This window comes from Tursiops truncatus, chromosome 19, assembly GCF_011762595.2.
Source record: "Tursiops truncatus isolate mTurTru1 chromosome 19, mTurTru1.mat.Y, whole genome shotgun sequence".
Taxonomy (NCBI): domain Eukaryota; kingdom Metazoa; phylum Chordata; class Mammalia; order Artiodactyla; family Delphinidae; genus Tursiops; species Tursiops truncatus.
The window spans coordinates 31379099-31523277 of NC_047052.1; the positions used below are offsets into that span (position 1 = coordinate 31379099).

The 144179-nt window shown below is 40.6% G+C and overlaps 1 protein-coding gene across 1 annotated transcript; it reads left to right on the forward strand.

The window, feature by feature from the left end:
- Window positions 1-13664: 13664 nt before the first annotated feature.
- Window positions 13665-118702, forward strand: TOX3 (TOX high mobility group box family member 3). The gene is made up of 7 exons (XM_073796797.1): window positions 13665-13928; window positions 86865-86930; window positions 91217-91471; window positions 106647-106916; window positions 111000-111227; window positions 112885-112965; window positions 117118-118702. Exons 1-7 carry the CDS (start codon window positions 13665-13667, stop codon window positions 117844-117846), a joined length of 1893 nt encoding a protein of 630 aa, XP_073652898.1. The 3' UTR covers window positions 117847-118702.
- The last annotated feature ends 25477 nt before the right edge of the window (window positions 118703-144179 follow it).

The following is a 144179-nucleotide window of genomic DNA, read 5'->3' on the forward strand; positions in this document are numbered from 1 at the left end:
TATGATCATCGATCTACTTAACATCCACCTGACTAGAGAATAAACCCGTCCACATTTCCTTTGTTCCACTAGAGCTACCAAATATTTTATTCCCATTCAAATCTTCTCCTTGGTGAACTAAGTCACAGACCATAACACCCAACCTTCATGTACCTGGCCACATTAGATTGGACTAAGGATGAGCAAACTGGGCCAATCAGATTTTCTATCTCAAGAGTTTGGTAAAGAATTGATAAGACAGTAGATCTTAAAAGTTCTCATCAGGGGCTTCCCTGGTGGCGCAGTGGTTGAGAGTCCGCCTGCCGATGCAGGGGACACGGGTTCGTGCCCCGGTCTGGGAAGATCCCACATGCCGCGGAGCGGCTGGGTCCGTGAGCCATGGCCGCTGAGCCTGCGCGTCCGGAGCCTGTGCTCCGCAACGGGAGAGGCCACAACAGTGAGAGGCCCGCGTACCGCAAAAAAAAAAAAAAAAAAAGTTCTCAGCAAAAGAAAAAAATTGTAACTACGTAAGGTGAAGGATGTTAAGTAAATATATTGTGGTAATTATTTCACAATGTATTTTCAGCTGACCCCTGAATAGCTTGGGTTTGAACTGCACAGGTCCACTTATACACAGATTTTTTTCAACAAATATAGTACCTGTAATATCATTTTACAGATCTTTTAAGTTAACTAAGTGTGGGGAAAAGTTTGAGTTTGATTAGAGATCACAATATGTGGCATCGAAAGAACTAGGGTTTGAGTCCTGATTCTATCCAAACTGTTTCAGCTTCCTGCCTTTGGGTGGGTGAGTCATTTATCAATTCCTTTGCTTTGGAGGCAGAGATAGCAGTATGCAGATTTTTGACTGGGGGAGGGGTGCAGGAGAGTAGAGCCCTAGCACACACATTGTTCAAGAGTCAACTATATATATACATATATATGCACATATACACACACAGACACACACACACACATATAATCATTATATTGTACACCTTAAACTTATACAATGCTATATGTCAATTGTATCTCAATAAAACTGAAAGATTTTCAAAAGAGGCATGGAGCCTGAGTCTGTTAGCTCTAAGGAGAGTCATGTGACTTGGGGCCTGAGGCCACTCTTGTGGACCATCTATGATGGACCAAGCAGAAGAGTGGGGGGCTGATGTTTAGGGAGAAAAAAAAGAACCAAAGCATGCATGCTGAGAGAAATAGAAGTTTGAGAACAGAAAGCAGGAAAAAGATGAAAAGAATAGCTATCTGTTGGCTTCTCAGTTCCCATGAGGGCTAACTTTATAACCTGCACTTCGATTCTGTGAATTTTTCTATAGTTTGAAAATAAACTCCTGTTTGGCTTGAGCAAATCTTATAACTGTGCTTCCCCCCAAAATCCATATGTTGAAACCCCGACTCTCAGTACCTCAGAATGTGATTGTATTTGGAGATAGGGCCTTTAAAGAGGTGACTAAGTTCAAATGAGGCCTTTAGGGTGGTCTGTAACACATCTGACTTTAGGGTGGTCTGTAACACATCTGACTTTTGCCCTTGTAAGAAGAGATTAGGACATACAGGGAGATAGCAGCGATGCCCTAGCACAGAGTGATGACCATGAGAAGAGGCAGCATGAGGCTGGCCATCCGCAAGCCAAGGACAGAAGTCTCAGGAGAAACCAAACATGCCAACACCTTGATCTGGTGCTTCCAGCCTCCAGAACTGTGAGAAAATACATTTCTGTTGTTTAAGCCGCCCAGTTTTTTGTATTTTATACGGCAATCCTGACAAACTAATTCAGCAAGTTAGGTGGGTGTCCCTGCTTTCAGTAACAGGAGACTTAGACTTAATTGGCTCAAAGGATGGAATATACATTATTTCACATAACTAGAAAGCAGGAGGAAAAAGAGCTCCAGGGTTGGTTAATTCAGTGACTCATGACATTGTCAAGAATCTATGTTCTTTGCATGTTTCTGCTTCACCATTCTTATCTCAATATGTCAGCTCTGACCTTAGGCTAGATCCCTTCACGTTGACAAGATGGTTGCAACATTTCCAGACATGACACAGTCCAGAAGAAGAAATTATTATATCTTTTTGAGTGTTTCCTTTTAAGAGCAAAGAAACGCTTCTTAGAAGCCCTCCTGCACTCTTTTGCACATCTCATCAAACAGAAATGCGTACCAGCCAATGACGAAACTAATCACTAGCAGTGAAAAATGGGGACATCGTGATAGGATCAACCCTGAATGATTTTGGCTCCATGGAGGAGGAAAAGGCCTACATAAAACGGAGGCAGGGTTAAGCAAAAAGAAGGGGAAGTGAATTTGGAGTAGGTAACCGACAGTGTCTTTCTGGTTCCTTTTACCAATGTTCCCTAGATCACAACTGTATGTACAAGATTATTATGGAAAAATTTGACAGATATGTTGCTGAAATAGAAATACTTCTTTAATATCTCTCCTCTAATCTATTGATCTTGTTAATGTGTACAAACAAAAACAAATAAAAATAAGTTTGGATGTTCGTATTTTCATAATCTTGCATAATTTAAAAATTTTGTCTACATTCTCTCATCTGCTACATTTTACAAGAATGAGAAACTGAGGCTCAGAGACTTCAAATAATTTGCTCAAGAACATATTTACTCCTGGAACAATGGAAGAATGACTAGTGGGCACATGTCAGTGAGTAATGATAGACTAGATTAGAGATATAAAATCAGAGATGTAAAATCATAGGAACCTAGGTCACATTATGAGGACCTTGCATGTTGGGGAGAGGAGTTTAAAACTGATTCACTACATAGTAAGATCTTAATCTGAGGAGTGACAAGATGCAATGGTATTTCAGGAAGACTGATCAACAGCTCGTTTTCAAAAACAGTTCACAGGTGGCTTAAACAAATAGCATATAGGGACCATACTCAATTTGGGATTCATTCATTATCCTTCACCAATGTTTCGTGAGCACATACCATGGAGCAGTCAGGCCCTGTATTCAGCAGTAGGGATCTGGGAATAATCGAGACAGATACGGTGCCTTTCCTTGTGTCACTTAAAAGTCAGGGGGATCTGTATTGATCAGGATAGGCTAGGCTATGCTGCAGTAACAAACACTGATTTGGCTCAAAACCATAAAGATGTGTTTTTGTTCATGTAAATTCTGAGGCGTGAATGGCCCTCCTCTAGCTTCCACCTAGGACATTTGAAACACCTGGTCTCCAATGACAACACAGCAGGGCAAGAGAAATAGGGAGGATGCATGTCAGTTCTTAATTGTCTCAGCCTGGAAGTGACACATGTCTGCTCACGGTCCATTGGCCAGAAATGATCACATGACCCCTTGCTTAATGACAAAAAGGGTTGGGAAATATTTGGTTGGAGGAGGGGGCAGCACATGAACACTTTGAAAACGGTAACTGTCTCTGCCATAGGATTTTATAATAAATAAACTCAAGTAAAGATTTGTTTCTTCTTTAGTCACTTATAAAGTTGTTCTATGCAAGGAGTGGTTATAGACACAGCATTTTAATGACAGCTTCTGCTTGAGGAGAAAAAGTATCATGTTAACATTGCTTTCAGACTGTGGGTTTAAGGAGAAGATAAAGAATAACAAGTGAATACTAAAGAAAGGTGGCATTTTTATTTCTTTGCCCTGCAGTGATGCAGTAGAAAGAAAAGACCTCAATTTGCATCATGGCTCTCCTACATGCTCCTTCTGTGTCCTTAAGCAAGTCATTTAACCTCTGCGAGCTTACTTCTTCAACTTAAAAAAAAAAAAAGGAATAATACTATCTACTTCAGAGAGATGTCATGAGGATTAAAATTTTAAATATACATATGCAAATGTCTACATCGCACCACAACTGGCACACAGGATAAACTCATTAAATGTTAAATAAGGCTGCTGTATATGAGTCAAAGCAAATTTTAGATCAGAGCACCCAGCCATGTTTTCATGTCATCCTCCACGTAGACTCTTGCATGAAATCTAACTCAGCTGCCTGGGCTTCAAAACTCCATTACCGGGCTTCCCTGGTGGCGCAGTGGTTGAGAATCCGCCTGCCGATGCAGGGGACAGGGATTCGTGCCCCAGTCCGGGAAGATTCCACATGCCGCGGAGCGGCTGGGCCCGTGAGCCATGGCCGCTGAGCCTGCGCGTCCGGAGCCTGTGCTCTGCAACGGGAGAGGCCACAACAGTGAGAGGCCTGCGTACTGCAAAAAAAAAAAAACAAAAAAAACCTCCATTACATTCTCATCCTGCCTCTTCCCCCCTACAACTTCCCAGCGTCTTATCTCACCAAGTTCTTCAATATTCACTCACTGCTCTGGCTAAACAATCTTAACTTGCTGCCTGAGACATTTGATAAGTCTCTTTAAAACTCTTCCCTTGTCGCTGATTGCATTTTCTCAAAATATTGGGGGCCCCTCCGTATCAGACCATTCCCTATGGGAGTACCGTACTTTCTGTCTCGTTGACATCAGGCTTGGCCATCTGACTATCTGACTTGCTTTGACCAGTAAAAAGTGACTGGAAGTGATGTGAGCAGAAGCTTCGACAGGCGTAGCATGCTTCCACTACCTCTTTTTTCTCTGCCACAAGACCAGATACAAGCTTCTGTGTCAGCTTTGGCCCTGAAGTGAAAATGTGGCTGCTGGTAGAAAAAAATGTGGGTGAGAAACAGTCTTTTGTAGTGGTTATCCACTAAGATATTAGGGGTTATTTGTTACTGGAGCATCATCTATCCAAGAGATGGCTGACACAACCCCATGTCCCCACCACACACATGAGCTCTTCTTTTTAATGACTGTGTGTTCAAAAGCTCCCTCCCCAGGACACTTTTTCCTCCCTCTTGCCTCCCCCCAAAGCTTCCTGCTTTCAAATGTTTTCTCCGTGAAGCTTCCCCTGATGATCCTGATCTCAAACAATCTCTCCCTTCTCTAAGCAACACCCCAACATGTTATCTGCAATCATATCTGTGAATAAACGTTTGTTGGCTACATTAGGGAGGGAATGCTTCTCCTCTGACCCTGATGACAATATTTGATCACTGGGACTTCCCTGGCAGTCCAGTGGTTAAGACTCCACGCTTCCACTGCAAGGAGCACAGATTTGATCCCTGGTCGGGGAATTAAGATCCCACATGCCATTGCACAGCACGGCCAAAAACAAGTAAGAAAAAAATTTTTTCATCATTATAATACTTTCCCTGTGTCTTATAATCTTCACTGTGTGAACAGGGATCACACTTGTTTCCATTTCTGGAAATTTAGCACCAGGTATGTAGAAAGGCATAGTAAAAATCTGAACAATAAATGATGTGAGTTTCAGTTCTCGGTAAGATGGAGTAATAACGTTCTACCCTATCTCTCCCACTAAGCGCAGGTACTTGGTACTTCAAGCTCACAGTGGGAAATCATTTGGTGATGTTCCTAGATTAAGAGAGTCTTTCAGTTAAACAAGAGCTGACATGTGGCTCTGGACAGCGGAATGGGTTTCTTTAGACCAGTTAAATGCAAAAATTTCCTGAAGGTCTTTTCCCTGGGACTGAGCTTTGGCTAGTCCCACAGATGCTAGCCAGAAAGTTGGACCATTTATGGCTATAATTTTTTTGTTGCTTTGTGGGTATGTGAGAAAACAAAAAGGGGTTGTAGGGCTCTCTCTGGATATATGAAGGTAGCATCCCCAGTGAAAGGTGCTGAACCACCCCTTGGGGTCAAAAAAGAAAAAAGGGGGAGGAGGGATGGCCTATAATACTTGGGGTAGTGTCTGCATGGTGATCTGTGTAGCTTGTGAAACTGGCTTCATTTTATAGTGAAAAAGATATTTGAGGAACAGTAGAGAATCCTTAAAAAAAACCAGCTATTTGCTCCTGGGGAAAAATAAAACAGTTAAAGGCATAGTAGCACTGGACAGATAGAGCAATAAATAAGCAATATGAGGTGAAAAATTAAATTTGGATTTTGTGATTTAAGGTCTAGAAGAATCCAAGACACTCATGGGATGTGTTGTAGGTGAACGAGGGAAGGAAATAAAAGCAGGAAGGAAGGCAGTAGGTGGTGGCAGAGGCCAGCCTTAGGACTAGCTACCCAAGGTAGGAGGGTGTCATTTTTACTAGAGATTCTGCTTCAAGATGTTTCAAGCAGGCATCAGTTCTGAAGAGCCTTCATTTCCTGCCTGCCCTGGGTTTCTGGGGTGTGGGCTGAGGTAAGTGGAAGAAGGGAAAGGCGGTGCTATTTCACTGAACAACTCTAGGGGACACCATCCACACTGCATTTATGTAACAGAAGGAAGTTGCACTCTCCTTTCCCACTGAGAGTCGTAAAAGGAGGAAACACGATGTTTTCCCTGAACCACTTGCCAAGCCCATCTTTCTATTTGATTTCTATTATATACGTAACCGTTTTTCAGTTCTCAGAGTCCTGGTTCGAAACTTTTAATATTTTCCTTTTCTTCAACATGCTGTTGACACAGGACACACTGAGTAGATAAAACAACATGATTTTACCTGTTCACCTTAAACAGAAAAGCTCTTTTGCTAACTAGCTTCGCTTCTTTAAACATGTTTTATTTTTTTTTAAAAAAACAAAACAAAACAAAAGGCAAATCCTGTAATCTAACTTGTAAAACATTTAATATTTTGGATATATGGCTTTCATGACCATCCAAAAGTCAGCCTAGCTGGACAATGGGAGCTGCCGGACTATTGTTCATTGGCCACAAAGCCATGAGGTGGCTCTTTCTCCCAGGTCAAGAGGTCAAGCTCCAGGGCATTAATTTTGCTGAGTTTCTTTGTTATAAATAACAAACAAGGTCATTTATTTTCATTTTCTTGTTTCTAACTCCATGCATCTACTCCCCAGGATGAACTCCATAAACAGGTGGCTGGAATGCTGGGGAGAAAGCTTGAAACAGTTCCAGAAAAGAGGGCATGTCCCACTCTGGTGAAACGGTTTGATGAGTTAGAGATTTCGTTACTGCAGGATACGCACCTGCACTATTACTTGAAAAGCAAACACTCGTCTGTTTGGCACGCACAGATCTACGTAAATTAGGGGAGGTTATTTTGCTGCTAGTCCTTGGCTGTTCTGTGATCAAAATGCAATGGTTTCCCAATTCGTAAGAAACAGAATCTTTATTAGACTCAGTTCTTTTCTCGGTTTTTTTTTTTTTTTTACCATTTTATTGCTCTATGGTTATTAAAAATAACACGCCCTATAAATTAAACCTAGAAACATGGTGCTTATCAAAGAAAGGATGTCATCAGAGGCTCCAACTATGGGAGATATTTATGTACAATGGTATATAGATCTGTCATGGAAGGAGTTAATTAATATCTGTCTGATGATTTTTCTCTCCTTAAGGCCCCAATAGCTGTCCTTTGGTGAAGAATTAAAAAATGTACTGACCCCCACCCATCGCTAAGAGAGTTCTGGGTCCTCAGCTTTCATTGTTCAGCCAGTGGGCTTTGTGGGCGACACTGCAGGGCCCCTCTTGCTGGAAATCCTCTGAGCTTCCTGATTTCCACTCCTGCATAAACCTCCTCCCCCATCACTACCTTTGTCTCTTTGGGGGAAAAGAAACCTTTTTCACTCGAGCAAAATAAAAACTACCCAGTATTTGTTTCTGGAGTGTAATTATAAACTTCATTGTACATTCTTCCTGGCTTTGATGCTTATCTTGAAGAGTTCAGTGAAAATAAATTGTTTTTATGAAAGCAGAGAAACCATTCGATAAACACGCTGTCTCTGAAAATTGTTCCTGCAAAAGAGGTCATTCTTTCACTTTAGAAGAAATAGAATACATTTCAGAAAACAGGCAGGACAACAGTTTAGGATTTCTGTGAACACAGGATATATTTTTTTAAGGCAGGGTGTAAACACACTGAAAATTGCACACCTCCTGATTGTGTGGAGTGTATTGGTTTTTAAAATAGCTTTATTGAAGAGCTACTTAGGTCGCAAGCAAATACTTGCTACATTTCCAGGAATGAGTTCTCAGCTCAGTACTTTTTTTGCTACTAAGGTTTTGGGGGTTACCATTCTATAATTACTATATATCTGTCAGAACCTATGGGTGTATCTATTCTTAGTTAAAGTCATACTCAGCTGGGAAAATGATTTGTTTTCTAGAGCTCTTCTTGTGCCTGGTAGCACAGAAACCAATATGGCCAAACTTGGTTGTAATACGAGAAACAACCTCATATACATAACAATATATTTATTACCATGAATGAAAAGTTTGCTTATTTTTTTCCCCATTTGCTCATGTGTCTGTATTTCTTGACCTAAGTAAAACTATAAAAATAATTCACATTTCCAGACCAGAAAAGTTTGGATTCACTGAAAACTGAAACTAACAATGACAGTGCTTGGGGATTATTTTCACACTATAATTCCTGTGTGAAACTCTCTCCTGGTGATTAGTTTTCAAGCCTGCGCTGGAGACGTGTAATGAGGGCCCCAAGGTCAGAATGCTTCCTCTATACCATGTGTACATTCACTATTGTGAGAGCCTTGGTAGGTCCTGACTTGATTTTATCTGCATGTGATTTAGACTATGAACGTGAAGAGTTGATTCTCGGCATGAAACTCTCTTAAATTTCATGGAGATGAGTTAATACAGACACTAAGAACCCATGCTAGATAGAAATGCTATGCTTTATGACGTGAAGCCCAATTCAGAGATAAAACCAAGTATAAGACATTTTATGAATATAATACATTAGCTGTTATTATGGGAAAAGAAAAGAAACTTGAGTAGCTCTGGCCCTGCTAATTTCCACTTGGAGCTGCTGTTAATTTGGTTGCATTACATATTGCAAACAAGGATTATAATATTTGGCTAGAACTTTTCATGACCAAAACTCAAGAAAATTAAACTGTATGTAATGTTTAATACAATCCTCATCTCAACTGAGGAAGCAGAACACAGGTTAAATTACTGTTCATAGATCCCTAAAAGTGGGAGTCTCAGATCTTTAGTTATAAAACGCAGCAAGTTTAAATGCAGTCCTCATGGGGACTTTCTTGCTTAATTTTGGAGCCAGATAAAGTAGAGAAATAAAGTTTTTGAGTTCTGTCAAGATGTAAAAATGGTGTTCCTATTATGTAAAGTTTGTGTATTTCCGCCCCCCCCCCCCCATTTTTTAGAGATTCTTGGACGACACCAACTATCCAGTTACAAACATCAAGCTAATAAGACAGACGTTTTGGACCCAAATCATATAAAAACCTTACAGGAATTTTCTTATGCCCAGAAGTTGTATTTTGGGTTCAGAACTGATTCTTGTACTGCCCTCTTCTAACTCAATGACCGTTAGCACCGTGCAGCATAAATTCAAAGCATATTTAAGATATGTTCTTGGAGGTTTCTTCAAATTCAAGGCTAACATAGTACAAAGGAAGCCTTTGTCTGTGGCATTTCAGAAACAAAACGCTGACAGCCTGAAAAAGGTGACACTCTTACGATGACAAATAGCATGACAGTTACAATTGCATTAAATTTTTAAAAGCATCATTCTAAGTTTTTAATGGATGGGCTTCAAATCCACTGGCACCCTTAAAATTGGGGGGCATTCTGAATGCAATGGTTAATTAGAACAGCTCTAAATGAAACAACATATAATTCTAGTTTTAATGTATACAAAAGATCTAAAACAGCAGGGTGCAAAAGGCTCTCTTCTCCCAACCCTCAGGTAGTTTGTTCTTCTCCAAATCAGAAGTGTTGGGCTCACTCTTTTCAAATCTTACCTTGACCCGGTTCCCTGGGAGGGATATTCCACTACAAAAACATCCGTCTTTCTTCCCTCCCTCTCTCTCCCTCCCCCCCACCCCTGTTCTTCCTTCTCACTTTCCTTTCTTAAATGAATATTTATTTATTGCAAACCACCTAAGTACCAAGCGTGGTCCAAGGTTCTTGGGATACAGCAGTGATCCTGCTTGGGCTCTTGAGCAGAGTGTCTGGCCCCCTTCCTGGAGCTTTCTTTTACAAATACCATGATGCAAATTTGCTTGTCAGATTGTTTCTCCCCATAGCAGCAGTAGCCATGTCATGACGGGATCTCCAGGTACCTGGATGGGACAGGGCATGTGTACCTGCATGCGGGTGACTATGTATGTGTGTGTGTGTGTGTGTGTGTGTGTGTGTGTGTGTGTAGGAGTGTGATGGGTCCAATTCTCCTTTGAGGGCTTCCATGTGTGTCACTTTGGGCTCCTCTTTATCATTCACAAGTGCCTAAAACAGTGTCCAGCACAGAGGAAGCATGCAAAAAGTATCTGTTGAGTGCACGGAGACCGACTGTGGGCAAAATCGCGTGGTCGGTATGCAGCCTTCCCAAATGACTGTTTCTGTTCTAGTGATTTTTTTCATTCAAAGTGCCTCAACATATGTATCTTCAGACTCATCAGTTTCTTTTTTCCTCTCTCCTTAATCAAGATCTACACTCAGAACTTTCGCTTACATTACTTCCTAAATCATCATCATCTTAAAATATTGACTGACCGAATATTGTTTCCTTCCCCAAGACATTTGCATTGTGACAGGGAGGGGGGGGGTTTAAGAGCAAGCCTTTCCCACAACAATGGCCGGGAGGTGGTATCCCTAGCAGCGGGCATTTCAGCCTCCTGGGAGCCTCCTGGGAGAAGGCTGTCCCCTCAGTTGCTAGTCTCCACAGCTCAACGTTCAGTGCCACGCAGGCGCCCACATGCAATTCCCCGTCTCGCAGCTAGTGGGGTTTCCAGTGCGAATATTTGTATTCCTGATCCTCGAGGTCTGATTACAACTTCAGGTTCAGTCTCTATGTAACTTTGATTATACTTTGCTTCATCCTCTGTAATCAAGCTCAGATTACTCCAGATGCACGACAGAATGAGCAGAAGGTGAGGAATGTGAGTGTGCAAAGAAAAACTCCGCTTCCCAGCCTTTTGGGGGCTCCTTTTAACAACTATCTGGAAAAAAAATATAGTTTCTTTTTTGGTACCTCAGATCAGCAGGCTGCTCCTCGCCTGTGGCCAGATGCTGCACTCCACGCCATTGTTAAATACTAATAGTGAAACTTAAAAGATGTACTCTTGCGAGACAACAGGTGGCCACTGCAACCTCCAGCTCTGATTGGTGGAAAGGCCACAGGCGCCCAGTGGCCCGGAGAAAGGGCCTCCACTTCTGCGTTTCAAGAACCTGCTCAATGGGGTGTTGTCCTGATAATATCTCAGCTCACTGCCAATTTGTGCAACCCGCTGGGCCATTAGGGAGCGCCGCTGGGTTGTCAACGTTAAATGGAGACTCGGGAGAGGAGACCAAAGCTTTTTCAGGAGGGGGGGATTGGAGTCAACCCAGCGACAACGTAAGCAGTTGTTCCTTTCCTGAATACACACCGCTCTCTCACGCAGTCTCCAAACACCCGACTCTGCTAAGAGAAGAGCAAATACACAAACTTTCGCCTAATTGAAGTTTATTTTTCCTGCTTGGTTCCAGAACGATAATATTGGGCAAAGGTACATACACAAGGTGTCACCAAGCCAGGGTCCCTATTTTGGAGAACAGACGAAATGAAGAGAAAGTCCTGTGATGCTTGTCTGAAAAACTTCAGGCCGTGGGCCAGCAAAGTGTGATCAGGGACGAAAGTGTGAGTGAGTGTCAGCTAAAATATTTGTAAATTTCTCCCTTCCTGTTAAAGTAGTTACCAGACAACCATATTGGGGAGGGGGGCAAATCTCACAGCCTCTCCTTAACGTTCTCATCTGGTAGCAAATCCCTTCCCTTCGCCAAGGCTGAGGGCCAAACTGTCAGATGAACCCAAAGCAAGGGGGGGCGGGAAGATGTAGCTTAAAGAAAGAGAAAGAAATCAAGAGGGGGGTGGGTGAGTGCACTGTGAAGAAGTTAATCACCCAGAACCTTTTAGGAAAATAGGGACATTTTCTCTCAGAGAGCGGTGAGTGATCCGCCTAGATCCAGTTACTCAAATGCCTTTCGAATACAAACAAGAGCAAAGAAAATACGAAGAGAAGCGACATGAGGCTTAACCCGGGGAGCTTCAAGTCTGCCTACCTGTGAAAGGTCAGGCCCCCATACCCCTCCTGGAAAACACCACAGGTGTACACGGGGCTCCCAGCTCCCGGCTCTTCGGAGGCAATCGTGCAGATTACCTGCTGGGTTAGGTGCCTCCAAGAAGGGGACACTCGTGGGGGAAGGCGGAGTGGGGTAGAGGGATCGGGGGACCCACGAGGAAGGAATGGGGACGAGGAGTGGAAACCGAGGGAAAGAGGAGTGGTGGGAAGGGAGCGGACGGCGCGCGGATGCTGCTGGCAGGAGCCGGGGGCCCAGGGCAGCGGTGGTCCGAAAGGGGGCGGGGGTCCACACCGGGCACGGGACTGGCCGAAGCGGCCGAGGGAAGGAGGGGAGCGAGGAGCGCTCCGAGGCAGCGGGGACAAAGAGGACCGGAGAGGGAAGGGGGGCGCGGTGGGAAGAAGAGGGGCCCCGGAGAGGGGGAGGCCGCGGCGCGGGCGACGGGGCGGTCGAGGGCTGCGCGAGGCGCGGGGTGAGCCGCGAGGGACCGCGCGGGGCAGGGGCCGGCGGGGCGGGGTCCGCGCGCCCGGAGGCGGTCCGGGCCGAGAGCGCACCGGCGGGGCGGGCGGCGCGCCAGCTGCCCGCGGTGGGAGGGGCGGAGCGGCGGCGGCGCGGGGAGGGGACCGGCGGCGGAGGGAGGCAGGAGGGGGAGAAGGAGGGGAGGGGCTGGGCCCCTTGTCTCCGCGGCTCCTCTCCTCAGTCCGCCCGGGGAGGAGGAGGAGGAGCGGGGCCAGCCGCCGCCGCCGCCGCCGCCGTCGTCGTCCCAGCCTCGCCCCGCGCACCTGAACTCGCCGCGCCGCCCCGGGCCCCCGCGCCGCGCCCCGCGCCCCGGGCGCCCGGCCGGTGCGCAGCGCTGCCTTGGTGCCCCGGCGGGGCGCGTCCCCCGGGCCGCCTCCCGCTCTCTCGCGGCTCGCGTGGCCGCGCCTTTGTGTGCGGCGGCCGCGGCTCCCGGGCTCCTCTGGCTCCCGGTCGCGGCGCCCCTCCGGCCCAAGTCCCGCGCGCCGCCCCCGGACAACCCCGGCTGGGCGCCCCCGACGGTGGATCTAGCGGCTTCGAGGAGGCAGGCACCGGTCCCGGCGAGCCCCAGTCCCGGCCCCCGGCCCCGGGCCCGGCTCCGGCATGGATGTGAGATTCTACCCCGCGGCGGCCGGGGACCCCGCCGGCCTGGACTTCGCGCAGTGCCTGGGGTACTACGGCTACAGCAAGGTGACCGGGCCGGGCCAGGGCCGGGGGGCGGCGGGTCGGGGGCCACCTCCCCATCCCGGGCGCGCCCCGCGGTCCAGATCTCCGCCTGCTTCACTTTTCTCTCCCCTCTCCGCTCCTTTCCCTTTGCGCCTTCGTTTCTGTCCAACTCTCCCGCTCTACTCTTTCTGCCCCCTTCCCACCCCCCTTTTTGTCCCTCAGCCGGCGCTCCCCTCTCTCCTCCGCCTCTCCTCCCACTGTCTCCCCCCCCCCCCAACCTGGCCGACGCTCTTTGGCTGCCCCAAAGAAGAGCAGCCCAAGAACTGCAAGGGGGGACTAGCGTGTGATTCTTTGTTGTTGTTATTAGTAAACACGATCGCAGTTCCCCTGAGTTTGCGGGGGGAAGGGGGCAACGCAGGAGTCCCCCATCTCGTGGTCTGATGACTTCGCCGCCCCCCTCCCAGCCCATCTCACCTCCCCCACGCCCCCGAGAGCTGGACCCAGGGCCGCTTAGCGAAGGAAAGGAACTAACTTTTGAGCGTGCCCTGGATGGGGTCTTCGAAGAGGGGAGCCGCGAAGTGGTGGGACCCCCGCAGGTGGCCTTTCCTGCCCTCTCGCTAGGGCGCTCTGGACCATGCAATGGAGGTGCCCGCCCCTCCCTGGTTAGCACTAGTGGCTTCTTATCTTTCATTTTGGGGGGAGGGGTAAGTTTGGCATTTCGGGGAGATCAGGGTTAGAGACCTCCACACCACGCCCTGGGTCACCCCACCTCCTTCACCTCCCCCTGTTCCAACTTCGAGGACCCAGCGTTTCAGGTGGCCAAAGGTGGATCTCAGAAGGGCAGCTGGCCGCAGCTCGGAGCGGCGAGTAGGTGCGAGAACCGCGGCCCTTGGGCCAGCGCAGCGCGCACTCCCGTTCTCAATCCTTTCCTGAAGCCCCCAAGGCCAAGCTTTAGAGGAAACATCACCCCGAGGGCGATATTCAGAGAAAGAGCTGTGCTCTGGCTGGCCTGTGCCTTTTGAATGTGGTTTTTCTTTCTCCTTCCCCCCTGCCCCTCCCTCCTCCCCTCCTTTTTCTTTCAAATCGCAGTTTGTTTATGATTGCTTGGATAACAGAGGAGGAAATAAGGAGCCTGCAGAAAGAAAGGTGCTATACAAAACTAATGAATACATAGCAGGAAGAGGAGGATTTGTATCTAAGAGTGAGGAACAGTTTGCTGTGCCCCGTGGCTGATGGAGGCTCGTGTTCCTTTCTGTTTGTTTATACTCCGTTCCCAACTCCAGTGCTGAAGTTTGTGAAACACCATTAGGGTCTCTCTTCCTCACCCCTCTGCCCTGTGCCATCATCACCCAGCTCTGCGCCTGGCACGGAGGGGCCTCCCAACAAGTATAGAAGGAAGGGACATCATTCAGTGTGTTTTAACCCTTTGGTGATGGTGGGCGTTCATGCTCTCAAAATTCCTAGAGTGATAACATTAAGCATTGAAAGAGAAGCAAGAAAAGGCCTATCCCTGTAGCCAGGGTTCAGGTTTAGTTTCAGGCCTCTGATTTTGGATTTACTCAAGTTATTAAATGCTTTCAAAAGTCTCCCATGTATGCTCAGTTAGGGACTTAGGCAGCCTAATTAAGTATGTAGTGTTTCTGAGAATCCACCTAATTGTTCCAGTGGGGTATTATTTATCTCCTTACAACTTAGCCTTGTGTATTCAAGCCTTGTATAGCTGGGCATGCTCTTATTTTTGGAAGCCATTACCTTGCCTAATGTAACTACTTCTTTCTCTGATTTAAGATCAGCAACACTCGAATGACACCAAAATAGAAACCTTTTGTACTAATCCAGTCACTGCAATGCGTGGCAAATCTCTCTGTTCACTAGGATCCCAAGGGTACTTCAAGGGACCGGAGGAAATTGTGGGTGTTTTGTGTGTGTCTCTTTTTATTTTTTGAGAAAGGCTATTTCGAGTCAATTTAAACTCAGAACATTTACTTCTGGGAGCGCCTAGAAAGCTTGCAAACAGACAATATTTATTGAGATGCTTGTTCAGTTTCAGGAGTGAGGATGCAAGATGGATTGCTGTCATATTTTCCTAATGCAGCGATTTGCCTGAAATAACTCGGTTTCTTAGTTATTCAGCAATCTGTCGTCTTAAGTGCTCTGTGTACCCAACTTATGAAAGTCAGTGCTTAATATTGGTAGAAATCAGATTGTACTTATTTTAAGGGATATTTGCATTTCATTCCTTGCAGATAAAAATACAATAATCTTTAAATTGAGCCACGATACTGTATTTCCCTACTCTTAATTTCAGAAGTGAAAAACCCAACTTTACTCCCCGTAATTTTTCCTTATGGGGAGAATGCAGTAGAAGAAGAAGTATTAACTTCATGGGTATAAAACAGCAAGTGCTAGTTAAAGGTTTATAGCATTTCATTTCATAGCTAACTTGTGTGTCTGAAGTGACGTTATTCAATAGATTTATACTGAAAATGTAAAAACCAGCGTACAAAGACATGCATGTATCTTATTTGAAAACACCTGTAATCATTAATCTTTTAAGACTTAACTTTTGATCATGTGCGTTATCTTTCCGGATGGGAAGTGATGGCTTTCAAAGAAAGTCTGTTTCTGCCCTTTCTTGTTTTAACGACCATCTGGGAAACTTTAGAAGAAATACAGAACCCTCCGCTCCAGGCTTAACAAGGGAAAAGTTAGCGCTTATCGTTAAATTTATTTACAAACCGTGAATAATAGGGTTTCATTCATTTCTCTCTTTAACAAATGACCCGAGTCCTTTGTATAACTTATATGCATGTGTATTATCTTCACATTCTGTGAGTATATGGATCCTTTTTAAATGTCAGCGCTCATGAAAGTGTGTACTCTGTCTATGGAGAATGGATGAAAGAGTTTTGAGGGTTCAAAAGTCATTGCAAGTAGGAGAATAACTTCAAATAAAATATAGCCAGGATCATTAAAATCAGTTAATAATTCATGAACCAGCCACTGATGTATAAACTCAAAGTCATCTCTATTTCCTCAGGGCTAATTTCCATTTTAATTTCAAGTGGAAAATCTACTGTTTGAACATTTCTTTTTCTGATGCAGCTAACAAATTAAACTAACACCTATATCTTTTTTTTTAAAAAAAAGCTTTATGTTATTCAAGTGAATTAGTGACCCATTGTCTATATATCTGGAACTTTTCTTTCCCTGGGTTCAATTTGTCTTCACCAGTAAGAAGCTAATATGCAACGTATCAATCGGCATGTAGTGGTCAGAAGCCAGCTCTCCTCACCCACCCGCCCCCAAATACACTGTTACGTTTAATGTGGGTGTAAGCCAGGTACAATCACGCATTGGGTTAATAATGAATTTGGACTAAACTCTAGTTACTAGCTTTTCTGCATATTCTTAGGGCTTCCCCACCCCCTTTCAAAATACAGCTATTGACGTCTTACCCTATGTAGAATAATCCTATGCTGTTGTAACTCCATCTGGCTCAAACATTGCTTCCTAATTATTATATGTGTTATTGATCACTCTGCTTAATTAAGCTGTTCTGATGTGAGCACTTTCCCTCCACCTCATGGGCCTATCTACCTTGGCTAGCCTGAAGAATAAGAGGACCTGAAGGGTGGTTTGTCATTGGTCTACCTTATTGGAGCCCACGGTTCAAGTTGAGAACGTATTGAGAGGGAAGGGGGATTTGATTGAAACTCTCCTTAAGTTGATATCTTGCACTAGCATGAGAACTCATGGTTTTATTTCTAGGGTCTGGAGTATGGGGGTGTTGAATTTTGAGAGCAGATTGAGAGATTTCCATGTCAGGTGTTTAACCAAGATGTGGAAACCACATTGTGAAAGAAGTAAAAGGTTCTTCTAGGGACCTTAGAGCAAGGGTCATAAACTCTGTCTGTAGGGACAGCCAGTTAACCTTCATGAAGCTAGAGGTTGTGGTCAAGTGGAGAACATGCCCCATTTAAAGGGGGAGCCTTGCTCAGCATTAGTAGATTGTTGCCATGCCAACATTTGACCCAGTATCTCCACATTCTGCAATTCTTTTTTTTCAAGAAAATGATAATCTGGGTTTTTGTGGGAAATATCCTGAATTTTAAGTATTGGCTGCAAATTAACAAATACGTGAAATCATTATGTGGGACCCTCAAAGCATGCCTGTGTACTGCTCCTTTGCAACTTTTGTCTTAACAAACTCATATGCAGATGAGGATGCGAAAATCATTTTAAAATACATCATTTCTAGTTTACGTTCGACTCTGTGGGCAGTTCTACTACAGTGTTCGACTATGTGGATAATTCAGTTGAGTCAGTGGAGGAGGTATAATTTAACCACTTTCAGTGTAGTTCTAATCTAATAATTTGGATTCTATCATTCGTTAGTTTTATGGTCTCAAACCAATGGAGTAGTCATTCTAGGTCAGGAGCTGGCAGACTGCAGCCCACAGGTCATGGTCTGCAAGTTAAGGTTGGTTTTTGCGTTTTTCAACTGTTGAAAGAATTCAAAAGAAGAAGACTATTTCGTGACTGTGAAAACTACATGAAATTGACTTTTGTGTCCATAAATAAACTTTGATTGGAACACAGCCCCACTCATTTGTTTACATCTTGTTGGGGCTACTTTCATGCCACAGTGGCGGAGTTGAGTCATTGTGACAGAGACTGCATGGCTTGCAAAGCCTAAAACATTTATTATTTATAGAAAAAGGTTGCCAACCCCTGTTCTAGATGATCAGTCCACTGATGGTACCGTGATCTTCCTTTGTTCCAAGCCAAGACAGTAGAAAGAAAATCAAGATGGCCTAACTGGAAAGATGACTCTCTCAGAGAATGCTTCTGGAAATGCTTCTAGAACGGTGGGGTCTCAGCCCTGGCTTCAGCCATGGTCGGGTAGGAGGAGGCTTGTAGAAGATACTCAAGCTCAGCCTTACCCCAGACTAGTTCAGTAAGAGTCTCTGGGGAGGGGATCCAGGCAGCTGTGTGTTTAAAAGCTCCCCAGGTGATTCCAACACGCAGCTCTGGTTGGAAACTTTGTTTTAGGCTGAGGATCCTGAAGTGAGCAATGTCCAGGGGCAGTAAAACTGGGTACGAAGTTTGTGATTGCTATAAAGAAGACAAGACCTAGGACAGAATGATTGGTTCCTGGTCGGCACTCAGGGCCTTTTGAGGCCCTTGGCAATTCCTAAGCCCTATTGATTTGGGCTCCCCTCCACATCCTGCATTCAATACAATATGACATGATACCATATCTGAGTTGATGTTGATTAGGTGGCTTATGTTTGTATTTTGTAGGCATTTAATTGAGCATCTATTAGTTTTAATTTTGTAGCGTGTGTGTGTGCGTGCATGCACGCTTACTTCTGTGCTGTGTGGCCAATTACTTTTTTCTACATTTTAAACATTTCTGTAGGCTCCTGAGAATCTTATAGTTCTAGGTGTCCGGTCTATGGTGACTACTGGATAAAGCAGTCCTGCTGACACAAGCTTGAGGTCCAGAAACTCCCCATTTTTCCACGTCAACCAGTGGAATATTGATGAGAACCATGTGCTCAGTGAAGCCTAATATACAGTTAGCCAAAGAATGTTAATTTTAGTCATTTCAGGTGAAGTCAATGGTTGTACGTGGCCACAGCCTTCAAAGTATGTGTGGTTATTTCAAGAACTGTCTACTCCAGGTCACAAACTGTCGGGGAGACACTGAATCCACTTGAGGACTTGTTTTGTTTACTTTGCACCAGTATTTAAAAAAATAAATTAGTTGTCTGTTTCTAAAAATCTTTGCATATAAATCTGGATTTCCAGTTTTTCTTTCATCGTAAATACTGGACCTGTACCCTGGCATGGCATCGTCTGCTAGTTGCCCTGATTCAGATGGCTGTGTACTCCACAGTTCACCGTGGTCCTCTCCACTCCCTCCACCTCACACTTCCTTCTGTATACCTCTCAGGTCCCAGGAGGCTTCGAGTTTGAAAACTTTGATTAGAAAGAGATGAAATTAAGCGAGCATCAAATGATGCTCAGACCTAGTGAAATGAGGTCACTGTCATCGGAGAAATACAGACCCAGTGTTCCTTGCGGTATGTAGGATAGTAGATGAAATGGAAAAGAGTAATTTGTGATCATATTATAGAGCCGTGCTCCTCAAACTTGAGCATACACGAGTAATACCCAGAGTGCTTTCTGTAACACAGACCATTGGACTTTACCTCTAGAGTTTTTGCATCATAGGTCTGGGGTGGGGCTCTCAGGTGATGATGTCATACTGTGAGTAGCATGGCACAGAGGGCCTTCAGTGGTAAGGGAAGTAGTTTGTTCTTTGTAAGTTTATCAGCTAGAATGCTTTGGGCTGCAGGTAACAGAATAAACAATAAACAGTGCATAAACCCTAAAGACATTTGTTTACTAGTAAGTCTTTAGGTGGGCCATTTCAGGCTGTTTTGGATGGTTCAATCATGTCTTCAAGGACCCCCTTTACTTTTCTCTTTATTCCGCCATCCTTGGAATTTCAACATTCTCCTCATGGTCACAGGTTGGCTGCTGTAGCTCTAGGCGTCACATCCTCACATGATAGCATGCGAAATGAGAAGCAGGGCAGTGGTGTGGGTGGCAGTAAAGGAGCACTTTCTCTTTCTACACATCTCTTATTAAGAAAGAATAGCTTTCTTGGAAACAGTTCCACTAGACTCTTTCATCTTACTGTTCAGAAACGGATCACATGCCCACCCTAGGACAGTCATTGGCAAAGAAGAAGAGGACTGCTGTGATCAGCATAGACCAATCCCATGTCATCCCCTGGGGCTGGACACTTGTCACATGAGCATAATTGATGTTACGCTCTGTTAGCAAGGAAGGAGGCTGTTGGAAGGACACCCGTGTCTGCTGCTGAGCACGTTTGAAGAATTTTGAGTGGGCTAGCGTGTGGTAGGGGTTGAATTTTGTGAAGATGAATCTGACTTTTTGACTAGATTAGCGTGGGGCCCAACAGGAGGTGGCGGTCAGCGGGGACCAGGGAGGACGCCACTAGCCAGTCAAGATAAAAGTGTGAGAAAGATTTGAACTAAGGAGATGTGAATATGGACGTGAAGGAGAGGAGGGCACGGAACAGAGCATCTCTGTAGCTTAGGAAAGAGAAAGAGGAAGCGGAGACGACTCAGGGTGTTTGAACTGGGGACCTGAATGAATGTTAAGACTTTGAACAGAAGCAGAGAGGCCAGAGGAGAAGCTGGGGTTGAAGGAAAGATAACACTGATATGGGATATTTGGGTGGAACATTCCCACAGAGATGTCAAGTAGGTGCCCTGGAACCTACCCGTGCCTTGGAACTCAGAGAGCTCAGGGTTGGAGAACCAAACTCTGAGGCTTCCTGTAAGTGATAAAGCGCTGGAAACAGAAGTCATTTCTCTAATAGTAAGGAGACGGGGTGGCAAGGACGCATCCTTGGTCTTGAGGGTAGGCTGGTGCGGTGTTTGGTAATCCAACTTCCCAGTTTGGGAGGCAGTATTTTAGGACGTAACACGTGAAACTCCGAAAATTTGGAAATCTTACTGTACCATGACAAGGATGGTATAAAAAAGGAGTGTGGGGCTTCCCTGGTGGCGCAGTGGTTGAGAGTCCACCTGCCGATGCAGGGGACACGGGTTCGTGCCCTGGTCTGGGAAGATCCCACATGCCGCGGAGCGGCTGGGCCCGTGAGCCATGGCCGCTGAGCCTGCGCGTCCGGAGCCTGTGCTCCGCAACGGGAGAGGCCACAACAGTGAGAGGCCCGCATACCGCAAAAAAAAAAAAACAAAAAAAGGAGTGTGTGTGTGTGTGTGTGTGTGTGTGTGTGTGTGTGTGTGTGTGATGATATATCTTTTCTAGCTTAACAGTTATTTGGAAAGAAACAGTCTTAAATGGCTATCATCAAGTGGGAATAATGCAAAATTTGCAATACCATACTTTACAACCACGTCAGCCATTTATGAATTAAAACATTTCATGTGTTTTTCTTTGTGTAAGAGATGCAACTTCAAACTGGATTTTGTGACATGTTCATGATGTCATAAATATCTTGGGGAATCTGTTTTGAGTGTGGTTGATAAGGAAGGACAGAATTTCTGCTAAGTATGCTTATAAATTCAGTGTATTTTAAAGGTGGATTCAGCACTCTTTTTAAAAAACCCTATTAAAATAAAAGGAGTAGAAGCTTTTATTCAAGGTCTGCATGAGCTTCTGACAGGTTTTATCTTCTCTCTTTGTAGTAGGTCATTTTATTTTCTTTGTTTCCTAGGTTTGTATCCTAATCCCTTCCTTTGGGAGGCCATGTTCTTTTAGATATGTTCCACTCTTGTATAAAACACATTAGCCATTGGAAAATGTCCCTTCTTGTATGACTAACATTCTATCTTTAATCTTAATTTAATTTTACTTTGTTTATAAAAGAATACTTGTCATGTCTTGATAATCCATAAATTAAAGAAATTGGCCAACATCAAGAAGTGTTTGGATTTCACTCTAAATACATATTTGAATGATATAGATTCGTTCTTTTGGAGGAGATAGATTTTAAGGTGGGCCCTTCTATTCCATATCTTGCGAGTTTAATGTGACCTTTTCTACACTGACTATAAATTGTATATATAGAAGAATTATATTAAATATTGTAATGGAAGTGAGTTTTCAAAATATTTTAAATTGATGTAGTGTAACTGTACTATAATGTGAGATTTTCCCAGCAGTTTCGACAGCTAATTTATAATGAGCAAGGGATTTTGGTGTGCTGCAGAATAACAAAATTTTTCCACTTTCTTTTAAAAAATCTTCTAGATATAGGAAGGAGAAGTCTCGAATGCTGGCCTGACTAGAACACTTTTGTGAAATATGTATGTTTGGTTGGAAGTTGGTTTTTCTCGAAAAAAGGATGAGTTAAATTTAGAACTATTGAGTACTCATAAAGCGTACTGGTAGACTGTTTTGCTACTCCTTTATGCCTGTCTCCAGGGAGAAACTCAACTCATTATTTGGCTTACTCAAAAAATTCTAACAACAATGTTTAATGGAGAAGTGGTTAAACTGTTGTATAAGTAAAAATTCTTTGGACTCCAAGTGGGGAAAAGTCCTCAAAATGAGTTAAATAGAAAAGGGGTTGTAAGTTTTGCTTCAGGCGTAGCTGGATCCAGGTGTTACAAAGGGATGCTGTCAAGACTCCTTTATATTAGTTCTGTTTTCATCTGTTCAGCTTCTCTCTCAGTCAGGTTATACTTGGGTGGTGGGAAGATGTTCAGTAGCAGCTCCAAGTCACACCTGCACAGCTCAGCTTCCCCAAGAAGGGGAGATTCTCTTCCCTGCTTGTTTCTGTACCTCCTCTGCACTGAGTCTCATTGGACAGACTTGGGTCACGTGCCCAAGCCCAACATCACATACCCATCTCAGGATCAGGGGCGCATACTGGCAGCCCCATGGAAACCACATAGGCCAAGAGTCGGGAGCAATGGATCCTCAGAGGGAGAGCAAAACGCTGATGTCACAGCAAAGGGAAGTGGGCATGAGGTAGTTAAAAAAAAAAAAAAGTCCATTTAAACTGCTAAATGAAGTGGAGCTTGACGATTTTGACGATTTTTGAGGATTTGAGTTGTCCATGTTTCTTATCCTTTGTGGAAACCAGAAATAGCTTGTGCTTATTTAATGCAAATGTCATCATTGTTATTTGCCAAGCATTTATTAGGAATGCACTTCTTGTGAGGGGCTGACATTAGATGTGGTCTGCCTTCAAGAGACCTCTAGTTTGGTAGGAGAGCAGGTGTGCATATGTGAGTGTTCATGAAATTCGTGTGTGTGTGTGTGTGTGTGTGTGTGTGTGTGTGTGTGTGTGAATATGTGTACATAGGGAGGTGTTCTAGGCAGAAGCCAATGGTTGGTTTGGTGAAAGTGTTCCAGAAATGGTCAAGGAAGGGGAAACTTCAATGTAGGCAAAGAAGGGCCTGTTAGTTAGGGTTCACCTGCAAGTAACAGAAAAAAAAAATTTGAGGGAATTCCCTGGTGGTCCAGTGGTTAGGGCTCCGCACTCTCACTGCCGAGGGCCCGGGTTCCATCCCTGGTTGGGGAACTGAAATCCCACAAGCTGTGCAGTGCGGCCAAATAAAAACAAAACAAACCAAAAAAACCCCCAAACAAACAGTAACACCCCCCAAACCACTTGAGAAGCAGTGGCTTAAATGAGATAGATTTTCTCTTGTCCCTAATGAAGACCAGAGGTAAGTAGTTCTGGGCTGTTACGCGGGCTTCATAGACATCTGGGACCCAAGTTGTCTCTAACTTTCATGTGACCCTTGTCCTTATGGTCCAAGGTAGAATGCCAGTCATCATCATGGTCCAACCGGCAGGAAGGAAATGTGGTCAAGGGAGGTCTCCAGAGGCTGCCACAGGACACTTGCTTCTTTCTCACTGGCCAGAACTGAGACACATGGCCACACCTGTGACTGCCAGGTTGTGGCTGGCCACGTGCCCAGGGAACACTCAGTTACTGCAGAAGCAGGGGTGAGTGCCTATGAGTGAGTGACGGGTGAGGTCCAAGGAACACTTTTGGGTATCTCCAAGTTGGAGATTTCGTGAACAAACTGTAACATTGTATTTTGCTAAACTTCGTTCAATATTTTCGGTTTTATTTGCTCCTGGAGGGTCCTCTTTTGGTGAAAGAGATACACTGTGCTATCTTTTCAATCCTTTCTTCAGCTTTGGGGTTTTATTTTGGGCATGCTTAAAATACCCGATGATTGATCTGTGTCTTTGTAGGAACTGCAAATCCGATGTCCTAATATTAATTCATTACCTATATTTTAGGCCCAAATTTTTCTTCTTTTCAAAATACCTCTTGAATTTTTACACTGCCATTTCTCAGGTCCTAACTCTGGGTAATAGAGTTTTGCGCACAAGTCAGTCTTCAGTTGCGTTTTTTAAAACTAGATTGTTTTTCAACTGATGGGTTTCCTTTTTGATCAAACCCAGCTTACCTGTGACTCATCGTATCCACACATTCACCAAATCTTCTTCCCCAGAAACCTGCAGTTCTTTACGCCCTTTCTCCTCACTTAACCCTCTGGCCCCCTTCTTTTACCCTTGACCATGCAACCTCGATGGCAAAGACACGGCAGCTTCCTCAGCCCCCTCTCCTTTTGCTGTGTAGGCTGTGTCAGCCCTTGGTCAGCCTCATTTCTCAACTTTAGGGTAACTGAACACTGTGTCCGTTTTCCTTTCTAAAAACGAAAGCTCTCTGAGTGTGCTTGGGTCCTTCTGTTTATCTCTTTATTCTCTTGGACATTCTCCAAACGGAGAGTCCAAGTCGCCTCCACTCTTTTTAAGTCACAGTCAGACCAGCTCTCCCCTCACTCTTAGGAGGGAACTCACATCTTTCGCTTCATGAGGAACGTTGATATTATCTGCTAGGAATTGCTCATGTGTCATCCTCACTCGTGTAGGAACCGCTTCTCTCTTTTATCCAGACCCAGAGGAGAGCAGTTTCTACTCTTTGGGAGAAATTCCCCCAACAGCGTCATTCCCTTTCTGATTGTTGAATATTGGTTCTGCGGACAGCTCCCATCTTTCCCGTCTTAGTCCTTTTTCTACTTTCAAATGTGCCCAGATGTCCTCTGACCTCCACTACAGATTTTCCAATCTACAGTTTGTTGAGGGCCACCTCCCTTGTCACGGCTTTGGCTGTCTCCTCATTCTATCCACATTATAGTACATGTCATGGTTTTGTTTAAGTCACTTTTTTCCCTTACATAAATTAATGTGAAATGAAGACCATCTCAAATGGAAAACCCTATCACTTCCCAGACATAGAAGAAAATCCTAAAGATAAATACCAGGGGAGTAAACAGTATTCTGGAGAGCTCACTGGAGACCTTGCTGGCCTCAGGCTCTGCTCTCTGTTTGTTGAAAAGGGGGATTTGCAAGTGTTAGGGAGGTGTGGAAGATGTGTTAGCACCAGACTGAGACTCTGGCTTTGATTTTATCTGGAGGCTTGAAAGGAGTTCAAAACAGAATGACTTTCTCAAGATGTAATTAAACATTCTTTCTTCCTTGTCTCTGGACCTCGCAGAGCAGTGCTTCTATGAGGGATATGCATGCGGGTCAGCTGGGGGTCAGGATAAAATGCGGATCAGCGGGTCTGGGTGGGCCGGAAGGTTGGCATCGCTAACCCATTCCCAGGTGATGCTGTTGCTGTTGGTCCTGGCTATGCTGGTAGTTGTGAGTCCTAGAGAAAGGACCATCCACATCGACTCTTCTGTCTGACTCTGTGGACCGCCTTTTTAACATCTCTCTGAACAATGGCGCAAACAAGATGTCTCTCCCTGGGCTTTTCCATGTCTTTCCCACTCAGGCCCACCTCAACACCCTGCAGTCTGCTTCTGTTCCTCCTTGCATTACTGACACTACCTTTTTCCTCTTCTCCTGTGAGCTCTGCCTTGCTGGATCAAACTTCATTCATTCCTGCAAGAATGTGAAGTGCCTACTTAAGCTAGATCCTGCTCTGAGCCCTGGGGCTATGCTTTCCTGATGACTATCCTTCTGTGTCCTGTGATCTCCCATGTCTCTGGTTCCCAAATATTGTATTGACATATTTGGGTACTCCTGCTCTGTTGTCTTGTCTGCGGCTTTCCCTCCTCTTCCCAGGCGGTGGGAATGTCCTCCCAAAGCTTGGCTTCTTGCTCTTTTTCCCCTGTATTATTTTCACTTTGTATGTGGATCTTGCTTTCTGCCTTTAGCTGTTCCCTCTCTGATGTTGTTTGTATCGGCTATCTATTGCTGCGTAACAAAGTAAACCTTGTGGCTTAAAACAGAAAACATGTTTTACTTGTGATTCTGCAAGTCAGTAATTTAGTCTGGGCCCAGTGGGGCAGTTATTCTCATCTTGGCTGGATTCGCTAATGTGTTTGTGGGCAGTGGCAGGTTGGCTGTGAGGCTCTGTTTCTGGAGATTGGCTGACTGTCCACTGGGGCCCCTTGCTTCTCCTGCACATACGTGTAGTCTCTCCCCTCCAGCACGCCAAGATGTACACAAGTGCCTGCATGGTAGTAGCATTCTGAGAAGTGCAGAGGGCCCTTGAGCTCAGGCTCAGAAATTCTGTTCCTTCTACCACGTTCTACTGCCCAAAGCCAGATTCAAGGGGAGGGGAGGTAGATTCCATTTCTTGAAAGGAGCTGCTGCAAAATCACATGACAAAGGGGCGTGGATACAGGGAGGTGGAAGAACCGGGGCCTTTTTCGCAGTCTTCCCCGAGGCCTCAAAGCTTCATCTCTGGCTTGATCTACATTTCTCATCCCCTATATGGCAGCTCTCTATAGGATATCACCACTTCCCTGCCTGCCATCAGTTTAAATCAAACATAAGCCATATGGCAACCTGCATCCCTCTGCCCCAGAGCTCCCCTTCAAGTTTTTACCACTTCTCTCAATGCCCTCGTCATTTTCGGATACAAAATATTAACTGTGATTACTTGGCCCCTTTCATTCTCTTAAGGCAATAGCTCTTCATGCCGTCTTCATTTTTCTTCTCATGACCTCTTTTGCGTCTGTCTTCTTTCTTTCCACTGCCAGTGTCCTAGCCAAGGCCTCAGCCATAGCCACAAGCTCCTCCCTGACTCTCTGTATTTTTTAAATTTCTCCCGCCTGCAATCAAATCTGTGCTCCACTTCGGTTTGATCCCTCAAAAGGGTATTAGTCTAAGCATCATTCTCCCTCTAAAAGCACTTCCAATGGCTCGTCTTTGTTTATACCAGTGCTTTCGCAGATTTGCCACCTCCTTTTGGCCGTATCTACTTACCACCAGTATTATTTATTAAAAATGTTTTTACATTGACTCACTTTTTAACTTATATCACTGTTGCGTAAGGGAACCTTGTATTGCTGGCAACATGTAAAAATTACCCATACAATAAATGCAAAACTATTAAAATTTAAAAAATGTATGTATATATCAACTAAATTAATCCAGTATGCATAATAGATATGGGATAATAGATAGGCATAATAGATATGGCCTACAAGATAAATTGCTTTGTCCTCAACTTGACATTGAAGACCCTCCATATCTAGTATCAAAGTTAACCACATTAAGCAAAAACAAAATGCCTTAGAAAAAGATTGTTGAATTTTATTAAACACTAGAGTTCTGCTCAGGGTCATTTCAGTGGTTATAGATCAGCACCACAAAGTAGGATTGCCTGTCTTAATATTTTCGTGCATTGCTTAGACATATCAGTTGTTTTGAAAATATTAATTTGAAATAGCTCTTTTTGCTGGCCCTCAAAGCCCAGTTGTTCACAGTAGATAACTTTCTTGGTAGCATAATAGCCTTGCTCTGTCTGAATTAATAATGTTTCAAATACTGTTTCCAATTCTGGCTTTGGTTTAACAGGTTTTTAACTGCCAGTGGGCTAAATTTCATACTACACATTCCCTTTTTTAATGGCTTGTCTTAATCCTAGATTCCTAGGAAACACTGTAGTTGTGATATATACCATTTTGATCATCTGAATATCTCTTCATGGTTAGACACTTTGAAAACACTGGCACTCGAGCAGGTGCAAGATGGCAGGTTGTAGTTGGCATCCATCCCGCTTCCCTACGATTCTTGAGCCTGTGTGTTTATTAATGTGAAACTTGTGGAATCTCAGGGCAGAAACCAAGTGAAGGAAAACCAAGTCAGGCTAAAGAATTCTGATAGACTAATACGAAAAGTAAGAAGAGTGACAAAAGAAGACAAGAAGGGTGACAATAGTTGAGAGTGATCGAGAACATTCTTATCTAGAAAGAGAGACAAAAAACAGTGTCCAGATGTGGAGAGGAAAAAGAAAAGGGTATTTTTTTTTTTAAAGAGGCCAGTTCAACCCTAAGTTAACAGATAACTTTTGGACAATAGACAATACCTCATTGCTTGACTACTAAAATTTCCCAGCGTAGCATAACCTATATATGAGAATTTAACTTTCTGGGAAATTTTTTTCTGATGATGTTGTTTGGCCATCATACTTGATGGTTGATGCAGAATTCTTGTCCTTTAGTTTCTTATCAGAAATGATGGTCCTTTCTTTAAAAAAAATTATTTATTTATTTATTTATTTTTGGCTGTGTTGGGTCTTTGTTGCTGTGCACAGGCTTTTCTCTAGTTGCGTCGAGCAGGGGCTACTCTTCGTTGTGGTGCGCAAGCTTCTCATTCCGGTGGCTTCTCTTGTTGGGGAGCATGGGCTCTGGTCACGCAGGCTTCAGTAGTTATGGTGCGCAGGCTCAGTAGTTGTGGCTCCCAGTCTCTAGAGCTCAGGCTCAGTAGTTGTGGCGCATGGGCTTATTTGCTACACGGACTGTGGGATCCTCCCGGACCAGGGATTGAACCCGTGTCCCCTGCATTGGCAGGCAGATTCTTAACCACTGTGCCACCAGGGAAGTCCCTTAAATCTGGTGCTCAGTCCCTATTAAAAACTGTTTTAAGAAATAATATATTTATGGAGAATGGCCTGAAGAAGATGCAGTGCATCCATTCATCCAGATAACCTAACTTAAAGTGAGGCTTCTGCCAGCCTGAGAGCTGAATGCTTAGGACGACACACTGTTGTACACCCCAGTCCACATTTGCCTTCACTGGGTATCTCTCAGGTGTCGATTACACACTCCTAGGACTTCGCATTGAGCGAAATTATGAATAATAGTTTCATGAACATCCTTTTTTTGGGGTTCTGTTTAATTATAGTCCATTACATATTCATAGTGTCTTTTTTTTTTTAGGATGACTTACCAGAGGATCTTTTTAGGTTACTGTATCAGGAAGAGCTGGAAAAAACATCACTTGGTTTTATCTAATGGGTATTATTAATCTTGTTATTCTCATTTCTTTGCATTGGCTGTCAGGAAGCTTGGAGTCCAGCATGAAACTTATGTAGTAATTATCCAGACGAATAGGATGTGCATTCCTGAGTGCTAGTCACCTTGGCTTTATTATTTTAATTTTTTTTTGCCTTGATTCTTAGAAATATTACCTCTCTCTTTAGAATCAATTGTACTTTTAAAAGTCACCCAGGGGCTTCCCTGGTGGCACAGTGGTTGAGAGTCCGCCTGCCGATACAGGGGACACGGGTTCGTGCTCCGGTCTGGGAGGATCCCACGTGCCGCGGAGCGGCTGGGCCCGTGAGCCATAGCCTCTGAGCCTGCGCATCCGGAGCCTGTGCTCCGCAACGCGAGAGGCCACAACAGTGAGAGGCCCGAGTACCGCAAAAAAAACCCAAAAAACAAATAAAAGTCACCCAATTCTTTTGTGGAGAAAAGCAACTTATGAATAAATACTTAAAATACTTCTAAGTACAATGAGCATGTTTGCATAGTGTCAAGAATACTTTGAGTATCTTTCTACAAGAGAAATTTCCACTTAGGAAATTAAAGTCTACTGGTTGTGTCAATATTGTAAAAATAAAAAACAAACGTATCCCTTCCCCTTTTGGTCTTTTTACAAGGACGAGTATAACTCTCAATTTATAGCGCTTGCCAGAGTTCCTCTCCTTTAGGATATTTCCCCCAGAGTTAGGGAATCTATTGAAATGATGAAAACAGGGAAATTGGGATAGCCCCTGAGCCTTCAAATCAGTGTTTGAGCTCTCTTATCATTCAAAAAGTACTAATTCCTAAATGTTCACATCCTGCCATCATTAGCATCTATCTTAATTGAGTAGATGTAGTTTTAATTTTACCTGAAGACTGTTAAGATTACCCCAGCATTGGGGGTCCGTTGGACCAGTTGTCAAGTGGAGACTGGTCCACATGTGCATCCTAGGATCGGCGAATTGGCTCCCTAGGGGTTGGAAAGCGTTTCTGCGCACACCCAGGGCATTTGATCTTTGAGAAAGCCCTGCTGTCTTGGCTCAGGGAAGCCTTCCTGATGCCACGTGAGCCCTGCCCAAATTAAGAGAAGCAGTTAACCTCTCATAAAACCAGCCACCCGCTTAGATTGCTTTAAAGTGACTCATGGCAATGCAGATGTACTTTACCATTGTCTTGGTGCCACTGTTTTGTTTAATCAGCTTCCTGAAAAGTGGGAAACTTTATTTTGGTAACTTTGGAAAGCAGCCTGACTCATTCCTCCTTAGGTTGTTTATCTAAGGTTGGCCCAAGAGGTCTAATGGATTTTAATGACTCCAAATATCGAGCAGTTGGCAGGCTGGCAGGGTGTGTGGGCAGAGGCCAGGTTTGAGCCACTTTCCACAACGTATGGGCTCTGTGATCTCCAGCTCGCTCCTGAGCCTTTCAGTGTCTGCATCTCTAAAATGGGGATTCTACTCTGCTGGGTGGTGGATAGACATTGGTGAACGAAACAGAGAAAATCCTGCCCCGTAGCACTAACATTTTAGAGGCTTATAAACCCAGCTGCTCTGTGGGTCATTGTGTGCAATAAATAAGCTTACTTTGTAGAGAATAATGGTAGACCATCTATAACATAGGGTTGTTGTAAATATTGACTAACTGTCTATATACTAAGCACTTCATTAATATTACATATTATCATCGTTATTATTCTAGGATATTATTTTTAGCCGAACATCAGGTAAATTTCTTAAGATACGGATAGACTGTGGAACATAGACGGTGGGGAAAGACTCTTGCCCCAGAATATCCCGACATATGAACAGAACTATTTGGAGGACTTTACACCTTAAACATTTATATGTGGACCCTCTGTTCTTCGCTTAATATATAACTAGGTCAGGGTTTCTCAACCTCAGCACTATTGATGTTTGGGGTCAGATAATTGTTTGTTTTGGGGCTTTTTGTGCATTTTTGGATGTTTAGCAGCAAACCTGGCCTCTACCCACTAGATGCCTGTAGCACCTCCAGTAAAACAACCAAAACCATCTCATTGCCGAATATCCTTTGGGGGGCAAAATCGCCCCTGGTTGGGAACCACTGAGCTAGAGGAATATTTTGGAAAACTCTGTGGCTTTGTCATTTAGAAAGTGCTAACTGGGATGAATCATTCCTTCGTTACAAAGGGCATTTATCTAAATATAGGGCAGTTATTTCTCTAGGGCCTGATGGAGCTAAAAGGATGCTCCCTCACTGTGTGTGCCTCGGAATAGCTAAGAAGGCCAGTGTCCATCTGGGGGGGAGTCACCAGGGAAGGAAGTCCCTGGACCAGGTAAAAGAATCAACACTTGTCTTGACATCTGGCAACTGTTTTCTTTCTTTTTCCTTCTCTCTCTTTTGTTTGGGGCTCTCTCTGGGTTACTAGAAATAACTTTTGAATTTGCAAAGCTGTGTGATATAGCAGATTGAGAAGAGAAGGTCTGTGTTCACTAGAGGGAATAATTGGAATAAGTGTTCATGAACTTGGGACTTGGCTCAATTAGGGTTCACCTGTGTCTCTAGATACTTGAAGTAAGTCAGTCACAAAGCTATTTGGAGTGAATTGTTAAAATACCACCAATGACTGGTTCTGTGCAGTGATTGCATGAAATAACAGATAGGATCTGGGTGTCAGGGTTATTTCTCTTTCTCGTCCCATTTCTTCTAACTTGGGGGGCACACTCCAGTTGATTATTTCATATATTTGGTCATTTCCAGTCTACCTGCTAGTTGTTATTATTATTTTTTAGTCTTGAGCCACGTGAACCCCAAGCTCAGAAGTCTTTTCTTCATTCTTCCCTCAGATATTTTGCAGTGGCTACTCTGTACGGTATGGCGCGCATAGACGCTTAAGAAATAGCGTCGGCCTTCTAAACTGTGAGCTCCTGAGAGCAGTGACCATGTCTGTCTTATTGGATGCTCTGTCCTCAGAACCCAGCACTGTGTCTGGTGTACAGAAAAATCTCCAGTCATAACTAGTTGGGAGGTTTTTTTGCTAATAGACGGTGGCCATTTGCTTAAAGTTTTTATAGGCTGATTACTTTACACATTCCTTAAACTGACAGGATGTCTTAAGGAACCCGTAGCAATGTGTTTAAAAGAACGAATGTTTTGTGGTGGTCCAGCGTTTCGCAAGCAATAAATCGCAAAGCCTACCTGGCTGATCCTTCCCAGAGCAGTTGTCACCATGACCCTCCCCTCTCCACCATGCTTGGAATTCCCAAAGGAAAGGGGGAGCGCTGCAGACAACAATGTCCCCTCTCTTGCCCTGATCAGGAGGGTTTTATTGTCAGGAAATCCCCCTTTTCAGGGACTTCATTGTCTGCATCCTCGAACCAGCCCTCCCTCAACTGCAGCTCCACCCCCATCCCCTACCAGCCAACGAGTTCAAGGCTTTATGGAAATGAAAAGTTGCTCTTCTTCACAAAAAAAGATCGGGGGAGATAAAGTGATTAACACTTATTTTGTTCGGGAATCCATCCGAGCTACCATCCTTGAACACTCGTTTGGCTTGTTGGAAGGGTAATCTCTTTCAGAAACATTGGACAGAATTGACCAATTCATTATGTATGTAAGTCTGCTTAAGAATGTTTAATTCAGTGAGTCCTCATCGCTTGGCTTTGTAATCTCCTGCCTTGGCTATTCTGTTCTCTTTGAGTTTCTGCAACTCATTTCTCCCCTGATTATTGAATCTTTCCCTGGACATTCCAGGCTTGGTGGAATCTCAATGAATAGATTTATGGGGGAAGAAAAACTCCACACTCTTTCAGTTAGCTGTCGATGACTGGATTGTTCTGGGGTAATTAAACTTGGGCAGCTACAAATTTGAGAAAAGTACGAGAATACTTAAGCCAATGGGAATGTGGGAGAATGTCTTAGAGGCAGCAGTAGCTTATAAGAAGTAGCTACTTTGGCCAATATGGGCCGTTCCTGGAGAGCCAATCCTGGAAGAGCTAAATGAAAACAAATGAACATTTAGTTCTTTATGGGCAGACCAAAATTTTTGCGATTTAAAGAGAGGCACAAATAATTCAGTTGTGGGTATCTCTCAATGAGATGTATCGTACATTTTTTCATTTTCTTTTCCTTTTGGATTTATCTGGCAGGTTTGTGTTATAAATTAATATAGTATTAATACTTATAACAGGGAAGGGAGGGAGTGGGGAAAATACAAAAATATTGGGAAATGTTGGAAGGGCGTGTGTGTGTCTGTGTGCGCGCGCACGCATGTGTACTACACTCCACGGGACTCGGATGGACTTCCCAGTGGTGGAAAGCAGCAGAGGCGTGAGAAGAGGCCCTCCCTTTGGTTACTGCCTTTGTAACCTACCAGTCCACTGTCACCGATCACAAAGAAGCAATAAAATACATTCATACATGCTTGACAATAGCCACTGATTTGAAATTAATGTTTGCCCCTCTAGGTGTAGGTGGTGAAGTTGCTGATGGCAGGCTGCATGCTTCTTAGCAAGCGGCCAGATGCCTGGAGTAGAATTTGATTTATTATTTTATTTTGTATGTGCTCTACTGTCTTAGTAATTTAGGTAGGTGCTCTGGACTCCAGATAAGTTTTTTTTTTTCCCATTTCCTTTCCAGTAGGAGGGCTTCAGGGAAAAGGGCAGAAGTAAAAGAGAAAACAACCCCACAAACTTCTTCAAGTGGATCGTTACACTTTAACAAATACATGGATAGCCCTCCTCCTCCAGTCATCAACCTTTGGGTTCATCAGAAAGATTCCCCAGTCATTTTATTTACTGTAGCTGTTTAGGTGCAGTGAGTTCAGCACATACAGTGGCAGTCAGGTCCTGCATATTTCTTTTTCAAAAGCCACCCCCCCCACCTTGTTTTTTTTCTCAAATATAATGCCTTTTAGACTTTTGAAACCAGAATAGAACAAAGTAAAATTTTTCTTTTATAATGATCATTCCAGGTAAGGAAACTGTTTTGGGAATTTTACCTTAACAGAACTTCAGGGTGGGTATCCAGGGGGAGGAGGCAGCATCACGCAAAGTCATGGAGCCTTGACGAGGCAGAGGACGGGGGTTCTTGTGGACACCCGTAGGGGAAGACAGAGGCTGGATTTCGAAAGGTCTCTCCCTGCACGCTTCAGAGTTTGAGCTTTATCTTTCAGGCACTTTGCTTCAGGGGGTGTGCTTAGATTTCTGTTTTGGGGGGTGGGTGGACCTGGCATGAGGGGTGGCCTGGGGGGAGGAGAGGGTAACAGGGCAGCGTGTGTGTGTGTGTGTGTGTGTGTGTGTGTGTGTGTGTGTGTCTGTGTTCCTGTCACGACACTTGGGTCCCTTTTAGCCTCTGTTGGAAGAGGTGGACCTGGGGGTGTTCATTTCCTTTATGTCTTGTTCAGAAATGCTGAAGTCTTCTGAAATCTCATTAAGAGACTTTGTCATCGTGAACACGTACCGGTGGTGATCTGACATCATTTGCATTTTACTGCCCCATACGTGTAAATTATAGTCATTTTAGGAAGAAGGAATCACAAACATCTAAAAAATTCATTATAATTCATTTCTCAAATTCCACCTCTAATATATCCTTTTCTTTCAGGTGACCAAATGTCATATCATAATGATTTTTAAAAACTGAAATAGACTACTTTTAGGGCCTATTGGATTCAGCAAGTTATTAAATTTCACATCTTCCAGGGTGTATTCTTTCTGATGCCATAGTTCAAGATAATGTTTTTTTAATACTACATGCAGAATTCCAGAGATTCATAATAACTTATGACATCTTAATGTCCACAGTGACATTCCACTGGTCATATCCAACTGTGATAAACAGCTCTGTACTCTGTAAAGACGACAGTCACTAAGTAAAATGCAGGAAGATGCAAACACTCCCTTGGTCTTATGAATAATGTTACAGATCCTGAATGTTAATTTTGAAGAAAACACATGCTTAAATTTAAAGTTTATGCCTTCAATTCGTAGTCCTTTTATTCTTCCAGGGGGAAAAAAATCAAGCAGCTATACTTTAAATGAATTTAATGAACTGCAAAGACTGACATTTTCACTATAAAAGTCACACTTCATTTAATGAGTAGTTAAATATTGATGCTATATTAAAATACAGGCAGAATAAAAATGGCACAATGGATTTCAAAATAGGAATTCTGGGTTCTTTTATGTTGAAAATTTCATGAACGGGAAAAAAAAGTATCATTCATCAGAATGTCTTCATAAACACAAATATTCCTGTGCAAAAGCATATTAGCCTGCAGTCCATAAATCCCAGTAGATGAACTGAGGTAAGTCTTTCTTTTCACTGTCTGGTTCTACATCAATCTTTGTTGCCCAAGGACCCCATGATGTTAAACGGGGTTCGTGTCTTTAACAGGAAAGACGCTGAAATTACAGGAGTTTCCTTGAACTGACTTACTTGGATATGAAGAAAAAACAACTGTTATATTGATGGCTATTCTAGAAAAATAATTGAGCTAGATCCTATTACTCCTATTACTCCCCTGCTCAGGGCTCCCCAGTGGCCCTCTGACTCACTCAGACTAAAAGCCAAGGTCCACATAAAGGCCTAAACAGTCTTAGCTGGGTGGCCGCCATGATCTCCTTTGACCTCATCTCCTAGGTGAGGCTCGCTCTGCTCCCGCCACAGTCGGAAACTCCAGACACACACCCATCTCAGGGCCTTTCACCCGGCCCCAAACCCCTTTTCGACAGATATTTTCATGTCTCCCTCATCTTCTTAAGGTCTTTTCTCAAATGTCCTTTACTCAGGGAACCCTTTTATGAACCCCCTTCCCTTTCCATGACATTCCCCATCCCCCTTCCCCTCTTCATTTTTCTCCACGCTTCTGGTCTTATAACATACACCACGTTTCTTTTACTGATTGCCCGTCTCCCCTGTGCTAGGACATAACCTTGTAAGGGCAGAGATTTCTACCTCTTCATTGCTTTATCCCCATTGCCCAGAGCTGTGCCTGCTATAGAGGGAACGTTCAAGAAGTATTTGTGGAATGCACAAATGAATGAAGAAAGTGTTTTTTCAGGTAAAAGTGGAGTTTGCAGGGGAAATATTTTCCATGGTAGTGGAGAATGGGGACCAGAATATCAGGAAAGACTCCTGGCATGTGGATTTGGGAGTGATCAGCATGGATAGGGTGACCAACTCGTTGTGGGTTTCCTGGGACTCTCCCAGTTTTAGACCCATGTCCTGGGAACCCCCTCAGTCTCAAGTAGATTGGGACGGTTGGTTACTCTGTGCACAGAGAACATACTAGAAGCTTTTGGAGTTTGCAGGAGGACAGGGCTCACAAACCCACCTGTCATAGACACCAGGAAGATGATACGTGACTGCAGCTGACTTGCCTGTGTGTGGCTGGGGACCGTATGAGCAGAACACGGGCCCCTCTAAAGGGCATGGTTGCAACTCCACTCTGGCCAACCATAGCTCTAGGGAGTTAGAGGCCAGTGTTGTCTGAGCTCCAAAGTTTTCAAGGGGATCCAGAAATTTTGATTCTGTGATATTTTTCAATTTTTAAATGTTGGCAACTAATTTGAAACCGTCTAAGGACTATGTATGGCCTGTGGGCCGTCATTTCGCCACCTCTGCTGAAGTAGACTTGAGCTCCCAATTCTTTAGGAGACAAGGCCTGTGAACCTTAATTTTAAGCACGAAATGAAAACATAGTTATTAAATGTCTTTATTGTTTGGAGAAAGGCAATATCATTGTTAGTTGTAAGTAAAGGTTTTATGTGGAGATTTGGAATATGAATATTTGTGGAATATTTCCAGAACCTATTCTGAGCACTTTACATCTATTAATAAATTTAATCCTCAACTCATAAGGTAAGTACTATTAAGGTCCCAATTTACAGATGAGGAAATAGAGCATGGCTAGATTAAATAACTTATTCAAGGTCACAGGCTAGGAGCGGGTGGATCTGGGATTCAAACTCAGCAGGCTGGTTCAGAGCCTGTGCTCCTTTCCCCCATGCTTCTCAAATTTTAATGAACATCACAATCACCTAGAGGGCTTGTTAGAATCCAGATTGCTGGGTCTCACATCCAGAGTCCATGATTCAGTTGGTCTGGGCTGGGGCCAAAGAATTTGCCTGTCTAACAGGTTCCCAGGTGATGCTCATGCTACTGTCACAGGATCTCAGTCTGAGCAACCACTGCTCTGATCCATCCCGAGGCCTCTGAAGGGACCAGGGACCATCGAGGAGAATATACTCGCAGCCATCGGAGTTGTGTACACACAGTTGATCTCTCCAGTCATGCTTGCCTACTCTGGTAATTACAGTGTCTTCCACACAGGCAGCCATAGACAAAGGCAGAACACATCTAACAGGTATAAGGTGGGTTTCAGGTAAAATGAAGCGCTTCGTGGACCCTTGTGGTCTTACACAACTTAAGTTTCTTTGCAGCTGCGTACTGAAGACCTCCGTGTGTTTCCAAACATCTGACAAGATGAAGGTAGGGCTGGCGGGGGACGGGAACAAACACTGGGATGAGTTTGTGTAAGACTAAAGCGAGGTAGTTGGTGGTGAGCTTCTACCATTGGTGGGACATGATATGATTCTCAGCTAAGAGGATATGTCATTAAACCACACTGAATTACATAGGAAGGGTTTCTTTTCCATTTCCCTTTCAGTCTTCCTTATTCCATCAATGAGAAAAGTCTCAGTGTGGTACCACTATGTTTTTAACACCTAATACTTGCTACTCTCTCTCTCTTTTTTTTTTTTTTAACAGAGAGATTGAAAGAGGGAGAGGTGAAAGCAGAGGGAGGGAGGGAGAGAAGGAGGGATAAAGGAGAGAGAGAGAGGCAGAGAGAAAGGAGGCAGGGAGGAAACACAGGACTTGGTCACAAACCTTCTGTAGCTAATGGCTTGCTAGAATGAAATTCATCACTGTTCTTTTATTGTATTACTTTTGGTGGTTATGTTCTATTTATGGCAAATACTGGTTTTCCACTTATGATATAAATTTTCCTTTTGTTCACAAAAAAGCACAATTGTTCTTATTCAGATGGCTGAGTTAAAGAGAAATAAAGGCTCACAATGCTGTATCCATAATTCCCAAATTCTGAAAGCTCTGAAAAACAAAGTGTTTTTAAAAAAATTTATGGCAACACATTTGCAACAAAATCTGAACCGAACTTAGGCGAGGCTGTTTTTATTCTCTATTCATCTCCCTTTGTGTGAATATTCAGACATTTTGCTGCAGAAATATTTGTCTATTTGATTATGGGATGGTGCCCCAGACCACTAGAGGTATTATGTCGTAGATGGAATATGCATTGTATTACTTTTCTAAATCTTAAAAACATGCAACTGTAAAACCCCTCTGGCCCCAAGATTTTGGAGAAGGAAGAATGTGGACCTGCTTTAAAGGGAAAAGTTCATAAAGGTGGTATACAAATAATTGAAATTTGACAGACACTGATCTAGGGTGAAGAACTGTGATTTGAGGTGAGTGTATTAGCACCAGCAGAACAAACATAAGACTTAATGGAGTTTCTCAGCTTTGGCTTGTTAATAACCGTTGGTAGTGGTTGCATCTCTATTTGTTGTAACTGTATTTTGCGTAAGATAAGGTGCTAGTTCAGCTGCTAATAAGCCTGATCTTTTAGAATAAAAGCTCTTCAGGAAAGTTGTAATAAATGACATCACTTTCATTGGCAAACTGAAGACATTCAACCAAGAGCCAGTTTTTTAATGGATTTAGAGATACTATCTCAGGAGTTTTTTAATGTGCTAATTACTCCTATGGATTTGCTTTTTATGTTTGGAACTTATATACCAGTGCTTCATAAAACTGGGCGTATCTGTCATGCGATATCTAGACCCTTATTCCAGTTTCCATCGGCCATTAGGCCATGGTATTCGTAGGTCATTTTACCACTTCTTGTAAGAAGTGATATCTGGTGTTTAAGCTTGTCTTCTCAGTGTGAAAAATGGCTGATTGCCCAACCATCACATCCTTTTATTTTGCTCAGCTAGGATTCACTTCTTTCATGCAGCCCAATCCAGCAGAGAAGAGACAACAGTGGTAGAGAAGGAAGACTCAGGGGCTCACAGAGGATACAGTGAGAAGCGATTGGGGGCAACCTGGCTCAGGAGCAGGCCACATTGCCTTGGTTACCTGATAACCACCTGTCCCATTGAGAGACCTGATCTTCTGGTACGGTTGGCTAATGGATCTTGGTGGCCTAATCGACAGTGTATTTTCTCACTTTGCGTGATGAGTGAACTGATCCTTGCATTTCTAGTTTAAATAAGATGAAAGTGTTTGGGAATAAGGAAGTGTAGATTTCAATATAACATGCGTGAGCTGATGTAGATTTCATGGGCTTTAAACAATTTGTAGCCTCCAAACTGTTTGTAGATGACTCAAGACAGTTTAGTCCATCCATCTGCCGAGGACATTTAATGCTAGAAAAGGTTGGTTTTACGTGCCTTGAGTGATACTGCTTCTCTTTGATCTTCTTGGCAATAGTTGTCTCTTAATCGTCCTCACTGCGAGGAAGGATTTCCTGATAACTGACATTTAGCCCTTCTCTGACTTCTTCCAGGTTCTAAATCCAGGCTCATTAGTCATTGTCCTTGGTGTTTACACTCAAGTGTAAATTCTGGTAGAACAAAGAATTGAAGTGATTTACTTAACCGCAGGATATTAATGATCATTGAAATATGATTCAGATCAGAAACATCCCATCCTACCATAGAAGAGAATGTTTGGAAAAGCAGTGCACTGTTCGTCACGCTTGAAATCTGTGACAAATATATCAAGTAACGCAGTTGTTCTTTTTATTTATATTCTTCAGATGGACATTAAATGCCCCGATTCTAAGTGACTGTAAGGTACTTTCCATCTCTGTGCCACACAGTATTGTGTTTTATGAAAGTAAATGTAGATATTTAAGAAATATGTTGCTGGCAATTCTTGTAAATATTAGAGTTCTGTACGGGAATATTGATATTAAAGCTGTATTAGGACTGATACCATTAGCAGCAATATAGAGAAGATGTTTTATTAAATACTAATTTCATATGTTATTTAACAAGTAGCCGGCTTTAAGCACATTAATCTCTCTTTTTAATTCAAGGTTGATGGTCTGGGTCTTACATATTGTATCCCTGAATAGGCCATTCAATAACTATGCAAAATATCTATTTCTCCCATGGGTATTTGTGCTTTGATATATTCTGATCCTTATTAAATTTAAACAGGATCAAATTTATACAGCTCTGGCAGAGATTTATTAAAATACACTGAATGGACAGCTTGTGGGAGCGTAAGGTACTGTAATAACATATGCCTTTTACCAGAGAATAGTAATTATTGAGAATCAAATAAATCTGTAGGAGGTTAAATATATATGGAAAAGATATCAATTGCAGTTCTTCAAAATGAGACTGAAATATTATTTGAAGATGCGTTACCGTGCAAAATAACGAACTTCATCCTTTTAGACTCTAAATATTTGGTAATATTTGACATGCAGGTTTTTAGGGATGTTTTAAATTCCAAAGGGAGGGTGGGATTCCACATTATCAGAGGTGTTACATGTGTTTAGCATACTCCATCTGCAGAGGCACCTGTTTTTTACTTTGCCCTACTTTTAATTAAATAAAATTGAAAGCATAGGTATTATATGGTTTGCAAGAAATCATTTTTTGGAAGCAGAAATCTGCGTCTCCTTTGCTTAGGGGTTTGGGAGAAGGATCACAGGTGGAATAAATAGAAACTTTTTTCATACTCTTCATAGTTTATATTTTTAAATATCATTTTTGTTCTTAATTGTATGTTTTCCTATATATTTCCAAAGCGGTCTTGGTGTGTTTAATCTGATGGAAAAGATTGGGTGGTTCCCAAATTTTTTTTTTTTTTTTTTTTTGGTGTGACAGCAGAGGACAGTCAGAACTTAAATACTGAACTTGCAGATAAGATACATGTAGCCTATCTGTTCCTTCACAGCTCCCGTGGCTCCAATATTTTATCCTTCATAAATTATTTAATTACGTAACATTCATCATTATTAGTGCTTTTCTCTTCTCCTGCATATTTATAGACACTCTCGGGGGCTGGCTAGGGCACCGCCAAGGTGAAGGGAGCTCTCAGCGTGACAAGAGGAGAAGATTTTGCCACAGCAGACTACCCTAGCTTGCCACTACATCCTTCTGCAGGATTTGAGTCTCTTTCTCTAATTCTTTCAGCGTAGGGGCAGAGGCATAGCTGGAGGTGGGCCACTCTTCTTTCCTGGTCAAAATAATGATGACTGTCAATGAGACTAGACTGAAGTGTCCAAGGGAAGCTTTGAGTGGTGGCGTCTAGAGGAAGTGAGTTAAGACACTCCTGGAAGTTCCCCCAGCTCTATCCTAAATTAGGCTGAGCACTGGTAAGGAATAGTTAGGGCAGGGGGTAGGAAATCCATTTTCTGTTCTGTGTTAACAGTGTCTAACCTAATTTTTGTACTTACTATTCCTTAACATATAATCTATGTGTGTGTATTTAATAGGAGAATCACTATTTACTTAATGCATTCTTGGTATTCTGTTGGGTCATAATTAATATTTGTACATGGCAGGTACTCGATAGAAATTATTCTTTAGGCATCATGGTACATTTAGGGTTTGGGGTCTTATTTTGTCAGATTTATTGAGATATAATTTACATACAATAAAATATGCTAATTTTAAGTGCACAGTTTACATTTTGACGAATATATGCAGTTGTGAACAACCATCACCGTGATTATAGAACATTGACGTCACCACAAAGGTTTCTTCGTGCCCTTTAGCACAACGTACCCCCAACCACTGGTCCACTCTCTGTCCGCATGTTGTTTATGATATGCATTTATGTTTAAGAGAACTAGGTTAAATCAATAAGTATGTAAATGTTTAGATATATCCATATTGGCAAACCTTTATGGTTAGCATAAATGTTCTGTTTTTTCAGTCTTTTGCTACATTTTGGTAATGTTGAGTCATTACCAGAAAGAGGAAATGTCAGAATTTGAGTAAAAACTTTATATCAATTATAGGAAAAAGGATTTTTAAAAGCCCCAAATTATATGTTACTTAGAAAATAATATAATTGACTCTGTTGCCAACTTTTCTGCTTCATTCTTGCTGATGAATGAGACAGATTTTTCTAAAAACATGTAAGTGATGCATCCAGGTCCCTTTCTCCAGCAATTAAATTTTTTCACTTGTGTGTCTATTTCTACATGGGAAAAAATATCGTAATTTTTCTTTGATAATGTTAGTTAAATCCACAGGGCTATATAGACCTCCTTCCTGAAATTTGAGAATTAATTAAAAATATTAAATGAGGTGATTTTTAAATCTAAGTACATTGATGTTCATCTTTGGTTGATTTTCTTAGGTATCATATCCATGACCGTGTTGGATATCTGTGTGGAATTTGAAAGTTATTTGAGGTCATCTGCAGTACCAAGGCTTTAATCAGATGAGCTCAAATGACTTTTCAGTTCTGAAATATATAACTCTTTGAGTTTTTTTTTTACATATATATGTGTGCATGTTTGATTTATGTGTGTGTGTATAGGTGTATCTGTATAAGTGTGTGTATACAGATTCACACATGGATTATAAATGGAAAGAAAAGAGAAAAACCAAAGTGATTGAGCTGTAGCTATTTTAGAGCTATCATGTTCAGAAGATTGTAAAGATCATTAAAATAAACATTCTATATGTTGATTATACCAATGAGAACAGTGATGAAGTAAAGCTGAGTAACTTTTTTTTTAATTGGAGTATAGTTGATTTACAAGAGTAACATTTTGCTATAGGTACCCTTACTGTCAAGAAAAAGGAAGTTAAAAGGGCAAAAAGAAAAAAAAATCAGCTTATTCTGTTCTTCTGTTTCACCTCCTTCAAATTTAGAGTAACATGATCACTAGCTTCATAAATGCCAAGCTCTCAAATCCTTTGCAGTAACAAGGGCATGTTTTAGTGTTGTCAGAACTTTTGTTTGCACCTGGTGTTACACTTGATCACTGAATAATTGAGTGATAATGACTGTTATTTTTAAACTAAAGTATAACATCAGGGGAGGATGAGAAACACATAACGCTTAACTTCCCAGTGGGAGTAGGGAAAATATAAGTGTCAAACATGGTAGAACTGTCGAAAGTACACGCAGTCAGCTATGCCAACTCCGAACAGAAGTCATGAAGTGATTTGTTCTGCAGCTCAAAAAACAGACTCTTTCTAAAATTTAATAAAGTTGAGAATTCAAACAAAGAAACATGAGTAGAATTTGGACACCAGTGAAGTGGGTTCAGGATACTGTCATACCTAGCCAAACACAGTTATTCAGCACCAAGGACAGGGACACAGGCATGCCTCTTCCCTCTTGAAACTTTTTTTTTTGGTAAACTCTTCATAGCTGTGCTTTTAAGTTATCCATTTGCTTCGTTTACTCATTCAGCAGTTACCTGTTGAGTATCTACTATGTGACAAAACAAGACAGAGCAGAGCCCCAGTCTCATGGAACTTGTATTCTCTTGGGTCCTTTTATAAAGTTAGCTCTTCTATTAAAGTTATATGCCCCTTTTCTTCTGGGGCTTAGCTCGTCCTCCAAGGTAATTCCTATCTTCCATATAAATATCCCCTCTTAGATTCTCAACTCACGGGTCTTCGTCCACTATACTCACCCTCCCCTAGTTTTCGCAAGCCTTCTGTTTCGGGCGTAATTGAACTTGTGAGTACTGTTCTTATCTCAACTTTTACAACCATTTTGAGAAAACAGTACCTATTTTCCTTGTTTTTAAACGGCTCTTCTAAAGATGAATGAAGGGTGCTCTGAGTAGTTTAGTGGTTAAGTACCAGTTGGGATCTTACTCAAAACCAGTCATGTGGAGTTAAATTTGTAAGCATTGGCTCTTGAATTATGGCTGAAATGATACGCAGAAGCAGAAGAGAAGACGTACAATGTTTCATTAAAAAGGTATCTATTTAGGCCTCAGTAATTTGGAATTTGCTAAACTTGTATTATATTTGAGAAACAGTCTGATATAGTGGAAAACATAGATTTGGAGCCTAATTGCCCTCGGTTTGACTCCCATGATTACCATTTATTAGCTTGGTTCCTTTGTTTATATTATTTATATCTCTGAACCATGATTTCTTCAGAAATAAGGGGATAGTAATACCTACCTCAGGACCATTGTAAGTCTTAATGAATGTAAAGCGTGTAGAAGAATATATGTAAATTCCCTGCCCTCCTTTTAAGTATTTTATGAGTAGTGAACATTGTAAAAGTTCTATGTTTTAGATTTTTCAATTTTAGATTGGCCTTTCCATCCCAATTCTAGGTCACTCTGCTTTTACTCAGTAGAATTTTAGTTTTAGAACTAGAATAGAAGCAACACAGAAAAATCATGTCACTTTTATTTGGGAGAGGAAACCAACATTTACTGAGCCCTTATAGGACCCTAGGTACTCTGCTAGGACCTTGGCATTTCTTATACCATTTTAATGATGAAAGAAATAGTTTTCAGTATGTTTCCAATTTCTCTCTCATCTAGGCTTCTGTAATTTTAACTCATGCCTTTACCCTTGTAACAGTTCTAATTATGTGAATGTTTGTGAAGTGTGGGCCTGGTCCTAGCTATTTCTGTACCTTGAATATACAAAGAGGAAATGGTTATTTATCATCTCTTTGTGATAAATATATCATACATCACCAGGTATCATAACACAAAATGTTTCTGGAACGCAGGTAACATTGTATTTCCAGTTGTTTGGAAGATGGTGCTACCGGTAGTGATGGCCCTCAGTGGGCAGGAATGAAAATGGAGATCCAGTTGCCTTCTCTACAGCATACAGCCTTAATATTGTGCTTTGGGAGAAGCTGTGATTTACTCAGCCTTTCGTGTTGGTATGTCCACTTCATTTTTCTTAAGCCCCCCAAAGAATCAGTTGCTGTCTGTTTGCATTATAGCTGTTCTTTCCTTGTGATCCACTGCTGTGGTGCACAATATGACGTTATGTACGTATATAGTTTTCGGAATTGAAGAAAGAGAATTGATCTACTATTGACTGTTATGAGGGGTACTATTTATTCTTTTTGCTTACCTCGCTCACACCATTTTCTATAGTCCTTTCCATCCTGTCCAAGCTCATGTCATAATCCTCCCTAGCATTCCCTTTGCTTAAGGCATCTTACCTTTCTTTTTTTTCTTATCTCTTTTTCTCTTTCTTTTCTTCCTTTTTCTCTTCTCTTCTCTCCTTCCTTCCAGCCTCATGCCAGGCACATTCCTAATTCAAGGCTTTTCTGCTTGTTCTTTCTTCTGCAAGGGATCTTTTTCCAGCTCTTGGTAAGGCTGGCTCCTTCTCATTGTTGATGTCTTAGCCCCAAATGTCACCTCCTCCCAGAAGCCTTTCCTCTTCCCCCGCTCAAAAGTATCCTTCCCACAAGGCCTTTTTAGTAACATAATCTTATTTTATTTTCTTCCTGAAATTCTTACTTATTGTCACCTAAATTTGTCTGTCGCCCCTCATCAGGGGCAGGGACCTTGGTCTCTTTCACTGCTAGCTGCATCTTAAGCACATAGCATAGTGATAATCAATATGGCATTTGACGCATAAATAGATGTACTGAGCAGTAACTATGCTCTGGGTAAATAGGAAACAGAGGCTCATGTTGGGTGGAATATCCCTGGAGTAAAGTTCTGGGTTATAGAGCATTGGGGGTTGGGATCGTTTTTGAGAGGGTTGAACACAATCCATCAGCTTTTGTAGTTTTTCCTTCAAAAACCTTCATGGTGTTTTGGCAACTATTTCTGAGGCAAATTTTTATTCCCTTGACTCGGTTGAAGGAAAATCAGTTGGAGCCCGTATTTCTGTGTCTTTTCCAGAATGTGTCCTGATTTCTGGGGTAGAGTAATAAAAAATATCTTACTCTTTTCATAGTCAAACTGTCTTAAAGATGAACCACCAAATACAGATGGTTCTGTATATATGAACAAACAAATACAAGATACAGGGATGGTCACTTTGCATATATTATCTTACATTTGATCCTCATGTTTACCCTGGAGGGAGGTCTGGCAGGTATTAACATTTGAAAACAATGGAAAATAGGCGAAGTGGTACTTGAACTTGGACTCTCCGATTCCAAGTTCACTTCTCTGTGTGTTCTGCTGCCTTCCTCAGGAGTCCTGAATGTATCTAGTTAAGCCTTAACTATCTTGCTTGGTTTTAAGCATTCTTTGAAATTATACAGTCAAACACAGTTTTACACTGAAGAGGTTTTTTTTTCAAGTACACTCAATTTTTGAGTCTTTTGGGCTAATAGTTCTCAAACTTCCTCTTTTTTTTTTTTTTTTTGGTGGTGGGGGGTGCTTCCCTGGTGGCGCAGTGGTTGAGAGTCCGCCTGCCGATGCAGGGGACACAGGTTTGTGCCCCAGTCCGGGAAGATCCCACATGCCGCGGAGCGGCTAGGCCCGTGAGCCATGGCCGCTGAGCCTGCGCGTCCGGAGCCTGTGCTCCGCAACGGGAGAGGCCACAACAGTGAGAGGTCCTTAAGACTCACTCTCCCAGCTGTTGCTGGGATTCTTCATGTTTCCTTGGAATAGTTCGTACTTTTCTAGGACTATTTGGGTTACTCAGAGTTCCCGTATTCATTCTTTCCTACAAACTCACATAATGAAAAATGCAGACCCGTACTTTATACGGAAGCACATGCCTAATAGGAGAAACAGAACATCCAGATCTGCGAACACTTCACCACCTATTACAATTGATTTTAAGATATCTTCACATACTCTTCTTTTGTATTACAAATATCTTTCTTTTGGGTATACTTTACATTAACTTTTCTATTCTAGCACCCTGAACTCAGAGCTTTTTATAGGCTGTACTTGTTCTAATTAATTATGATTCGTATTCTCAGGTTGATGCTCAGATGGTCGCAGCATGAACTGTGGGAGTCTTCTTAAGCTTCCTTCTTGGTCCTGTCAGCATCACCCCAGGCATTCCTGAAAGCACTTTTATTTTCTGAGAGCCACGAGTTCCAGTTGACCTTGATTTTTTTTCCTATCCCAACACATGGAATCAGCTATTCTCCAAGGAGCTCTGAATCCTTTTAGTCGAGAATAGTATTAGAGTCTAAAATTTGTATGCTGTGCCATTCAAGTGCCTCTGGAAAGAAGAAATGACTCCTCTGTTAGGTCATTTTAGGGTGAGTGCTGAAAAGGTCAAGGTCAGGAGTTCAAATAGCTATTTCCAGTTTAAATCCAGCATTACTAAATCCATCTTTATTTTGTTCTAATATACAATTTTTGTCTATATTTCTGCTCAACAGACCTCGTCTAGATTTTTAAGGCCCTTGTCCTCTAAGTATTATGTAATTTTATTCCTTTCTCTTCTTTAATCTTTAATGTCTTGCCATCACTTTATTGTAATCAGTTTATTGACACAAATATCTTGAGATTATCCATGCTTGTCATAAGAGAAAAGGGAAAGACACGTGAAAAAGAGCCTCGCATTTTATCTTGTAAGTGGCATCATTTTTACCAAGGCTTATGTCTTTGTTGTTTCTCTTGGAAACGCAACAGATATTTTTTTGAGTATAAGGGGGGATGGATCTCGAGGGATCGGAGGAATATAGCTGACTTTGTACTTAGATGCTCCCTCCTCACCATTATCAGCAGGAAATAGCTCTGGTTTCTGGGGGTGGAGGTGGGACTGGGGATCCTTTTAGATGCATCTCGCAAATATCATGACTGGGCTGTTACAGCACCAGCTTGAGAACTACTGCTGTGGATCATAGACTTTGAACTTGCCGATTCCTGTTTAAAAGTTAATTATCTTAGTAGAACTGCTAACATCAACCATTATGTTCAATATATAATAAGGTAATAGGCTAAAATCTGTTTTAACCAATACCTAGCAGTTAATGTGTTTATACGTATTTAAGCGTTGTGTGTTTGCACACATACACACACATACACGTTAGGCCACATTGCATCATCTAGAGGAATTGTGAGTGGGTGTGTGTGATTGGCAAGTGTGAAATTGAATTTAATATGAGATTCTCTGTCTTAAGTAAAATATTTGAAAGAACGTTGATAGCGAAAAGCTGTCTAGCTTCGGAAAAAATGGCTTACGTGTTTTGGGAGTAAGAAGTCGGAATGGTAAAATTTCATTTAAATGGCAAAACACTTTTAGAACTGCACTGAAGAATTTGGCTTTAGTGGGAAATCTTTAATTTGCCTATAACGTGAGGTACAAGTTATTCATTGCACCAAAGATAACATACTAATTAAAAGGTTCGTGTATAGTTGTCAGAGGTTAACAGTGCACACTGACAGACTTGGAATAGAAACTAATTATGTTATGTTCTCTAAAAGGAGTATTTTTACCCACGAATGTACGATACCTTATTATAGTACTGTTTTTTTCTTAGCTTGGAAAGAAGTCTATTAGATGTTCTTTATAATAAAACTGCAGTGATAAGCATTCAGACCAATGATGAGGCTATATAAATAGCTTTACTTGCAACATAAGCTTCAAGCATAGTTATAGAGATAATTCCAAGTAAACATTTATTCATATTTTCAGCTTATAAGAAAGATACACAAAGTGGAACTTTCCTAAACTTTATTATCTTGGGTCGAAAGAACATCACAAGAACCAGTGTTTCTGGAAATACTCTAAGGCTTCCTTTTGAATTACTTCCTCAATAACAATCATCTTTTGATTGTCAGTGTGCAAGAGATTTGGGCTTATTCACTCTTTTAGTGCATCGTAAGCCTCTTAATTGTTATATATATATATGATATATGTGTGTATATATGACTATATGTGTGAATTTCAGTTAATATATTTCACATACAAGAGTATAATTAATGAGTATGTTTCAAGAATAATAATAAAGCCATCACCTATCTGCCCAACACCCAACTCAATGGGAAGTTATCAATAACATTGAAGCCTCTTCCATGTCATTCTCAATTGCAACTCCCTCCATCCCCACCCCCAGAGACAGTCACTTTCCTGAGTTTTACATTTATCATTCCCTTGTTTTTTCTTTATAGTTTTACCACACATCTAGTTATCTCTCAACAACACATTGTTTAATTTTGCATATTTCTAAATCAATGGAATTATTATACTATGCATCATCTAAGTTGATGCATGTGGCTGTACTTTTTTGGTATTCACTGCTGTACACTATTCCATTGTATGGATATACCATTTCTGTCAGTGGACACTTGACTTTATTACCAACATTTTGCTATTACGAACAGTATCACCGCACACATCTTGTATCTGTACCGAAGTGCAGCATACAAGAGTTTCTCCCATGTGTTTGCTTAGAAGTGGAACTCATGGGTTTTAGGGTAGGGCTTGTGCTTGACTAGATGATGTTGAACTGTTTTCCGGAGTGATTGTACTAATTTACACTCCCACCCAAGATGTTAGACGTCTCCTCCAAAACAGCCTTTGTATTAATGTCATCAGATACTTGTATGATTAATTAATTATCTAATTAAATCAAAGGGAAACTTTTCCTATATAATGGAAACTTACAGGAGTTCTGCTATGTTAGCATAATTCTTTGATTATAGTGCTCAGTCAAAAGTGCTCAGTAGTTTTGATCAAATATTAAATATGTTCAGAAACAAGCCTGAAACTCATTCATAATATTGTTATAGTTATGCAAACTCCATAGCTTAGTTGTGATAGAGTTGAGTCCTCTGATTTACTTTCACTCCTTCCTGGGCTTTCTTCTACCACCTAACATGATTGAAAGTCACTATTTTCAAGTAATATAATCTAGATACCAAAAAGAAAGGAAAAAAGATAGTATTAGCCCTAGTAAAATGTAATTAAGATCTTAGATAAACTGTAAAAATGATCTAATGTATAAATCAAATCCTCAATGTGTAACTTCTGGACTTTAGTACCAGTTCTGGATGAACTGATACTTTGGGTCACCTATGGCATTTCTGTGCTCTATTAATATGGAAATAATTGTATACATCATTTTCTATTTTTGACATAATGTTTTCCTAAATAGTTCTTTTCTTATTTGTGGCTTCTTTTGCTTACTGAATTGTGTGCAAATCATTAAGCATAAATGTTGAAATGAAGACTTCATGACTCCTATAAGGTTCACCTTCCTAACACTTTATCACAGAAGCCCACGATGGCAAAGAAGGCAGAGAACTCACTTTCTTCAAGGTCACTTAGCTGCCAGCAATTCTTTAAAGTCTCTTGTTTTATTTTTAACACAGTTTTTGCAATTTTTTAACATAGTTTCTCCACGTTTGCTGTAATACAAGTCATGACTCCCCCCTCCACCACAGTCTTTGAGTAAAATTGGTTATCTGGAAAGCTGCCAACTTCATTCTGTAACTCTGAAAACATTATTATGTATATCCTACATGTCTGCTGTGTACCCCAGTTAAATAGTGGGGTGCCACACATTTTAGCATTAAATATGAACTATGTGAATCTCATCATCTTGAGAGCCAATGACCACTTTGTTGGAAGCCTTTGAACAGTGTGAGGAAAATTCAGATCTCTGTGGAGGACTCTAATCACAGGTTCCAACCACTTAAATCCATTAGTCTCCATGATGACCTCTTTGAGAACTTGACACAAACAATTCTACATTATAAATGGTAGCACTTCTTAGATGAAGTAGATTTAGAAGGACATCCTAAGAGAAGTCAGAGTTCTAAGGAGGAGAATGTTAACATGTGATTTAATCATGTTTTTGAATCTTTTAAATGATTATAAGTGGTATCTCATCACTGGAGGCCTCCACAATAATTCCATCCCCCTTACCCCCCATGAAAGTTCTCTTACCTGCACCTTGCCTTCAGTCTCTGATTACTTTATGAACCTGACCGATATGTTAGTGGTAAACAACTTATGGTAGGGGGCTGGCTACCATGACCCTGTGAGCTTCAAAAGAAAGGCCAAGAATCCACGAGACCCTTGAGTCATGCACTGTAGCCCTTTCATAATGCCTCTAATCTGTCTACCATTCAATCTGATGCATCCCTTGGTGAGTTGGGTTGAGATGAAGTCTCTGATGACTATGTGTTTTGCATTCTTACTTATGGGAGGTTGTTTACCTTCTTGTTCTTTCCTCTTTTCTCGCCTTGGACCTGGCTTCTAGCAGTTGAAGAAAATGCTCCTCTTCATCTGTTGTATTTGTTCATGTCTTTCGGTAGTTAGACCTTTGGGCACATGGGTAATGAAGCTTGAGCAGTTTGTGTGTTTCAGGCATGTGCCTGCTGCTAAGACTTGAAACCAAGAGGCACTTGGTGCATCGTTTTTAGCGTGAGAAGAGTTTTAATTGCATTGCTCCCATAATTCTTGGATGGAGATAAAATAGACTTGGAATTTAATATTGAGACCCTTCTCCTCTGGTGATTGTAATTCTGACTGGGAGTGTCAATTCAGGGCTAAGTTAATAAAATTCATCATTGAGGTCTCAAATAGATTTAGATAAAAATTGAGATTCTCCTAGAGATTCTTAATTCTTCTTGTGATATAAAATTATTAGCTAGTTGATTGTGATTCTGACTGTTTTGCATTCTCCAGAAGGAACTTGGGGCTTATCCATGAGGCCGTTCTCTGGACGCCAAAGCAGTTGGTGATTTTGGTGGCAAAATCCAGTCATCAGCTTTATGAAAACTCAATTTAGTTACATTGTCTAGCATAATCTGTAATTATTCCTGTGCTTCCAAATTGTCAATCAGTTTGTTTAATGTTTAGTTTGGAGACCCTGGCATTCAGAATTTATTATAGCTAAAGAAACAAGCAAACAAGTAATCCCTCTGAAAAAACTGGATTAGCCAGTTGTTGTTATTTGAATGAGAAGTTAATAAATCAGAACTATTGGTGGCATAAATTAATCATTACATCTTAACTGCATTGATGACTAAAATGAGAGTAGCGAAAAGGTAAGATTCAAGGATGACTAGCCAGGCTTTTTCTTTCCCATGTATGGGTCTCCTTACCTGATCTTCATTATCCTGCTTCTTTAAAAGTTTCTCTCCTTTTAATATATCACTGCTGTTCTGTCGGACTTCTTTCATCTCCACTGTCCATTTCCCTAGATCGAGTCCCTTGCTTTGCCTTTCTGTCTCTCATGCTTGATCCTCTACTTGTCCATCCCAATAGGTCTTTAAGAAGCTCCTTTATCCCAACAGTGTAACAAACAACATCCCTTCCATCCTTTGAATCTCACCTGTGCTTTGCAGTGTTGTCATGTGAGCGGGAAAGAATGTAGCCATGACTGTGCCTTCCAACCAGTGTGTGTGTGTGTGTGTGTGTGTGTGTGTGTGTGTGTGTGTGTGTGTGTGTGTGTGCGCGCGCGCGTGTATGTGCGCGCGTGTGTGTGTGTGTAGCCCTGTGTACACAGACATTTCTCATTCTCTTCATTTTAGAACATGAGCATCTTAAGGGAATACGCCAGGCCTTTTTGTCCTTTCCCAACCATAAAAATTGTTGCACAACTAGAAATCGTTGGCATATGCTGCCCTGATGTTCAATTTTGCTTAAAAAAACTACTTAATCCCTGGACTTTCAAGACCTATTATTTATTAAATATCTCATCTCACGCTGTAGTGAATATGAAAGTAGTGATTCTGTAGTAGAGAACAAATACCAGAATATGACTACTTGATTTCAAGAACAACAATAAATCAGGCTTTAGAGTGATGTGCAATCACTTATCTCACACTTTTGTCCTTGGAGTATTGTTTTGTAGTGTTGAAACTGGTTAATTTACAATATGTGTGTTCCCATAAATGCATCCCTTGGTTCAAGTAATGTTGTAAAATAACAGCTCTTTTCATTTACTTTTTGTTTCTTATTCTTTGAAAGTTGGAGAGAAACAAATTATATAGAATTTGCTCTGGAAAATCTATCAATACAGTTGAAATATTAACTATTATTTTCTGTTGCCTTTCCCTCTTGTAAAACATTAGAAGATCCAGGTTATACTTTGATTTGGAAACTAAGGTAACGTTTTGCCCTCTCTTTCCCTTTCATTTGTTTCATTTGCTCGTGCATTCAATATGAGTAACTAGGTATGTTGGCATTGTGCTGGGTTTTTAATATCATTAGAGATAAGCTGGAAGAAAGTTGATAGCAACAGTTGTGATAGGGTGGGTAGAAGGAATGTGCTTTACATATATTCATTTTCTGGTCCTCACAAGGAATGACAGTATGAGGTCAGGACCGTCATCATCTCCATTTTACAGGTGAGGAAACTGACACCTTGTTATGGTAGGTCACTTGCCCAGAGTCATACAGCTGTCCTGGAACCCAACCCTGTTTGACGTCATAGCCCAAGGCTCTTTCTTCATTCTGCATTTTTATACTTTCTAAATTTCTTTAATGAGCAAACATAATTTTTATGGTGGAATGATCCCAATAAACATCAAGCTTAAAAAAATTAAATAGATACAAATAATAATTTAAAACCAGAGGTAAGCAAACTGTGGCCTGTGGGCTGGTCACCTGCTTTTGTAAATAAAGTTTTATTGGAACACAGCCACACTCATTCATTTATGTTAAGTCTGTCTTCTGTGGCTGCTTTCATGCTCCATCAGGCAGAGCTGAGTAGTTGCAATACAGACCAGATAGCTCATAGAGCCTAAAATATTTACTATCTGGTCCTTTAAGAAAAAGTTTGCTGATCTCTGTAACATGTAAAAATGCATTGTTATTGTTATTATTCATATTAATATTATCCCGCAAGCCAATGTTATACTTAAAGCAAGAAGCAGTACTGTTTGATAATATTTTGAAATTCCCAGAAACTGAGTTACCAAGGTTCAGTCTTCATTAGGATATTATGGAATTCTTATCTTAGTCTCTCCAGAAAATTTTGTAATAATTGTGAAACACTTCCTCTGCTTTTAGTTTTGTTAAGAGTGATATTTAAGATCTCATTCTGGAATTCTTCATTCTGACTACAGCATAATCAATTTATGTGGTTGAACTTCACTACTAAAGATTACCCTTAAAAACCTCAGTGTGTTCGTTAGACGTGGCAGCCAGGATCAATAGTAATTTTCCTTCTTTGCTACTGAAATAGTTTCTCAATCTGTCCTTTTTGTTGAGAATAGACTTCTACATTTTAACTGAAAATTATTTTCTTTTCTTGAAGACCCATTCTTGTAGGTTTGATCTGCATAATATTTACTACTGCTTATCCTGTGGGAAACTGGCCTGGCCAATATACAAGAGAAGACATTTTAGAGAGAAAGTTCTTTTTTTTTTTTTTTCAAGAGAAGACATTTTAGAAGTAAGAGTTAAACTTGAAGCATGAAAGAGTGGAGCTTTTTCTAGACATGTTAGATTTTCTTCCTGTTTTTTATGGCTGCAGCTTGTGTGTGTGTGTTCCTGGTACTGCACACGGGCTGGCAAACAGTAGGCGCTCAGGAAATGCTTGACTATTTGTCTTATTGTTGGGTTAGAAGGAACTTTCAGGAAAAAGTGGAGTTGCAGTGTCCCAGAAAACCATGCATTGATAAGCCACCTGGGAAGATGTGGCCACTTTACTGACAGGACTCACTGACATACCCACGTTTTGTTTGGTGGGTATTCAAATTACAGGAAACTGATATCTTCCTTCCCTTTTCTGTTGCTTCCTTCCCTCAAGTAATTGCAGGATGGTGAGACAAGTCCGTGCCACCCCAGGAAGGAAGGCAGAGGGAGCCTTAGTTGGTGGTGTGGTTGTCTCTTATAGATCATTCTAGATAAGGAAGGTTGTCAAAAGGAATTTTTTGCAGGAGTTTCCCCAGTATGGTCTCACGTAGCTCAGGGAGTGACTTTAGGATTGGAGAAGAAAATATTAGTAATTCTGTGTTTCTCGTCCTTTTTAATTACAATTTTTGATATGTTTTTAAATATGCATAATATGTCAGAATGGTGGTAATTAGGTGTATACATTATAACTAAATAAACCTGCTTATGTTGCCAGTGGATGCCAGTGGTTTTAGGGAGACAGTTCAGTGACTCAAGAGTGTGGAGCCCGCTTTCTGCACCACCAGGTTGCCTTGGTCAAGGTCCTCAGTTCGTAGGATGGGTATAGTCATGGTACCTTTCTCAGAGGTTGTTGTGAGGAAGTAATGAATTAACATATGGAAAGGGCTTTGAACTGTGCCTGGTAACTTGGTAAGTAAATGAAAGGGTTAGTTATTATTATTTATGAGAATATTTTTAGTAGAGGTGTGTAATAAAAAATAATTGGAGACTACTTAATTAGAATTTAAGGTTTCAGAATCAGACTGTTCTTAGTTTGAGTCCAGGTTTACTTGCTGTGCAATTGTGGACAAGTTACTTAACCTCTCTGAGCTTTGCCTCCTTAGCTATAAATGGGGATAGTAATAATAAAAATACCATATTTCATTGACTGAGGCACACATTTATTCACATTTTAACATGTCTGTAGTTGGATTGTATTTTACAATCAGTGGTGTCCTAGATTTTATAAAATATGATCTTTTTTTACCTCGTAAAGATGTTGTGAAGGATGAATTAGATAATTAATGGGAAGTGATTAGCAGAATGCCTAACATACAGAAGGTGCTCAATAAATATTAACTGTTGTTATTAAGACACATTGGCATATGGATTCTTCTAAAAGGGAGGTGAGAAAGCAAAATGCAATGACAGTCGTTGGAAGGTTTTTAGAGATCAGCTCTTGATACCTAGTGGGAGTATAGATTTCAGCCTTCACACACTTGGAAATGCTTCTGTGGTACCCAGCTTGAGAAATGTGGCAGCATTTTAATGTTCTCCAGAAATCTTTGTGAAACATCCTGTGTGATACTATTGGTTCATGTGATCAAATGCTGATGAGGTAGTACCAGTACTGGTCAGTTAGCTGGGTATTTGTTGAATATAAGGCTGTGTCAGGAGTTATGGCCTATGCTGAGGAGCTGATATGCACGGGATGTACACGTTTTATTTACATACTCTTTGGTGTTTGTTCGTGTCATATTGCCACCTCCTCCAATAACTGAGATGTTTAAACACAAGAAGGACACGTGCAGATACAGGGTACAATTTGACACAATGTGACTTTCTAGGCCAACTAGTGAGTTACTTATTTTAAATCTCTTAAATATAGCATACTCTCTTTTATTTGGAGAGGAAAACCATGGTCTGCAAACCCTTTTCCAGTTCTAGAATGCCCTGTCTTTGCAAAGATGGAAAACGTCTGGCCTACATTATAGTATCTATTCTTACATGGAGCCAGAGCAGAAATTCATAGTTATCACTTTGAAGCCAGTGACTTTTATGGTTAAACCAAAGATGGATGCCTCCCATGGTTTTCTGTTTGTCTCAGACATCTTATACACTCTTAGAAACTGACAGAGAACTGACTTGGAAAAAGCTTTTGTGAAGGGCCATGCATCCTTACCTCGTACCTAGGGTGATGCTAGAGTTGCTGTTCAGTGCTTCTCTGCTCACCCTCTACCTGTCTGGGCAGGTATATATTTGAGACCATAGGGAAAGCACATTTTCAGCTCGCTAGAACCACCAGTCCAGGTGTGCGCCCTGCCATACGCCAAGAGTATCCTGAGGTGGGTCTTAGATCCTTCCAGACTGCTAGAGAGGAGATTGGTTTAGAAATAAATAATCCAGCGAAGTTTACATCCTTTTAATTTGGGCTGGGGGACAGGGAGAAAAGAGGGCCTTTGCCCAAAAGCCTTCAGGCAGTTTTACTTCATCATTTTGTTTATCATGGATTTTTAGAATCACCCTGGTCTTAAAAAATTTGATTCCAGAAGTGATGGATTCTTCATCCTTTGTTTAGAATCCTCTCGTTTATGGTTTTTAATTTTTTTTTAATTTTTAAAATTTTTATTGAAGTACAGTCAATTTGCCATATCGTGTTAGTTAGTTACAGCACGGTGATTCAGTTATACATCTATACATCTATTCTTTTTCAGCTTCTTTTCCCTTATAGGTTATTACAAAATATTGAGTATAGTTCTTGTGCTGTACAGTAGATCCCTTGTTGGTTATCTTATGGTTTTTGGGTTTCTTTTTTTCTTGAATCAGAAACTTTACATCAATAGTATAGGCGAACACAGCTTTAGTTAATATCATGAGTATTTGGAACACACACCGTGAAGAAAAACGAAGGAATACCTTTCAAATAATTCACAAGGATGGGGTGTTGCGTGTCGTTCCCACGTAAATGCCGCCTGGCTTCCTTTGAGCAGCTCTCTGCATCGCTAAGACTGGTGTGGGAGCACCTAATTCCCTTCTTGCCTACTGGCTTTCTAATTTTTCCCCTGTGATCATAGTTATAAAACCTAATTTCCAGGGGGTCTTGTGAATCATATTAGTAGCTTTGTGTTATAATAGCAATTTTATATTGCATTGGTATTCATTTTCACTATTACGGAATAATCAAATCAGCACCTCTCTTGTTACGCTGTTGAAATAGAAAATAATGGACTGTAATGTAAAACCGCTAATGTGATGAAACTCGCTCATTGTGTTAGGGTAAGAATGTCCTCCTTTCTTGTTCCAGCTCACTTGAAACTGTGATTGAGGAAGGAAATGGAAAGCATTTCTACATCTGTGATAAGGTCCCACATATATTCTTCATTTGAATACATAATTGTCTTTTTATGGCTCAGGGAGTGCTGGTCTGCACACTCGGAGGCCTTCCTGCCACCAGGGTGATGCTCCGGCTGGCGAGCCAGAGGCTGCATGACCAGTTTTATACCGCGGCTTCCCTTTTAATCATGAGTGACATTTGATGTCTCTTTGCTTCCAGAGGAATTGTTTGCGCCCTCTTTCATGCTCATCCAGGCCTTCCTCTGGATTAAAAAAAAAAAAGCCAACTTGAAGAACACTTTTAGGCTACATTGTTAGAAAGTACAACAAGCCCCCCAAAGGTTCTGATTTGACAGGGATGTTGGGAGGCAGGTCAAGTGACTGCCTAATGAAGATGAATGAAGAAAATTGCCAGTACCAGGATCACGCGGGGGCTTCCAGCCCAGGTTGTTGAAAGTGTGATGGAATCTCATCGCTTCATTTATCAGTGTCATATTTGGGCTAAAAGTGAGCAGTATTGTTCTCATTTCTCCCAGATGGATAGGTCAACGTTAATATTTATTGCTCTTGTAGAACATTTGTTTGATGTATTTCCATTAGCTAGGCAATAATAGAAAAGCAGTGGAGAGAAACATAAAACAGTTCCCTTCCTATTCAGTTGAGATACAGCGTACACTAATGTATAACTACGGCTTAAAGTGCCATTGATTTCCCCCCTTTTGGTTGATGACATGATTGTATATATTAGAGATTCCCATGAAAATAATGGGGAAGCGGCATGAATATAATATATATTGAGAGCAGCTGGCGGGGTATAAATTGTGTTGTCTTTTGATTTTCCTGATTTGGTCATATAATTGGTGAATTTCTCTTGGCTATATATTAAATTCTTAGCCCAATATCATATTTTAGAATTGGGAATAATGTGCAATAGATCGCATCATCCTCTGGGTTCTACGGCGAATCTCAATAAAGCTAGAATTTTCGTCACATTATAGAGCAAATTGTTTTCAGTCACTGAATAATGTTGATTTTTTCCTTTCTATCTTTGTGGGAGAAAAATACCTTGTTACACAAATTATTTTCTCATATGTTTTGAATATATTAAAGATAAAACCCCAAACATTCGAAAAGATTGGCTCTGCAAGGACATCCCGATTTATTAGCTGATACATTTTGCAGGAATCTGAACATTGGGATATTATTTTATACTGTGGAAGAAACCTAGCTCTTTGTGAGGTTGGTGTTGTCTTAAGTGCAAAGCAAACATCCTAGCCATATGTTTCTATAATTTAAATTAATTTGGTACAGTCGTACTGTTAATCTTTAGTGACTTGTTGATTGGCATTTTGCAGACATATTTCTGGAAGGCTCCCAATACCATTTTCTGCAGCCTTTCTGGCAGTAGCAAAGAGCAACATTTCCACAAATTGGAATCTTGTACAGCACTGGGAAGCGAGCCAAGATTTAAATTAGACAATAACCTCTGCTCTGTATATAGCTTCTATTCTTCAGCTGTAGGCAGAGTGATTTGTTTAAAACAGTCAGCCCTGTAGCATATAATAGACTGATATATGAGTCACTCCTTGGCAATGTGTGTTTCTTAAATTTATATAGATTGAACAACTGGTTGGTAATGTACTTAGTTACAGTTGTACAAACAATAACTATTAGCAGGGCTGAAACAGGCCTGGAAAAGCTACTCTGGGCGGGTGTTTGTGAGGATCCCGAAGTATTGCCGAATTTTAGAATAATTCCCCTTTGGAGGCTGAGGGAGACTCTATTTCATAAACATGAGTGTGCTTTTTTAGCAAAGTAGCAATAAAAGTTTTATGTTATAGTTTTCTGTTTCTCATTTTCTATTTGTTTAAAATTGAATTGGGGAACCTAATTTGTTTCAAAAATTAAACTTAACATCAGTCTACATTTGGGGCAGGATCATTTGGTTGCAGGGTTTTTGTGTGTGTGTTTTTAAACGTTCGCTATTTCTTTTAAAAGAACAGGGGTATAAATACGTGTTTTCCTTTTTTTTTCCCAGGTTAGACTGTCACTGGCATTAACCGTTCATAGGTTGAAAGAGATCTTTCTGGACAACAAAGATCTTTTCTTAAGAGAAAAGCTTGTGCTCCAAGTTCAGTTCATGTTTATTTAAAAGATTAAAATCATTAGACCAGATCTCACTTTTTTTTTGTCCAAAAGAAAATTGATTTTGCTTCCCATAAAAGTGGGATCTGAAAGAGGATATTCAGGAATACGCAAATAGAGGCGATAGAGAAATCTGTTTGTGCAGCTGAACAAAGCAATTCTGTTTTTACTGCTGAACATTTACTTAGCCTTGGTGTGAAAATTTCTGAACAGAATTGTCACCTGTCTTTAGAAAGTACTTCTTTTGAAAGGCGAAGGGGATCGTTTTGATCTGAAATGTTTTAATGCCTTTTTTTTTTTTTTTTTTTTGCTTATGCCAACTCGAGCATTTATAAAATAACGCACCCTGTAAATATTGAACAATACAAAGACATCTCTCATAACAGTTTATAGTATGTTGCGTGTGCTCCGTGGAAGCCAAGCAGTAGTTAGTGGCAAATGATATGCCAATCAAAAATTATTATTGCGAGTATATAACCTGGTATAATGCAGTATCTTATCTGGAATTGTCAACTTGATATAAGCCAAGCCTTTGTCTTTTAAAGTTAAGCTCTTGTTTGCCCTCAGTTAATTCTGTCTCCCAAAGGCTCATTTGAATTGCATAAAGGATAATCTACTTGACAGTTTTATACATTTAAACAATCTTGATTATATGGTATTTTACAGGTTTTTTTTTTTTAAAAGCTCCCAGTTACTATTTTGTGCAGGCTTTTTAGTCTTTAGTTAGAAAAGAATGCAAGAATCTCACGAGTAGAATTCCATACTCTTCTGTGAACAGCATTTAGTAAAACTGGATATAGCACCTCTTTCTACGGCCTGCGGTTCGTGGTGACAAGGTTTGATTGTTGTGGTGGAGGTCGTTTTCAAAGTTTCTCAGACCAAACTTCTAGTGAGAATAACTGGAAGAAAATGTAATACTCGGGTATCACTCTACTCAAATAGACGTTTACAGATCCTCTTTTACCCTCCCAACATGGTCAGTTCGAGCATTTCTAGATGAATTTGGGGTGGGGGATTTCAGGATCAAGTGCCTTGCTGCAAGAATTTGGAGATTATCAACGGGCCAGCATGTAGTGGAAGGACAGGGGTGTGCATAAGCACTGTGGTGGTCGCTGAGAGCACGCCATCTGGCAGGATCCAGCCTGGCTTCAAATCGTGTGTCCACCACACGTGCACGCACCGTGTGACTTTTGAACAAGATGCTTAACTCCTCTGAGCATCAGCTTCTGCATCTGCAAGCAGAGGAGACAATAATACTTCCCTCATTTAGGGTTGTGATCCACGTGAAATGTACGGCAATGCCAAGAAATGTTACTGTTAGTGTGGTCTATCTGTGAGATGTTTTAGAACTAGTGAGATTTGGGAAAGCGGGTCCAGAGTGGTTAGTACTTACTTTCATTTCCTGATCATTATTAGGAAGGTCACATGGCGATTCTTCATATCTTCTGAAGAAGTGTGTTTGGAAGACAAAAATTAGGTATCAGGGAATTGCATTTTGAGGAGATAGGAAGATCTCTGTTTCCAAAAGTACTTTCTGAACTCCTGACCTCTTTGAAGCTAATGTAAAGGTAAAGGTGTCTTAAAGGAAAATAGATAACTAATAACCTGCTGTATAGCACAGGGAACTCTACTCAATACTTCTGTAATGGCCTCTATGGGAAAAGAATCTTAAAAAAACAAAGTGGATATATGTATAACTGATTCACTTCCCTGTACACCTGAAACTAACACAACATTGTAAAACAACTCTATACTCCAATAAAAATTTTTAAAAATCACAATATATATTAAAGTCTTAAAGGTAAAAGGGGTTTCTTCACATCTCTTATCAGCAGATGGTCGACAGTCCTGCAAGGTCTGGGTCAGTGTTATCTCTGTCCTCTGGATGAGGAAACAGGAGCTTAGAGGATTTAAGGAACTTATAAGGAGCTTATATCACCCCAGCTGGTGGGTCGCATTTGAATCCAGGTGCTGCGGGCTACAAACGCATGCCGTCTTCAGCTACAGCAGGCAGTCATCCTATTGTTAGGAGAAAAACTTCTTTATGGGAGATCTATTAACCAGCCCTCCCTATATGGTGCTGAGGAGGGTGTTGTCGTCAATGAGCTAATGACACACTGTTGGCCATTTGACATAAACTCTTGAACCCGCTGGTGTATCACACAGGTAAACGGTTTGTCACAGGAAAGCAAGCAAACTAAAAAAAACTTCCTCTCTCCTCCAGTATGATATCATCAGGTTGACAAATAACTTTGCATCTGATGTAAGAGTACTAAATAAATATTTATTGATGGAGGGACTGAAAGAGTCATTTGACCAGATGCGAGTGAGTGTAATACAAACAGTATACAAGTGTTGAGAGGGTGGTCTTTGGTGGAACTTTTTATTAGACAGATGGATTTGATCAGAGCTTTGCAGGTCAAGATGGACACTGAATGAGTCATGGAGGACCATCGAGATGGCCTCAGAAGTTACGAGATCAGAAATGCGCAAATAGGAGATGGTGATACAGTCAGACTAGCCTAACAGCTCTAACAAATAGCCCCAAATATGTAACGAGGTACACATCATAGAGGCGTAGTTCTTGTTCACCCATGCAGTTCAAGTTTGGTCCCGTTGGCAGGGAAGCTAGGCTGGTGGAGATTCTGTCGTCTTCTTTTGAGTGCCAGCAACCAGCTGGGATAGAAAGGAAAGTAGGTGGAGAAGCCACACACTTACTTCTCAACTGTTTTCTTCCAGAAGTGACACACATTCATTCCTTCTGCAGCGGTGAGAGCATTGGTGAGAGCTAGTTGCACGGCCCGGCCAAAAGGGGTTTAGAAACAGCCAGTAATTCTATACCATGGAGAGAGGAGCCTGACTTTTAGAAAATAATTAGCTGGAGCTGCCACACATGACAAGCAGATTTCTTTGCTAGTATTAGAGGATTCTTTGGGGAGTTGGAAGAAGAGATTATAAAATTATTCTTAAAATTGTGGGTGGAAGGGTTGTAGGGGAGTTTTGGATTATCAGTCAGAAAATAAATATCTGTTCTCCTAAGGTATAAAATTCAAGCCTTTCAATATTGGTGAAGATAAATGTTTAAAGAGCATTTAAACACAGGGAGAGTTATAAACACTGAAAAAGCATCTGAAGTATTGACATTGAAGATAGGAAGTGTGGCAATGACAGAAGAGCTGTCTGGATGATTGTGGGCTTAAATGGCTAGGACTTTGGGAAATAATTACCATCTTTCTTCCATACGAAGGGGGACACTTTGTAGGAAAGGTGGGGTTTCAAGAGATAAAAGCAAAGGTGCTGAGTATTTGGATGAAAAGGCATCTTCTCTAAACAAGACACAGTTTTTAAGAAGATTCTGAAATGGACTGGGGTGAAAATAAAGAAATTGAGGAAGTTTTCTCGTGAGAAAAAGAGGTTGGGAAGGGCAAAAGACTCTTCCGGGGGGTCAAATATTTATAACCGATTGCCTCTCTTCTTGCCAGTAAGTAATTCTCTTGAGATGATATTTGGTATAAAATGGGCTTTATGGCTTCTCATCACCGTGTAGTTTATTTGTGCATTTATTTTTTAACCTCTCCTGAGAACTCACCGTTACTACTTTTATGTTATGGTCCAATTTATGAATATGCGTAACTTGAGTAAAGACTGTAGCTCTCACTTTTCCAGAGAGCTAGTTACTGAGAAAAAGAGGGTGGATGTGCATGTGGGCGTATAAGTGTGTGTTTTTTATTTGGGGCGGGGGGGGGCGCAGTGGGAGGGGACTGTGTGTCCAAGTTTAAATATTTCTTAACATTACCTCACATTTATTTCTCCCCTGTACATTATTCTTCACATGTTGTCTGGAATACTGCACTGAGATCCTGTTTCCTTTGCTCCAGTTTTAAGTCACTAGTTTCACATGCCTCTGCCTTTTGCAGGAAAGGAGTCCTTTGCAGGTGTGAGTATTAACGAAGCAGAGGGAAGCTTGCTTCTGTCCACTTGTTCTGTGTTCAGTGAAAGTACAAAGTACATGTTTGTTTCACTTGTAAGTATAAAGGGGAAAAATCCACCTGTTTTGCCTTTAGAAAAATTCTTTTCATCTGACTGTTCTCAGAAAGAAAGCTGGGGTGAACTTTTTTTTTTTAGTTGGGTTGTCTGATCTACCTTGTGCCTCTCATGAAAACAAAATTGGGAGTTGAAAGAGTCGACTCCTGAGGAAAAAAATAAAGACGCTTTTCATCATTCTGCAAATCAGAAGCAAAGATATGGCCTTTCATTTTTCTCGTCATATCCGATAACACCTGGTAACGTTTGGAGCCCTGACTCAATAGGGAAGAGGAAGAGTGACTTTATTTTGATTGGCCATCTGTCTTAGGTCCCAGATACAGTGTGTGAAAATTCGGTTGCTCATGAATGTTCTACATAAAGGAAAATTAAGGAATTTTTGTGTAGCTTTAAAAGTGACTGACAACAGCAGCGCCATTAAAAAGTTTTAAAAATATTGCCAAAGTAATTTGATACCAAGATTCATTATACAGATCCATTTTGAGAAAGAGATGTAATTTATAAAGCCTGGAACAACTGAGGGAATAATATTTCAAAGTCAGCCTTTGTCGTGTCAAGGGGACCCCGCAGAACTGGTCAGATTGGAGCCCTTCAAAAGCCAAACTTCCTCTTGCACCCAGCAACGTGGCATGTAGCCCTGAAAGCAGCTTGGCACATGGCTGAAAGTGCCTTCTTTAATAAGAAACAAGAAACCTTCCGAAAAATTATTATGGGACACTCGAGCATACTGATGTGTCATCTTCTGATTTTTTATATGAAACCTCAATTAAAGTGTCTGTACTTCCATTTCCACTCTCTAAGGATGGCGATCACACTGTCAGTGACCTCATGGAGTCATTTATTCATTTTTTCAGGAAATATTTATTTAGCAGCTGTCTAGTCCCACACAGTGTATCCAGTACTCAAAACAAAATAGCAAAAAGGGATGCAGTTCCTTTGTGACATTTACAGTCAATGGGCGGGTGAAGCACGTCCATCAAATAATTATCCAAATACATATACAATTGCAACTCTGAAGCTCAAACAACAGCTGACATGGCACATACTTAGCATTCAGTAAATTGAGCTCTTATTATAAATACTACATACTAAGTCCTACGCTGGTGACGGACCCCCATGAAAAGCCTTTGTCCCCACGTGTTTAACACAAACTCGAGGGGCTGCTGTAAGTCTTTAGCTGTGCGATAAGATGATATGTCTTCTGGAGGGCTTTAAAGCCTAATTAGGGAGAAGGTTGAAGGAAGCAGTCATACTTAGTGTGAAAGACAGCCCGGGCATGGATGGGATGGTTGGATGTTAAGAGGAAAGGGCACTTCTAGGAGAGAGACTGGCAGAACCAAAGAAGTGAAAGATCATAGAAATAAAGAGGGTGAGGTAGCCAGCAGAGAAGAGAAGCAGAAGGGAATGAGGCTGTATAGATAAGGTGGTGTGGACTTGTGAATGGCCTCTTTTCCCTACTGATGAAAGTTTGTAATCAGTAAGCTGTGGGCAGCCTTGAAGGGTTTTAAGCCCCACAGGGGCATGCGCGATCAGAGTTCCATTCCGGAAGGCTAACCCCACTCAGAACTGGTGAAGTAAATGATGCTGAAGCCATGACTTGGCATCCAGCCTGGCTGTGAAAAATCCCCTCCTAGATGGTAACAGTGAGGAAAATGGTTGTGGAATATCTTTAAGTTTAAAAAGTGTATTAAATATACACTTTGATCCTGATCTTGTTTTAAAGATTATGTATATTGCGGAAAGGAAAACCAGAAAAGATTGGGAAAGTATTACACCAAAAGATTGAATGATCATGTTGTTATGAGAAAGGCTTTTTCTGCTTGTCATGCTTTTCAGTATCTTCCATTTTTTTTAAATAATGTAATAAAAATGCTGTTTAGAAGATAAATTGAGGGGCTTCCCTGGTGGCGCAGTGGTTGAGAGTCCGCCTGCCGATGCAGGGGACACGGGTTCGTGCCCCGGTCCGGGAAGATCCCACGTGCCGCGGAGCGGCTGGGCCCGTGAGCCATGGCCGCTGAGCCTGAGCGTCCGGAGCCCGTGCTCCGCAACGGGAGAGGCCACAGCAGTGAGAGGGCCGCGTACCACAAAAAAGAAAAAGAAAGAAGAAGTTACATTGAGAGAAAGGTAACTCTAGATGTCATGTGGAGGATGGATTAGAAAGAGAGAAACTGGAGTCTGAGGGTTGGTGAGGGTTAGCAGTGCCATTGGAAGAAGCGATGTGAAAGATGTTGGCAGAGCTGCAGACCTTATGTGGAAGATGAGAGAGAAGATCAAAGGCGTTGTTTGGGATGGTTCCTTGGGAGAAATATGGCCGAGATTGGTCAAGATTAGTTCTGCACTGCATGTGTTGAATATGAGTTGATAAGACATCCATTGCAATATTCAGTAGGAATTGGAAAACTGCAACTCAGTACAATGATAGATATTTAGCTTGGAGAGTGTTGGTGGTGGCTGATGCATTGGACGTGATGAATTATCAGAGCATGTGTTAAGAAACTGAGAAATCTTCAGGGGGATAAGAAAACTGGCGGAGAGTCACAGTTTCCAAATGAAAAATACTCTTTCATAAAGGGAATGGTTGAAAGTGTCAGAGGAGGGAAAGTGATTATTTGAGACAGAGATACTACAGGGAAGTGGCCAGGAGTCCATGGTAGTAGACTCAACAACAGCGGTTCATTAAATAAAAGAAGACAGATTGAAGCCTTAGGAGTGAATGAAAGATCAAAGTGTGGAGGTGGAATCTGGGTTGGTGGGGATGGCGGGGAGGGGAGGAGATTAATTTGAGAGGGGCTCAGTGGTCTCAGTGGTCTTTGGTTCCCCTTCCCCCCAAGGATTAATATTTTTATAAGTCTAGGGAGGAAGCAGTGCAGTGGGAAAAGTTAAGAATCAAACGAGAGGTAAATTGATAGAGTCAGTCTAGATGGGAATGGGACGTAGAGTAGAGGCAGAAGAACACGTTCTCCTTGGCAAAGGAAGGAAAAGGATGATTTGAGGTGCTGGTTTGGCGTAGACAGTTGAAGAATTCAGTTGAGGACCTCTGCTTTCTTTGGTAAGGGACAAAGTTCTCTAGTGGAGGAGTAGGTGAGGGTTGGCTGAGAGCTGGAGGGGAGGGGAGAGGTTCAGCAGAAATGCTCTGGGAAATGGATCAGCAGTTACAAGGGATTGCTGAGTGTTTGCAGGGGCTCTGCTGAGATCAGAAACCTAATAATATAGAGATCATACCTATTGGGAGATACATATTTTTGGTGCTCGTGTTTCCATAGTCCTTTGTGTGTGTGTATTCTGTAATGAAGGCTCTGTACACATTTGTTGAATAAATGAGTCAGTCTTTGTAGATCTGCAGACAATTTGGGGGAGTCTGTTTCTTGGGACCCAAGTAATATGTCAAGATTTGAATCCCTTTTCCTTGTTATGCTTTACTTTTGTGACCCTGGTTTTCTTTCTCTTCAGTTGATATTTTCTCTTCCACTAAAAAAAAAAAAAAAAAGTTCATGTCAGAGTGAAAAAGTAAATCCAAATACTTATTGTGTCTCTTCTATGGATAACGCATTGTAGGCAGCTTGTCTTGCAAAAGAGTCGGAGGGGACAAGATGGTCCTTGCCCTTAAGGACCTTCCAGTGTGGTAGGAGATGTGGGTGGTGGGATAAAGCATAGGAAGAATTCGTCATTATCAGCACATGCTGAGCATCATAAAAGAGATGGGAAGAAGGGCTTTGAAGATTCCAAAGAAAGAGACAGCAACTCTGGTAGCCTGAGCTGGGAAGAATCCTGGAGGAGAGGAGGTGTTTGCACTGCATCTTGATGAAAGCATGGAATTTCAACAGGAGGCCATTAGCTGGGGGCAGGGTTATGTTGGGATGGGGGTGGAGTGAAGCAGCGTTTCAAATGGAGGAGGTGGCCTGAAGCTGGGAAAGAGTGGGATGTATTCAAGAAAGAAAATATATACCAGGAGGCTACAGATGGAGAAAGTACAGTTAGTTACTCATTTTCAAGTTCGGGGACCTGGAAGTTTATCTTTTGCTTGCTTAATAGAGCTCACAGGACCTCAGATGAAGGGCGGAAGATTCAAGGTGGATGAATTTCATTCTTTTTCTTTTTAATTATTGGAGTATAGTGTTAATTTCAGGTGTATAGCAAAGTGATTCAGTTACACACATACATGTATATATCTACATTTTTTTCGATTCTTTTCCATTATAGTTTATTACAAGATAGTGAATATAGTTCCCTGTGCTTTATAGTAAACCCTTATCGTTTATCTGTTTTCTATATGGTAGTGTGCATCTGTTAATCCCATACTCCCAATTTATCCCTCCCCCACTCCTTCCCCTTTGGTGACCATAAGTTTGTTTTCTATGTCTGTGAGGGTGTTTCTGTTTCGTAAATAGTTCATTTGTACTATTTTTTAGATTCCACATATAGTGATATCCTATAATATTTGTCTTCCTCTGTCTGACTTACTTCACTTGATATGATCATCTCTAGGTCCATCCATGTTGCTGCAAATGGCATGCTTTCTGAATTTCGCTATACATATCAGAATCTGGAGGAAATTTTACTTTTCTCTATTAGTCGCTAAGTTTTTGGTTCCAAAAATTACAGACTTGTAAGAATTCATATTGATGGCTTCATAGGCAAACTGTGAGTTGTAAAGGGCCCCAACATCCACATTTATCACAACCAAATTGCTTTGTGAGAAGTGGTTTCAAATTTATTAGAAATTTCCTCCAATTTCCAGTTAATATTTCATTCCTTAACTTTAACTACAAAATCTAGTCTGATTCTCTTGTTTTTAAAACAATATTGAGAAGATAATGTGACAGTGGCAGTTTCAGGCTTCCAAACTTGTTGTTCTAGAGATAGAAGCAATCCCTTTAACCCTGTGTCTTCTAGATTGTCCTTTCCTTCTGAACACATCTGGATAATTCCTCATCTTTAAAGGGTGTGGGTGAATAAAACTGGAGAGAGGAAGTATTTCTCGCTCCATTACATGTATGTTTCATTTTGAGCTGCCCCTATTTTAGAATTAAGTACTGCGGTGAAATCAATCTACAATACCTTTTAACATATGACATTTCGTAGCTGTGAAAGGGTATTGGGAAAGCTCATTTTTCTCCCTTTTGCCACCACTCGTGATGAAGCGGATGTCTTCCTTTTTCCTTTTCTTTCATCTATGACTCAGCTGCTCCGGTGGGGAGGGATGTGAGGTGGAGAGGTAAGGCATGGCACTGCCGTGTGCTTATCATGGCCCGAAACCAACAGTTTCTGGGCCATACAGCTCTTCCAGATCATTGGCAAATAAGGCTTTTTCACTAATCCCAGAAAATACATCTTCTGCTTTATTATAAGAAAATCTTTTTTGTCCCTTTGTTCTAAGGGTTTTTCCTTTAAAGATGTTTTTGGACTCTGTTTATCTATTGAGGGATAATTTATATGCTAAGAGCATAATGCTTATTATTTTTTCTCCCATAATAAATCAAGATTGCAGGGTAGGCATTCGTCACATTTATTTACTTATTTGTTCATTTGTTTATTACAACATTGATTTAAAACATTAAATAAGTTTCATCATATTTTCTTTATATCAGTAAAATCCTCTGTAGCCACAACCTTCCCTCTTGCTTCTCCACTTTTCTCTTCTCCCACCAAAACTGGAGTTGAGTTTCTTTTGGACGTGGTTCCATGTCATTGCCTGTGTGTCTATATTGTCTTCACAACCCCTTGAGGGCAGCTGGTACTACCCCTTCCTTATCTTTCTGCTAAGTGCCTTTTGTGAACAGCAAAGTGTCTTGGTGTCACTAAATCCAACAGACGTTGAAATTAAGTTTTCGCAGTATTTAACAGGGCCAGTTCCTCTCTTCTTACTGTAGTTTCTCTTGACGTTGGGAACGCCACTCTCTCTAGGCTGCACTTCTACAACCCTCGCCACGCTTTCACAGGCTCCTTTGCTGAGTCAACATCCTGGACTTTAAATATTGGAGTTGCTCAAGGTTCTGTTCTAGGCCTCTTCTCTTCCCAGTGCCATTCATGTTCATGGCTTCACTGAACATCTGCACCTGTGAGTCTTACAAAGATTCTCACAAAAAATTCTCTCTATTCCAGACCTTTCCCATAAACTACAGATGTTTCTTGGTCCCTCAATCCCAGTTGTTACCAAACACAAGTTCGTGTGCCCAATGCACAGTGAGGCCAAACGATACCTGAACATCGGAGTTTAGAGCAGGAAAAGGTTTATTGCAGGGCCATGCAAGGAGACAGGTGGCTTGTGCCCAAAACACCTTGCACTCCTCTAAGGGTTTCAGCAAAGCACTTTTAAAGGCAAGGTGAGGGAGAGGTGTGATTAGTTGTTGCAGACTTCTTGGTTTCGGAATCCTTTGTTCTTGTAGCTGTCCATACAGGTCAGGTCACATGTTCCTGTAAACCTCCAACAGACCAAATGCTATTCTCTGTTCTGCAACTTTTTATCTCTATATGAATGGACTCTTAAAGGTCAGAGCCCTGAGACTAGGCTATCCTGTATATTGCAGGCTGTAGGCAACTTTTTTTTTTTACAAAAGGTGCAGAGCCAGCATGACGAAGCACAGGCCGTAGAACAGATCTAATATGGAGTCGCTTGTTCTTGCCTATTATAAAACTACAGATGTTTCTGGGTCCCTCAATCTCAACACATTTAAAATGCACCCATGATTCAGCCCACCCCCCATCCCCAAGTCTGATTCTGTTCCGCTTCCTCTGTTTGGATGAATGGCACTGCCAACCCTCCAGTTACACGAGCCCCAAACCTAGCCATCTTCCTTGATAGCAGCCCCTTCTCCCTCACCCCTCTCAACTCATTATGGAGTCCAGGGGAAATCCCTGGATTCCATCCACTCCTCAACTTTCCCCATCTTCACTTCCCTACCCCCACCATTCCCACCTTAGTTAATGCTACTATCACCTCTCATCTCGTCTGTTGCAATATCTTCCTTCTGGTCTACTAGCATCTATTGTAATCCATTCTGTACCCTGTGTCCTTCTTCAAGGCATACTTCCCAGGTGAAGTCTTACCAAATATTTCTGTAATCATTTAATTGCTATCTTATCTCTCTTCTCCAGACTATATGTTCCACGGAGTCAGGAACCATCATTTTTGGCTCATGTCATATTCTCAGTATTTAAGCAAACTCCCTGGCACATAGATGTTCTCAGAATATATTTGTTGCAAGAATGAGTAAATGAATGAACAGTAAAAATTGATTATTGCTGTTTCTGTTTTTCAATATTTTTATTTATTATGTGCTTTGTGCTGATAGAGATTAAAGAAATCCTTCTTGGGAGCAGTTCCATTGAAAATATATAGTTTCTCTGATTACAGAACTAGTAGGTGCTAACTTTAGAAAGCACAAAAAAAAGAAAAAATTATTTCACACTGTATATGGTTTTGAAGCATGGTTTTCTATTAAACCAGGACCATTATCCTACGACATTAAAACCACTTTAGAATTGTTTAAAATAAAATCCACGACATACAGCCTTTCTAGAATGTTTATATTTGATGCAGTATCATTCTTGGGAAGACCTTGTTTAGCTAATGGAGTTATGAACTGTTGGAGTTCGTAAGGTTTAATGACTGTTAGGCTCCATTTAAAATATGTGACGTTGTGCTTATCGTCAAAGATATGTTTTCTACTTCAGTACAACTGCTACTTTGTAAAATTCCATGTTGTTATCTGGACCTTCCATCATTCAGATTTCTCAAGACCAGGGGGAGCATTCCGTGGTTAATATCTGTCCCAAATCAACACTTGATATAGTTCCAGATGGCCATCTACAGCATCCACTTCAGGTTCTGCCATTAGAAATTAAATCTTGTCTCTTTGGTAAAGTTACCTTCCTTGTATTAAAAAGTGCCCTGACTAGTAGGGGAAGCAACTTTAAAAACTTTTGCCCAACAGTGGAGAGAAAGCAGGTGAGGGTTTCCTTGTAGCTCTTGTTTTCGAAAGGCACGTGCAGGGAGTTGATAGTTGTTCAATGCCAGAATGAGATGAACACTTGGTGTTTTGTCAGCCCTTCTTTTCTGGTCAGTGCAAGGGTCAAGAACTTTGACTTAATAGAATACGTTTCCTGTTATCTCTGGAGGGTTTATTTTCCCATGTAGAAGCATCATCTTTTATGTTGAGAGTTTCCCTTTTATATGTACCTTTCCCCCCTAGTTGTTCATTAGGATATTCAGCTTCACCTCTTTATAATCTGATGAAAGTCATTAAAACATGATGAAAGTGAAACAGTTTGGGCGGTAGGTGTAGTTTTGGGGGGCATGGTCTTTCTGTGAGCACTTATTTTGTGTATGGAGTGTTTAGACAGCACAGTGAAGGGAACAGCTCGTGGCCAGTGCCAGATGGACATCCCTCACGGAATCTGTTCCTTATCCCAGGGGCCCTATTATACAGGGTTTATTTTCAACATTAACCTTTTTTTTTCTTTTTTTTTTTGCGGTACGCGGGCCTCTGTGGCCTCTCCCGTTGCGGAGCACAGGCTCTGGACGCGCAGGCTCAGCGGCCATGGCTCACGGGCCTAGCCACTCCACGGCATGTGGGATCCTCCCGGACCGGGGCACGAACCCGTGTCCCCTGCATCGGCAGGCAGACTCAACCACTGCGCCACCAGGGAAGCCCCCTAGCTTGTCTTTTTTAAGAAGTTTCTGAGCAAAAATTTCCTCCCCTAATAGGTTGCATTTTAACTGTGGCTAGCAGGAGAATGAGTACATTTTTAGATAGGATGCACATACTGTTTTTAGTTTAACATGCAGCCTAGCTAATAGCCCTTTGTGATTGTTTTAAGATTTTTACATGTCTTACCTCCCTTGGGGTAACTTTTGCCTTTACAACTTGATATAATTTGCCTTCATATAGTTGAGTCACTCTTCTGGAATAGAATTTGGATTTTGCTGAAGTGAGTAAAATTTGATATATGATTTAAGAATAGCTGCTTATAAATTGCTGTATAATCACATCTTTTTAAATTCATGCAAAGAAATGTTAAGGTAATCTTGAATGTACTGGTGTACAACGACTGTTTGGGATTCCAAGAATAAAATGCTTCCCTTATTTAGGGATACTTAAATTCATGGTTATTTTATGTAAAATGCTAAAATAAGTTTGAGTTATACACCAGATTAACACTGACATCTTGACTGAATTCCATTATTTGTCTTCAAGATGAAAGCCAACAGTTCCTACTTTGAAGGGATTTTATTTTATGATTATGTTTAAAAATCCATTAGCCTCATACTCAAACGAATTGAAATATAGGCCTAGAAGTGGGGGGGAACCTCCTTTAAAAATAAATATAAGGTATAAAATCTTAAGTTACGGATTTCGGGATAGCTGTTTGGGAGGAATGTAATTTCCCTCCCTCCTGCCCCAAGACCTTATCAGAAGTGGGATTTAGAGTCTCGTGTGAGCCCTTTCCTAGTAAAAGGTTTTAGATAAATAAGCAAACATAACTGGTAAGATACAGAGAACTAATGAAAGCTATACGATCGCCCATCTGGTAAAAAGTTGTCCCTGCAGAATTCAGGCAATCATAAAATCACAGAAAAATGTATGTAATCAAGATATTCTTGCAGTGTGAGCGAAAACTCCCAACCCTACACTGTAAAGCACTAGCCTTGACATGCTTCCGTAGCCAGAACAGAAACAGGGTTCTCGTACACTCTTATAATTTCTTATCAAGTATCTGAGACTTGTTCTTAAGCTTTTGGAAAGGATAGATGTGAATTAATAGACATTTATAGACATCATATGTAATCCTGTTTGATTTAAATGATTATGTATTATGTGTGCTGGCCCAACTCTTATCATTGATGATTTTTGAGTTCAGCGGGCTTCCAGTATTTGGTGTAACAAATATGACTGAGACTGGAAAATAAACACATTAAGTCACTTATCATTCTTCGGGAAGAATTTAGAGGTTTATTGCTCTTTTTAAAATGTTAGCCTTAGAATAATGTCTCAAACTATTTCTACTTCTTGACTTATTCAAAACAGGGAAGAAACACGCAACTGAGTATTTATATAAATGGAAAGCTTCAGAGTTGACAACCAACTAGTTGATACATATTTGAAATACATTTAAGATAATCCTTAATTGCAGTCAATAATCTTATAAGTAGATATATCCAAAATCAGCATAATGCCCACTTGAAGAAAGAACACTGATTGTGTTTGGAGAGTGTAGAAGCAATAATCCTGTAATACGTATTTTAAAATACTTTAAATAGCTTTTGTTTATGCTTAACGTATGAACTGATCTGTATCAGGATTTCTCAGTCTTGGCACTATTAGCCTTTTGGATGGGATAATTTTTTGATGCAGGAGCTGCTCAGTGCATTGCAGGATGTTTAGCAACATCCCTGGCTTTTACCCACTAGATGCCAGACACTCTGGTCACGACAATAAAAACTCTCTCCAGTCAGGATCACATATCCCCTGGGGGGCAAAATTGCCCCTGGTTGGGAACCACTGATCCGTATATCTGTGTATTTGTATCTGTATATCTATAGCTTTATCTGCATCTCTATATGAGTATATTTGTTTTAGGCACCCAGACATGATATGACACAGTTTAGGAGCATTAAATTTTATACTTTAGCGATCAAAGAGTGGAAGACAATGTAGAAAATCATTGATGTTTTGACGGAATTCGTACTAACTCATAATTAGAGGGATTGATTGAAATTAGAGAACACGTTGTTTTACCTTTGGTTGGTAGAGTTTGGTTACTGAACTAGAGAAATGCTGTAATTAGTTGAAATGTTTTCATTTAAAAATACTGAGGAACATTTTGCTTAATGTGTGGTTCCGTTTTTACATTTGAAATTTCATAGGGTTGTGTGAGAAGCAAGGCCCGGGAGACTGATTGAAGGTATTCAGTATAAATATGTCATGTCATTAGAGACCTGAAAGTTTGCTTTCAGTGGAAAGTCTCTGAGGTCCTTAGTCTTTTGATTGCAGCGTGAACTACAAAGTCTGGCAGTACAAGGAAAATAACTCAGATTTTATCTTAGATGACTTTCCACTTCTATTTTGTTTTAAGACTTGGCAGTGCTTTGGCAAACCCTCACAGTGGTTCACCTGAATTTGAAGTGGACTGAGTCATGTGCCCAAAAATATAATGGCTTAGCTACACACCGAAGCTGCCAATTGCAAGGACCCCTGAGTTGATACTGAGGCCATATCAGTTGAGTATTTCCTGTGGGCCAGGCCATGGTGCTGCAATGGCCAGTGGGTCACATACAGCCCCTGCCCTCGAGGGAGATATGAAAATGGGTCATTTTAGCACAGTGATGTACAGGTTGCCTCAGAGCTTGGAAGAAGAGAATCCAGTGCAGCCAGGGGTGGGCAAGGTGGTGCCAAGGAAGGCTTTTCCAAGGTGTTGTTTTCTTTTTTTTTCTTTCGGTTTTATTGAGATATAATTGACGTACAGCATGGTATAAGTTTAAGGTGTGCAGTGTAATGATTTGACTTACATTATGAAATGATTACCACAATAAGTTTCGGGAACATTCATCATCTCATTCAGATACAAAATTAAAGAAACAGAAAAAATTTCAGTACTTTTCAAGAAACCAAAACAGACCAAGCACGTCTAATTTACAAGTTGCTATCATTATATAAAAGATGCCCACAGTTTGTCAAATACAATGGAAGACACACAGAAAAAACATTATTTTTACCTTCTGCAAGTTACACTCTGAAACTTTTCTTCTGCTTATTGTCGGCTGATATTCCTTCTCCTCTGTCTTCAGTCTTTCCTCTACTTGCAAACATCTGCAAGTGGCCTTTTATCCATACAGCATGTCTGAGCTAAACCTCTCCAGAGAGCAGTCTGTACTTACTGGTTCCCATATCTACTCTCCCTCTGTCCTCTCTGCCAAGAATGCATGCATCCCCGTTTCTTTGTCTGCCAGGCCAACTTTATGACAAGTAGTTTTCTCTACCAGAATGCTCTTGTCTCATAGGCAAGTTCCTACACATCCTTCAAGACCCCCATTTAAATGGCTCCTCTTATTTGAAAACTTCTGCTGACTTTCCAGGGGGGGAGTGCTTGCTTATATCTCTAGTGCAGCACCTGTCATGTGGCGTCCTACCTATCTTTTCCATTAAAGCTCTTCTTGGGTAGAAACTGAGTCTTATTCACATATTTTTTACCTAATATCTACTGTCTTCTATATTGTAGGCACTTAATAAATATTGCATAAAATGTTTCAATGATCCATTTATTTTTCCCACATTACCAAATTCCTACCTTTCTAGGCTCTTCACTCTCAACTTTTTTGTGTGTTTTTTTTTTAAATCATGTGTCTCTTCCATATAAGACCCTTTGCTGGGGGCTTTGTCTTACGTTACTTCTCCTTATGTAGCCCAGTCCCACAAAGTTCTATCCTTTCCTCCTTAGAAATGAGGAAACGGGGCTTCCCTGGTGGCGCAGCGGTTGAGAGTCCACCTGCCGATGCAGGGGACACGGGTTCGTGCCCCGGTCCGGGAAGATCCCACATGCCGCGGAGCAGCTGGGCCCGTGAGCCATGGCCGCTGAGCCTGCACGTCCAGAGCCTGTGCTCCGCAACGGGAGAGGCCACAACAGGGAGAGGCCCGCGTACTGCAAAAAAAAAAAAAAAATGGGGAAGCAGAAGCTCAGAGAGGTAACATGAAGCAATATACCTGATGATACCCAGCATGTAAGTGGTAAAGCTGGGACTTGAACTTGGATCTTTCTGGCTCATTCATTGACTCATGCATTCCACTGATAATACTGATACTTGCTGGGGGCAGCCATACTTACACTGGGACCAGAGGAAACCACGTGGAACCAGACGAACTCCTTGTCACCACGGACTCCGTTCTAGTAAGATGAGAGACAGACAACCAAATGGGGTGAAGTCAGGCAGTGACAAGTCCTGTGAAGGGACATAAAGCAAGGGAATAGACAAAAGACCGAGGATGGGGGTGTATGTGCCATTGTAGCTAAACAGACCTGGGGAGGGACATTAGGCAGAAACCTACATAAACTAATGACAGAGGGGAGAGCAGTCCAGGCAGGAAGGGCAGCAGGGCGCCGGCCTGGAGAAGGGAGTGAGGAACAGCTGGGGCAGAGCGCCTGGAGCTGAGCGGGCGAGAGTGACCCTCTTAGGCGGGAGTTTGGAGAAGGAACCAGCAGCCAGATCATGTGGGAACTTGTAGCCCATGGACAGGAGGAGTAAGGATTTTACTCTGAATATCACTGTGAAGCCATTGGAGTTCTTTAGGTAGTAACACCCTCCTATGCTGTCATATAAGCCACAGCAGTTTGTAAAACAGCTATGCTTGGTCTGTTTTGGTTTCTGCAAGACTCTTTGAAATGTCACCTTAGCCATGAGTACAGATAGAAAAGGGGGCTTTTTGTGCTTTAACCCATTTAGTTCTCAGAACTCCCCGGATGAGGCAAATGGTATTCTTATCCCAGCAGTAGAGATGGAAAAACTGAAGGCCACAGAGGCTAACTAGCTTGTGCACAATTACATGGCTAGCAAGTAGCCCAGCTGGGGTTTGAACTTGTCCTTAAGATGAGCTCGGTAACTTGCCTACCATCCCATAACTAGCTCGGCAGGATTGGAGCACAAAGCCGGTTAGTCTGACTCGTGATCTCAAAGTGCTGTCTGTATTTCATTCTTCCTTCTATTGCCTCTGCCCAGTCTTGGCATCTGCAACTTGGCGCCAGGCTTGCCGTGTTAACTGGTCTCCCAGCTTCTGTCTTTCCAATCTTGCACACCTCCCACTAGCTATGTGCTCAGGGGCGGGCTTTACATCTCTCTGGCTACCTCTTCCCTCCAACAAAATCCTTCCTGGACCTTCCTGTTCAGTGCATTTCAACATACTTAGACTGTCCTTCAGGGCCCTCCAGAGCCTGGCTGCAGACCGTCTCTCCTAGCTCACCCCACCTTCCCTCCATACCTAGCCCTCCCCTGCAGCCAGAAAGGTCTCTGTTTGTTCCTGGAAAGAAGCCAGTACACACTGAGGTCTGCAGCTTCGCTCACCCCATCCTCTCTGCCTGGGACACCCCCTCCTAATGCCTTCTTCCTTGGTTCAAGACGTGTTCCTCGGAAAGGCCATTCCCTTTTGATTCCGTCTCCTAAACTTGCAGACCATTTGTCCGTGTCACTCACTGACCTGGCCCTTCAGCTGATAACTATTTTTGTCGTGTCACCCTAACTGAATTGTCATTGCTTAAAACCAACAAACATGCCTTCTACTTCTACTTCTTGACGTCTTCAGAAAGGTAGATATAGCCCCAACCATATCCTTTTAATTAGCATCCAATAGGTACTCACTGAAGTGTTGGTAAGGCTTTTGGGAGGAAGTGAGATAAACTATAATTACACAAAAGGCATGGTCACTCCACAGCATATTTGGACCCTTTTGGTGTGTATTTAAGGAAAATCAGCCCTTTTCCTATTTTCTGAACGTTGGTGATGCTCGGTTGCTGGGCCAGTCCCAAAGATTGCTCCATATTTGCTAAAAAGAAAACTTGATTTGAGAAGCTTAATACCCTCTCCCCTACTTATATTTGTTTTTCTGATATTAAACAAGTGCAGTTGGGTTTCAGAAGTTGTTGGGACTTTTTTTTCTTTCTTTTTTTTTTCTTGCTACTTCTAATTAGTCCAGATGGCTATGCAATTCACAGACTCAAATGTGTCCAGATCATGAAAATCCAAAGGCCTCCCTGTTTGGGTAGAGTCCATATGTTTAGGCATTGTTGTTTCTTGTGTGGGTCCACAGAACGTGTTGAAAAATCTAACAGTGAACTTGCATTTCCTACTTGGTCCAAGTTAGGATGTTTCAGTCCTTCTGGTCATGAGGGGAGGGGAGGGGGGGGGTCACCTCACAAGTGATTACTTTTTCCTCTAAGCAAGAAAGGTAATAAGAGATTGTAAATAATTGAACGAAGCCTTTATTACTCTAAACACTACAGCCTGTGCTATATCAGCATTTCGGGAAGATCAACATCCAGTATACGGAAAGGTTTTTTTAAAAAAGAAATTTCTACCCATTAGCCTAAAATTAATCAGGCTCATCGTTTTCAAGTATGAGTGTATTTTAGAGTTCCTGAGAAGCCCGTACAAAAAAAATACAGATTTTTAAGTTCCTGCTGCCTAGAGATTCTGATATAGTAAATCCACGGTGGGGATCAGGTCATCTGCACCGTTACCAGGCATCTGCTTATTCCGTGGTCCCTAGCACCACACTTTGAGAAACTCGGACCTAGACTACAAAGCAAAAATTTCAAAAACCAGGATTTTTTTCAATGAGAAAAAAATCAACTATCAAATTTAATGCTCAGATTCTTGCCCCAGTGATGTTAGATTGTTAGCTTTCTCTTTTCTTTTTGCCCCTTTTTTCACTGCAGCTTGGTTTTGGCCACTGAAGGCATCCATCCTTACCACTCCAAGGCCTCTTTATCTTTTCTAGAAAAGGGTAAGTGCATTTGCTAGAATAAAGCATTTTTTTCAAGCTAAGTATCTCTAGTGTTTCAAATATTCATTTTATTAGAATGTATAATTCTTCCTATTACCACTTTTTCCCCATAAGCGTGGGTTTTGGAGGGACCTGTGGTAACAGATGCTTGGTTTCTCCTCTTTATCTGAATTTCAAGTGCTTATTCTGTGCCCTGCTTGGCTTGGAGGACAATTCTACATACCATCATTTCACATCTAGAAATTAATTCATCTGTTTGTTCATTCAATTGAGATTTATTGAACGCCTACTATTTATCAAACACTCTTCTTGGCACTGGGACATCAGTGTAAACAACAGATAACACATTCTTATTAAGTTTACAATCTAGTGGGGAAGAAAGACAAGAAATATGTTGAAAAGTGTTATGGAAAAAATCAAGTAGGGAAAGAAGGGTAGAGTTCTAGAGGTGGAGGAGGGCTGCAAAGAAATTTTATACGTGGTCAGAGAGAAGGTGACATTTGAGAAAAGACTCAAAAGGAGGGAAGTGAGCAAGCCATGGGGACACTTGGAAGGACAACAGTCTGGGCACAGGAAACAGCCAGTGCAAAGGCCCTGAGACAGGAATGTGTCCGGGTCTTGAAGCAACATCAAGGAGGCCGGCAGGGCTAGGGTAGGATAATCAAGGGGAGAGAACACTGGCAAAGGTCAGAGAAGAAATGGGGCCATTGTACAGACTTGGGCTTCTTCCCTTGGGTGAATGAGCAGCCGTTGCAAAGTTTTGAGCAGAGGAGCGATGTGATCTGCCTTGGATTTTCAAAGGATTTCTTTGGCTCTGTGCTGAGAATAGACTGTGGTGGGAGCATGGCAGAGCCAGCGGGACCTGCCAGGAGGCTGCAGCAGGGATGCAGGAGGGAACGGACGGCTGGGGCCTGCCTGAATCCTGCGGAGGGGTGGCAAGCGGTCAGCTTTGGATATAATTGGAAAGATGAGCCAACAGAGTCCTTTGATGACTTGATGAGGGAAGGGAGAGAGAAAGACTAGATTCAAGGATGATTTTTGGCCTGAATCACCGGAACTGAGTCACTTCCCCATCAAAGGAGATGAGGAGAGGCTGCGGGTGGAGTGGTTGGGGGAGAGGATGAGGAATTCAGTTTTGCTCACATGATTGAGATGCCTATTGACAACCAAGGGGAAGTGCTGTGGGCAATTGTATATGTGAGTCCGGTGCTTGGGAGATAATTATCTAGGAGTTTCTAGTGTATGCAAAGGTAAATAATATTTTTGAAAGTTTATTTCTTTAAAAAAAAAGTCTTGCTTTGTACTTGAACCTGTTAACGTATGTGTGCATATGTATATATGTAAGTGTGTATAATTGTATATATGTGTGTGCATAATTCTCTCAATATATAATTGTATAATTAGCAGAATTATGTGTGTATATGTATGTCTGTTCTTCTGCTAATTATACCTCATAGTCCATTGTTTGCAGTTTTTTGTTTCTAGCCTATTGTTGACCCCCTAACCTTTGGTACAGACTGACTTTATTGACCGAGTCATTCTCCGTTTCCTGGTATGGCCCTCCACATTTACCTCTGATCATCATCAGTAGTATTATCATTCACCATATTGGGCTTGTGTTCACTCTTCTGGGCTTTCTATCTTGAAACAGATTACCACTGCTGAAAATGGTTAAAACTTGGTTACGTCTGGTAAGTTCTTTTCCGCGGGGCAGTTAACAGAGGCTTCGAGAGTGTGTGAGCTTAGCAGTGCAGCCTTCTCTATCATGTGACCATGCTTGGCACACTTGATCCATGATGGCACAGTTCATTCGTGTAAGCAACTTGACAGATGTCCTTACTGAGGCATCAAATTGGATGGTGTCTGCTAACAAATCTAATGGGAAAAAAGAAAAGAGAATTCAAAGGATTATCTTTTTTTTTTTTTTAGGATTAAATTTGTGCCGTTTAGCTGTTTATACCCTGTAGTTAATGCTGCTTTATTAGAAGCCCATACAATTCTTCACATGGGTGTCAAAATAATTTCAGTGAAAATGATGTTGTGTGGACTCATCAGGCTGAAGTCTTCGTCTTGTGATTACAGATGGGTTATTGTCTGCTGTTTCACTGTCTTCCAAGCCTTTTGCTGGACGAGCTAGACTTAACAATCTCCATTAATTTACTTTGGCATTTCACATGGCTCGTCAGGCCACAAACACGATGGTCTTTAATAATTTTTTTTTAATCCTGCAATGCTCCTTTTTAATTGATGTACTTCATAAATTGTATTTGCCAAAGCTATAATTACTCATCAAGCAGTGAAAGCAAACCTACCTCCAAGTACAATGAAGATGTTCTTTTGTGAAATTATTAAGATACAGAAGTTCGACACGCAGAGTAATTGTTTTAGCACTGCTTTATAATTATGTCTTTGGGGAATGTGTCTTTGGGGATCACACCTATTAGAGCCTATCAAATTGGAAAGGACCGATCATCACCAGAGCACCTCATAAATGCCCCTGCCTCACAGTGACCATTTCCCAATATATATGAGGTCTTTAAAACACTTGGAATTGGCCTATTTCTTTCATAATGTTTTTAAATGCTCTTTAGAGTGGTTAACTCTCTGTTTCACCTGAGTTTCATTTAATTTATTTGAAATATTTTGTTCTGACTCTTGAAATCACATAGAAGAACCTTGTATCATTGTGTAGGGGATCCTGCAGGGAACATCAGTGGAGAGTTACCATCGAAAAAGTTTGGAAATAGGCTAAGTTAAGGTGACTTAGAATCGCATAGAAGAACCTTATATCATTGGGTAGGGGATCCTGGAAGGAACATCAGTGGAGAGCTACCATCGAAAAAGTTTGGAAATAGGCCAAATTTAGGTGACTTAGAATCGCGTAGAAGAACCTTATATCATTGCGTAGGGGATCCTGGAAGGAACATCAGTGGAGAGCTACCATCGAAAAAGTTTGGAAATAGGCCAAATTTAGGTGACTTAGAATCACATAATGTAGAAATTCGCATTTAGTTGATTCGCAAAATGCGTAAATTTTACCATGGTGCAAAACTACGATATTAGCTTTTGTAAGAAGGATCCAGGGAGAGTAAGAAAGTACTGTCAATAAAGGATTTGGAACAAGGTTTCCCAGAGTGTGTTCCCGCAAGGTGTCGTGGGGGAAACGAAAAGGAAGCGCTCCACAGCGAACCTGGGAAGGAAGTTTACCGTCTCCCACTTAAAGAAGAGTCAGGTGTGTCCAAGTAGGAACGTTGCTGTCTTTTGTGTCATTTTGTCTCCAGTGTCTTGCATGTTGTAGGCATAGAAATATTTGCTGAAGAGTGAACTGCAGGACTTCTCAGAGCCTTTAACTTTACAGCGAGTACTGTGACTCATCCAAGAGAGGGCGGTGATCCGCAGCCTTTCCCAGACTTATTGACTTTGGAACCCTTTTCTTGAGGAACGTTTTACTAGACTTAGTAAATGAGATACCCTCTGGGAAATTCAAGATTTGAGTAAGATCGTTAAAAATAAAGTTTTGAAATTGATCACTGAGTGAAATATTCAAGTTTTTTGCTGTGATTGGAACCTAAATGGTACAGATTATGCAGCAGGAGGGATGTCAGACTTCATTGCTTGTATCTGTGATTTTGGGCAAGTTGCCTGACCCCGAAAAGCCTCAGTGTGTTCATCTGTAAAATAGGGATAGTAATTATGTTTTTCTAACTGGTTCTTGGGAAAATAAATTACATTTGGTCCCACTCTGGAAAGTTAAATGAAACTATGTAGAGGACTTCACTGGGTAAACCCTTATTATCATTATCATCATACAAAACTAAGGGATAGGCCTTCCCTGGTGGCGCAATGGTTGAGAGTCCACCTGCCGATGCAGGGGACACGGGTTCATGCCCCAGTCCGGGAAGATCCCACATGCCGTGGAGCGGCTGGGCCTGTGAGCCATGGCCGCTGGGCCTGCGCATCCAGAGCCTGTGCTCCACAACGGGAGAGGCCACAACAGTGAGAGGCCCACGTACCGAAAAAAAAAAAAAAGTAAGGGATAAAATTGCTCCATTTAGTTGGTTATGATAGTTAGTTGGTTATGATACATTGAAGTTAAAATGCGATCGACCTTTCTCCCCCCTCTCTCCCTTCCTTCAACAAATAGTGGAGGGCTTCTCACATGCCAGGCGTTGTTGTTAGTTCTGAGGGAGACAGCAGTGAACGCAATTAAGGTCCCTTCCCTCGTGGACCTAGGGTTTTTGTAATATAATGTGTTTACCGATGTCATGGTCTCTTAGAACATAAATTTAATTGTACACAATTCAGTTAAAGTTAACTGTTCTGAGGTCATTATATTAGAGATCTGCCCCAAAGGATCACTTTTTCTCTCAGAATTGGACCTGTTCTTACATGAAACAAGCAACACAAGATTCAGAGGTCATGTTTTGAAAGAAAATAAATAAAATTAAGCTAGCATTACTCGATAAGGTAAAGCCAGGGAAACGTGGGATCCCTTTCTTCCCAATCAGGTCCACCATGGCAGTCGGGTGGCCAGATTTAGCAAATAAAAACATACAACATGCAATTATATTTGAATCCCCCATAAATAAAGAATAATTTTTTTTCTATAAGTAAATCCCAAATACTGCAAGGGACATACTTATACTAAAATAAAAAGTGGTATATTTAAAAATGAAATTTAACTGGGCATCCTGTATTTTTTTTTTCTGACCACCCTTCCTCTCTAAACCACGGACCCAGCCCACTGCACAGAAGAAAGATGATTGCAACAAGTCAACGTTTGAATCCATCTGTGCAGAGGAGATATTTTACCCCAAACAGAATAGGAACTTTTGCTTCCATTTGAAATGATTTATAGCTGTTCCCGCCTGATCGCCGAGTGTTTCCAAGTTAAAAGCCATTAATTAAGGCCTTATATAGATACAAAAGATATTCGAGGAGTGCTTTGTAATTCCAGCTCAGTACTTCAGGTGAGAGCTTTTCAAATTACGTGGACCACTGGAGCCACCTGCTTGAGGAACCACGGTGGGAGCCGTCTCGTGGCTCATCAGTGCGCCACCGTGCCAGCGTTGTTACTGATTTTTCTCATTTCTCCAGGGCAAATACTAATTAATGGATACAATTCACAGCTGATTAGCTGTGGTTTCTTCAGTAATTACATTCGCATACTAACTGTTCAGAAGAGGATTTCTAACCCAGTTCTTATTTCACTCTAAGCTTAATTTGTTTTTTGAATTGTTTAGGTCCTTCGTTAAATAGCCATTTTATTTTTCTTTGTTGTTTTAGGTGCTATTAGATAATAAGTGAGTTTAATCTTTAAAAAATGCTCGCTGATAATGAGCTGTTTGCCTTAAATGGATTTCTAATTCCCCAACAAAACCTACATTTAAATAACAGTAAAGTTGTGATACAGGCTTTCCCGAGGTTTGAGTCAGGAATTGGTATGCGGAATATACATCGTGGCCCAAGTTCTCATAAATCTCCAAAAAGAACATTCTAAATGGAGGCCCGAGATCGTAATTCTAAAATCATTCATTCATCAAAAATTCCAAGATCAGGCTTCCCTGGTGGCGCAGTGGTTGAGAGTCCGCCTGCCGATGCAGGGGACACGGGTTCGTGCCCCTGTCCGGGAAGATCCCACGTGCCGCCGAGCGGCTGGGCCCATGAGCCATGGCCGCTGAGCCTGCGCTTCCGGAGCCTGTGCTCTGCAACGGAAGAGGCCACAGCAGTGAGAGGCCCGCGTACCGCAAAAAAAAAAAAAAAAAAAAATGGGGGAAAACTCTGTGTGTGTGTGTGTGTGTGTGTGTGTTCATGCTCCTGCTCACGTGTTTCTTTTTACTTTTAAAATGATTTTTAAAACACTTCATTGAGGTATCATGGACCTACAAAAAAACTGTACATATTTCATGTATACAACTTGATGAGTTTGGAGATAAGTATACATTTGTGAAGCCATCACCATGTGTTTTTGATATCACATGCCTTCAGAGAAACTAGATAAAGGGCTTTCTTAAGCGCCACAAATACATCTTTCATAAATCCTTATAAAGATACTTATCCAAATGAATCTGAGGGCTCATTGTGTGAGGATGTATTTAGGTGCGATTTTACAGGGTGGGATTTGGCTTCTGTAGACCATAACAGCGTTCTGGAACCCTTAGAGCCTTCCGTATAAATCCTGCTTGGTTCTTGGATCCCTGATATGAGAAAGTGCAGCGTGTCAGTCCCGCTTCTGTGAACGAATCCTACAGGTTCAGAGTCAGAGGATGAGAGCCTCCCAGAAATAAGTGCTTGTGGGTTTATTGGGAGGAGGATTATGTGGGTCTTCCATATCTATGTGTCTGTATCTATATTTATTCTCTGCATTTATCTGTGTGTTTGTATCTATCTGTTTACCTATCTCTTTGGGAAAATTGTGCCTTTTACTTTAAATAATTACTAGCTCTATTTATAATAGAGAATGGATATACATTTCACCCTGTGGAGACCAAACCTATGTGTTATTTGATGCATGAAAGGAAGGAAATAATACACTTTATAAAAAGAAGGGCATTCTTTTACCATTTAAAAATCATGAAAATAATATAGCTCCGGATAATTATGCTCACAGAGCCTTTCCACATTGCCAGACTGATAAGAGAATGTTTAAAGCAACAAAACGTTCCTACTTAGACCATCTGAACCTGAAAATACGTTTCTGCCAAAATCCAAGTTTTATATTTTGATAACAGGTCTCTAGAAGGAAAGAGCTTATGTCTGAAATGCTGATACAGTCTTATTTGTGATGGCCTGAATGGGCTATTGTGTTAGGGAATTAAATAAAAATTGCTGTGTTCATAGGATCCCGCTTATATGTTAAACCTCTTTGCACTTAATGTTACATTGAGAGATTAAATACCACTGTTTTCAACAGCTCTGATGGATATAGATATCGTTTTAAACCCTGGAGATTTAAAAAATACTCTTTAGTCTTATTATTTATTTATATTCATGCCACACCCCATTCACGGGAAAATAGAATTTGAGTCCTGGGAATTGAATTCTATTCACTCTAATTCACATTTTAACCTACCCACACTTGTGACATCTGTTCTTGAAAAGTAAGCTATGAAATCCCAACATGCTTTAAAAATGTGTCAGGGTGATTTTCTTGGAAACTCTTTTCCTGCTAACCTCTGACAAATGCCAGTTCGATAAACAACACCCACTAGTGACCAGTTGGCCAAATGTTTACAATTGTCTCCCTTTGCTATTAGTCTCGTTGAGAAACAACACTATTTTCTAGAATTATCGCGTTAGCTTAACTCGGTGCTTTATTTTCTGAGGGAACCAGCCGACAGCATATAGCATAGTGCTCTGAAATCTGTCACAGTTCACATTGGGTCCGAGTGAAACCACCCTTTTATCTCACAACACCAACATTCTTTCCAAATCCCATCTAAGCAGTAAGTAAACCCCCAGAATTCTTTATGATGTTGCATATTAACATAAAACGATCTGTTTTCTTTCAGTTTGGAAATAACAATAACTACATGAATATGGCTGAAGCAAACAACGCTTTCTTTGCAGCCAGCGAGGTAGGTGTCTGCCTTAATGTATCTGTTCATGTTTTGTGTGTTATTTAGATCATTTAACAGGCTTGAAGGAAAAAGCCAAGTATTGAATTTATCTTGTTATTACGTGGCACGAGGTAACGACTTTGGAGGAAAAACGAGAAAAACCTATTGGAAAAGAAAATAACCTGACAAGTCTTTATCACTCGTCCATAGGCTGTTAGGAACGTTAGTAATTCACATACACATCTCTTGATGAAAAGAGTATAGATGCAAGCAAAAGTAAGTATATAAGAAAGGATAGAATATCTATCCAAACTATATTTGGAAACTAGGATGGAAGGGACTCCTAATAGAAAATATTTAAACTTCACACAGCTCTGGGGATAATTTCATTAAGTTGACATGGTTTGGGAACAGTGTGGCAGAACAGTATTACAATTTCTGGGGTCTTCAGTGAGAGTGGTGTAAAATGAGTGTTTTTGTTAGATTCCCACACCCGAGTACGGTGCCTGGCACATAGTAGTTGCTCAATAAATATGTACTGAATGAATGAATGAATGAATGGGCATGCTCCAAGACTCGGCTATAGCTAGGAAAATCAGTCGATGGATTTGAAATGCAACACCATGGTGGCTCTGAGTTTGTCTGCAGTTTACCAGTGCCCATGGAACAAACATATTTTTGTTGCTGTTTTCACTGCCCTTCCCTACTTAGTGACTTAAGGCTGCTGTCTTGGTCTCATTGGCCTGCCCTCCAGAACAGCCTCCATCTTGATTAGATCAAGAAAGAGCGACATATGTATATGTATAACTGCCTCACTTTGCTGTGTAGCAGAAAGTAACACAATATTGTGAATCAGCTATACTCCAATACAAATTTAAAAAAAAAGAAATGGTTTCTTAAAAATGGTAGACTGTGAGATTTAAGATTTTAAAACAAGCACAAGCAGAAGTGAAATTGGTCCAAATGGAACATTTCCTCTTGTGATTCCTGTAATAAAAAGTCTTCATTTTCCAAATACATTCAACTATAGGAAACTGGACCAGCTTGACCCCAGAGAATGAAAATCATAATGGCTTCGTAAATGATCTCAGTTACAGGGAAGCAAGTGGTATGGAAGAAATTAACTTGGAGAAATTAGTAGAAAAAGTTGGGGAATCGAGGACTAAGGGTATCCGTAGATGAATCATTTTTGCAGTGACCATCATCTCTCTAACCAAGGAAGCTGCCTGGATAAGGGAATATTGTTTGGCACTGGCTGCTGTGTTGTTTGTGATAATGAGCACAAACCCCATCTGTAAGGACAACATGATGTTTCATTCTGTAGGATTTTTTTCCCTCCATTTGAATCAAACATTGATGAAAGCTCTACTGCCAGCAGCTGTTCAGAGACAATTTAATTCCAGCTGTGATAATTCACCGTGTCAGACATTGGCTGTTATATGTTGATACAACAGTTCTCCAGATTTGCATTTTTATCAAAAGGAACAAATGTTTTGAACATTTCAGTACAGATGGTATTTAATCATGTACATACTACTTTAACATGTACAAGGTAAACACTGGAAAGTCAATATCTGCAAAAAGTAATCATATAAACTCTAACTGATTAATCTGATAGTGGTCATGTGGCATAGTTGCAAAAGTCAATGTCTTTTTCTTTGGTTGCTGCGTACTTGGTTATTTTTATTATCTCAGATAACCAATGTTGCGATGACTCTTTTCTCTAAGGAATGTTTAACTTTATATTTAATGGATTACCCCTCTTTAAAAGTCATTTAAGATTTTAGCATTTTCTTAGTTATATAATATAATATTATGGTATTATTTTATCAGGTTATGAAATAGTCATATATTAAATTCTAGCTCAAAATTAATTTGTCTTTTAAAAAATATACTGGAGGAACACACAATATGTAAGATCTCTCTTTATTCCTTAACAGAAATAAAAATGACAACCTCCTTAATTTGAACTGTCTCACTTAAGACATGTTAGAATTTAAGAAGTAATCTTATATAATTATTTCACTGTACATCTTTTCTTGAACAAAAAATAAAGCCCAAGTAAATGTTAATGCACTATGTTATAGTATGTGCCTAATTTCCCAATCACTGCCTTAAAAGTAAATTTATTTGTTTTTTTAACATTTTAACGAGTACAGACTAATTCAGGAAGACTTTAGGTTTGATGCTGTAAAGTCGAAAGTGTGCCTGAAACCGATCCCCTTCCCATAGGTATCGCCCTGTAGGTAACACTACGGGGACCAGGATGCTCTGAGTTTGAAATTCACACATTTGCTTTATGTTTTCTGTCTGTGTCATGATTACCCTGACCATTTTTAAAGTACTTTAAATATTTATTGAAATAATATTTCAAGTGTTAATTACAGTGGTAATGAAAACAGCCAAATGCCACATATCAAGAATGAGTGTTTATCCGTATTGTTAATGTGATATGTTAGATTTCATTAAGCAGTAATGGGGTAGCAAATGAGTCACAAATTACAGTTGCATCTGTTACTAGACCACATTAGTGCCAAAATAACGGCAAATGCAGCCATAGGGTTACATTCATTAGCCAACCACGCTTGTGGCCAATTCATCCCTTTGTGTTTGAGAACTCGGGGTACCACAGTCAGAAATTGACATCCTTGGGGGGGTCATTATTGGAATAAATATGTCAGAAAATCTAATATTTCATTCTAGCTTTCAAATGTGTTATTATGCTCTAATGTTTTGCATCTATTGAATCTGCTAAGAACCTCAAGATGTTCAATTGTCTGCCATAAACTCCCATAGCTTGTGACCTCTTTATTTCTGGTGAGATACAGATAGTAGTTGACAGGTTCTATGGGCAAGAAATGTTTTTTTTTTCCCCTTGCGTTTGTTTCTATTTTCTCTCAGATGGTTCTTAGGTTACATCATCATTGATAGCTTGAAGAAGGATGATTTTCAGCTCTTAATTAGTTCTTTTAACCAGTTACAACAGATTCAAATTATGTGGTACCAATTCATTCTTCAAAAAATGCTATTAGTAATAAATGAACTATAATGTTGACCCTCTGAGCTAGGAATAAAAAGTATCTGAGCTGTCCCTGAAGCCCTTCACCCTACAAAAAAAATATTCTAGACCTTGACCCTTCTCCCTACAAAATCCAAGTTCTATTTTAAGAAAGACAATTCATGGGGTTCAGCAAGGCAGCCCTGATTTGCATCCCAAGGCCCTATGTGAAAACACTATCTTTGAGAATCTAAGTAGCCGTGAAGAAAACAATGCATTATTTACTTAGGTCTTGAGAAGTAACACATGTCTAGGTAATTGAGCAACATCCATGGAATTAGAACATTTCTATCAATATATCTCTATGCTCGTTCTATGGTCTTTAAAAGCTGAAGACTGGGGCTTCCCTGGTGGCACAGTGGTTGGGAATCCGCCTGCCGATGCTCGGGACACGGGTTCGTGCCCCGGTCCGGGAAGATCCCACATGCCGCGGAGCGGCTGGGCCCGTGAGCCATGGCCGCTGAGCCTGCGTGTCCGGAGCCTGTGCTCCGCAACGGGAGAGGCCATAACGATGAGAGGCCCGCGTACCGCAAAAAAAAAAAAAAAAAAGCTGAAGACTGGAAGGAAAGTGTTCTGATAAATACATATCAAAATCTTCCTATAAAAGAAAATAACTCTCCTTACAATTTAAATAAAAGCCGTGGATATATGTACTCTGATAATCCTTATATGAAATGCTTTATTACAAACAGTAACAATTTCCGTGGAAGCATCCATTGCACTTGAGGATATACCAATAAGGAAATTTAAAAAGCAAACCATACATTCAATATCACTTGTTTTATATGTTGTGGCAGAAAGTAAATATGTGTAATGTTCACTTCTGGATTAATGTCGTATGTGTGCTCCACAAAATCGTCAGCATTTGATGAAGCATGTGGATAATGTAAGCGTTTGAGCCGTTTCACTAACATATCAATAAAGTGGTAATTTGTTATATAGCCAAATCTAATGTCGCTGGTGCTCCAACTAACAACAAAGACAGATGTTGCTAATTAAGTACGCATTAAAAAACTGTTAATACTGATACTCCATTAAAATCATATGATAATGAGACTCAAATCTTTAATCAGAATGATCAGCAAAACTTTATATATGGAAATCTGTGTTTAAGGTATTTTCATTTGAGAAATCAATATTTGGCCTAGCTCTGTAGTATTTTCATGCGAAATCTTTCGTTTTCCCTCCAAGGAGAAATAAGATATAGGAAGAGAATATGAAGATATCTGTATTTTGTTTCCTTTAGCAGACGTTCCATACACCAAGCCTCGGAGATGAGGAGTTTGAAATACCCCCGATCACGCCACCTCCAGAGTCGGACCCCGCTCTGGGCATGCCTGATGTCCTTCTACCTTTTCAAGGCCTCAGCGATCCGTTGCCTTCCCAGGGAAGTGAATTCACGCCCCAGTTTCCCCCTCAAAGCCTGGATCTTCCTTCCATTACAATCTCAAGAAATCTCGTGGAACAAGATGGCGTGCTTCATAGCAGTGGGTTGCATATGGTAGGCAGCAAATTTACTGCTTGAAAGTGTTTTAGTTATCGTTTGTCCTTCTCAGGGTAAAGATCTGAGAGCCCATGTGTCATAACATGCTCGTGCCTATCCACCGGAGGACGTGTGGATTGTTCCTCCCAATGCCGTTTAAATGCAGGTAGTGGATTAATCCCTGGTGTGGGACAAGAGCGCGCTGGGTTGGTTGACTTGAAAGAGGAGGACCCAACAAGATCCTTCTGGTTTGAAATGAGTTTCTGAGAAGTCTGATTCATTGGTTTGAAAGCAGCCCATCTCCCCTTGCCTTTGGTTTGACAGAGAGGTGGACTTGAGTCAAAAGTTTGCCCAGGAGAGTTTTTAGAAATGGAAGCCCTTATCAAGTGCCCGGGTCTTTTGCATTTGTTGGATCAAAGCATCACGTTTATGATACATGATTTGCTCCTATCTGAGATGAAATATCAAACTGTGGTACACAGAAAGGGAGAAAGAATAATTGCTTATAACCAGCAGAGAAAAATATAGAGCAGGTTATTGTGTGAAGTATACCTAATTGTGGTATTTATTGTCGTAAACATCAAGTAAGGCCCTCCAGAGAGCCAAGGTTACTAATGCAATAATTTTGGTTCTGTTTTTCTTAGTGTGCAATTATAGTTAGCAATCACCAGAGTAAATCTGCTTAAGTATTTTAAGCTCATCTGCTGGGATTGTTTTTTTTTCTTCTCTACCATAGTATGTAATGCATTTGTGTCTATCTAGGTGAGGTACGAGGCAGACATTTTAAAACAAGATTAATAGTTTATAGGGCTTTTTTTTTAACCCTGATAAAATGAAACAGATGTGTTGGTATAACAAAAAACAATTCCTATTGCTTGTTTACATATTTCTGTGCACATTATGACCATGCCAGCGATGTTTATTGGTTTCATTGTTAATTCCCCAGATAACAACAGATGATTGCCGAATATGTAGTGGATTAGCAGTGCAAAGATTCAGCGTGCTCTCTGAAATATAAGATTACTTTCCCAAATAGGATTGCGGCAACATAATTTTCTTTGCCTGTGATCTTTTGTGTCTGAGCTGAACATCAGGGTTTTTATTTTTACTTTTTTGTCAGAAAAGAATGCAGGGAACAGTCGGGAAATGGTCATTAAGTATTCATAAACGTTCTTCGCCATCACAAATAATTGTTTCCTGTGAACTTTCTTACATTTTTGTCCCTTTGACACTGGAAGGGAGGGTTCTGTCCTCTGTTCCTCTATAATGAGGCTTGCAATGTTGTGCCTGGAAAATAATAAAAATAAAAAGGGTGTTTAGTCACCAAGAGAGTTTGCCCAGGGTTCACCATTATTCATAGATGCTCAGCGAGGCTCATTTGAGTTAGGGAAATAGGTAAAAGACCATATAATGCATGCTAAAATGTGTGCTTTATTAAATTGGTAAATATTTATTAATAATATAAGAATCTGCCTTTAAATTAAACATCTGATGAATTACCTTGCCTTAAAGCTATAAAACTGTTATTGCTGCTATAAAAAAAGTGTAAAGGAGGCATTTTGACTATGAAATTTCATTTCATGGTCAATTGAATTTACTATATTGGAAAGAACTAAAGATGGAATCATAAAATAATTATGATATTCACATACACTTAAAGAACAGTGCTTTCACGGGCTGGCATTGGAAGAGAGGACTCAATTTTTAATGCTTCTTTTGTAATGTATTGCTAATCACTCAAGCCGTTGAATTATTTCATTGATTTTTAAAAGTATGAGTACTTTAGCCAAGTGCAAATTGTTGTCATGGTATTTACATGGACCTCATCACATTTCTTGGAGCCTTTCTGAAGTTTTGCTGAACCCAAATGATATTTATTTTGGCTGGAAACAAACTAATCTTGTTGAAAATTCTAGTAGAATTTCACCTTGAAGAAATGTCATGGGATTTTAAATCACAAATGTTGGAAAAAATAAAATGTACCAGGACAGAATTATGATGAATACAATGTGTCGTTGGCTTTGTTCTATGTACTACCTGACATGTTCACCTATAAACTTGAATTCAGAATCGCCAGAGGCATGGTTAAAAATAGGTTATGTCAAGGTTCTTCTATATTTCCCTCCGGGTACCGAGGTGGCTGGCGACATCATAATGCTCCACAGCAGCTCCTCGGAGATTTCCCTTAGGAAGGTCACCAGAAAAATAATAAATAATACTTTATACATCATGCACTCGGCTTCCCAGTGTGCACCGGCTATCATACCTTATGCAAGTAAGAAGTTTTATTATCCAAATGAATATGGCTGTCTGTTAAGGATTGCTATGGTGAATTAAGACTTTCATATAAGAAGAAAAGCCAGCTTGTTTATGGGGTATTGAACCAGCTTTTCTTCAGAGCTTCACTGGTTTTCCTTTAGAAAGAGTGACAGTTTGTCACATTACTGATTAGCTGCATTTTTGTTGGCAACCAGCACAACATGTTTATCTTCCTTAAGTTTCTGCCATTATATTTAAAAAACAGAAAGCAGGAACAAAAAAGAAAAGGGGGGATTAAAAAGAGTCTAATGATTAGCATTCCCATTTCAAAATATGCAAATAATGCCCTGGTATTCAAAAGCGAATTGTTGAAAAAATTGAAAGTCGATGCGTTTGTGACTTCAAAGAACAACCTTGATTTGCTTGTTGTGGATATGTGTATTTTCACACAGGGTGTCGCTGGCAAGTTGAAATCAACAGTCATAGTTTGGTTACCTCTAAGCATTATTGTCAGTTTAGATGATCATCTGGAAATTATTTTAATCTACAAAAGATTGCAATCCTAAAAATCTACAACGTGCGCTCCAAAAGGTTTCTTTCTTTTTTTTTTTTTTTTAACACCTCTCTATAATCTGCCCAGCCTGCTGAGTAGCATTGACATCAGTAGTACATCAATTTCAGAAAGTGGATTATTTTTACTAGACAGCTATTGTGACATATTGGGTCAGTCATAAATGAAAGATATTCATGCAAGCATGCAATACTTGTAATGAAGTCTCACTCTGACCTTCTGTATGATTGATTCTGTAATTTAGTTTTCTCAGGCAGTGCCTGAAATGAAATGAAATCATGTTGAACAAGTTTTGAATACCCACAGTGCACCAGGAGAAGAAAAATCTGCAGCCCTAGAGGCTTGAGAGAGCAGCTGAACGATTTATCTCTATGCTATTATAGCCTTTGCCAGCATTCAACATTTCTTTTTTTTTTTTTTCTTATTTGGCTTAAGTACTTAATTCTGCAGGTAGCAGTAAATGGGAAAATAAAATGCTGTTCAGATTTAAAATGACAGGACAGGAGTATGTGCAGGGGACTGATAAAATATCTTGAATAGAACTGACCTTTCATGTAGCTGAAAGTTACTGGGGGATTCATCCTCATAATTACCATATAGATTATTTTTATTTCTTTCCTGCAATGAAACATTTCAGAGAGCAGTAGTGCTGATTGAATGAAAATTGAACTTGTTAACATTCTTTTCAGCTTAGCCTGTTGTACATAACAGAAGGTTAGCTTTGATGAATTTCAAAATTCTCTTTGATATCCAAGAAACAGACAGTAACATAATTGTCTCTAGTCTGATATTTTGTATGCCCCCCAAAAGAGAATTTATAAAACACACTGATAATTCCCATATTTTTTCTTCGTGCATTATGTTTCGTGTTTGGAAGAGCGACGTTTTCTGTTTGATGTTGCTTTGGACTTAATTGCGATAGCACATGTTTATAGAGAACACTACTGGTGCTCTGATAATATCAAACATAGTACTAGAAAATTGACAAAGATGGAAGTAAGGGAGCTAAATTTGGGTATGGCAGTCTCTGTACCCGTTAAGGAAAGAGAATGAGAGAGAAAAAAGTCCTACAGAAGGTATGCACACAGAGAAGAAAAGTACCAGCTTTTAAAATATTCACAAAGCTCTTATGTCATAATCCAGACAGACATCATTTTTGATCAGAAAAATAAGAATGTATCAAAATAATACTCCTAAAATTACCAGGCTTATTTTAGAAGTTTTGATTTTTTCGTACAGTCATTTAGTAGGGGTCTAATTCTGAATTATTTTTATTTTCACAAAATAACTTTCATGCCACTTTTGTACTATCCAAAATCTTACGTTAAGAGAAATCGCAGACTTTTCAATTAATACATCGTTTTAGCAATGTAGCTTAATGTGTTACAGATAAAACAGTTATTTCATGGGTCATTAATGTGTTTAATGCATGGAACGTTCTATTAAAACAAGCCCTTATTATTGTTATGGACAGGTTCATTGCCATTGTCAATAGAGGCGGCAGAGCTAAATTCCACAGGACGATTACCATTTAGCCATTGGGGGGACCAACAAGTTCTCATACAAATTGAATGATTAACTCAGTAATGTTTATTTTTGGTCAGGTCATGATCGAAACGTATTCTTATTGTAAATTAACAATAGAAAAGGCACATCTTACATAAGCAAAATAACTCACTTTGAGTGGAACGGGACCTATCTGTGCCAAGCCCAAAGTATATAATTAAAACCATATTAACTCTAGCAGACATTTGCTGAGCACTTACTAGGTGCTATATATTGTTCTTAATCATTAGAGACCGATCATTTATCAAACTGAGTTCTCGGTCAGCAGTGTCTCTTCCATGTAATACAAAACTTCGGAGTCTGATGACTGCTTCAAAGAGGCATGCTGTCCGAAGTCCACTTTAATTAGCTGTTGCTACACCTGGACAATCGTCTACCCAAAATACCCAAGCCACAGACATTTTACGAGCTGCCTTTTTTGGTAGAGCAAATAACCTTGTACCATACACAGCTTAAAAGAAATATCCTTTATTCTCTGCCTGGAGAGGCCTACTGACCCCAACGTATGAGTGTTGTCTTTAAGGTTGAGTTAACTTTAGGATCATGTACTAAAGGAGGGGCGTGTTCCAAACTTCTACAAAACCCAATTAGCTCTTGTGAAGGGCAACACGTGATTACTTGGTTGATTTATCCCATTCAAGGAAACATGTTATTAAAAAGTTAGGCTATGGTTTATTTCCCTGTATCTTGTTTTTAACATATATATACTCTACAGTTATAATCTTCTGTAGCGTTGGCAGTATTTCCCTGTGGGTTAGGGACAGAAGACACACCATTCTACATCACTCAGATTCCCAAATAAAACTGGCTTGATGGGTCAAACAGTTTTTAGAAGGATGAGAGTTACTCCTGTACTGTGGCCTCACTTGTCACCCTTAGAAACGGTCTCCTTTGCTCGTTTACGGCCTGTCCTGTCCCCTCATCTGTCTCGTTTGCTACTGTCATCCTCAGGCCTGGAACAGTGTCTGGGCTGGAATACACGAGGCTCTCAATAAATATTATATTTGTGGAATATATGAATGAATGAAAGGATAATGAAAGAATATTTAGTTGTTATTAAGAACGTACCTTAATACTAAATAAAAATGGAGGTGGGGAGGAGGTTTAAAGTATCAACAGCTGTAAAAATGGAATTCCTCTTTAAAATTTTAATTTAGGATTGAATAAAATCAACACAGAGCTGACTTCTTGGTAAAACAAAGGAGTTAGAGGGTACATAAGAAAATACCATTGTTTTATGATAAACTTGAAATTTTTATTTTGCTAAGAAACTATTAACTTTGGGGAAGACTGGTTTTCACAAAACTTTCATGTGTAGGTATGTTTGATTATAACCCTGAGAGTAGTTATTAAGTAAAAAGTATCTATTTCGGTGCAGATATTTTGATAAATATAACCTTTAGGGTATGTAGGTCTGTAATTATCATTGGTGTATTTGGCACGACTGTGTTTGTTTCAGTTTCTATTTGGGTTAGGAATGCACTCGCTATGCGTAAATGTTGATTGATTGTTTATTTGGAAATAAAATTTTAACCTCGCCATAGGACATAACTAAATAATGGAGCATAAAATTACTGGATTTCCTATTTGTAGTTCTCTGATATTTATTAATACAAAGCAGTTTTTATTACTGATAATTAATTACTCCATTTCTCAAGAAATATTGATTAAAAAACCGCATAGTGAAAATGTATTTAGTCGCACTTTCTAATATATTTGGGTTATTTGCTTCTTAATTAGATGTTACCCTTTATTATAAAAATCTGATATTACATTGTTACAGAGAATATTTACTTGTAAATGTAGATGGAAGGTGCATTAAATACATTTGCATGTCAGATTTTTAAAGATCCTTTGTGATAAAATCGACTCAGACGGAAGTAAGTATCATTGAACTGAGTAAAAATATCAATAGATAAAATAGAATAAGGGGTGGTACTTAAAATTTAAAAATCTATTCTAAAGCTTATATCTTACATTTGTAAAAGAAACAAAAACGCAAAACAGGAAGATGTGTGATTATGTGTCACCAAGTATGCATCACAAAGATAAATTCCAGGCATGGGAAGGAAAGGGAAATTCATTCTGAGAGGACTTCGTGGAGGGACAGGCCCGAAAGTAGGAGTGAAAAAGATTTGAATATGTAGAGGAGGGAGAGTTTTCTTGGCTAAAGAAATAAGAGCAAACCATTCCCATCCCCCCAAACCCCACATATTTTATATGAAGTATGGACATGGTAATATAACACGGTGATTTACACAGTAGGGACGTTTTTTCCCCTTTCCGTTCTCTTTCAATCTTAAGTCAAGAAGGAAGTCTCAGTTTGGGGCTAATGAGTCTTTCACGTCTCTCTCTCATCCTTTTTAAAAAAGAGAACAGAACTCTGGCTCAGAACCTTAGGCAGGTCTGCATATTTAGATGGACTGTAATGGAATTATTCAGTATTTCCTTTACTTAGTATTTATCTGGCATTCCGTTGATTATGGTGATTCCAGTTTTTAATTTATGCTAGTGATGTAAAGTTTCCTTTTGAATATAAAATTATTCAGATATTTAACCGTTCACTCAAATGATTAACATTCAATAATAGACTGGATTTCAGGCAATTTAAGAAAACGGGGGACCTCTACCCCAAATTTCCCGTTCCTTGGTTTCCTGTTTTAGAAAAAACAAAAGACAAAGAGGCTCTTTCATCAGGTAGAGAGAGAAGCAAGCCTCAGCTGAGCACTCCCCCTACCAAGACAGCGACAAACCATCAAGGCATTGTTGCGCAAAGGCTTCGTTGAATTGTACTTATAGATAGAAGGCAATGTGCTTCCTGTTAGAAGTCCATGGCATGCCCATTCTGAATGACCTTTCTGACTGCAAAAACTAATCCTTGAGTACTCTCCAAAACATAAGCTGAGGTGTTAGGCTATATATTTATACTATTTATAATTAAATCCAAGTTGTCCACAATTGATGGATGCCCATGAAGTACGATCAGTTAATACTTTCTTTTTTGAATTTTATTTTATTTATTTTTTACACAGCAGGTTCTTATTAGTTATCTATTTTATACATATTAGTGTATACATGTCAATCCCAATCGCCCAATTCATCACACCACACCCCCCAGCCCCTGCCACTTTCCCCCCTTGGTGTCTATACGTTTGTTCTCTACATCTGTGTCTCTATTTCTGCCCTGCAAACCAGTTCATCTGTACGATTTTTCTAGGTTCCACATATATGCGTTAATATACGATATCCGTTTTTCTCTTTCTGACATACTTCATTCTGTATGACAGTCTCTAGGTCCATCCACGTCTCTACAAATGACCCAATTTCGTTCCTTTTTATGGCTGAGAAATATTCCATTGTATATATGTACCACATCTTCTTTATCCATTCATCTGTCAATGGGCATTTAGGTTGCTTCCATGACCTGGCTATTGTAAATAGTGCTGCAGTGAACATTGGGGTGCGTGTGTCTTTTTGAATTATGGTTTCCCCTGGGTATATGCCCAGTAGTGGGATTGCTGCATCATATGGTAATTCTATTTGTAGTTTTTTAAGGAACCTCCATACTGTTCTCCATAGTGGCTGTATCAATTTACATTCCCACCAACAGTGCAAGAGGGTTGCCTTTTCTCCACACCCTCTCCAGTATTTGTTGTTTGTAGATTTTCTGATGATGCCCATTCTAACTGGTGTGAGGTGATACCTCACTGTAGTTTTGATTTGCATTTCTCTAATGATTAGTGATGTTGAGCAGCTTTTCATGTGCTTCTTGGCCACCTGCATGTCTTCTTTGGAGAAATGTCTGTTTAGGTCTTCTGCCCATTTTTGGATTGGGTTGTTTGTTTTTATAATATTGAGCTGAATGAGCTGTTTATATATTTTGGAGATTAATCCTTTGTCCGTTGATAGGATTTTTTTTTAAGATTTTTTTTTTGATGTGGACCATTTTTAAAGTTTTAATTGAATTTGTTACAATATTGCTTCTGTTTTATGTTTTGGTGTTTTGGCTGCAAAGCATCTGGGATCTTAGCTCCCCGACCAGGGATGGAACCCGCACCCCCTGCACTGGAAGGCAGAGTCGTAACCACTGGACCACCAGGGAAGTCCCCTGATCAGTTAATACTTATTGGAATAAGTAACATCACTGGATAGGTACCAAGCCTTTAAACTTTGAGTGGCATCCTTCTACATCGTGAACAAAATCTAGGATGGATTACAAGCCCTGTTACTTTTGGCCATTACTTGCCTCTCCAGCTTCACAGCGAGCCTCGCTTTCCCTGGCCAGTAACGCTGACCTCTCCCTTACTTATCCGTGATGCGCTTCCTTATGCTATGTGACTTTGTACAAGTTCTTCTTCTCTGCATACGATGCTCTTCCCTCTTTTCTAGCTCAGTTAGCTGCTTCTCTCCCTTTACACCTCACCCCAGTGGGTCACCTCTGCAGGGAAGCATCCCCTGATTTCCCCACCTTGCATGATCTGGCCCATTCCCATCTCTCCGATCCCATTGCATTTCGCTGTTTATCTTGCCTACCCGGCTCCCACCTCTGCGGGTCTCCTTTCCATTTCTTAAGAGTGCCAAGCCCTCTCCCACCTCAGACTTTGCATATGCTCTTCCCTCTGCCGGGAACATACTTTCTCCTCATTTCCTGATTAGCTTCTCCTCATTCTTTAGGTATCAGCTCAAAAGTCATCTTGGAGGGGCCTTTCTTGCTGACTTAATCAAATGTAGCTACCCTCCACAGAATAATTTTTTTTTGTCTAGCTTATTTTTTTCACAGTATCACAGTTTGAATCTTGTTTATGTACATGCGTTCTGTTTTCACAGACAGAACCTAATCTTTGGACACTCCCTCCTCCTCCCCCTCAAGAAGATGATTTCCATTATATTTGTCTAATAAAGTCATTCTCAAACAGGAAAGGGGGGGATTTTGCCCATCAGGGGACATTTGCCAATGTCTGGAGACATATGGTTGTCACAACCTGTGGGGCAGGGGAGGCTACTGGCACCTAGTGGGTAGAGACCAGAGATGCTGTTAAGCATTTACAATGCTCAAGGTGCATTGTAAACAAAGAATATGATGCGTTCTCCCAACAAAGAATTACCCAGACCAAAATGTCAATACTGCAGAGGTTGAGAAGCTCTTATCTAATATTATCAATTAGAAGACAGAGTGAGATAAGAAGAGAGAATGAGTTGTTTCCAAATGATGAACAGTTTAGGAAGTGATACAAGTAAACTCTCCACATGAAACATAATTGTGAAAGGAGTTGAAGAAGCTACCAGCATTCAGTCCTTATTGTTGGATGCGCTAATAGCAATCTCTTATAACCCACTAGTTGCTTTGCCTTTCAGTGATCATTGGTAAATATTTCAAGGCTTAATTTTAATAAGTGAAACGTAATGATTTACAAAAATGCATTAAATTTCTTTTTTTTAATGTACAGTGTGGGGAAATACAGTCTATATCTGTGTAATATCTTTTTTAAAAATTAATTTATTTATTTTTGGCTGCGTTGGGTCTTGTTGCCGCACGGGCTTTCTCTAGTTGCGGCGAGCGAGGGCTACTCTTCGTTGGGGTGCACGGGCTTCTCATTGCGGTGGCTTCTCCTGTTGTGGAGCACGGACTCTAGGCACACGGGCTTCAGTGGTTGTGGCACGTGGGCTCAGTAGTTGTGGCTCGTGGGCTCTAGAGTGCAGGCTCTGTAGTTGTGGCACATGGGCTTAGTTGCTCCGCAGCATGTGGGATCTTCCCAGACCAGGGCTTGAACCCGTGTCCCCTGTATTGGTAGGTGGATTCTTAACCCCTGCGCCACCAGGGAAGTCTCAAAAATGCATTAAATTTCTTAGAGCTATATCCATGGTTATACATTTTCTTCTCATGTCAGTACTACTAGGAAAAATGGTGAGCTATTTTGGAGGAGTATATATGAATTATTCTTGCTTACACTTTGTTATAGTAAATTCATCAGTCCCTTCTAAATTAGAGTCATGTTTAAAAGAATCATATGGTAATTTTCTAGTTTTCAAAGATATCTGGCCTGGCACATAGTAAGTGCTCAATAAACACTTTTCAACTGAGCTGACATCTTTCTCTTTTTGGGTAGAAATCCTAAGATGCAAGGAAGTGTCTTTTAAAGGTTACCTTTTTTTAAAAATAGAAAATGATTGGAGATTTTCAGGATCGTCAACTTCCCCAAGGAAGCTGTTAATAATTGGTGGCCCTAAAGGAACTTGACTCTCTAAAGAGATAACTTTCACCATTAATCTTATACTGTAATCCTTACATATAGGAAGTTATTATTGGAGAGCTGTGTACCGTGGTAAATGCTAGCACAATTTGATGCATTGATTATGTGGTTCAGAGGTTACTTGACAATATTTTAACGGTCCTTGGTGTATGGTCTTGTGGGAGATTAGAAAAGGTGCGCCAGCATTTTTTGGATCTGAAGACCATGCAGATGGCTCTAAGTTTTGGCAAGACCTTAGCCCCACCACCAGTATGGTTCAGGAGTGGTTTTCACACTGTCCCTGCTTCAGGAAAACCCATTTTTTCTTGGTGAAATGTTGTGAGGAATCTCAATTTATAAAGCAAATGAAAACTGAGTTGCTTTTGTTAAAGGGGGATGGATGGTGGCAGTGCAGAACTCAGAGCCCCATTCTTCTCTCTTTCCGTCAGTACGTACTTCCACTGTGGTGGCACCGTGGCTCCCTAGAGCACAGTTTCTCCATCAAGCAGTCACCAGCTAGCTCGGTAGCCTAGGGAATCACTCTTAGCCAAGAATAGGTATAATAGTATCTAATTCAGAAAGTTAGAGGATTGAATTGGAAAATGCATATTAAGCTTAGCACAAATCCTGGCCCCGAGTAAACATACAGTCAATGTTCCTTGTTTGTGAACCTTGGCTCTTTGTCAACAGGAACTCTCAGGCAACCAGGTCCATCATAAAGGCATAAATTGCAGGTGGAATTCAGGAAGAGCTGATAAAGCCAAGAAAACTAACTCCTTGGCCTTCTGTGTGACCATGAGATTCCTCTGAAATACTGTAGGTCTGGGATGCATCAGTCAAGTACCTATACGTGCTGATGTTCATGGGCATAGAAGTAAAGAAAACAAAGTGACTCCTCAGTTAATGCGAAAACTGTGTAAGTCGTATCCTCATATGTCATGGCCATGCCAGTTAACTAATTTATTATTATTCAGTCAGAATTAAAATACTCTAGAGTGGCCTGTAGATATTTTAAAATACTTAGATTTAAAGAAGTCTGAAAGGACTTTTAAAAAGCCTTCTGAAAGATGTATTTGGAGACTAAAATTAAGAATAAGATAACTTAAGCTCATGCAGCTCAATATCAAAAATAACCCAAAAATCCAATCCAAAGATGGGCAGAAGACCTAAATAGACATTTCTCCAAAGAAGATATACAGGTTGCCAACAAACACATGAAAGGATGCTCAACATGACTAATCATTAGAGAAATGCAAATCAAAACTATAGTGAGGTATCACCTTACACCAGTCAGAATGGCCATCATCAAAAAAATCTACAAACAATAAATGCTGGAGAGGGTGTGGAGAAAAGGGATCCCTCGCTCCCTCGCACTGTTGGTGGGAATGTAAATTGATACAGCCACTATGGAGAACAGTATGGAGGTTCCTTAAAAAACTAAAAATAGAACTACTATATGACCCAGCAATCCCACTACTGGGCATATACCCTGAGGAAACCATAATTCAAAAAAGAGTCATGTACCAAAATGTTCATTGCAGCTCTGTTTACAATAGGCAGGACATGGAAACAACCTAAGTGTCCATCAACAGATGAATGGATAAAGAAGATGTGGCACATATATACAATGGAATATCACTCAGCCATAAAAAGAAACGAAACTGAGTTATTTGTAGTGAGGTGGATGGACCTAGAGTCTGTCATACAGAGTGAAGTAAGTCAGAAAGGGAAAAACAAATACCATATGCTAACACATATACATGGAATCTAAAGAAAGAAAAAAAAATGGTTCTGAAGAACCTAGGGACAGGTCAGGAATAAAGACGCAGATGTAGAGAATGGACTTGAGGATATGGGGAGGGGGAAGGGTAAGCTGGGACAAAGTGAGAGAGTGGCATGGACATATATACACTACCAAACGTAAAATAGGTAGCTAGTGGGAAGCAGCCGCATAGCACGGGAGATCAGCTCGGTGCTTTGTGACCACCTAGAGGGGTGGGATAGGGAGGGTGGGAGGGAGATGCAAGAGGGAGGGGATATGGGTATATAGGTATACATATAGCTGATTCACTTTGTTATACAGCAGTAACTAACACACCCTCGTAAAGCAATTATAATCCAATAAAGATGTTAAAAAACAATAAAAAGAAAAGAATAAGATAGCTTAAATCCCAGGAGTCGGGGGCTGGAAGTGACGTAAGCAAGAAATGGTGGAACTTTAAAAGAATGCGGAAGAGTGGACAGTCAGCTCAGATTTTTGAAGAGAAATAGCTAAATGTGTGAAGAATGCTAATAAAAAGAAATTAGGACAAACTGATAGCGTAAAATCCACTTTTGCCATACAAGTCTGCAGAAGGATGCCTGCCCGGAGAAGGTAATATTTTAGGAGTAGTGGAAGAGGATATTGTCAGTGAGACAAAGAAGAGTTGGGGTTCTTCTGATATGAGTGACACATTTCTCCAGGATTCCACAGGAATTTGATAACTCAGAAATCATTAAGAAGTGGAAAATTTATATGTTTAATATTAAACCCTAGCAATTAGCTACAGACTATTTTAACTACTTGTGTCTCCTCGTTTTAGTTTTTCCTAACTAGAGTGTTTTAGTTTTTGCTTCTTTTGTTTTGTTAAATGGAAAAAGTTAAGATGCTTCCCTCCTTGCCCCTCCAATCCAATCCGATGTAATGTAACCATTGTTTATACACTTTTTTTTTTTAAACAAAAAGGGTCTGTACTCTGTTTTGCAACTTGCTTTTTCACTTGCTATATCTTGCATTTCACTCTAGATTAGTGGTTTTCTAGAACTGGGAGCAGTTTTGCCCTCCAGGGGGCAATGTCTGGAGACATTTTTGATTGTCATGACTGGTGAGGGGAGGGAGGTTGCTACTGGCATCTAGTAGGTGGAGGCCAAGTTTACTGTTAACATCCTGCAATGCAAAGGACAGCTCCCACAGCAAAGAATTATCTGGTCCAAAATGTCATTAGATCCAAAATTGAGAATCATTTCTCTAGGTCAATACACATAAATCTAATTCATTATTTTAAAAAGCTTCATAATACTTTGTAGTATGGTCGATCATGATTGATTCAACTAGTTTCCTACTGATAGCTCTGGCTTCTTACTTAGTGGCATTATAATATTTAATATCAAGAAATCAAACGCTCCAAGTTACAATTCATTTGTTTCTTTAAAGAGCAAAATAAGCCTTAACAAAGATTCAAAAGAGGAATTCATAGGCTTGTGTATAAAATTAGATTCTGGGTCACTGTGAGTCAGGAGAATTTGGTTTCAAGAAAATCACAGACTCGCTCTAAATGACAAGTCTTAAAGTAAGTCATTTGAAAAGCATGTCTTCATTTTTTGATTTTTTGGAATTAAAAGAAGAAGAAGAAGCAACTCTAAAGCCTCTTACATGACTGCCCAATACAGAGAAGGCTACATTTGAAGTGACAGCAGTAACTTTCAGAGAAGCTAATTCTGATTGTCTTTACCTCCTCCTTATACATATTTTTTAAAATTCATTAGTATATTAAATCAGATGGGTTGAACAGAAGAAAACAAAGCAGGTTTAAGATGAAAAAAGTGATATCCAATCCTGAGGACATGGAATGACTTCCAAGTGTCGTTGACAATGTAATTCAGAATTGGAATGACCCTCTGGTTTAACCACAGAGGGTTTTACAGAGAGGGTGCCCTGAAGCAAACAGATGCTTGCTCTCTGCTTCTCTAGCCCATCCTCTCTATATGGCATATGCGTGCCTGGGAGGATAAAATAGAGAACTGATTCTCCCCTTTTGCAGAGCTGGGGAAAGGGTAGTAGAACCAGAACTGTGCAGGAGAAGGATGGCAAACCAACTGGTGAGCCTGAAAGGGTTAGACCTCTGTTTCCACCCTTTCCTTGTCATCAGTTTCCTCAGTACGAAGCAAGAGGTGGCTGTTTCTCTTCCCTTTGCTGGTAGTGTTTTGTTATCACTTAGTTAAGTCATCCAGTGATAGTTCTCTGGTGCAGCAGACTAGGCTGGATAATTTGGGCTTTGTGCTTTTGACCTTTCAGCTTTCTGGCATGAGTCCTTCTAATTAATAAATTAATAACTAGACAATTAATAGCTATCCTGAGATAAGTCAGATCTATCAAAATTACAAGTCAAACCTGTCTAAGGAACTGCTGACATTATAAGTTCATTGTTTTTTTTAATTGAGGTATAATTGACATCTAATATTACATTAGTTTCAGGTGTACAGTGTAATGATCAGATATTTGTATATATTGCGAAATTATCACCACAGTAAGTCTAGTTAACATTTGTCATCATACAGTTACAAAAAAGGTGTTTTTTTTATTGTGAAGAGGACTTTTATGATCTATTCTCTTAGCAGCTTTCCAATATGCAATACAGTCCTGTGACCTACAGCCACCATGCTGTGTATTACATCCTTATGATGTACTTATTTTGTAACTGACAGTTGGTACCTTTTGATCCCCTTTCCCCATTTCGTTCCCAACCCCTGTAAGCTCACTGATGTTTGGGAAAACTAAGAATTCCCCCCCTTGCTGTTGCCCCTTTAGGATCAGAGCCACACCCAAGTTTCACAATACCGTCAGGATCCCTCCCTGATCATGAGGTCCATCATCCACATGACGGATGCTGCTCGCTCTGGGATCATGCCTCCTGCCCAGCTCACCACCATCAACCAGTCTCAGCTCAGCGCCCAGTTGGGGTTGAATTTGGGAGGTGCCAGTGTGCCCCACACGTCTCCTTCACCTCCAGCGAGCAAATCGGCGACTCCCTCCCCTTCTAGCTCCATCAATGAAGAGGATGCTGATGAATCCAACAGAGTGAGTTAATTGCCTTTAGTATATAACCTACCAGAGAATTGGGAATCACCCCATGCGCATGTCTTTGAATTTCATTCACAGTAGTACCTTCTTTTGCTTCATGGATTTGGAGTAGCATTTGAATTTATGGTGGTTTAATTCTTTTTCTTCACTCTTTTATGTTTACTTATTTTCTGTGGAAAGTGTATTCAACTGAAAATTGGAAGATCTGGCTTCTCCTATTAGTTGTAAGGCATTGAGTAAGTCGCTTAACTCTTGTAGGCTTAATTTTCCTAAATCAGCAAAAGGGAAGGCTTGCACTAGACTTTCCAGAAATTCTGAACTGCTCTGGTTCTAAGTTAATGTCCAGGTAGGCAAGTTTCATCTGGTTAGTTGGCTGAACTGCTGCCCCATTGGACAGTCTTGCACCTTTGATGAGGTTTATCACGTAGTAAGTTCCAATCGTTTTATCTTTGCTTTTGTCAGGGAAATGACACGTGATTCAAATATGCACAGTGTGAAGTGAAAACTTAGTTGCAGGTATGACTTTTCTGAATGCCTAGAAAAGTAGTCTGTTTCACTGAACTTACTTGTAGGTACACAATTACTCGTTCCTCATTTATTAATTATGTGTGGTACACTTACTCTGTGCTTGGCGTTTTACTGTGTTCTGGTGATACAAAGATTTCTAAGAGAATTATTGCCCCTGGGACTTCCCACTGGGAACAAATAGCAATGTTTAAAACTAGCTCCAGATGTGATTAGAGGTATAATTGATGTATTTGGTGTGCTGAGATGGTCATCGATTCTGCTTAGGAGAGTGATATGAGGAAGCCTTTATTGAGAAGGTGATGTTTGAATTAGGTCTAAGAGGATACATAAAAGTTTGTGAGGCAGAAGACAGAGGCCAGCATTCTGGTAGAAAGAGCAATGAAAGTACGTGTCCATTTATGGGTATCATGAGCAGTGTGACATGGGGGAAGAAAGAAATGAGTTGAAGAAAGAAATGGCTGAAATGTGGTAGCCTTTCCCCTGTTGGTAGTTGAGAGCTGATTAATTATTTGCATAGAGGAATGGCATAAGCAAATTTATGCTTTAGAAAGATAACTTGGGCTGTATATAGAATGTGTTATAAAGAGAGGAACCAGAGAGAAGGAACTCAATTAAAACGTCCTTTTGTTATGAAGTGTTTGCTTTTATTTTAGCAAAGGAACGCATGGACAGGAGGTACCAGTTTAGTGAGACACTCAAGAGAAAGAATCATCTTTTAAGGTTTGGTGATCCCCTGGAATTTGAAGGAATAAAAGGTACACTGGGTTTTAGTTTGAGAGCCAGCGTAGCTATCAGTAAATGGAGAGGCTCAACCTAGGAAGAGAGGAGTGTTATTTTTTTTCCCCACGGGGAAGATGAGAGTTTGACATGGTAGGGGTTGAATTTGAGTTGCTTCCATGTGAGTCTAGAACTCAGTCTGTTGGAGATGGAGCTATAGATTTGGGGACCATCTGCACGTAGATGTGAGCACATAGAAGTAATCAGGATTTCTCAGAGTGCGCAAGGAGCGAGACAAGGCCAGAATATTGAGCATCACTTATTTTTACCTTGAGCATAATTTACGTTTAAATAGAAATGGAAGAAGAGGAGCTAGAAAAGATTGTGGGTGATGAAAAGAGGAGGGAGTTTACCTGAAAAGAGGAGAAACGTTGCAGGGATTTTAAGAAAGAGGACTTGGTCTATCCCATTATGTTAACTCCCCACTGGACACAAGGTGGGGAAATGCACTTAGCAGTCTGTGTTCACACTCACAAGGACTTCAGCGGGATGAAGTGGAAAGTAATAAAGAAACTCGAGGGATGTGTATAAGATACAGCTGAGTTATAACTGGCTATTACACAATTCAAATGGAGTCCTTTCATTTGTCTCACATTTCTACTGACCTTAATAATTACCTCTGTATCAATCTGAAATTGTCACCTCTAAGGAGAACCTTTTATGTGACTCTTAGCTTGTTCCATTTTAAGCCAGGGTCTAGGTTTTGTGTAAAGACAAGGAATCCAGTATATCTCTTAAGCAACTTAGCTGAAAAAGGAAGATTAACGTTATTGTTGATTATGTCTTTTGGGCAAAGCTATTTCTCCATTTTTTCACAGCCCTTTGAGTCAACTATGCAGAAGTTTCTTTAGGAGAATTAATTCTGAGCTTTTATTTACACTGTGAGGTTCTTCATTTTGGGTTTATTCTTAAAAGCTAATGATGATTAAGGCAAGTCATGGTTGTCCAAGAAAGACGTCAAAGGTTGTCAACACTTGAATGTTGTTTCACAAAGAATGAAATAGAACTCTTCTTATTTAGAAAAAGCTTTACTGGAAATAACTTTCATCTTGCCATTGGTCAGGGTATTGTTGGCGGAAACGGTGCCAAATTCTCTTCCAAGAAAAGAATAGAGTTGTTTGACTCAGAAAAATCTGTGTATATATATTTTTTCATGTGGCTTACGTAATATTTTTTCATTGAAGGAAAACTTGGCTCCAACTGAAGCTCTAACTGAACAGACATCTGACTCCCTTGCAAGTTCAGATTCATTAACTAGATTAAACAAGTTGCACTTATTCTGAGGATTTAGAAAAAAGACTATGAGGTCTACAGAATTTTATTGAATTAATCGTGTGAGTTATGAAAGATGGCATTTTGGAGGAGAGGTGAGATCTAGCTTAACACCTACTGAAGTGCATAAGCTACTGGTATAAAGTATGGGTGTGATTATCACTCAGTACAAACAACAGGCCCACCAACAAGTAGGCTCTTGGTTTCCTAACACCTTGAGGGTTCAGAGCTCTCAAAGAAAAGTTACTTATCCGTTTCCTCCCTAAGAATGCTAGTAATTGGATTAAGTTCCCAATGACCCTCTTTCAGAAAGTAATGATACTCTTGGAAAATTTGAATTAAGATTCAAGACTCAAGGCCATTAAAAGCCAATCTGTTACTACTTGAATCTATCTCTGTTGATCTTGCCCAAGGCTGGCTTTTAAAACAGATTCTGTCAAACACTTCAGCATTCTTGATGAAGTTAACGGCAAAATTATCTCCAATATAGTCGTATCATAATCTAGGGGGAGATAAAACAAGGTTGATAAATCATTTCCCCTGCTTCTCTGATGAGTATGTTATATGACTGTTGAAATTAGATGATGGTAGCAGGTGAATACTGGAGCTCAGTGGTATATAAATGAGGGGAACTGTACCCATATCATCTCTATAGTTTCAGTTTCAGAGTTCATTGTGAATATGTGGGAGCGTCTCTAGGCCAGTATTCTTGTGGGCAGGGTTACTTACTATATGTAATAATAAACATCGCCTTATTAGTCTTCTTTTTAGCCTTGGTGATTTTAAGTATCTACTGTTGCTGCTCTTTCACAGGTTTTTAATTTTATGAAGAGTGTCCATTTCCTTTCTAGCTCTACTTAGAGTTTTGACATTTTTACATTTCTTGTTATCCTATTCTTTAGGAAGTTTTTATTGTTTTAGAAAATAAAAGTGACCTTTCCCTTATTGTGCGAGCTTAGGGATTAGAGCTAATTTCCATTTGAGTTTCCGGAGACCATTAGCAAAGTAATATTCTGGTAAAATAAAAGACCAAGCCTCAAAAAAATCAATTCAGACCGATCATACGTATGGCATGCCTCTATGGCTAAGGGACCTTATATAAAATATCTGAATATGATCAACATCCTCAATAGTATTTAGGTTTACTTCTAAAACCTTTGAAAATGTAAAATATTTTGTTTATGGGTACATGTGTAGCCCATATATATATATGGCATTACTCGGTACAGAGCGTTCTGTTTTTCATTATTCATAATTGCTATTTAGAGCATATGTTGCGAATGTATTGAAGATACTTCTGGGTCTCATTAATCAATGTTCTAAATGCTAATCTCTGCTGTCCAGTTAACTCTAAGCACACTCACCCCTCCCCCACACTTCGTGGTGATTCATCTGTTGATGATGTTTAACAAAACTTTAAAAGAACGATTGGGGACCTGAGTAAGTCTTTCTGCATTCTCTGCAAGTACATTCTAGGCAGTGAATTTTCTTCCTGCTTTGCAGGCCATTGGAGAGAAAAGAGCTGCTCCAGATTCTGGCAAGAAGCCCAAGACTCCAAAGAAAAAGAAAAAGAAAGATCCCAATGAGCCACAGAAGCCAGTGTCAGCATATGCCCTGTTTTTCAGAGACACACAGGCTGCAATTAAAGGTCAAAACCCTAATGCAACCTTTGGAGAGGTCTCAAAAATCGTAGCATCTATGTGGGACAGCCTTGGAGAAGAACAAAAGCAGGTGAGGCAAAGATCCATCGTGGTCATTGCAGGATTATTCTTTACACCTTTTCTGAGTGAATACATCCACTTAATATGACTGCTTCTCATGAAAGCCTTTCTAAGCTATGGAATTAAAAAACACACACACATAAATCCAAACCACTCTGCAGTTATATGGATTTCTCAGTTCCCTTAAGGGTGTGTGTTCAGAACCCATTCAGAAGAGAGTTGGAGGAGATCCAGGCAGTATCCTGCAAGCATAAACTTTTGATGATCATCTTTTCATTTTAAATAATGCGGAATTTTTCCCCCCTTTGTTAAAAAAAGGCACTACAAAGGGATTAGGCCCATCCTGCTTGCCTTTTTTTGATCATCTTTCTGAACTCTTGTGCTCTCCTGGGGGGTTTGCAAACTTTGAAGATGACTCTGCGTGTCTCATTATTGTCATCGGGCATTTGAAATTTTATTCCAAGTTCATTTGAAAGCGTGGCTGTATGAGAGGCATTGAGAGATTAGCCATGCTGGTTGGAGACACTTCCTCAAGGTCCCGCTTCCCATCTTCCCCCGTGCAAGTCCTCCACACAAATGGAGAGAAGAATGGTTTCCTTGGGGCTCAGTCCTCCCCTGGCTCCTTGCATGAGCTCCAGTGACCATTCATGGGCGTTGATTTTCCATATCCTCACAAGAATAGACCCCTATTAGTAATAAACCAGAATAATTGTTTCAGGAATAAGGAGTGGAAAACCCTTGATTTTCTTTTTCTTTCTTTCTTCCTTCCCTCCTTCCTTCCTCTCTCTCTCTCTCTCTCTCTCTCTCTCTCTCTCTCTCTCTCTCTCTCTCTCTTTCTTTCTTTCTTCCTTCCTCCTCATTCCTACCAACTGGTTACCTTGGGATGGTGCAGCTGTAGAATCTGCCTGTTTGTTGGCACTGAGCTTCATGCTCTATGCGGCAGACTGATTTTCTACCCTAGAAATGTAATCCTAAGGGGGCTGGCAAACTGCTGCATCTAACTTTTAAATTCTGGAGAAAAGGAGAGTTGCACTTTGGTATAACAGCCAGCCATCAGACACCACAGTTTAAGAAAAGGAAGCCCAAATGAGGTTTAATATACTGGAATATATTTATGTAACTCACTGGTCTCACTAATGGAAATCTTTCATCTTTCACTATCTCTGATTTTTCTTGTTTTTTCTCCAAAAGAAAACCCAGGTTGAAAGACCTCCATCTTATCTCTTCTGTCTTCACACACTTTCCCTATTATTGTTGGGTTTTCATCCTCTGGTTTGTTTCAGCTTAGAAATGGGTGTGAGGGAAAGAAGACATGGATGGAGAAGTTCCTTAACTTTCTATAATTTAAACCATTTGCTGCAAATTTCATCCTTGTTACCTTATTTACTGCCCGAACAGAAGGCCCTTAGCTGTCACTCTCATGAATTCCATGCTGCAACTGGAAATCTTTTTCTGTTTGCCATAGTAAACGTCAGAGTTGTGCCCCAGTGGGGGTGGCAGGGTTTCATTTTGTTTTAATATCTGTGTGTGTGTTTCTACATTTAAAAATCAAAGCCAGGGAGACCAACTTTTTATGTGAGTTCTGTTGCGACATAATTTGCCCAGCAGTTATTTTATGGCTGAGAATGTGTGTGCTAAAGGTGGTGCTAATTGTGGTCTTTTAATAGGTCTATAAAAGGAAAACGGAAGCCGCCAAAAAAGAATACCTGAAGGCCCTGGCTGCGTATAGGGCCAGCCTCGTTTCTAAGGTAAACCCAGACAGGGGCGGCCAGTCTCTGAGAGAGTTAGGAGCCCTGGAGCACTGAAATCATAAATGCAACTCCTCTTCGAGTTGATTAAAAAAAAAAAAAAGCATCTCGAACAACTCATAAACTTATTTGTTCCCATTAGAGATCACCCCAAGGATGGCATGGAAAATAAGTGTTCATTCAAGCTGACGAATCCAAATTGTTTCCAGGAGTCACTGATCTCTATATATGTATGTTGAAGCTATTTAGACAGATTTCAAACAGCCCCTTTCTTCCCATCGGGGACTGAGATCTGTGCTGATGTCCTCTATTGAAACTGAGAAGTATGTTAGGCATTTTTGGACATCAGATCATAAATTCTTCAATGGTTGCATTGTAGAGGATATAATATAATAGAGGATGTTGCGTTTTTGACCAAACTGTTCCACATCATATAAATAAATAAGCCTCATGATTATTTAAAATAAAATTAGGCTCCAAGTACTTTAAAAAAGACATGTATACATGTATTATACATAGAATATACACTGGGCCCTGATGTATTATAAAATGCAACAGTAGTCCAAAGCAAATGTCACTCTGGATTACTATTACCTTGATCCAAAAGGAGCATGAGCTGTTACCTTATATGTTTAACATTTAATTAACTTTGTCCTTAGCCTTTCTAGAATTTAGAGAGGCTTTGGGGAGGATAATGTGAACTAATGTTTTTGCTGGTGATGTATTTCCCCTGGCAAGCAGAGATTCCATTTCATTGTCATTGTTGTTGCCTCAGAGTACCCCATAGGGCCTCAGGGCATGGTCAGTGCTGCCGGCAGAGCCATTGAAAAAGGGTTTAGCCCTCTTTTCTCGTCTTCACCGGAATTGTAAGATCCACCGCTGGCAGCTGCTCAGAACCAGATCAAGAGAGGTACTCCTGTACCTCGTAGGTATAGCTCTTAGGACTCTTCCCACCTCATTAGAAAGAGAAAACATTCATCAGGTCCGTAGCAAAAGTTTTTTCTGAGACTCTGGAAGGTGCCCATTGAGAGATATACCTATTCTGGATGGGGATTTGCACATTGGTAGAATGTGTGGGCCACAGATGTTAAGAACTGAGGTGTACTTGGTGGCTAATTAGACGGAGTGACATGAATAGAGTAACAATGTGCATGTACTTCTCGCGTGGATCGTTTATTCATTCATTTACCTAGAAGCAGGTGCAGGTGATCTTTGTGCATTAGAGCATGAATAATTGATCATACATGGATTTAAGCCAAGAGCCAGTAACTCAAAAGGCGTTCTGGAAATAGCCTCCATGATTGGGCTGATCAGGTCTGTGACCGGCTTAGAAGGGATAACTTAAACGTTTTACATTGGATACTAAAATCCGATTCGGAAATGTTTCCAAATGGATTGATTGATTACATTGATTCTAAAAAACTATTCAATAGGATGGAATTTGAAAAGAATAAATCCAAATTGTTTGGGGGAGGGGTGTTTTTGTTTTGTTTTTTTCATTAGGTCAGTGCAGTTGAGAGCACCCTAAATTTATAGTCAGAGACATGACAGGCAACTAAAATAGTCCTTGAGGTCTAAATTTAGAATAATTTCAACCTGAACCCAAAGTGTGAAATAGCTGCTAATATGGTGATCTCACAGGAAGCAGCATCTGACTGTACAACTTGCTGATTAGATCACGTCTAAAGAATTGGTTCCCAGTGGTTGACCAATTGAAGGCCCTCTAGCAGGTTGCCTCCATGATGGTAAGGACCGAAAATCCAATAATACTTAAATAATTGAAAGAATCATGGAAGCAAAGATTTGGAGCAGTATGATTTTGGTCCTCAAATATAAGAGCCATCATGGAAGGGAAGCCTAAGCTTGATCTCTGTGCCCTGGATGGAAGAACTCATCCAAGGAGTGAGGTTACAAGTGAGCGAGATTTCAGCCTCAACGTTAGAAATAATAAACATCACATGTGCATTTAACTTAAGTCTCTACAATCAGAGCCCGCGACTTTCCCTTAAGATGTGACTCTACTCTCACTTTTTTTTTTTTTGCGGTACGTGGGCCTCTCACTGTTGTGGCCTCTCCCGTTGCGGAGCACAGGCTCCGGACGCACAGGCTCAGTGGCCATGGCTCACGGGCCCAGCCGCTCCGTGGCATGTGGGATCCTCCCGGACTGGGGCACGAACCCGTGTCCCCTGCATCGGCAGGCGGACTCCCAACCACTGCGCCACCAGGGAAGCCCTACTCTCACTTTTAATCTTCACAACAACCAACAAAATTAATAGAAGCTTAATTTTCAACCATGAGGGAGTAGACCCGGCAGACGAGCAGGAGCTCTTCACAGCCATCCACCCTTTTCCATTCTGCACTAGGGGAGCATCTCATAGGCATAATGGTGTGATTGCCCAGGTGTTTAAATATAGACTCTTCTTGTAGTTTTTCCTTAAGACTGGCTTGGCAATTTTTTAATATTAGAGTATATAAAATAATGTTCATGTTTATATGTAGAAGACTGTGTGTATTCTACTTTGTGGGTGATTTAATGGTTGTTTTTAAAGATAATTATGAGTATTTGCAGGTTTCTTCTTACCCAAAGGCTTCAGAACACAAGCCTCCAGTAATATGCAGCGCCCCCTGAGCTTTTGTACAAAACCAGAGAACTGTCCACCGATGGACGGAGCTTTACGCTGATCAGGTGTTCAAACAGAAGCCATCGGCCATGGCTTTTCCTACCTTGAGTGATTCTCCATGTAAGGTCACTCCTCAGGTTTCTTCTAATAGTAGATTTCATAAATGTGAGTAGTAAAAATCTAGAAATAAATATTCAGAATCATTAAAGAGAGTGGATGGCAGCTTGATGCCGCCAAGGTCCCCCCCATACACAACCCCCTACAAAAAAACCAAATTTTATGAAGAATAAGAGGAAAAAATAGTCTTTAAGAGGAATTACTCCAATCCCAGTTGCATTTAAAATAATTTATTTTTGTGGAGGTAATTATGTGTTTTTAGTACAAAATATATGAGGCAGTTTCTCTCCATGTTGAGCCCCAGGTCATTTGTTTATCTTATAACAGGTTACGCAGTCACATGAGTGCTGAACTTTCTCCCTTTGTGTATGACTCCTTTGCTAAATTTTGGAAATCTTTGAAAATATTTGGTAAACTAAAAATATTTCTAAAGTTGTAAAGTACTTCAATTTAGTGTCTCTAAAGAATTCACTTCTGTTTTTCTTATACTCAAGTGAGCACTGTTATAAATAATCATGGCTTTGATTATTATATACAGGACTTTGAAGTTTTCTGGTAACAGTTGTTTTCTGGTAGTAGTAATTGTTAATTAATGAAAATAGCTAACATTTACGAGGTGCTTTTTGTAGGCCGGGCACTGTTCTAAATGCTTAATAAATATGAGTTAGTTTAATTCTCACAACCTCTATACAAGGTGAATACCATATAACACTATTTTATAGATGAAGAAACTGAGGAACAGATGAGTGAATTAACTTGCCCCAAGCCACAGAGTTGTTGAGTAGTAGAGCTAGATTTGAACTCAGGCAGTCTATACTCTGTTGTCTTTCAAAATGGTTCTTGCTGGTGACATTAGTTCAGACTTAAATGCTAAAGAACTGTTACTCTTAAATATATGTATCAGTCATCTTTTACTACAATAGTGCTGTGTAACAACCAGCCCCAAGCCCAATGACTTAAAAAGATAAGCATTTATCCCAGAAAGTGCCAGTTAACTAGCTGGGTCTTTAAATCTCAACCAAGACTCGGCAGGATCAGCTAGTCCTGCTCGTCTGTGTGCAGTCAACCTCAGGGGGTTGGTGCTGGACTCATACACCTATGTGGCAGTTGGCTGGCAGTGAGCTGGCTCTTGAGTGGGTAACTGGGCCACATGGCTGTCATCACGAGGTGGTAGGTTCTGACAGACACAGACAGACAGAATATGAAGCCTCACTTCCATCACATTCTGTTGACCAGAGCAAAGGTGCCAGGCCAGCCCAGATTCAAAGGGTGGGGGGTGTCACTCCACCTCTGGAAGGAGCTTTAAAGTCACATGACAAAGTGCTTGGGTTCAGGGAAGCATGAATAATGGTGGCCATTTTTGACATCAATTTACAATACTAAAAATACCCCAACCTTCTCCCCCAAAATGCAGGCTGCTGCCGAATCAGCAGAAGCCCAGACCATTCGTTCTGTTCAGCAGACCCTGGCGTCCACCAATTTGACCTCCTCCCTCCTTCTCAGCCCTCCGCTGTCTCAGCACGGAACAGTGTCGGCCTCCCCTCAGACTCTCCAACAATCGCTCCCTAGGTCAATCGCTCCCAAACCTTTAACCATGAGACTCCCCATGAACCAGATCGTCACTTCGGTCACCATCGCAACCAACATGCCATCGAACATTGGGGCTCCACTGATCAGCTCCATGGTGGGCTCGGCGTCCTCCACCCAAGTGAGCCCTTCAGTGCAGACCCAGCAGCATCAGATGCAGCTGCAGCAGCAGCAGCAGCAGCAACAACAACAGATGCAACAGATGCAGCAGCAGCAGCTCCAGCAGCACCAGATGCATCAGCAGATCCAGCAGCAGATGCAGCAGCAGCATTTTCAGCACCACATGCAGCAGCACCTGCAGCAGCAGCAGCACCTCCAGCAGCAAATCAACCAACAGCAGCTGCAGCAGCAGCTGCAGCAGCATCTCCAGCTGCAGCAGCTGCAGCACATGCAGCATCAGTCCCAGCCTTCTCCTCGGCAGCACTCCCCTGTCACCTCCCAGATTACATCCCCCATCCCCGCCATCGGGAGCCCCCAGCCAGCCTCTCAGCAGCACCAGTCACAGATACAGTCTCAGACACAGACTCAAGTATTATCGCAGGTCAGTATTTTCTGAAGACGCACGTGGCAGGCGGATTTGCGCCTCTGGAGGAGAGTGGCGTCCGAGAGTAAACCATGTGTGGCTGCAACTCGTGAGTCGGTGTTGGTTATGCAGAAATGTGTAAAAGATCACGCAGTCCTCTCAAGTGTCTATTAGATAGGCAATAAGAACTACAGTGTAGCTGAAAATCATCTTCTAGCTGACTCTAAACCACTTTGTTTTTAAACAAGAAAAGCTGTGCTCTTTTATGTGATGCCTTTTTTTATTTATTCAGGCTCTACCTACAATATGTGAATCAAACCGTTTAATGAATCCTGGGACATACTGATGATTATAATAAACTGGCCTCTCTGAGTCATAGCAAATGGCCTTATTTCTCCCGAAGTGAAGAAACCACACTTCAAGGCGATTGGAACTTCCGAAGCCCTAAAAATAAAAAGCACAGTTGTAACTACCTGAAATACGAAAATCCAGTTTCATACAAACATTTGTATGACGTCAATCGTTGATGGCATTTTTTTGTCATGAAAAACATAATGTAAATCACAGACTTTTGCCAAAGCTCTTATTTTTTTTCCTTAAATCTCTCCAGAAGAAAAAAAAAAAATGCAAGTGATTAGTTTCAATTATTGACTCCTTTTCACTTTTTACCCATGACTTCTCCAAATCAAACCACAGTATATGTTGTAACAATATCTATGACCACTGTTAGCCCATTATATTCATTCCAATTAGAAGAAAAGAATGTGAATATTATATTCTGTGTTTTGAGTGACAAGTTTCGAAAATGAAAAACACTGTATTTTTAAAAGGGAAATGCACTTAAATGGAGACAGTTATTACAAAAGTTAAGATTTAAAAAAAAAAAAGAGCAAGAGTTTTTATTATGATGTAATACCGGTAGAATATTTAAAAGGCGCACCGCATCTGAATAATCAATGTAAATATTTTCTTTCAAAGTTGTAAGTTTTCATATCATGTGTTGTAAAGTTTTCATAAACAAGGCTTTAACGTAAACACTGGTGACATAAACCATTCATTGCTACGTTGCTTATTGTGTTTTTATGCTGTTTTATACTTTTTTATGAGTTATGATAGCAGCAATTAAGTTGTTTGTATTTTGCTTAACTAAAACAAAAATGCTTTTATCTTGCTATAGAATAAACACATTTCAGTAAAAACTGCAGACTGTATTTTGATGCAACAACCAGGCAACTACTGTTCACTTTTCAAAATAAAATATGTCAAATTTCACTTTGGGTTCCTTGAATATGTAGAAGATGGGGGGAATAGGTCCCATACCAACCTGTGTTTGAGCCCAAGCACCTTCTTCCATTTCCAACTGGAAGTAAGAGATTCATAGCCAGGAATGTGGATTGCATGGCCCCAAACCAGAGCCTGTAAAAAAACAAATAAACCGTTAGAAATGGAACCATTAGTGGAATTCCCTGGCGGCCCAGTGGTTAGGACTCCTCGCTTTCACTGCCGAGGACGCAGGTTCGATCCCTCGTAGGGGAACTAAGATCCCGCAAGCTGCGCAGTGCGGCCAAAAAAGGGAAAAAAGGAAAAGAAATAGAACCATTAGAAATTTTTTAAGATTATCATTTTGTTAAGATGCAAGGGCAAAGTAAGTATAGAGGAAGAAGCACTTGTCTTCTATTTGGGGCTTGGACTAGCTGGCACTGTGTTTTTATTGCTGTTAAAATAGATGGTGGATGCTAATTCTTAAGCCAAAATAATTATTTCAGTGCCCATTTCTTCCCCCCTTTTCCTGCTCTGTAGTGACTCCTCTTTGAGAACAGTGTGACCACTATCCCCAGTTGTCCTGCATGATTAATTACAGCATCTGTCCTGTCAGAAGCTATAATGAAGAGGTCTTGATAAAAATTGCAAATTACCACTGGCAACAGTCTTCAACTGCTTATGATAAAATGAAAATTAAAAACAGCAAGTGTTAACCCTGACCAGAATCCTAATCTGGAAGAAATTAGGGTGTGAGTAGTGGTATCCATGGCTACTGTGTGCAAGACATTCAAAAAATAATGGAATATGGATTCCTCAAAGTTGTTGTATTTCAAAGAATATTTACTGTATGTTGTGGGCTATGAATAATGAATTCAGCTTTCAATATTTCATAATCTTCTCATCCCCTGCATTATGTACAAATATTGAACAGCAAGAGATTCTAATTATAAATTTATAGATTTCTGGCTGTAGGAAAATTTATGTCTAAATTGAAGCTTTTCATAAGATGTATTAGTTGACAGGTATCAGTGTTCAAACAGTCTAAGAATGATGCCTAATCGCATCTACAAGGGAGCAATTGTATTCCACAAAGAAATGAGCTGCTTGCATCAGACCCATCAGAAGCAGAGCTGATGGTAAAAGATTTTCTGTGAATTGAAACTAACATTACATAACAATAAGAACCATTTTATATTCTGTTGTGAAACCTTTAGACAAATGTCTTCAAAATTAATTGCTAAACTACATGTGACAGTAATTGTGTATTAGTTCTGTAATTGTCATTTTGAAAACCCATGAAGTATTGCTCGGAAAAAAAATGTCACTAGTGATAAGACTGAATTGCAAATGAAGTCTGTTTTCAACTGTTTGCAGTTAGAAGCAGGTGTTGTATCATCTATTAAATGATTTTTATAAATCTTGGGTTTTATCACATCTGATTAAATACTGCTAAGCCATTGATGGTCAATTTCAAGAAAAAAAAAACAGCTTAATTACTACAGTTTAAAGCATTAATCACCAGGCAGAACTATGTCTTGAAAATGTCAAAAAGCTTGAATCATGAAAAGAATTCCCCAACCTTGTTACCATATTATTCTCAGGATCCGATAAAGCGCGTTATGAGTCAACTTGTATTTCACTTTGTACACAGGATTGGTTCCTATTTCTGAGACATAAGTAAGTACGTGGTGTACTTTTACAGGTCAGAAATGAATCAGGGTAATGAAAAATAGGCATGAGCAATGTGGTATCTGATTAGCGGGACACCTAAACGGCCTAACTGCTTTCCCTCTTAAGTGGTCCACAGACATTAACGAGGCTCCCCCCCCTCACCCGGTCCTCCACCACACACCTTTTCTCTCCCCTGCCATGTGCACACTATTTTATTACTCTGGCTAAACAGACTCTCTTTTTTGCATTAACCTGTCCTGCCTTATGATGAAAGAATATAAGGAGTTTTCGTTTTTAGCTGACACGGGGTCATGAGCTCCCGACTCAAAGAACAGAAGCTTAAATGCCTTCGTGCAGCATAATTTCTGCAATATATTACCACCCGACGGAGGGTTGAAAGCGTTCTAGACAGATGGATTAATATCTCAAGTTTAAGTAGCAGTCCTCTGCTGTGTCCATTCAGACATCTGAATGGTTTCTTTCCCATTTCTCACTTCATGGAGCATTTTTCAGCACTGGACTTCCATCTAACCTTTCCTTCGCCCCCGTCCCCACCCCCTTTGTCTGGCTTTTGTTTTGCAACAGCTGTTATTATCGTTCTTGGTCAGCTGTGATTGCTAAAGGCAAAATAGGACCAGATGGTGTTTTGCTATGCATGAATGCGCGGTACAGGACTCGGGATTGAATAGGCCAAGCTTGAGTGGTGTCCCCGCACCACCTGCCTGCCTGAGCTGTGGCACACACATCGCAGGAGCATGATCCGCCTAGATCTACTCGCATCGGATGGGAAAGTGGGGAGCTGGGTCCGCACCACCTGCCTGCCTGAGCTGTGGCACACACGTCACAGGAGCATGACCGCCTCAGACCTACTCGCATCGGATGGGAAAGTGGGGGAGCCGGGCTGGAGTTTCCCCGTATTTATTGATCTTCCGTGCACTCACAGAAGAGCAAAGTGTACAGTCAGTTTGAGTTAACTGGAGATGACACAGCATGGGCATGTAAGCTATCACTCTAGAATTCTGGTTTGCTTGAAGGATTTCGTTGCTCCCCCAAACACACACACACACGCACAGTAATAGCAAAACAATGGGCTAAGTAGGCACAAAATTTCCTTAAAAGTCTGTCTCAAATAGTAGAATTAAGGGTCTGAGGTGAGGGTTTGGAAGAGGGAGGCTTCTTCAAAATGATATTTTGTGTCAGTTAATAATGCAAGGTAAAGAAAGGCTAAGACCCTGATATGTGGAGAGAGCCCTAACACTTGTAGGTTATCGGTCAAATATTTCACATTTACAAGAAATGTGCCTCACCTGGAAAGTCACACAGATACACAACCAGATTAGAATTCTCTTAGGAAATGTTCTTAATATTAATGAGTTTTTCTCCTCATCCTCTCAGACACAGTTCGCTTTGCTGACTCTCTGACGTAACCCTGAGAATAAGCACTCTCCCTGAAGTTTGAAAGTTGGTGAATGGGTTTAACCCATGTTGACTGTGATCCTACAGGTGTGTGGGTTGTATGTGCTGGTGTGTGGAAAGGAAAAGCTTAACCATCCAGCAACCATGGAGTCAGATATGCAGACAGACAGCTCTATTTGCCTAAGGCCCTAATTACTTAAATTTACTTCCGCTACATGCAAAACACTATGATAGGTCCCAAAGGAGATGCAAAAATAAACAGGGCCTTCTGTTGACTTTGTATATGTTTGAAATTTTTCATAATACACGTTAAAAAAATAAAATAAAAGCCATCCTTAACTTTAGGAGCTTTTATTTTGTCAGTGTTGTGAGGGAAAGCACCCAGTAGTCGATCAGTGTGCCAACATAGAACGGATGTGGGTTGTAGTGTGTGCGTGTGGTGGTGTTTTTTTTTTTTGTTTTTTGTTTTTTTTTTTTTTTTTGGTAATCTGAGAAAAATCACAATTTATTTAGAAAGGGAAGAGATTGCAATTGGTTAGGGGTATTAGGAAAAGCTGCGTGGGATTCCTGGCATTTAAGATGTGCCTTAAAAGGTTAGGTAGAATTTCACCAGGCCTAGATGGAAGTCCTACCCTGGTAGAAGAAGGAGGCATCTCCAGACAAGGGGGAACAGGAGAAGAGCCACCTGGGTTGAAAGCACAGGCGCCATTGAAACAGCAGTAGAGAATATACCAAATAGGGACTTCCCTGGCGGTCCAGTGGTTAGGACTCTGCGCTTCCACTGCAGGGGCTCGTTGGGAAATTAAGGTCCCGCAAGCCACACGGTGAGGCCAAAAAAACAAAAGAGAGAGAGGAATATAGCAACTTGGACACACAGTGGTTTGGGGGTAGGTGAGCGGGAGAAAGTGCTAGAAAGGAGGTTTGGGATTAGATTTGTAGAAGTTCTTGTACGCCCAGCCGGAGACTTGTGCTTAATTCAAAAAGCACTGAAAGTGTCTGAGTAAGAAACAGCAGGATCAGAGTTGATTGAATACATGAAGGATTTTATCTTAACTCACTTTTGAGAAGGATGTATCCGGTTGGCACTAAAAGCCGAATGAAAAATGGAACAAGGTTCCCACTTGAAAACGTATCTCAATATTTTAATTATTCACATAAATAAATAAAGTGATGGCTTCACGCGCTCTCTCACACCCCTCCCAACTTCCTGGTGGCGGAACACACCATCGACAAATCCGAATCAAGGCATCTTTGGTGACAACTGCAGAATAAGCCTCATCCTTATATTAGCATCCAGAGGGAGATCCTTTTCTGTGTTTCTGCTGTGAAAAGAAAGCTATTTTCACCACTGTTAAAAAGTACCTCTCGGTGCTTGAACTCAAATGCGATGAATGATAAAAAGAAGGCCTTGCTTTTTCGCTTGAGTAAAACCTCAGGCAGCAGTGGGAGGGATGTTGGTTATGGTCTCAATTTAATTTCAAAGAAGAACGTTCACAGATAGAAAATGTGAATGTGGATGTACACTTCTTAGCAGAGGAATAATGCTCTTTTGTAAAACATCTCATTATATCCCCGGCATTTATATAGTACTGTGTACTTTTCAAAGCAGTTTTCTGTGTATTCTCTCATTTAGTTCCCTCTCTAGATAGGACAGGAGTGAACCCCATGTCACAAAAGGAAACTGAGGCACAGAGAGGGTTGTGACTTGTTCCAGTATCTCTTTGCTTATAAGAGACACAGTCAGAACTGGAATGGAAATCTTCTCCTTCTAGACATGTTATTTCATCTACCTTCTAATATTTGTATAGGTATGGCAGGTATAGGTATAATATAGGTATAATATTTGTATATATTTGACATGTATTTATAACGGTTGTATATTTGTATGTAGGATGTGTAAATAAATATGTGTGTGTGAATAGACGGGTGATAGATAAATATAAATAGATAATAAATAGATAGATAGATGGCAGAGATCCATCACAGTACCAAAGAGAATAATTAATCCATGTTTTCCTCATGGCTAGTCAGGCAGTAAACCAAAGTGAATGCCCCCTAGCCCGTGTTCTCAATGGGGCATAATGCCACATGGCACTTTTTTCAGTGTGAATACCTTCCAGTCTGATTGTTTTCCCTACCAAGATCTCGCTGTAATTATTTTGTATTCGGGCAAACAGCTTTGACTTGTGGGCTTCAAACGTTGGGGCTGGAGGTGCCACACAAGTGCCAAAGCATAATATTTCTCTATGTGTTTATAAAGGGAGAAAAAGCAGGTTTCAGGGAACATTGAGATGGGTAAACACCAGGTAGGTGTGCATTGTTACACATTATTTAAGGAATCTGGTGAATCGATATTGAACATGGGAAATCAATGACAGGATAGGGAACGCGTCTTCCTAGGGATTATGGGTAGTGACCCTGCGCCCTACTACATAAGTTACTTCTTCATTTCCAAGGCCCCTTGCTAAGTAGGGTGTGTTTTACTACAGGCCGCCACTTGTCAAAGGAAATATAGGAGTAAGGACCTCGAATCCTATGTCCCCTGTCCACAAGATTTTATTACTGTCTTAACTTTAGATGAACAGAGTTCTGAAGATACCTTGAAAACGATCACTTGCTAAGGTTAAATAAAATTGAATGACGTTCTAACATATTCATCCATAATACCAGGCACCAGCATTCTGGTGAACGAATATTTTGAAGCTTTTCATTCACAAGGTGTTTGAGTGACTTATACAGAGTCAACAGGATCATGGTTATTTTGAGATCCAGGTCTTATGTTTATTTTCAGATTTTTGGCCTACTTTTTCTTTCTGGTCAGTCTGCCTTGCCTCCAAGGATCTATTGTTACCAAGTAAGAGTCTTTTGATAACATTCCTTGTTTGTTTGTTTGTTTTTTAACATCTTTATTGGAGTATAATTGCTTTACAATGGTGTGTTAGTTTCTGCTTTATAAAAAAGTGAATCATTTATACATATACATATGTTCCCATATCTCTTCCCTCTTGCGTCTCCCTCCCTCCCACCCTCCCTATCCCACCCCTCTAGGTGGTCACAAACCACCTAGCTGATCTCCCTGTGTTAAGCAGCGACATTCCTTGTTAAATGTCATCCCTCTGACATGCAGAGGGATCCTTAATTTCCAGTTTGTCACAATGAGCGAAAATGATGCCATGCTGTAAACCTGTCTTCATTGGTAATTTGCAAATCTGATACAAGATCTTTGCCCAAATCATTCAGTCCTGCTGTTCCACCCTCACCCTTTCTGCCCACTCTTAATCCTCTCCTCTGTAATTCATATTGAGTGTGTGGAATTCCGGGGGACAAATAACAGCGTCTGAGGAAATTACCTACATACAGTCTGACCTCTTGTGTGCTTTTTTGGATGCCAAATTAAGATATCCATCTTTGGCCGTTTGGACAGTTACCTGGAAGGACTTGCACCATTTTCATAAATTGTGTCCGAAGGTTGGCATACCTAGCATGGAACTTTTTAATGATATTCAGAATATTTTGGCCAAAGAATGTGAGCACAACTACAGTTCTTTCCAAAGCAGAAACTAATTCCATGGGGGAAATGCACTATCCTTTTGCATATAGAGAATAAAATCATCATTGTTTATGCTAATTGGAGAAAACTTCTTACCAAAAAATTATTACGTTTTCTTGCAGCACAAATTCTAAAATCTTAGCAAGAGGATCAGGACTTTCTATCAGCGAAAATTTGCAAGACGTTAATATGTTAAAAAGGTGGCAATAATATTTGCTTCTAGATGTTCAAGTGCCCAGAAATGTGTATCTGGAGTTCATTTAACTGCTGGACACAAATTACCAGTCAAAGCAGAATGACTTTTCAGAGTGGGAACAAATGATCATTTTGGATTGGGTTTAATTACTGTGAAAAAATTTCTGTTTATTTGTTGGTCATGTCTGAAGTTTGTTTATTGACAAATAACAACTTATTTTTCCGTTGGGGACAAAATATGTACATTGTTCATATTTTGGACAAAATATGAAGGTCAGATTCTTGAGGTGGCTAGGTAATTGTCTATAGAGGTTCAAATTCTTTTTTTCTTTAATTTTTTTATTGAAGTGTACTTGATTTACAAGAGGTTTAAAACTTTTTAATTTTTATTTTATACTGGAGTATAGTTGATTTACAATTTTGTGTTAGTTTCAGGCGTACAGCAAAGTGATTCAGTTATACATATACATATATCCATTATTTTTCAGGTTCTTTTCCCATATAGGTTATCACAGAATATTGACTAGCACTCCCTGTGCTATACAGTAGGTCCTTGTTGATTATCTATTTTATATATAGTAGTGTGTATATGTTAATCCCAAACTCCTAATTTATCCCTCCCTCTACCCCACATTTCCCCTTTGGTAGCCATAAGTTTGTTTCTGAAGTCTGTGAGTCTGTTTCTGTTTTACAAATAGGTTTATTTGTATCATTTTTTTTTTAGATTCCACATATAAGTGATGTCGTATGATATTTGTCTTTCTCTGTCTGACTTAGTTCACTTAGTATGATAATCTTTAGGTGGATCCATGTTGCTGCAAATGACATTATTTCATTCTTTTTTACAGCTGAGTAATATTCCATTGTATATATATACAACTTCTTTATCCATTCCTCTGTCAATGGACATTTAGGTTGCTTCCATGTCTTGGCTATTGTAAACATTGCTGCAATGAACATTGGGGTGCACATTATCTTTTCTCTCTTTTTAATTTAGTATTTTATTTTATTTATTTTTAAAAATTGGAATATAGTTGATTTACAATGTTGTGTTAGTTTCAGGTATACAGCAAAGTGAATCAGTTATACTTATATCCACTTTCTTTTTTAGTTTCTTTTCCCATAGAGGTCATTACAGAGTATTGAGTAGAGTTCCCTGTGCTATATAGTAGTTCCTTATTAGCTATCTGTTTTATATATAGCAGTGTGTATATGTCAGTCCCAATCTCCCAATTTATCCCTCCCCCTCCTTCCACCTCTGGCAACCGTAGTTTTGTTTTCTACATCTGTGACTCTATTTCTGTTTTGTAAATAAGTTCATTTGTACCATTTTTTAGATTCCACATATAAGTGATATGATATTTGTCTCTGTCTGACTTACTTCACTCAGTATGACACTCTCTAGGTCCATCTGTGCTGCTGCAAATGGCATTATTTCATTCTTTTTTATGGCTGAGTAATATTCCATTGTATATATATACCACATCTTGTTTATCCATTCATCCGTCGATGGACATTTAGGTTGTTGCCATGTCTTGGCTATTGTAAACAGTGCTGCAATGGACACTGGGGTACATGTATCTTTTTGAATTATAATTTTCTCCAGATATATGCCCACGAGTGGGATTGCTGGATCTTATGGTTTAAATTCTTGAACCAAAAACTGTTCAGAGCCTAGAGTCATGTTTTTTCAAGTTGCTCTTCCCTTTCATTGTTAAAAACTTTTCACATAGTGGGGAGCATCTTCAGGGGAAAGCTTCATTTGAAGATTTCTGGAGGAACAGTCTGGCACCCAAAGACCTCGGTACCACTTGACCAAGAGAAATTCAGGAAGCACTGCTCTTGACCAACTTCAAGTGCTTAAATCACCACCTCATATATAGAAAATGAACAGAACTCTGCAGAGCAAAGTAAGCACATTCAATGATAAGCAAAACCTCTGCGGAAGCGGGTCAGTGGTCTGGGCATGTGGGCCACGATTCCCACAAGGATCCTGAGCGCATAGGTAACTAAGCTCTGAGTGAAAAAAACAGAACGGAGCCCGAGAAGAAGGAGATCATTGGATTCATGGGGTTTGTGGGCGCCCGGGCGATAGCCATGTAACTACTTGGCTCCAGAACTAATAAGCTACGTTTTGTAAGCCTGTGTTCTTAGAACAACTAAGAGTTTTATGTTTGATACAGATGGTGTTTATATAGAGTATACGAGCTCAGCATGAGAAGTAGTCATAAAACAGACTGGGGTTTGGTATAATTATTCACAATTACTATTGTATAATTGGATGCCATAACTATTATATAAAAAATATTTTAAGAAGTAGACTCTGCTCCTACTTTCACAATAGTTCTTAACAATAAGAGACATATGCTATAAACATTGTAACATATTTTATGATGTTTACAAACTTATACAAGGTTTGGCAAAATTGCAAATATAAAAGGCCAGGTTCTCTTTTTTGCATCCTTGGGAGACCCACTTACCCTAACTCACCTCCAGCAGTAAGTTCACTTTCTAGTCACCCACGGGGCTTCAGGAGCTTACTGCATTAGGCCACCCAGATGAATGGCTGAACGCAAATAGCTAGTTTAGCAGGTAAAAGAAGAGAAAAAAAAAAAAAAGGGTCTATTCTGTAGAAAGTACTAATTTCTTCAGCTTTCTCCAAAGCAGCAAAAGAAAGTTCTGTTGGGCCAAGTTGTGGCCATTGCACATCAGCCCAATGCTTATTTTAATGTTTCTGGATGGAATTAGTGAATCTACAGACATCCCATCATTATATACATAAATACCCATGTCTTCTAAAACGAAAAAAAAATGATGAGCCTAGGTCCCTATCACCCCTAAGCAAAGCAACCAAAAAGAAAATTCATTAGGGTTTTAAGAGAAACTTCATTTCCTCTTAACTGCATTTACAAAGCAGGCCTGCATTTACGAAGAACTCGGCGGCTCTTCTTGCACGGAACAGTAGAACATGGAAAGTAAATTACAGAACAAAAGACTTTGGTGAGAGACTTGTTTTCCAACACACATGTATTGGGCATGAAAATGAATACAGCTCTCCTGTATTGCCCCTCTCTCTGACTCATGGGTGGGCAGCCACTGCTGAATTTTTGCCTGAGACTCTCAAAGGTAACTGCTACGCTTTGATGACTGGAGTCTTTATTACAGTAGGATCACAGGTTTCCAAGGTGCACCGTGTTATCATTGAGAAGTGAGAAGCATCTTTCCTGTCTGGACACCTCTCTAGTTTCCATGATTCCTAAGGCAGAGGAGTGGGTGCCAGGCGGGAGACCATTATTCGTGCACATCCACCACCTGTTGCCCTAATGATGGTGCCCTTGAATATTTATCCACCAGGTACCAACAAGCATGACGTCTGTGCCTTAGCAGCCAGGGAGAGTACGGGTTACGTCTCTTGTTATATCGACAGCCAATACTTAATGTTCCAAGTCTGGATTGCAACAACCTGTTTTAAGTATGGTTTCCAAAGGGACTGCTTCCAATCGTCCTCCTTGGCCCTAGAAGAGGAAGGTAGTGAAGTATGGCTTTAGTACTGTATTATGCCTGTGTGCAGCCCCAGCCTTTCAGAAATTCTCAGCCATCTTGCTGTTTCCTACACCTGGCAGATGGCCAGGAATGCTCCTGATTCCATGAGAGCAGCAGCCGGTACAATGAGCCCTGAGATCAGGTTCTCCTGCAAAAGAGAATATGAATGCTTAGTGAGCAAGGATGCTGGGGTTTTGCCTACTTGGACCTGGTCTCGCACATTCCATTATTTCTATGTAGAACATATAACAACACGTGCATATGTACTGCTAAGCTTGATCAATATATCGCAACTGTTTTTTGTGGTTTTTTTTTTTTTTTGGCTGCACAGCATGCGGGATCTGGGTTCCCCGACCAGGGATCCAACTCGTGATCCCTGCAGTGGAAGCGTGAAGTCTTAACCACTGGACAGCCAGGGAAGTCCCAACTGTTTCTTTATGATTGTCTTGTGTGGTGTCCCTTTTTACCAACCTGGCTAAATTCTCTGGTACAAGCAGCCCAAGGGACTGTTAATAAAAGAGAACAGCTGTCCTTTCTGATGTTAACCTCAGAGCTTAGGATTTTATTTCCAACACCCTACCTTCCAGTAATAGCTCTCTGTGAATGCGTTAACTATTAATTAGTCTTACCTTTCCATGTTTACAAATTGTATGGGTTTTCTCTAATCTTTATGAAATAGAGTATTTATTTTACTTCTTACATTTTATCCCACCATCTCATTGGTTCACAGGTAGGCATAATATTACCCAATTGAGTCATTCACTCGTGCATTTGTTCAGCAAATACTTACATGGTGACTTCTCTCATGGAATTATATTGTGTTGGGGATATGGTTTTATTAGTTCAATAAGAATTTGGGTATCAAATGCAGTGGATGAAGAGAAGCAGGGAAGGGGGATAGGGAGGGCATCAAGGGATGAGCAGAGGATGAACTGCAGTCATGAATAGAGTAGTCAAAGAAAGCCTCAGAGAGAGTGATGATGGGCAAGGGGAAAAAATGGATGTCCATCTGGGGGAAAAGCATCCAGGCAGGGAGAATGGCAAGTGCAAGGGCTCTAGATAGTTGGTGTCTTTCAGATGCTGCAAGGCGGCCAGTTTGGCTGCAGGGGAGTGAGTGTGGAAGAAAGCAGATGAACTCCAAGTGGGAAGCAGGGAGTCAGGCCATGTAGGGTGGTGGTTCTCAGTCCTTACAGTGGATCACAATGGCTGTTAATTTCTTTCCGGATCACACAATATCAGGTGTGATCATGATATTGTGCTTATGTTGGAAAAAAATGAGTCCTTGGCTTTCCATGCTACTTACTGAAATATTTATAGATAGAATGAGATGATGTCTGGGATTTGCTCCATAATAATGCAAGATGGGGGAAATGGATGGGGATGGGGAAAGAACACATTTGGCCATGGGTTGAGAGATGTGGGAGCTGAGTTGTGGATGTCAGTATACTTTCTTTCTAATTTTGTGTATGTTCAAAATTCACTGTAATAATAAAAAAAATAAACCACCTGGGGAACCTTTAAAAACAAATAACAGCTCCAGTGATTGGTGTAAGTGGTTTGGGGTACAGCTTAGATGCTGTTTTTGTTTGTTTATTTTAAGTCTCCCTAGGTTTTCTTAATTTCCTATTCCCCTGAGAATAACTGGTCTAGGATCTTCTAGGCCATTATTAGGACTTGGGTTTTTCCTCTGAGTGAAAAAGGGAGTGAGAATTTTGAGCAGTAGGATGACACAATCTGACTTATGTTTGAAACAGATCATTCTGGGTTGAGAATAAACTATAGGGCAGCAAGGGCAGAAGCAAGGAGATCTAGGCAATTATAGATGAAAGTAATTATAAAACAGTTTGGTGAGGGCTGTAATAGAATGTTGCACACATAGAAAGGTAAGCTGAACACACATATTCTCACTCTACCCAACCACTCCTGGACAATGGGGGACATTCCAAAATATGCTAGGATGATTTACTGTGAAAGGGTAATGGTAATCCAGGCATTGACTAGAATACAGTACGCGAGTGTAAGATGACCCAGGGAAATTCCCACAGCGGGAGAAAGTCACTTGTCCTTTAAGACTTCTGACCTCCTTTACCTGAGACAATTATGTCCCAGTTACTTTTCCAATCTTTGCCCTATTTCTGATCTTTAATGAGAAGGGCACAGTTCAAGGTTAGAAAGAAGAAATGCTTTTGGAGTCCAATATGGAGAAACTTAGCATCTCATAAACCATCTTTCACTCACTTGTGAATGTACAGAATGGTCTGGAGTTCGGCCAAGCCGATCAGTCTTTCAGTGACAGTCTAGCATATTTTCCCATAGGACGGAATCTCACAAGTAGAAGTGGAGCATTTCCCATCGTCCTGGCTTGTATCTTCCAAATAGTACTCTCAGCAAACCTTCAATAAACCTTGTTCAATCCACATCCATCCACTGAGTGTGCCTTCTGTAAGGCCATGAATTGTACTTAGTGGGAATAAGTTGCCTAAGATGCAAACCCTCTCTTTAGGGAGCTTACATTTTGACCTCCCTCTCCTTGAACCAACCTCTGCTCTTTCGTAATACCAAATAAGCACCTGAAGATTCTTTTAATTTGTTGTGTGGGTCACCAGTGATTTTAAGTTGCAGGGAATACACGGGTCATGTCTTACACATGACCATTTGTATTCCCTCACCACCAAGGAAAGTGCGAGGTCCACAAAAAATGCTTAAAGATGTTGGTTGACTGATTTCTAGATAATTTCATGAGAAATCAATAGAAAGACATTTAAGAATAGTCCATTCCCTAACAGTTATTGCAGAGGGATGACAAGATGACTTTGGCTGATCTGAACTAACCTCTGGAGCATTGGAAGAGTTCTCCAAATCCAGCTCACCAAAGAGCACCTGAGAAGGGGAAGCTGAATTCGTTAGATTTCTCAGTGGCACCAAAGAGGATTACAGAGTTGAGCAAAACACTTAATGCTGTGTCAAACTTAGGCCCTTTCCGCCAGGTCCATAAGGGGGAAGAAACCCAGCTTATCTCACTTCCAAGAAAACCTCCTTTTACCTTCCATGTTGATCCTTCTCTTTGTAGGACCTCAACCCCTTGGTATATCATTTGATATACTGACCCTCTTCATTGCTTTAAGTAGAAGTGACCCCATACCTTGTGCACGCATGAACATTGCCTTTTCCTTCAGGAACGAAGCAAATTTTGGTGGAAGGACGATGCCTTCTACTTCTTTAGAAGCCCAGAACAGGTGCTCAATAGATAGTTTTTTGGGTTTTTTTCCTTCAATAGATAGTTTTTAAAGAAACAGGATTGACAAAGTGCATTATTCTCTTCATTCCTGTTTTAATTAGGACTCTCAGTTGCAAGAGATAAAAACCCAAAATCAAATTGGCCAAGGGAAAATAAGGGAATTTATTTGCTTGAGTAAATGAAAAGTCCAGGGACAGGACTGACTTCAGGCTCAGCTGGTGCCAAGAGCACAAACAAGTCATAGACTAGTCAGGGCTCATTTTCTCTGTGCCTTTGCTCTGCTGTCTACTGTGCCATCTGCATCCTCAGGTTCCACTCACTGACTCTTGGAAGTACCGGCTCACAATATCCTTACTGCTGGCATTCTCAACGGAACAAAGGATGTACTCTCTCACCATCCCAGGAAAATCTCACTGCATTAATTTGGTTCTGATTGGGTCTTGTGCCCGAGCATAAACCAATCACTGTGGACTACCGCAATGTCCTGCTCTGAATGGTTAAGCTCAAGTCACCTGTTCATCCCTGGAGAGGATAGATTCAACTCCCCTAGAAGTATCAATACGTGGACTGAGAACAGGGAGAGGTAGTTCCCCTATGAAAATCAGAGTACTGTTGCCAGAAGGAGAGAGTACACACTGGATGGCATGAACAGTGCGCGTAAAATACTTTCTGCAAAGGAAATTCTTCTCAGAGAGTTGGCTGATACAATGCATCTAGCAGGAGTCCAGGGAAAGGGTACACTTGCTTTTGCTGTGTGCCAAAATTAGTTTTCTGGCTTTGGGAATGTGCCCTCAGCCTACCTTTTAAGTGAGGACTTTGCCTAGAGTCTATTCCAGTAGTCTGTCCCTCAAAGTGAGGCCATGTAACCTGCTGATTGTTCAGATTCCCTGTCCTTGGTTTTACATATAAAATAAGGAGAGAAATTCTTCCCTGCAACATCCACTGAAACATCCAGGCCTCACTTGCCTCCTCCTGTTAGGTTCCCTGTTTGGCTGTCGAATAAATGATTGAACATGGGACAGCACTTAATCTTCCAAACAATGGCTCTCCAAACACCCAACATCGTCAGATGCTTTTCTGGCATTTGAAATTATGCCTGCAGCAAAGCCATCTATTGAATGTTCACTGTGACTAAGACCTTGTGGACAAAGAAGACTGTAAAGCTGCTATTACTGGCAAAATCAGTCTTTGTGGGGCCTCCTGGGGGAAGAGCAGAAGACATGGTAGGTAACATCCCTAAAGCCAGCTAAGAGTGGGGTGTGGGTCTGTCCCAAGCTTGTCCACTGACTTGATGCTTTCCATACAGCGCAATAGGGAAGCATTCCTATTTGGGAACACTTCAGGGTGTGGGCCTGGGGACTGGGGAGAGGGGTTGGACCTACATAACATAAATGATGTCCCCGATGTTGCATTTTTCACTGAAAGGCTCTATGTTTTGATTATTTTCCACTTGCTCTATCCAAACTCCAGTTCCAGACTGGATTTGCAAATGGGACATTTCCTCCAACTTTCCAGCACATTTATGTTTCATGATTTTAAAAAATTGTTGATATGGTATTTCAGAACTCTGGATGCATTGTAAAGACCTGATAATGAATTTCTACACACTTTGGCTTATTTTATTGGTGGTGGAATGACTTAGTGGTGGTTTCCCTGCTGTTTGTGATTTCTCCTTCTTTGGAACTGCTTCTTGATGCATAGGACAGAGTCCTCTGACACAGCCCTTCTGGTTATAGCTGATGGATCAGGGACACCTGTCCCCAGGTGAGCCAATCAGATTATCCCTTCCTGGAACTGCCAATTGGAACAGAGCCAGAAGGCCAGTGGCGTGGAATTCATATTACCACTTTTCAGTGTTTCTTAGTCTTTTCTGTTAAGTATGCAGATTTCAGGCTACTCCCTGAAAAATTCTGATATAGTAGGTCCAGATTGGACCAAGAATCATAGTTTTAACAAGGAATCTTAGGTGATTCCTATCATCACATTGATTTAGAAAACACTTGTTAAGAGAAGGTCTTGGAACTTCCTCTGTGGGATCTCCATGGTAGGCTTGGTTCTTCCTTCCCAAATTCTTGTGAACGTTCAACACTTCATTCCATAAATAAGCCTAATGCATTCTCCTTTGTCTTTTAATTGATCAAAGTTAGTTTTTACTACTTACAATGAAAGGCTGCTAATATGGAAATATACAGTGTCTTGAGGGACCAGCCAAAAGGTATTACATGCTGAAGTTAGAGGAGGAAAGACGTTACCGATGAATATGAAGTAGATGGGCTAATGGAATAAACCCACTAGCTGGTTAAAGAAGATTCCGTTCTATAGTACGCCCTCCATTCATTTGCCCTAGAAAGGAGAAAAACATAATAAATGAGGGACTTTGACCCTTTAAGCAAATGAACAAACTGTAACTATTGTTTTGCAGACCTATGTGAACTATTATTACGCGTCTGCTGCCTTATTTTGCTTCCTATTATTTTATTTTCAGAAAGTTGCCAACGCCCCAGGCTCTCTTGGTCAATATCCCCTTTGTGTGAGAATGAACGTTCATCTTTGGATGTAACACTGATGTATGAGATAAACGTGTGGCTGAAAAAAAGCACCATGATCCCCTGTGTGACAGCTGGGTCAAGAAAGGCCAGCAGGCCAAATGCCTTGACGCGAGCACATAGTCAGTTGTTTGTTCTGTTTTCACTCAAAGTTTCTTAATTCCCAGGCACTGGGAGGTAGCTTATGCCTACTTAAGTGAGGTGAGTCTACTAAGTGCACATGGATGTTCTTGCCAAAGGGCAAACTCCAGTGGTCACGTTACGTGGCTAGTATTTTTTACTTAACCAGAAATCTCTAGCTAAACTTCAGTCTTAAACACTAGAAGATTTGCAACTCAGTGATCTTCAAATTAATAGCAATGCAACAAGCAGAGGTTTCCCAAATGGACATTATTTTTGTAAGAAGGAATCGCTTTATACCAGGAATGTAACGTATGCATATTTTAGGATCCCAGAGTACAGAATATCTGCAAAAAGATATGTTTCTTGAATTGAGTTCGACAGCACTAGTATACTTTCTCTTTCCTCTGTTCCTGAAAGCCAAACTTTAAAGTAGCTTTCATCGCCCCCTCTCCAATATTTGGTATGTGGATGGGATTCTAAGTCACTCTAGATTTCTCTAAAAATACTAGCTTGGACTTGCCTGACAGTGTGACTCTTGGCAAACCAAGATAATTTGATATAAAGTAGCACTGTCCAGTGTAATGTATCAACCCTTTTTTCTTATTCCTCAACGCTGAACTGCCTTTTTGTCCCCTCTCACAATGACAGCCTGCTATCAATTCCAGCCAGGAGAGCACAGCCTGGCTATGTGGCAGGTAATTAGTTGGCTCTATATCAGCAAGAGTTGGTCATTTTATTAAGCGTGTTCACATCTTGTTAGCAGATCCTCACCAGGGCCTATCAGCATTGTGGCAGCTTTAGTTTGTTAATCTAATATTAAGGCTCCTGGGTAATGAGGAACTGGGGCAATATTTGCTGTCCTTATTTTTATATTGCCCCTGAATATCTAATATCAGCTTTATGAACCCACTGTCAGGAAGCAGTATCACCTTGTCCTACTTTTAGTCCCTATCATCCTCCCCATAAAAGTGTCATCAGTCAAAGTTGCTCAAAAAAACACCAGAGTGGAATTAACCCCATGACTTCTGAAAAGCTTCAAATCTCGATGTCTCTTCTGCTGTCGTGAAACTCTCTTTAATCTACGTTTATGGATTCCCCCACCTCCCACCCCCAGTTTTGTTGGTAGTTTGAGAAAGTTGATGTGTGCCTTAGAGTGAATTATGACTTTTCTATTTTTCACATGTTAAATCATGATTTCACGTACGGACAAGACTCGCCTTAATTTTGGGGTCATCAGTCTCAGTATCAAATTTAGCATCATTTCATCTATTCTTTCCTATATTTGTAGTGAAGTACAATCTGTAAGGTTTTTTGCTTGCTTAGTAGCTATTCCTCTTCTTTTGGTAACTGAATCCTGGTTCTCCCTTTTCTGTGTGGTATGGGTGTTAGTGACTCCATTCTTGCCCCAAAGATGGACATGTGAAGCAGGCCTGGCCAAACAGAGTATCACATGCTACTGGTCACAGGGTTAGATTTCGAGATGGGCATGTGACTCAGTCACAGTCTAGTTCTCTAGGGTTGGAAAAATCTCTTTGTTAACTCAGGTTGCTCAGGAACATACATAAGTTTATTGCAGCTAACTCTAGGAGAGACACTCCAGGGGTGAAAATGATGTCCAGCCAAGGAAAGTAAAGCCAAGAGATGGGAGAGTCAACCTGAGTCTGGTGACACGATGTAGGTCTCTGGATCCAGGTGCCTGCATCATAGATTGGACTTCTCAAGTCTTCATGCCAATAAATTCCCTTTTCTCCTGAAGCCACTGAGTTGGGTTTTGTCATTTGTAGCCTAAGAGTTCTGACGAATGCTTATACGTCTTTTCATCCTGTTTCATACGTCAGCTTTTCCTTCCTTTTCCCAATCCATTGTATGCCTCTCTGTCAAAATCTGCTCATCCTCTGTTACTGAATTCACATATCCCTGCTTCCAAGAAGCATGTTTTCCTGATATTTCCTCTAGTCAAGATGAATTGCTCACTCCTCTATTTTTCCACCAGAAATTCTCTATGGCATTTTTCACATTCACCTTTCACATTTCCATCTCCATTTATTGTTAAGCTTTCTGTATCCTGAACATTTTAGATATTCAATAATGTATTAAATTGAAATTAATACCTTTGGAGGCTGTGAGCACTTTTACCTTCTTAGGAAACATTAATTAGATTAGGGATGAGTCCCCAAAGCAGCATTTCTGAAACTGAATTGTGGAATACTGTGCACTTTAAGGTACTTAAGTAACAAGTATTCAGCTATTAAAAAGGTCTCATGGTCAAATAAACCTGGGAAAGTTATTAATAGTTAAACAAAATTGAGCTGGTACTTTCTGGAGCCTTTATTACACCAGTGAACAATATGACACTGCAGGCAGGATGGGGGATGTGGCTATGAATGGGGTGGGTATTAGTCGGGGTGCAGTCAGGAGACAGAAGCCATAGAGTAATTTGAACTGGGAAGGTTTAATGTAACTAATTATTAACTAGTTCCAGGGGATAAAGAGAACTCTATCCACTGTCAATAAACATTCTTATATATTAATTAAGGGCGACAATATGGTATATGTGTGTTATTAGTTCCTTAATACTTCTGTGAAAATAAGAAAAGACAGATGATGGGACTCAGTGTGGGGTATAATGGGCAGTGTTTGACTCTGGAACTAGATGGATTGAAGTTTGAGTATGAATCTTGCCTTCATTACTTACAAGCTCTGTGATCTTACCCAGAGCTTATTTCCTTATCTTTAAAAGGCAATGATAACCCTTTCTTTGCAAGGAGGTAATACAATAATGGAAGTGTAGTGTTATCTGGCACAATGCCTTGCACATAAATGTCCAATGGTTTATAGATATTATTTTAATAGGATTGAGTCTTCCTTCCACTTTATTAAAAACTCACATAGCCTAACACCCCAAATCCTTATAATGACCTAAAAGGCTTTATATAATCTGAACCCTGACCACCTCTCCATCCTGAGTTACTACCATTCTCATCTTACTCACTAAAGGAGCCATGCTGGCTTCCTTTCTAGTCTTCCAAAGTACTTAGCTTGTCTGTGCCTCAGGGCCTTTGCACTTGCTACTCCCTCTGCATAATATGCTCTTTGAAAAATCTGGCTCCTATTCAGCCAAAATCCCACATCACTTTCTGTTAAATCACGCTATTTCCTTTATGCAACTTAGCACTCTGAAATGATCTCATTTATTTATTTGTTTACTTGGATATTGCCTGTCTCTTTCCACTAAAATGTGAGCTCCCGAAGAACTAAAACTGTATCCTTCTCAGTGACTCCTGAATCCCTAGTATATAGAATAGTCCCAGGCAATATTTGTTGAGTGGATGAATTTTTATTAGTCATTATCTTTCCTTCCTATTTCAACAAACATATCTAAATCAGTCACAGTATCTCACTGAGATCTGAGTTGTAATATGGGTCATTTGGCAATGCGCAAATGATGAAATTGAAAATTAAAGAGGTAGAGATGCTAAGAAAGAGGAAAAGTCGTGAAGAAAATCCCCAAACTTTTTTCCCCCAAAGTAGTGTAACTGATTTTTCAATGTTTACTTCAGGGTTCCTTTTCAGCATTTGTTTTTTTCCTCTATCATCAATCACTGTCAATTTGAAAAAGTACAATACTTAGGGTCATTTATCTAGACCTATTGGAGTCTAAAATTATGCAGCTTCAGTTAAATATATGTGAATAAAGACTGTCATTTCTGATTAATGACATGGGACTTGGATGTCTCACAAAATCATGTGTGCCATCCAAGCTTTACAGAAAGGTTTTTATGTAAGGTCTTCCCCTGATGTTTCTGCTTTTCCCTCTAAGAATCCTAGAGGATCTGATTTTTCCATAGGAAAAAAAGTGAATGTTTAATGATGTCAGTTGTAACTGTTACTCAGGTCCTTGGTTTGCTGGACCAAGAGTGCTTTTCAAGTTGAAATTCTCTTCCACTGGATGGTTAGGCAAGCTTATGATGTTGCTGTTTTGCAATTTTTGTTGCCAACATAGCCTTCCCTATTATTGAAAAAATAATCCATGTAAGACACTAATCTTATTCAGCTGATGCAGAAAAAAGAAGAGTGAAAAACATGCCAATTCTTTGTCAATTACACTTTCCATGATTCATCAAGTCTCTTCTTGAAGCATAAAATTCCACTTCAGCATAGTCCCAAAAACATGGAAAAGAAAGATTTAGAAAGCAAACCCTGAAGGAGAAAAAGCCAGGAAATAATGAAAGAGGAGAACTTTTTCATATGAAGTGACACTGTGTCTACTTCTCCTCATTGGTATCACCTGGTCTCTTAGACTAGTTCCACAACATCACTTGGAGAACCTTTTTCACCCACTAAGAATATAAGAGGAGGCATTAGCAACCATCAGTCACGTGCCCCTAAGGTTTGAGCAAGGTAAGTGGCTAGGAGCACATTTGGGGGCTGGGAATGCTTCTTCCCTTCCCTTGATGTTTCCTTCAAGGTGGAGGGAACGCTTCAGATGTGGTACCTCTGGTTTTCTCCTCTCCATCCCTTCCTTGGGGAGGGCGAGTGACATATTTGATTGTAAATATGAAGGGAATAACTGGCTATGGTAGGCTCAAATCTGACTTTATTCCTCTTGGGGGTGAGCTGTCCGCAGGGAGCATGATTTCTCTGCTTCTCCTTTCACTCCAAGGGAAGCTCCTCTGGCCCAGTGCTGCCAAGACTAGATAGTTAACTCTTTCTGATATGGGCTTTAGGATTAGTAAACTCATGGGACTGTCATTCCTGATGGCTCATCTTCCACCTTGGTCTCCATTAATTTCATAAGAGGGATGTTTTGGCCTTCATCTTTTTTCTTTGTTTCTTCAACTTACGTAGATGCCAGCTGTGGTTGGGGGCTCTATTTTCAAGGACCTCCCTCTGAGATTGAAACAGGTGTGTCCTCTTGGGTCATAGCAGGAAACTCACATTATATTTGAAAAGTCCAATAACATCTTGGTCCCTTCTCAAGTACCCTATGCATAGTAAGCATCTTTAGCTTATTAAAAAAAAATGTCATACAGTAAATCAGGGAGTCTCTGCTATGTGCTAAGCTCTATTTCAAGTCTTGATATGCATACAAAAGCTCAGTGAAACATGGCTTTTGCCTGCAATATTTTACTTAGGGTTAAAACTCATTTTTTAATAAAAGACACAATAGGCCATAAGTAGCTGAAACTGTTTCTGGGTTGGGTGCTATGCGTTCAGAAGAGAGAAAAGTGAAGCTTAGAATGGATGGAGGAGAATTCTTGGAGGAGATGGCACTGTACTTGAACTAAAGCTTTAAGGATGAACAGAATTAGAATGATGAAGAAGGGGCCATATTAGCCATGGTTGTCTTGTTTGCAAGTGGTGGAATCAAATTCAAACTGGGGTAAGTGAAGAAGGGAATGCTTTGATTCACAGCTGAAAGCCCAGAGGTGTTAGGTGTGTTAGGCATAGCTGGATCCTGGATGTTCAGTGCTATTCTTTTATTTTTTTGGCCCTGCCACGTAGCATGCAGGATCTTCATTCCCCAACCAGGGATCAAACCCATGGCCCCCTGCAGTGGAAAACACAGAGTCTTAAGCACTGGACTGCCAGGGAAGTCCCTCATCTTCTCCATCTCTTGATTTACATCTGCTTTGCCTTCATTCCCAGACAGGCTGTCTCTTTGGTAACAAGATATCTGTCGGGATTTCCAGATTTAAATCACATAAGCAATCCCAACAAAAAGCAAATTCTCTCTTCTAAACAGTTCTAAAATCTCTGGGATTCAGCCCAATGGACTCTGATTGGGTCATGTGTCCCTCTTTAAAGTGGTCTTTGGGGCTACCTGGTCCTTATTCTCTGTTGAGCAGAGATTAGAGTTGCATGGATTGACCGTTGGGTAGGGGTATTTCTCCATGGCAATTTAGAGTACCGTCAGCAAGACACACGGGAGAGTAGATATGGGACAGAAAAACGTAAGACATGGCTGTAGGAGGTAAATCAACAAATGTACAGGACGGGGGCATTGCTGCTTAACTAAGAGGTGCTCTATAAATATAAGTATAAACGGTTGGTTATGGAGTGGCAGTTGAAGTAAAACTTGATTAGGACATCATTGGGGAAGAAAATGCTGTGTTCACGGAACAAGGGAGAATAAACATGGATTAGAATGTAAAAATATCTTGGAAATGGTGAGTAAATAAAGCTACAGAAACAGACTGGACCAAAGCAGAGAGGGACTCAAAGTTATCTAGAGGCTAGTTAAATTTTATGCCCTTTGCAAAAGCAATTAGCCATTGAGAGGTTAAATATCTCCTTTAAACATTGCACCACACTATTTGCTATGTCAATATGCTAAAAAGACCTCCCTACCTGTTTTCCTTTTTTGAAGGGAATAGCAGTTGATTCACCAGAATACATTCTGCCCAAGAAGCTTGGCGTGAGCCAATCAGGGTATGCCCTTTTCCTTGACCAAGGAGTGACTGAGTCAAAAGTGGGCATGAAATCCAACTCCATTTCATGAGAAGTGAGAAGTCTATTGGAGGAATTTCTGCAGAAAGTTTTCTTTTTCCTAAGAAAGGTCTAAAGGGAGAGATTGTTTTCTTCTTCCATGGAAAGCTGGCCTTGATACCTAGAACTGTTGAACCTTTTTACTACAAGTCTGAGGATGGAACCCATGCTTGGAAGACATAAGAACCTGGATACTTGATGTCAGAGTCCTGCAGTCTGCTCTCCTTTGGGCTTTCTGTTATGTGACCTGATAAACGTCTTTATCGTTTTAGCCAATCTGAGATAGGTTTTCTGTTATTTGTAGCCCAAAGCAAAGCTAAGAGATATACTTTATATACAGAAAATGTAGACATAGAAACCCTTATTATAAAGTCATTTATTTATTCTTTTATTATTCACACAATATAATCCTCATTAAAATAGAAAAGAAAAAGTTACACTATCATGCACAGAGTTATATGTATATTAGTACTACAATCTCATGGAGAAAAAAAAGACTAGAAGGAAATTAACCAAAATCTTAATAGTCCCTTTTAGGGACATCTGTACTTATATAGATGATGTGATACTTTTCTTCTTTCTGTTTTTTTCCAAGTTCTATATTGAAAAACTTGTAGCTTTTATAAAAATTAGCAAATGTAAGTTTTTTCTTCAAGACCAGCACAAATTCAATTAATCTGAATTTGGAGAAATTGACTGTTGTTGATATTTTAATTTTTGGGGTAATCCAGAACCCTTTTGATTTCAAATGTTGTGATTAGAAGTTGTTCTGAAATATGTGAGTCACTTTTCTACTTTAGTAATTTGTGTAGTAACCAGAATGGAATTTTTCTTTACTGATGGCAAACGTCTCAGGCTTTAGGTCACCTTTCTAAAGGTCAAGGCCTGGAGATACAGGCTGAGCTGGTGTTGGAAATTAGGCTTAATCTCTACTGATGGAGTACAGCCCTGGAAATTGCCTGCCCTCCCTGTCCTATAAGTGAGTTCTTGAGAGTCATTCGTACTCTATTATTTCAATGATTTACTTAGTATTTCTTTTTAAATTCGTTTACACTCCTTTCAGAAAAAATAATTGAAAGGGAAATTTATATCACAATAAAAACTGGTATCATTTGAGGTAAATAGAAAGCAACCTATACAGATAACCCAAATAAAATATAATGATATTAATCATATTCTCTCTTGATACTATTGAATGCTAAACGTTCTGAGCCTGAGTCCTGGTACGTCTTTATTTAAAAGAGAGATTATCAAGTGTTAGAGAGATATTAGAGAGCCTATTAGTACTAAACTGAGTCTTCTTGAGTAGTGAGAAGGCTTGAAAGGATTAACTTTTTGCTAAGAGATTCAATATTATTTAAAATTGCATTCCAGTGTCATTTAAAATCACATATTCCAGACCACCCAAGGCATCTTATCTTTAATATTTGTGTGTCATCAGTGGTACCTGCTGCATTCCACATGTTAGGAACCAGTGAACTACATCAGTGGCTGCATATTAAAAGCACTTGAAAGGTTAACACACACACACACACAGAGTCCTCAAACAATAGGGTGCATCAAAATCACTGGCAGCGGGACTTCCCTGGTGGCACAGTGGTTGAGAATCCACCTGCCAGTGCAGGGGACACGGGTTCAATCCCTGGTCCGGGAAGATCCCACATGCCACGGAGCAACTAAGCCAGTATGCCGCAACTACTGAAGCCTGCGCGCCTAAAGCCCGTGCTCCGCAACAAGAGATCCACCGCAATGAGAAGCCCGCGCACCGTAACAACAACAGTTCGCTGCAACTAGAGAGAGCCCGGGCACAAAAAATGAAGACCCAACGCAGCCATAAAGAAATAATAAAGAAATAAATAAATAAAAATTAATTTAAAAAAAAAATCACTGGCAGTGCCTGTGGAATTAGAGTTTCTGACTCAATAGGTTTGGCATAAGGCCTCAAAATTTGCATTTCTGACAAGATCCCAGGTAACACTAACGCTGCCTCTGAAGAGACCTCTTTGAGAACCACTGCACACAATAATAGAAGAACCAGAGGAAGACTAAGTTCAAAACAATTTTGTGTGCTCAGTTTCATTGAAGCCAATCCATGCTGGTCTACAAGGTAAGCAGAAGACTAGAGCAGAGTTGAAATCCAGATGAATTAAGATGCACATATTTCTTAACCTTTACTCCAGCTAGGAGTACATCAGTTCCTACAAGTGGAGCTGCAGCACAAAGTAAATAGATCTGCTCTGAGAAAAGGTCAGTACACATGTCCTGCTACAATCTAATTTCAGTCTATTGCCCTGTGCCCTATTACTCGCTCTGGTGCAAGAGACACAATGGT

Coding starts and splice junctions, on each gene's coding strand:
- TOX3 (XM_073796797.1), top strand. CDS start 13,665: ATGACTTCGCCGCCCCCCTCCCAGCCCATCTCACCTCCCCCACGCCCC. Junction 91,472..106,646: donor ATAGCAGTGGGTTGCATATG/GTAGGCAGCAAA, acceptor TTGCCCCTTTAG/GATCAGAGCCACACCCAAGT. Junction 111,228..112,884: donor TTGGAGAAGAACAAAAGCAG/GTGAGGCAAAGA, acceptor GTCTTTTAATAG/GTCTATAAAAGGAAAACGGA.